At 42.2% G+C, this 112,173-nt stretch overlaps 3 protein-coding genes across 6 annotated transcripts; 1 reads left to right on the top strand and 2 right to left on the bottom strand.

Annotated features, from left to right (window-relative positions):
• The first annotated feature begins 326 nt into the window (after positions 1-326).
• Positions 327-8,628, top strand: cnga3a (cyclic nucleotide gated channel subunit alpha 3a). 3 transcript variants are annotated; one of them, XM_086282069.1, is made up of 9 exons: positions 327-611; positions 2,037-2,162; positions 2,289-2,378; positions 3,761-3,889; positions 4,712-4,771; positions 5,219-5,419; positions 5,539-5,640; positions 5,714-5,820; positions 5,922-8,628. In XM_086282069.1, the coding sequence occupies exons 2-9, from the start codon at positions 2,068-2,070 to the stop codon at positions 7,316-7,318; spliced, it is 2,181 nt and encodes a 726-aa protein (XP_086138195.1). In that variant the 5' UTR covers positions 327-611; positions 2,037-2,067; the 3' UTR covers positions 7,319-8,628. The 3 variants fall into 3 exon arrangements, with proteins under 3 accessions (XP_086138195.1, XP_086138193.1, XP_086138194.1); XM_086282067.1 differs by having other exon boundaries at positions 3,716-3,889; XM_086282068.1 differs by having other exon boundaries at positions 1,992-2,162; positions 3,716-3,889.
• A 79-nt stretch (positions 8,629-8,707) lies between these two features.
• On the bottom strand, positions 8,708-19,584 carry ube3a (ubiquitin protein ligase E3A). Of its 2 annotated transcripts, XM_086282065.1 has the most exons (11): positions 19,339-19,584; positions 17,554-17,600; positions 16,197-16,474; positions 14,910-16,120; positions 14,680-14,824; positions 13,928-14,133; positions 13,629-13,793; positions 11,599-11,754; positions 11,440-11,513; positions 11,200-11,343; positions 8,708-11,081 (listed from the first exon to the last, which is right to left on the bottom strand). In XM_086282065.1, coding segments are annotated over exons 2-11 (2,502 nt in total). In that variant the 5' UTR covers positions 17,556-17,600; positions 19,339-19,584; the 3' UTR covers positions 8,708-10,960. The 2 variants fall into 2 exon arrangements, with proteins under 2 accessions (XP_086138191.1, XP_086138192.1); XM_086282066.1 differs by lacking the exons at positions 8,708-11,081; positions 11,200-11,343; positions 11,440-11,513 and having other exon boundaries at positions 11,674-13,102.
• Positions 19,585-27,154: 7,570 nt separating this feature from the next.
• Positions 27,155-79,033, bottom strand: atp10a (ATPase phospholipid transporting 10A). The gene is made up of 21 exons (XM_086281570.1): positions 78,400-79,033; positions 73,142-73,346; positions 71,878-71,963; positions 66,807-66,913; positions 66,599-66,730; positions 65,732-65,862; positions 63,478-63,730; positions 63,161-63,378; positions 62,893-63,087; positions 52,486-53,047; positions 44,475-44,578; positions 42,381-42,507; positions 42,108-42,292; positions 40,197-40,545; positions 38,338-38,414; positions 37,162-37,287; positions 36,870-37,070; positions 35,670-35,750; positions 35,062-35,166; positions 33,091-33,278; positions 27,155-32,915 (listed from the first exon to the last, which is right to left on the bottom strand). Exons 1-21 carry the CDS (start codon positions 78,825-78,827, stop codon positions 32,273-32,275), a joined length of 4,503 nt encoding a protein of 1,500 aa, XP_086137696.1. The 5' UTR covers positions 78,828-79,033; the 3' UTR covers positions 27,155-32,272.
• Between the last annotated feature and the right edge of the window lie 33,140 nt (positions 79,034-112,173).

Genomic DNA, 112,173 nt, shown 5'->3' with positions numbered 1-112,173 from the left:
AACAAAAGCGACTTTAAAGCAGGAGACCTCCCAGTTTCAGTCTGTCAGTGTTTTGTTTTTTTCTTATCATGACCATCATGATCATTTGTTCATCAGTTTGTGCGGCCCTTTGCCATATGTTTGAGCTCAGTAAACTGCAAAGGCAAAACTTCAGCAGCACTGATGACATATATGTCACACCAGTAACAGAGAATTTTCTACTGTGAATTCGAACTTTTAATTCTGACGATTTTGCAGCAAGCTTTTAATAGAAACAATAAAACGTTGGCAGCTATTTTTACGAGCACTGCCTGGCCCATGAGCACTGTGTTTGCCGTGAGCAGTGATGGCAGCTGGAGGATGCACGGGACTCCTCCCCTCTCCTCTCATCTCAGACCTGCCCGCTCAGTGTGCGCCGACTTCGGACAGCAGAACCTCAGGGGTCAATTATGGACGGCCGGTATCGGTATTTTTAGCGACTTTTTCACGGGTCAGAGCGTTTGGAAATATTTCTGTGGATTAAAAGAAGAAAGAAAGAAATCTTCTTTCTGTGTGGGAAGATGTGATTATATCGGAGGAATCGTATGAGAATTGCTGCCTCGCAAAAATCTGCGTGAAAAGGCGTCAGACAGGTGACTTTTTCCTTCTTCTATCTCCAATAATTTGACCTTTAGATCCAGTTTATATATTTCAAAAATGCATTAAATATTTCAATTGTGCATAGCATTTCAGGGCGTTATAATAGATATAGTGAGTTCAAAGTGAATTTGTCCGTTAAATCTTGTCTTGTGTGTAACTTGTAACCCTCAAATAATCAACTTCAAAGGTTTATGTTTGGTTCTAATAAAGGTTTTGGTAAAAGATAAAGACATGTGCATCTTAAGGAATGGGATATTTTAATGAAAACAAACACGTGAGATTGTTTTGACCCTTGCAGAGCAATCCATTTTGCAGGGATAAAAAAATCAACCCATCAGTATGCGTTGTATGATTTCAATGAGTTCCTTCACCTCGGTCAGACTGTGTACATTTATGAGGGTACAGGCAGGTTAGTGTGGATTTTAGTGTGGAAGTTTCAAGCTATAAGTGATGTTTATATCCTTTATAGCCTTCCAGAACTTTGCAAGCATTTGTATTTCTGTGTATTTTTTATGTTTCTATTTTTGTTTAGTTTATTTTCATTTGGTGTATTTTTATTAGTTAATTTATATTTAATTTCCTGATATATAAAACTTCTCTGTGTGGTGACTCCCAGTAGAAACCATGGAAGCAAGACAATGCAGATTAAAACTCATCCCCTAAAACACATTACGTGATTTCTGACCCTCAGTGTTCACCACAGTGTCAGAATATGATGTAACTCACACTCACAGACGGCCTGCCGCTTTTACCTTTCGTCACCCTTGGAGCTCTCGGCTTCTTGGTGAATGTCAGTGTCATTTAATTTAAGTGGGGACTGCTTAACCCCCTGGTATTAGCACTAATCTACATGAGTGCACGTGTTACAAACATTGCTGTTCCCCAGAGATCAGTGAGTCAGTATTGACCATCATCACCACTAAAAAATAAAAATAAACACAGAGAAACATACATAACAACAAAGTAATTTAAACCAAAAAAGGATTTAATCTCACACCTGTTACCCTCTTTTTGTTTTTGGTTATAACTTTTTAAAGAGGTCATAAAAACATAAAAATAAGAGTTTTTTTTCTCTAATTCATTCCAAAACATCCTGGAGAGCTTCTACACACTCCTGCAGTTGTAGTCTACTTCTTGTTCAAATCTTTAACGTGCTGCACACCAAAGAACATTTGCAGCGTCCCTGTAAGCCATAGCTTAGTTATTTTAAAAGCAAGCTGATGGTTCACAGAGAGCACGCACTGATCCTGTTTAGTGTTTAAGGTCATTATCGGGATGTATTTTTAGGTGCCACTCTCAGACAGACAGTGAAGAGTGGCGTTCGGTAAACACATTAACACACGAGTCACTGTTTTGCTGATCTTTGATTTCAGGCCCGTATGACCCCATCACATTTCACTGATTCTTCTGTGTCCCAGTGTCCAGGCCCGCAGAGCCAGGCAGGAGAAGATGGCGAAAGTCTGCAGTGAAAACTCCTTTTCAGCGAGAAGGCGGCTGTCCGCCAATGACGATGAGCTCGGTGTTATTGAAAATGGGGAGAGCAGGTCTGATGTTAGCTTTGCTGATGATTTTTGGGAGACTTTTGGATCCTTAACTGACTGAAATGAGACATCTTGACTTGTTTTATGAGGTCTTGTCAATATAATCATTCCCCTCCTGCTGTCTTCCAGAGTTCACTCTCTTTGTGGGGACAACTGTGACAGAGCACTGCGCTCAGAGTCCCACAGAGACTCATTTACAGGTGCCGGGGCAATGGCCAGGTAAATGCCAGCTGCAGTGCTTAAATTAGCCGGTATTTACCAAAGGTGGAAAGAAACGATTCTGAAGTTTCTCCTAAGCTATTCTGAAATGCAATATGCTGCTGATGAGCAAACCAATGGTTATCAGGTGGTGATAAGTTAGAAGTACTGCCTCAAACATACACATGCACCAGCCAGTCTGGCTTTTCGTTTATAGGCACATCTGCCCACACAAATGAATAGCTTCATGTTTGGGCACCAATTATTGCCGTCTCCAATTCGGTATTTGACCAAATGTCAACATTTTCTCTTCTGTTCCTGAGTTATGACTTTGAAATTAGCCAGAAATTAAAAAACATAAATAACTAAAAAAATAAATAAAAATTTAATGTTAATGCAAAGTTGATATATTTTGGATATAATGACTTCACCAAGTTAAAGACACTACTGTAAAGGGTTATTCCAAGAAAGACTTCTCAAATGATGCTCCTCAGAAACAGCTGATTTTGGTTTGTACAATAAGTTATATTTACTGACGAGATTATATTAGAATAATTGAAAACAAAACTGGCACTGAAACATATGAAAACTAAACATTTTCATCCAAAAGAAATATGACAAGACCAAACTTAGATTTGAAAACTAAATGAAACTAAACATAAAAGTTCACTTAATTACTGAAATTCATCATCTGACACTGAAAGAGCATGAACCACAGTTTGAAAAGTCTGAAGTGCTTGAGGCGAAGGAAACCGAGTTCTTTCCAATTCACCTCTCAGTCTGAGGGGTTTCTTCAGACGTTGCTCCACTCTACCATCATGTGAGTTGTTAGAGTCGCACAGGTGAAGGTGTGAATGGTGGTTTGATCACCTGGAAGGGGACCTCAGGACTAAGTTTGAAGTAGCTGATAGTTGGTGTTATAGACCACCACCTCTGGCCAGCTATGGCAGTTGGATGTAGGTGGCCTCCTTTACTCCTCTCTCAAGCCAGCTGTCTTCTCTGTGACATGTCTGATGTGTTGGCTTCCCCTCTAAGGTGAAGACCCAGCAGGAGGTTAAATACCCAGGACTCCCAGTCAGTTTTGAGTCCTGGAGAGGATGAAAGGTCTTCAGGAACTAAAAAGAACTCTGGCTGCCTTTTACTCAAGCACTTTAGACAACCATGGCCTGGATGAGTGAGAACCACTGACAGACAAACCAAGTGTCTAATGGTAGATGCTTTATTTTACGGATAGCCTCCAAGTAAAGGATCTGAATGTTTCTTCCACTGTGGGTATTTACCTTTGACATGACTGTTGATGGTTTCTAGCCTAGACTGGTGTCACTTTGTGCTGTTTTTACCTCCCGCTGACTCTCTAGACTGTCTTACTTCTTCTTCATGCTACGGAATTGGGCGTCTCACAGAGTGAAGCCTGAACAAGAGAGACACGACTCGTTCCTCGACCGCTTCAGAGGCCCAGAGCTCAAAGACACGTCCAGTCTACACAGCAGTGCTCAGTCTGCGGGGCATCACGACGCAGTCCGTAAGAGAAAGTAAGCGTGGTGTGGTGAGAGCTGCTGTGGTCAGTTTAAGAGTTTTGTCGAGTCATAGCAGTTATGGTTTCTAATGTTTGAATGATTTAACACAAAACTGGACAAACAGGACACTTTACTCAGGGCCCTGTTTCCAAAAAAGTTTCATATTGTGGCTAATGTTTAGTCGTTTAGCACACAGACTCTTTGCTTGGAGAGCCATGTTGCTGTAATAACGTCCACATTGTGGTTCAAGATTCCTGTGGAAATGTGCACAACTTTACCTGAAAACTGAAAGCATGTTGCTCGACCCGATACCTGTCGAGGTTGAGCCCGTGGTCTTGGAACGTCCAAAAAAGAATTTAAAATTTGTATTGATTAGATCACTGAACAGTTTTATAGGCCCAAAGAAGGCCAGAGTTTCTAAATGGATGTTCTTTTTTCTTTATAGAAAAGACAGCAATTTGTTTATTGAAAGATGTGTTCCTGAGCCCAAGCACGCATCTCATTTCAAATTATTTACAGTATAATTTAGCTTTTATTTTTTTTATGAACGGTTAAAACAATGCTTTAATATCTTAAACAAGAAAGTTAATGTCACAGCTAACAGTGGGGAAGCTAATAGCCAAAAGCTAGCTCCCCATTCCCTTTTACCCCATTCAAAGATCAGGGTGAAGATAGATCATAAACAATTTTTTTGAACACCCTCCCAACCAATAGGAATGTGTGTAACCTAAAAGAAAAGAGGGGTTTTGCCATAAAAATATCACATTTATATGATGAATGAGAAGCCTCGTGCAAAAAGAAAGTAAAAAGAAAAAAAATTGTCTTTCTTTCCAAAAGCCTTGCCAGTAAGTGGCCGCTGGCTACTTACAACATGAATAACTGCAACAACACAGACGAGTAAGTGTGTGTCAGAAAATAGAAAAGAGTTTCCTTTAGAAGTGGACATTATCGATATTTGTTGTAGCTACAATGGCACGTAGCATAGCTATGTTAGCACCAAACTCCTTGAACCATGTCTTCACATCCTCCGCTTCTCTATGCTGTGCCTCCCACCCCTTTACCCACCTCAGGGGTTTTGTTGGAAGTCATGATGTGGATTATTTTGATCCAACTTTGGGGAAGTTCACATAAGGAACTGTAAGGTCATAAAGTGTGCTTAAAATAACAGGGACTACCTGTAGTATGATGCCATCTGCTGGACAAACGTATGACCTGCACCATGAATCCAAATGAATTGTCGCTGTAGACTCCTTTCAAGGTAGCTTTCTAGTCTTCTAGCAGTCCTTCATAGACCACCTCCGTCCTTTTTCACCACTATAAAAACACTAAACTTGTAATCCGTAGCAAAAAAGAGGACAAAAAAGAGGAGATTAAAAAAGATGAGAAAAAGGAGGAGAAAAAAGATGAAGAGAAGAAGGATGGGGACAAGAAGGAAGAGGAAAAGAAAGATGAGAAAAAAGACGAGAAGAAGGATGAGAAAAAAGACGAGAAGAAGGATGAGAAAAAAGACGAGAAGAAAGATGCTAAAAAGAAAGAAGAGCCACCGTAAGTACCCGTCAAATTCAGAGTCTGCGGCAGCTGGTAAATTTAACTACAGAAACCACATCTGTCACTTTTCATCTCTGTGCAACATTAAACACCTTCTGATGCTTTGCTGGTTTCAGGAAAGAAATCTGGATTATGGATCCCGCTACAGATCAGTACTACAGGTGGCTCTCCGTCATTGCAGGCCCCGTGTTTTATAACCTAATGATGGTCATAACGAGGTAGGCATCCTTCACATATTAATAATTATTCACTTAAAGGAGCATTGATTTATTTGTTCTCCTTGTATTTTAGGGCCTGCTTTAATGAACTCCAGGAGTCGTATATACATTTATGGCTAATCCTGGACTACACCACAGACCTCATCTACTACGCAGACACATTTGTCAGAGCAAGAACAGGTCAGATTCCTGACGGCATTTACAGAAAGGATGTTTTTGTACACCAATTAGGCTGTACTGTAGCACAAGATCTGGCTTCTAATTTGGTGTTTGTCCCTCAGGTTACCTGGAACAAGGCCTGCTGGTAAAAGATTCCAAAAAACTGAGAGATAAATACAGAACAACTTCTCAATTCAAATACGACATGATTGCAATGATACCCACTGATCTGCTGTTTCTGAAATATGGAATCCACAACCCGGAATTCAGATTAAACCGCCTTTGCAAACTGCCAAGGCTTTTTGAGTTTTTCGAGAGGACTGAAACCAGAACCAGCTTTCCAAACATGTTACGTATCAGCAATCTTGTGCTTTACATTCTTACTATCATCCATTGGAACGCTTGTTTATACTTTGCCATTTCAAAAACCATCGGATTTGGGTCGGACACTTGGGTTTACCCCAATATCAGCCACCCAGAGCATGGCCGCTTGGCAAGAAAGTACATCTACTCCCTATACTGGTCCACGCTGACCCTCACCACTATTGGAGAGACCCCCGCACCTGTCAGGGATGTTGAATACCTCTTTGTTATTGCCGACTTCCTCACTGGTGTGCTGATTTTTGCCAGTATTGTCGGTAACGTTGGCGCTATGATCTCCAACATGAACGCCTCTCGCGCTGAGTTCCAGGCGAAGATTGACTCCATAAAGCAGTACATGCAGTTTCGAAAGGTCACCAAAGACCTGGAGGCCAGGGTCATCAAGTGGTTTGACTACCTGTGGACTGAGAAGAAAACCTGCGATGAAAAGGAAGTTTTAAAAACTCTCCCGGACAAGCTACAGGCTGAGATTGCCATCAATGTCCATTTGGATACGCTGAAGAAAGTGCGGATTTTTCAGGACTGCGAAGCCGGTTTGTTGATTGAACTGGTGCTCAAGCTGCAGCCACAAGTGTTTAGCCCTGGAGATTACATCTGTAAGAAAGGGGATATTGGCAGGGAGATGTACATCATCAAGGAAGGGAAGCTAGCGGTGGTGGCTGACGATGGAGTGACTCAGTTTGTAGTGCTGAGCGATGGCGCGTACTTTGGTGAAATCAGCATCTTGGGTATCAAGGGCAGTAAAGCGGGCAACAGAAGAACGGCCAACATCAGAAGTGTGGGTTACTCTGACCTCTTTGCCCTTTCTAAGGACGACTTGATGGAAGCCCTCACCGAGTATCCAGATGCCAAGAAGGCTCTAGAAGAGAAGGGGAAAGCCATCCTGATGAAGGACAACCTGATCGACGAGGCGGTCGCCAATGCCGGCGCCGACCCCAAGGACATAGAGGAGAAGATTGTTAAACTGCAGAGCAATCTGGACACCATGCAGACCAAGTTCGCCCAGCTGATGGCGGAGTTCACGTTCAACTCGACAAGAATGAAGCAAAGAGTGTCAGCGATGGAGGACAAAGTGAAATCCATAAAACCAGAGGATCTGTCTGAGGTGGTGGCCGACAAAGACAAAAAGGTCCAGTAACGCAAGAGACACTCGAGAACTTTACAGCACACGAGGGAGTGTCACTTTTTAAAGGCCCACATTCATATCCATTTATACAGCATGTTTATTATCAGTATAATGTGTCAAACTGTGTACAGCAAATGTATATTTCTGTGTGTATGCTACGACTGACAGCCAATTTCTTATTTTTCATATATAAAACTACTAAGCGTGTTGGGAAAAAAAAGGATTTTCATAATAGTAGAACCATTTTTGTCACAGAAAATCTTTTTCTTCCATATTGATCTATTTGTGAAGTAAAAATGCAGCTGACACATCCATTTTACACTGCTTAAAAATGTACAAAGTGAAATGTCAGTGCTGTTGATAAGTTACTGTCGGCTATTGGCTGTAAATCTAATATGTGAATAAACATTAAAGTGTTCATATAACATTCACTTTATACTGGTACATTGTCATGTTGTGGGTGAATGAACACGGGGAACTCACAGTTTTTTGTTTGTTTTTTTTCAGCCAAGCTATGTGATTAAAGGCACATAAATGTCATGCTTTTCCTGTTCTAAAGTTTTGTCAGTAGCACAAATTTTGTGTTTTGGAAACTTTCTTTTTTACCATGTTTCTATGACATAATGAAGAAACAAGCATTTCACAAGTTTCAAGTTTAAGTTGGAAATAAATCAGCCTTGATCTCCGTAATTTCCTCAGTTCTATAAGACATCCTGAATATCTGCTTCCAAATCATGGCTGATAATGATCCTTTCCTGGATGGACCACACTAAAAATATTCTCAAAGATCAGCTTCATCGCTGATCAACCCTTAAAAAGTGGGTGGATGATGGATGCAGAAGCTGATAACCAGCATGTCATAGAGAACTGCATGAGTTATGAATCTTTCCATGAATGTGGTTGCCAATAAAATCTCTGAAATTTTGATCACTCTTTACAGAAACATGAAAAAAAGAGAAGTTTGACAAAGAATATTTGTTTAACGTTTCCCCTCAGAGCTGAATTGCCCTTTAAAAGTCTTACATCTACTTTGACTACTCAAGTGCAGCAGAAAAGCAACTCAAAGGTCAAGTGATGACACATCATCTCTTATTTAACTGCTCAGTTCTTCTATTTCTCATAGATACACATACATGTGATCTTGCATCACTCTCGACTGAACCATTATCACCATGTTTTGTGAAAAGTCTGATTTTAGCTTCATCAGCAATGAAGGAAAACCAGCTCCTCTTTAAGCGAGTACCCCGTTGTGTTCATCAGCTATGTGCTAACTTATTCTGCTGCGTGTTGTCGAGCTGCTAAAATCTGATGGCAGTTATTGAAAGGAGAGGTGATATGCTGTGGCGACCTCTAGAGAGGTTTGAAACCAAATTTTCCAAAAGTAAGAACAAAGAAATGAATCTGTGACTGTGAGACAAGCCGCAGTCATGATCAGGTATTTATTTGAAAAACAGAGTTTCAGCTTAAAGTCTTCCAGTGAGTGTTAATGTTGTTGTTTTTTAATTCACCTTTATTTAATTTGCATAACAGAAGCTTTACAAAAGAGTTTCACGTTATCTGCACGTTCTGTGTTTTTACCTGAGACATTTGGCAAAATAAAACATGGTGTGACTCTTTTTCTTGTGTAGGCCTTGCACATTTGGCACCTCATGACTGTGCAATCAGTAAGATTAGCAAACAAACCAAAAGAAAGAGGAAGTGAAAGTCTGAACCCACCAGTCAGGAAGCATACTCTGAAACCAAACTGTCAGGTCACAACACAAAACTGTTAGATCGTAACCAGATATAATCACATCTGGATATAACTTTTTTTTTTTTATTTCTGGGTAAAGAAAATGTTTAAATATAAGCTTCTCTATGAGGTTGTTTTGACTTCAATAGCAGGAATTAAAAAAGGCTTCAGTTCAGCATATAGTAAATGACAATCATACCCAAAGAGCACCGTTATGCCCAGAGTGTGTGCACCGAATGCTGCTACATTACGACAACTGCAGAAAACACACAAAACAAGTCAAACTAAATGCAAAAAATATCCTGAATGTGCTCTGTGTAAGTGCACTTTCACAATACAGTTTGATGTTGGCTCAGAAACGAAACACGCGTGAAAAAATGTAAATATTTAAGCGCCTTTCAACTCTGGGAAATCTACAGACTGTAAGTAAAAGATGGACACAACCGCAGCTAAACTAAAGTAAAAGTAGGTGTGACAAAAACATTTCAGTTACTGTGGTAAACATTGAAACTAGAATTTAAAAAATACAATATTTTGTTCTTAAAAAAAACAAAAATAAAATAAAACCTTTTTTATTTTTAGTCTTGAGGAGCGTGAGGAGATACTGCTGCATGTGCTTGGTGAGGCTGGGACGTCCATGTGTTTTAATGCCTAATGTGAACTTCTTAAATCTGCACCCGAAAAACAGTCCTACAGACTAAAACGGATAAAAAATGAAACTAAAAACATGCAATAAAAACTAAACTGAGACGAGCAAACCCAGTCTGGAAACCACACTGATTAAAAAACAAAACATCAAAGTGAAATACAAATAAAAATCCATTAAAAATACAAATTGGTAGTAATGCTGAACCACGCTAATGACATCGACTGGTTCATGAGCTCCCGCTGTGAAGCCTCAAACTGAGTGTCACACCATAACTGTTACATCTCCTGACATTTAGGTTTCAAAATCCAGTTTCTTTCTTTAGTTAGCTAGCTAGTTTTATGTCTAAAGATGTTCTAGTACTGATTTGTACAGATTTATATTTTTTAGGTTTTAAGGAGCACTGGTTTAAACTCTTAAACTGGTGAGGGAGCCCTGTTTTCTTTGGAGTAAAAAGAGCTCAAGCAACAATGACAGATGAGCACAGCTGTGCACGCACTATATTACTCTGGCTGAAGTGTTGAAATGATGTGTACCGAATTTATAATTATTCATAGTAAAGGTTGTGCAAAGGATGGGAAACAGGAAAATGGGAGGCCTCGGAGGCCAATATCTCGTCAGTCACAGTAACGCACAGCCTCCTTCTTAGCTTTAACAGGGGTTACTTGAAAATACTGACTCAGACCGTTAACTCATCGCGTGCACAGACGTCACCGGTGACGGGAGGTTTACAGATGTTTCCTGTGGACGTTCAGCCACCCTATTCCTTGTTCACTACACTGACGACCTCTGACAGCTGTTGTGCTTGTTCTTTTCATCACACTTGATAAAAAAAAGCTTACATTGTATTTCATTTAGCCTTATTAAATTATATTTAGCTCTTAATTACAACAATTGACTTTTTACTTATTTCATATTCGCTGCGTTTCGGTTATATTTTCTTTCTCTGCACTGATCTGTGAACTTTTTACATATATTTTTCCATTGTTCCACCTTTTGAGATAATGACATCTCATTCCACCAGTGGAGTCTCCCCCTGCTGGTCATCAGAAAGAATGCAAGTTTAAGGCACTTGAGCTTCACTTCACCAGGAAATGGCGTCCATCTTTTAAATACAGTCTGTTGGGAAATCTAATGCATATGAAGTGTGAAAGGCCAGCAGTGGACTGCAGTAGTTTGGTTAGGCACAGGGTTATTACAGTATTTTTCTCCACTGCATTTCCCTATCCACTTTCTTAATACTCCCTTTTTTGGCTCTGATAACTTTGCGGCTTCGTCACAGCATCCCAAACCCTTTGGCATAAGTGATGGCCTTGAGAAGTCTCTCTCTCAGCTTTTCCTTGGAGGAGTACTCAGGGAGCAGCAGTGCATTAAAGCAGGTGTGGGAGGTTGGTAGCCTGCAAGAAAAATGGCAGAAGTGGGGAAATCTGAAATCAGCATCCACAGAGAGCTTTGAGTTACGGATCGTTTTTTTAAGATATGCTGAGCGTTTCTTAAATCTGGCCAGAGCAGCACCTGTCTGTGTCAGAGCCGTTCTTCGCAATGATCATTTTTAATTTGCCGAGCCCGCCAACAGGCGCCCTGTCTGAGCCCGTCGTGAACTGAAGAAATAATTTTTTTTGGTCTTCCCCAAATGAGTGGACGACTTCCCAGAAATCTCTGCACGTGGATAATTGAATAAAAACATTAAACTGATGAGAAAATGTGCATAAAGTTCAAGTACTTCCAAACATGTTTAGACTTTATCAGACTCACTTGATAACCTGACTGTCTTTGCTGTAGCCGCCGTCATATTCCGTCGTCTTTTCGAGCGCTTCAAAGTCCAGTTTCTGTGTAATGATCGGAGACTGTCATCAATGCAGCACCGAACACAATTAAGATATAAAAAATATAAATGGGGATGCGCTCTCTCACCCTGCTTCCACAGATAAGCAGCTCTACTTCTTCTGGTCTAAACAAATATTTCAGCGGGGACTCATTTGTGACCATTAGGAAGCCTTTTTTGAAGGCTTTGAATTGTCTCTCCACACTCTTGTTCAGGATGTAATCAGCATACAGATCCACAAACTCCTAAAAAAGGAAGGAAGTTAAATATATCTGAAGCAGTTTTTCATCATTAACTTTTTATAATCTGTATTTTTAGAGAGCAGACTCTACAGATTGCTCTGTCAAAGAATGCCGGCCGTATTGCATAACATACTACTTCGTCTTCATCGTGTGTTCCTGTTTCTGTACTTGTGAAATATACATTTCAGTCAAAAGAGGAACAGCAGAAGTGTCAGTTAGGGCTTCCTTATTTGTGTAGCGACACATTTGGTCTAGAATCAGACTTCCATCTTAACATATTATATAGCCACAGAAATGTCTAATTTTTAGGTAAGCTTAAATAAAAATGATGCATGGTTTTAAAGGAACCGGAGATAAATTAAAAGAAGAGACCAAAAATCAGAACAAGATAATAAACCAGTGCCTCCCCTCTGACTGCCTCAGAATTAGGGCTGTGCGATATGACCAAAATCTCATATCCCGATATAAGAATTCTATCGTCCGATAACGATATAAATCACAAAAATGTAACATTTTCTGTAAATTCTGTGAATCTCGGGCAGCTCGACTTGAGGGAAGTGTTTCCAGCTGCGCGTCATGTAGCTGGAGTCGAGTGTTTTAACCGATGTATGAAACTATACATTTTTAGACATAAGTTGTAAAGGCCGCCGTTTTCTTTGTGAGTATTTATTACACGGCGTGCTGCGGGGAAAAGCCTGTTCTAACGTTTGAGTCTAAGGTTTATTTTTTAGCACCTGACGGCTCTTTTTTACTTCTCATCCGTAAACAATCTGCTCTTTCACGTGATTCAGTTTTTTTGAAAAGTCTGAACAGGATCTTGAGCTTTATTGTGAAAGGTTTATGTGGAACATAAACAAGCGGACACGCGATGCTGTTACCGTCTTGTTGCTAACCACAACGCATAAAAACAGGCGCTTGTCCGTCTGTAGTGTGGTTATATAAAATATAAGAGAAAGAGAGAACTTTAAAAAATTAATATAGCCACTACAAAAAATATTGCCGTAAACGGTTTATTTTGCGACACCACGAAACAAACGATAGCGTAAAATGAAACAATGTTTTTATATCGTCGTCTGATATATATCGTTATATCGAACAGCCCTACTCAGAATCAGCTGATTTTCTTCTATAATAACTTTACTTATTACATAAATGTTAATAGAATATCTAATGAAGCAATGCACAATGGCTGTGAGGCTGGTCACTGACCTCCTGCTAACCCTGGTCACCAGGGAAAAGTGTGTATTCCTTGACTGGCTGGCAAGTGGTTACTGGAGTTGCTGAAATCCTTGTGATTGCTTTGATCGCTGGCAGGTTTGTCCATAAAATACTGGTTTGTCTGAAAATTCACCTACTCGCCAAGCGGTAGTGAAAAGTTCGACACAGACGTTCATAACTTTTTGGGGTGTAAGGTGCAATATTTTCCATTTTAAATGAACTCAGAAGTCATATATTTTTAATCCAGTGGATTACGGTATACCACTCAAAACACAAAATCTATTTGTTTGCACTAAAAGTTCTCCTACACGATCCAGAGTTTAACACCCATATTTGGGACACAGATACATCTTAGGCCATATATTATGACTATCGTATATTATGATGTCATCATATTGCCTAGCAATCACCTACCAATGGACCAAATGACTCATCCGTGGCCAATAATACACCAATGAAATCATAATTATATACACAAAACTCTCTCATTATTCATGATAGAGGACATCCCCACCACGTTGACTAGCAACCCCCTAACAACAGACTAAAATCACAGACCAAACAACACAGTAGCATGGGGATTTATTAGTAAACCAAAAAAGGACATATAAGGTGAATTAAGGAGCTGTAGCTGTAACACGGTCCAGCTCACACCTCACCTGTCGGTTCTCCTTAGTAACGGGAATCTGGTCTCCTTGCTCCTTTAAGTCGTGTATTACTGGGTTTCCAAAGAGGTCAGTGTGTGATATCTGGAAGGTCATCATCATGTCTTCTTCCACATTTCCCATATATTCAAGTACTCCCTTCAGACTTTGATAGAGAACCTGGAGCACAAAAAAAAGACAAGACTTTCTTTGCACAGGTGCCACTGATTTGATTACAGGGATGTATAACATTTTAAAACTACTGTGAATTGTAGTGATTCACTGTGAATGAGCTTTAGAGGAAGTTACTATACTGGATGTGAGTCTGACAGGTCCAAGTAGGTCCCTTTCTTTCCCATGAGCTTCCTGTAGACAACCATTGGAAAGTGGACGTCCAGGATGCAGTTGTTGTAAATCGCGAGACCGAGGACGATTCCAATAAGAGTGTACTGCGCTTCAGTCTCCAGAGAAGATGAATTAAACCAGAAAAGTTTGGTGTCGTTCTCGTAGGTGAACATTCCTGTTCGGAACATCAGGCACACAGGAAAATGGACATGGAAAAATTAAATGCATGAAGCAGCTCTGCGTAAATGACAGTTCAGAGTAATCCTTATTAATCTTAAATACTTAAATGTTTTATAGGTCAGTTTTCTTTTGATTGGCTGCCCCTTGTAAACTGAAGGTCTGAACAGCAGGTGGGTGGGGTTACTGTGCCTGGGCTTGAAGAAAAATCCTCTGAAAGTTGTACAGGGATTAGACTGGAGATGTCCAAAGAAACCTTTGAAAGATCTTTAGAAAGCCCGGAGAAGTGTTGCTCTTTAAAGACCACTTTAAACGATCTAGCTCCTTGGATTCAAGACTTTTGAACTGCACGGCATTATTTTATTAAGTTTCTAGTTCTCATGCTAAGATGATCGTATCCTGACTTCAGCTTGCTGCATAATTAATAAAACATGACACTCATCTCAATCCCCCTGTTCGCCTGTCAAATAAATGTGTTCTTTTGTTCGGATACAAAACAACATTTACATAATGTCCACAGTCCACTTGGGCTTAAAATTCTCACCTATGTCAGGATTGAAGATTTCTTCAAGAACCAACTGAAAGAACTCCTTTGAAACGCCTCCCTCATCTACACCTTGCTCACCCTCAAACTCAACATAGAGCTGTTTCTTCAAGTCGGACGGGTTCTCCATGGAGATCATCTCCAGCTGCAACACAGAGGAGGTTTCACTTTTCAAACTGAACAACACTGATTTCGACATCCTCCAATTACCCTAAGGCAGCGCAACTCACTCTGACGAGAGCGTCGTCGATGATGTGGTCTCTGCGCACTTTGAGCTTGAGGTAGGGGTTGGGCTGCTGCCCCTGGACCATGCTGAAAAGAGCCGTGAGGCGTCGCTCGCTGTACATTCGGATCCTGTTGTCGTAGTACAGCCCTTGGTTCTTGGTGATGACACTGAGGATGAAAGGGCAAGTCTGGAAAGAAAACTTTGTTTCTGCATTGACCTTGAAGAAAGTGAAGTCCTTGTCCATCTCGATGACATCGTTAAGCGATTCGTTAATAAAATCCTCGAAGGGGATGAGAGGCTTTATGCTGTCCATCGGTCGGACGCCCAGTTCTTTCTCCAGGGGATTTATGCGGGGGCCTTTCTTATAGAGCCTTTCCTCGCCAAGCAGCTCGTGCAGCGTCAGCTCGTCTGAGTCAGAGTCTTCCTCGTCCTCCTCGTTGTGCTCTACGTCCACGTCACCTCTCAGAATGCTTGCAAAGAAGACGACCTGTAAACACTGCGTCGCAGCCACCACAGTCTCGTCGTCGTTTACCAGATTTTCGCCGTCGTATTCGTTGCTAACAACTGTAAACGTAATGAGCTGCTGGAAGGTCTCCATCATACGGCGGATGTGCGGGAGATCGTACTTTGACCAGAGCTTCGTCAGCCTGGCAAGCGCGGTCACTGGAAGTTTGCTCATTGCTTTGCAGAACTGTGGTAACGCCACTTCGAGGTACTCTGGGCTGTGAAGGTTACTATTCTCCATGACGATAATGAAGATGTTCAGGTAATCTGGGTTTGTTTCGTATACGTCAAGATATTCCAGGTCAAGTTCAACATTTGGAGTGAGGTAAATGAGAGCATTCACCAGGGCCACCTGCAGCTGGTCGATAGACAGAAGTCTGTCGTAGACTCTCCTCACAGCGCCAATGTCCACTGTAACCTCACAGGCATCAAACACTTCATTCAAAGCCTCACCTGGCAAAGAGGCTGCAGAAGAAGCACCTGTCTTCTCTGAGCTTCTCTCACTCTGTTTCTCATCTTTCTTCATATCTGCCGGTTTACAAGACTCAAGGTTGTCGGTAGAATTGGATTCATCTTTCCTGAAACTCTTCATCAGGGCTTCTGCATTGGAGAAGACCCTGCCGATGACTCGGACGAGAGCAGAATAATCCCCTTCTTCTTCACAGAAACCCAAGATCGTACAGACTGTGTTCTCTGTGAGGTGATGAACCTCTGCAACAGAACAAACTAATTTAGGGACTGGTTCAAAGTTAGCATCTGCAAGAGTCCAGAGCTAGCCATACAGTACCTGAGAAGTCCTCCTTGGTGAAACCAGGGTCTTTATCGCTCATCTCACTGCCCTCCTGAGTTCTTCCGTCAGCACTGGCCGTGATGGAGGGGTGATAATCACAGAGTTTGGCATTAATCTTAAACAGCTCGAGCGCTTTGGCAGCTGCTGAATTGTTATCCAAAGGTTGAAAATCACAACATGATGCGCAAAACTCATTCGTGCAGTTGCCATTTCCACAGCCTTCAGTTAACTGCCGAAAGTAGCGCTCAATTAGAAGCTTTGCAGTCGCTCTGTTCCTGCGTAGGACATTCAGACAGAAGTCAGACTGATGGTAACAAAACCTTCTAGGGTTAAAAAACAACAACAACTAAAACACAAACAATGAACTTTGGTTCTGTATAAACTGAGTTACAGGCCCTTCAAGTAAATAGGAGTGGGTGAAACTTTGGCAGGTATTAGTGATTTTTTTCCAACACTTTTGAGAGTTCATAAAGTACAGGAGATAACCACGTCAAGTATTCAGAGCAGAAAACTCATTTTAGCTCTGTTTCTTATTGTTTAGACTGATTGCTCTGAAGCATCAGTATGATTTGCTCTTTCATAGTCTGAATAAACTGCAGCACTTTTATGTCTGTGATGTCGAGGAACAGAAATGAGAACAGATTCGTTTTCTGATCAATTCCTATCTCATTTACTGGAGAAGACTTTGAAAAGTAATTGATATTATCATCACTTTCTAGGGTTAGAAAAATAAAAATTAACTTTTTTTCCTGTACAAACTATATTAACCACAAGCTGTATATAAAAGATGGACACAGACAACATGGGGTCACACATCCTGTTGCGAAGCCATAGGCTGAGTGCCTTCCACATGATGGATCTAAAAATGAGGGACACTGGTGGCTCACAGGCAAATGACTTATCCATGGCATAGTAAATCATACCCTGCTTTGCTCTGCTTTTTCAATCTAATGGGACAATAATTTAGAAAAAGAGCATCATGTTTTATTCAAGATGACTTAAACTAGTGACTGAACCCAAAAACTTTTCAGGAAAGTGTTTACTGAGCTCGGTTCAGTGAGCAGTGAGCTCATTTTCTCATAGAAGTCACTGCCTCCTACTAGACATTAAAAAGATGTCAGGTTTAAGGCACTAAGTGTTGTTTATACTTTTCAGATCTGCAAACCATGTTCATCTTTTAGATCCAGTTTATGTATTTAACAGTCAATTTATACATGTTCTTGCTGTGAGAGGCTAAAATATTATCATCTATGAACAGTAAAGAGGGAGTGCAACTGTGACCAAAAACATCAGTCTAATGAATCATATTAGCTTAGCTTGTGCCAGCTGAGGTCCAGATTATAGTCGGTCTTACATTCGGCTGGATTCAGATTCCCCTCTGCAGGCCCGGTGAACAATGCTCTGAAAGTAGAGTTTAAAAGCACTGTAAGATCTTATTTGCAGGTAAAAGCCTTTAAATAAAAGCTTAAAGTCTTAACAACTTAAAGCAACAACAAAAAATAAATAAATACCATAGTTATTTATTATTATTTCTGCTCCTTTTATGGTTTTAACTCATGGTTTTATTTGTTTTAATTTGTCATTATCAATATAATGTGCTGGAGCCTCTACTCTACTCCACTGTTGTGTTTCTAGCTGGAATAAAATCTTTTATATAAATAAAGTTTTTCTCTTTTGAAGCACCACAATCTAAGGCAAGATCTACAGATCTAAGGCAATTGATAATGCACAAGTTAGCAGGTTTATCAAGCTCAAATAAAGGCTTCATCATCATCATCATTATCATTAGCGCCCATCCATTTAGCCCAGCCATCAATGTTCAGTCTTACAGCTGCAACCCTGGTGATGTAAATGATTTTGAAAGTATTCTATTCTATTATTCTATATTAAAGGTGCAGTGTGTAAAATCTCACCACTCGATGTCAGAGTTTTGCAGTTTTTCTGAGCATGGCATGATCTGACCATGGTATGAACTCGCTGGGAAAATTGTGGCATTGTGTTAACACACGCCTAAATGCGTCAGAGCAGCAAACTGCCAAACATGGTGCTCACGTTTACTGATCATCAATTAATCAGTGCATTTGATTAGCAACTCTTGGCTTCTACTGCTCCTCTTAATTCATATGGAAACAGGCCAACAGAGCCCCGTGAAAACTTTCTTTTTCACATGACCATACTTCTAAGAGTATAAGATTCTTTCCTTTGTATATGAATATAAATATAATGTATACTCTTCTTCTTCTTCCTTCGGTTGGACCTTTAAAAAGTCACCACAGCTATACACGACAGCAGGTGTCACTAAACCTTCTTTTTCACTTCTGCTTCTATTCTTTTGCCACAAATCACCTCTGAAACCTTGGGTGGTTGACCCCAGTTATTAAAACTCATCTACCTTCTAAATCTCTACTCCTTTCCACCTGTCTCCCTCTCATTCACATACATATTCTTATTTCAGCTGGCTTTTTTCCCTCTTCTCTCGTGAGCATACCTCCACCTGCTCCCTACGCTTACCATGGATCACAATGTCATCTGCAAACATCACAGTCCACAGAGATGCCTGCTTGTATCATCTGTCAGCCTGTCCATCAAGGACAAGGTGCCTTGAACTAAAAACATTCAAATATAACAGAAACTATTTTTTTGTACAAGTGGCTGGTTGATGAAATTTCTTCTTCCTGCAGCTTTTTCATTCACCTTCATATACACACATATATACATATATGTGTGTATATACACATATACATACATACACATACACACACGTATATACATACATACATCTATATCTAAATATATCTATATCTAAATATATATACATACATACACTATTGATCTACTTATAAACTTGTCTATTTTACTCAATTAATTTAATATATTTAAGCTCTGTAATGTCTAATGTTTTGGTTGCTGTATGACAGGAAGTATACAACTTATAAATATATAAATAACATTGCACAACATAAAAATATAAATAATATTTTCTAAATTATCAGCGTTACTGGTAATTAGTCTGTGACTCTGCTTTCAAACAGCTGTCAGCGTTTCAGTTTAACAGACTCTAAATCGCTTCGTTTCAGAGTAAAAAACGTGCAGTGAGCGGTGAATCGAGTGTCGTGTCGTGTCCTGTCTCAGCACCGACCTGTGATTTGAAGTCCTGTCTGTCAGTGACAGTGCAAAAAAAAATCTCTTCAGTCACTCGGACCGCGGTCACACCCACGTCACAAAATAATACACTTTACAGGGATATTAATGCTTGTTAATAAGGCCGATAGAAGCTGACAACACGCAGAGCTCCAAATGATTTTAGTTTGTTGAGTCACAGCGAATTTATTTCCTCTAACAGCCTGTAAACAACGGCGCCATATACGCTCTTCTTCTCCGCCTGGTTTCCTCCACACAGCGCAGGCGCAATGCTGCCCCCTACTGTTCACCGTGCTGCTAAACTCTTTAATTTAACTGGCTGCAGCTACAGCCACATCATCCAGGATCAGCAAGCAGAGTGAAAACAGCAGAAACAAGTTTCCTGTGGGTAAAAGATTCACTAATTCAATAATTTAATATGTAAAGAATATTCCTCAGTCATTAAGGATAATCATAAAAACACAATAATAATAATAATAATAATAATAATATAATAGTGATGATACTACTACTACTTTTAATAATAATGATGATATTACCACTACTACTACTACTACTAATAATAATAATAATACAATGTTCTCTCCCCTTCTTTTTCTTCTTCCTTAACATTCACGTATCTGATATCAGTGTCTGTTTGATGAAGAACATTCAAGGAAGATCACCATATATAGGAAAAGATGTCAAGATTTAAAATTTACTGGGGAAAAAAAAGGAAAATTAGGTGTGGACTGGTCCTCCACAATGGGTCACTTTAGTCAGAAAGTTCTGGTAAATAATCAGAAGTTGTCTGCTTGTGAGGTAAAATATGACATTTCTCATGGATTTGAATGGGTTGAATTCAAATATGACAGTTAAAATTGGTGATTAACTACAGTTTCCATGATATTTACTTAAGGCTGCTTAATATGATGATATTTCGCCTTTCTGTGCAAGGTCCTGTGTCTCACTACAGCTGAGGTGAGGAAAACTCTACGCAGAGTCAACCCACGTAAAACTGCTGGACCAGACAACATCCCAGGCAGAGTGCTCAGAGAATGTGCTGATCAGCTGGCAGATGTTCTCACCGACATCTTCAACATCTCTCTGAGCAGTGCCGTCGTTCCCACGTGCTTCAAGGCCACCACCATCGTCCCCGTGCCCAAGAAGTCTTCTGTGTCCTGTCTCAACGACTACCGTCCTGTTGCACTTACACCCACCATCACGAAGTGCTTCGAGCGGCTCGTCATGAGACACATCAAGACCCTGCTGCCCCCCTCACTGGACCCACTGCAATTTGCATACCGCCATAACCGCTCAACGGACGACGCCATCTCCACTGCACTCCATCTTGCCCTGACACACTTGGACAAGAAGGACTCACACATCCGAATGCTGTACATAGATTTCAGCTCAGCATTCAACACAATCATCCCCCAACAACTGATCGGAAAGCTGAGCCTGTTGGGCCTGAACACCTCCCTCTGCAACTGGATCCTGGACTTTCTGACCGGAAGGCCTCAGTCAGTACGGATCGGGAACTGCACCTCCAGCACCACCACATTGAGCACTGGGGCCCCACAAGGCTGTGTGCTCAGTCCTCTGCTGTTCACACTGCTGACTCATGACTGTGTAGCAACACACAGTTCAAATCACATCATTAATTTCGCTGATGACACGACCGTGGTGGGTCTCATTAGCAAGAACGACGAGTCGGCGTACAGGGAGGAAGTGCAGAGACTAACGGACTGGTGTAAAGACAACAACCTGTCTCTGAATGTTGACAAGACAAAAGAGATGGTTGTTGACTTTAGGAGGACACGAGGCGACCACTCACCGCTGAGCATCAACGGCTCCTCTGTGGAGATCGTCGACAGCACCAAATTCCTGGGCGTCCACCTGGAGAAGGACCTCGGCTGGTCCCTCAACACCAGCTCCCTGCACAAGAAAGCCCAACAGCGTCTCTTCTTTCTGAGAAGACTGAGAAAGGCCCGGCTTCCACCACCGATCCTGACCACCTTCTATAGAGGAACTATCGAGAGCATCCTGAGCGGCTGCATCACTGTCTGGTTTGGGAACTGTGCCTTCCTAATTTTTGCTGCTACACTAAGGAATGTTTACTGTTCCTCCACTACCTCAACTCATCATCACAAAACCTTATTATTATGTTACGTTGTGTTTTTCTATCATTCTGTCACTTTGCTGCTGCTCTTGTTTGCACATTTGCACGTGCACTTTGTTGTCTGCTGTCTGATAACAAAAAAAAAAGTCTTCCTTAGATAGTTAGATAGTTAGTTTTTTTTTTTTTTTTTTGTTAATTTATGTTGTAATTTATGTTAGGTCAGTCTGTCTTGTCTCTGCTAGCCAGCTAACTAGGCCTCTTAGTTAGCTAGTTTAGTGTTTTCTGTTAATTTATGTTGTAAATTTATGTTGCATGTAGCACCTTGGTTCCTGGAGGAACGTTGTTTCGCCTCACTGTGTACTGTTAAACTGTATATGGTTGAAGTGACAATAAAGCCAACTTGACTTGACTTGACTTTCTTCATTATGTACCAGAAGAACTCTACATAGAGAACACTTGATATAACAATATATAGTATAGCAGGATTGTTTAGAGCCTGGCCATGTTGTGTCCAGTTGCCCAAAATATTACAGCACGAAGATCTGTTGATTTACACTCAACTCAGCAACAATACTTATTTAAATTATTTAACATGAAGATCATGCATTAGTGTGCTTCCAGTATGTATAATCTTTTCTCCAGCTTGTCCTCAGCATACATTGGGCTGACTTTAAGGTGTCTATTCTGTAGGTTTTTTTGGTCTGCAACCTTGCAGTCCATTCCTTGTGATTGTCTTCTTTGAGACTTCAATTCCAGACTTGGCTAAATCACTTGTTAGTGACCTGGCTGTTGATTCTTCAGACACATCTTTCATTGGTTTCTTTTCAGTCTTTGAAATCTTTTCTTTTCCCACCTCTGACAGGCTTGTTCTTTACTGTGTGACTCACAAAACCTCGCTGAAGTTTTTATACTGTGAGTAAGTTTTTATTTGATTTTGAAAGCTTTGAGCATTAAAAAGTTAAATAATATAATTACATGGCAGTGGTTTGCTTTTTGGGTAGTTTTTGGAGGAGAAATAATTCTGTTATGGTGCACAAAAAGAAATAATTTATGCTTTCTAAAGAAAACCGGTGTTTTTAGAAATTCTATGTTGAAAATCCCTCACTCGAGTATAATCATGGGAATGATTTTGCTCGACTGAAGAGACGGAACAGAATATATAGCACGAGTCTGAATACTCTCAGAGCTGATGTGGGCCAGCACACACTGCCATCTCGTTCATAACCTCTAAATCATATTCAGCCACCATAAATCAAAGCTGACACGCAGAGCAGGTACAGTCAAAACCGCCTTGTAAATTATGCATTATCTAATCCATGTGCATTGCTCTCATGGTGCAGAGGAGATGTTTGTTATTCTGTCAGTGTTCAAACCTGATATACAGTTTTCTTTGTGTGACATTTGGTTTGTGTGCCTATCAATCCCCTGTGTCACACTGCACAGCAAGAGGCCTTCATCTCCTAAAAGTGGAGGTCAGAATACAGCCAATATTAGCTCGGCAGGAGAGACGTAACAGAATTACATTCTTACATTCATCAGCCTTCAAGCTACATTTCAAATTACATCTGTGCTAAAATGAGCTCTGAGCGATTACACTCCAAATAAACATGCCGTCAAGGACACTTAAAACAGCAGATCGTTCCATGCTTGTGTCTTTCTTTGCACCAGGGTCTTTTCTAGGACTGTACATCATGGCCGCAGTAACCCGCATGAACACTGGGAGTCACTGTGAGCACACAAAGCACCTCATAGACACCAGTGCGTTTCCAGGTTATACTTCATTTCAATCACCAAAACTGGAGCTCTTTAGATGAGTGTTAGCCGATGGCACACAGCAAAGCCGTATTATTACTCAGATAACTACATTTAAAAAAAGAGGTAGAGGTCCTCTTCAATGAGTCAAAGCAGTGGAGATGAGGCACCAGTATACCTGTCAATCAAGGTGACCACACCCCTAACTCCAGTATGGATATGGGTTAGTTATAATGGGGGAAATGTGTTTGCTGTAGACATGTTTATTTCTGCTCTTCCAAAAATCAAAATCTTAATGCTGAAGCTTTAAAGTTTTGGGACTTTATGTCTTTAAGCTAAATCAGAAGAACTGCTTTAAAATACCCAACCAGACCTACTTTCAAACAGGTCGCATGTGTGCAGGAAACTTCTTGTTATGGCCCCTCATGATTTCTGTCTCTCTCTTTGAAACTATGTTTGGATTTGAATGAACTCTCTCCGTCTAAAGAAACTGTTGTATTATGCAAAAGCTGAGGAGTATGCAGTATGGAGAAGTACTTTAACCGCAGTGGCAGGTCCCATAACCAGGAAATGATGGGTGTGGTCAAATAGTGAGTTTTGTTTTGGACAGTTCAGCGACCCAGAAGTAGCCATAATCAGAGATGTTTGAACTCTCAAGATATGCAGGAAAGACGATTTACAGCCTTCTTTATTTCCTGCTTTAGCAGACACTGGAGCATCCTTTATGAAAGAGGCGATAATACTGTCCCACAACACATAGATTCAAACCCTCAGTGAGAGGCTACGCTAAACTGAAAAAGCTGAGCTCTGAATATTACTTTCCTTTTATAAAAAAGGTTCTTATCTCTTATGTGAATAAAATACGTTTATACACTGTTAAAAAAATTAAAGGAATACCTTTTAGTCAGAGTATCGAGAGCGTGGGAAAGCAGGAGACATGTAAACAGAAAAGCAGATGAGTGATTACAGATTTTCCCTTATTGAACTTACGCAGTAGCTTCACTAGTTCCCAGAACTTAAAGTTATGCAAACTCGTTGCCTCATAAAAACTAAGTAAAGTTTAGGAGCACGTATGCAAGCACGTGGGGGTCATACAAACTACCTGAATATCATTTTGAAGCACACATCATGGCACAGGGAGGCAGACCAAGGGAAGAGAAAGGATGGGGGGGGGGGGGGAACGACACAGAGTTGGCAGGATTCACCAACCCCAACTTAACGACCGCCACACCACTGTCAATCTCCACCCCAATCAGCCCATCAAAGTAAGAGGAGAGCCCCTAGGCACCTATAACATCACTGCACACCTTCTATTGTATTGCTAGCCTTCAGATCTTCAAGTGGCCTGTTACTCTGTGATCAGCTGCACCATCCTGCAGGTTCCTTGGTCTGTTCGGTCTTTATTATCATGACACAAAAATAAAAAATGAGACATCAGCTGAATATAACTCAGTAAGACAAGGGAAAAATACTTTGTTTGAAAGAATTCTGCAGTATTAATAGTAGTCATCTGTGGGAAAATGCTCTGTGGGCTGCAGGGATTTGGGTTTTTTTTGGTTGTTTGTTTTGGGGATTTTTAAATGACCACTGACAAAAACTGGCAGTAAGGCTGAAACTGTGTCCAGATCATTTAATTAATACACCCACAGGAAATGAGCAACTGATTGATTTAGAAAAAAAAAGTTACTGAGATTTAAGTAAAATTTAGAATCTAAGACTTTTACTTGTTACAGAATATTTAACAGATTATTATTCTCTCTACTCTCTACTGTGTGTCAGAAGGAGTTTTTAACTGCTCATTAACCTTCCCAGTTATCGCATAATCGCTGAAAGAACAAAAGCAGAAACACGGCAATGAAGTTCAAACTAAAAAAAAAGTGTTTGTGTTTTTAGCCTCTGCGATGCAGACTGGGAGTGAGACTGCAGGGTGGTCCAGAGTTCCAGAGAAGATGCTGCAGACTGCATGCAGGGCAGGACGTAGGATGGAGAGGATCATTTTATATCACGGGTATTAAGCAATTCCTGGAAATGTGCCAGACAGCAGGCAGAGACAGGGGTCACCGAGGCGATCACGACGGAGGTGATGTCTCGCGCGATCGGGATACATGTACCTTAGAGACATCCTCGGAGCTGGATCATAACACGGGCTCATCAGCGCAGGGGATTTTCAACACTTCAGCAAATGTCGACATTATCACAACACGCTCAGGCAAACGGGCTGCTGAACTGCTCATGAGGCAAAAACAACAAAATATGCTTACATAAAGGTTTCTGCTTCACACTCCATGGCACAAAGATCCTCTGTTTTAGAGATGCCCCCAATCAGTCGGAGTGACGAGTTTGGTCTTTATACCAACTAAGCATCTGGTCACTTTCTGAAATACTTTTTCAACTTTATGTGTAAAACAAAAAGCATTTCCAATACATGTATTCATAATACTTCTTCATAGTCCATTTTCCTCAATTTGTCCTATTTTGTAAAATTAAATTACCAAGAAACATTAGCGTCTACTGTCTGGCACATTTTTAAGTCAGTGGGGGTTTTCCTAGCTATAGGTGAACATTTTCAAACTGTAGCACTGTTGCCTCACAGCAAGAAGGTCCTGGGTTTGATTCTAGCACCTGGCCGGGGCCTTCTCTGTGTGGCGTTCAGACTTCCTCCCACACTTCAAGACGTGCAGTCAGTGGGGTTAGGTTAATCAGTGATTCTAAATTGGCCGTAGGTGTGAATGTGAGTATGATGGCTGTCCGTCTCTGTTTTAGTCTTGAGAACGATTGGCGACATGACCAGGATGTACCCTGCCTCTCACCCTATGGCAGCCGGGGTAGGCTCTAGTCCCCAAATTGGATAAGCGTAAAAAAAATAAATAGATGGATATCAATTATGATACTGCATCATTCTTAGCCTGCCTCCTCAACCAAGACGGGATTGCCTGGAGAGACTCTACTGCCTATTACTACTCTATTACACAATTCACGGGGAGTCACTGTGGCCACGAGTTCTGAGTAATGACTAGAAGAATTAAAGCATCTCAAACACAAGCACCCCTCACTAAGGGACAAGTGAGGAGTCCTGTCATCCGGGAGGGGCCCCGAGTAGATCAGCTACTCCACGCTGATGTGAGCCAGGTGGAGAGGTTCAGCATCTGACCCTGATGCCACCGTGGGGCCTCTGATGTAAGATGCTTCTGGTTGTCCGAGTGAGAGGAAACCCTGGAAACCCTCTTCTTCTATGACCCGGACCCAAATAAAGGTCTGAAAAATTTAAGCATGAATGGAAAAATCATCCAAAGGACTTTTCTAAAAACTACTATTAAAAGTGTAAGAATTAACCCATAAACAGGTTTCTTAGTCATGTTTTTCTTGTAGTGTTTCCTCACACAGTTTACTCTCAGGTGAACCAAAGACCCTGAACTACTCGTAGGTGTTTGTCTATCTCTGTGTGGTGTTTATTGGTGTCCCTGCTGTTTCGTTTGGCAGGCTTCCTGTGTCAGTGGGAAGTTAGACTGAAAAAGTGCAATAATGCTTTTTCTGAGCCACTCCTACGTGACAGAGCAGAACGGAGCCTCGCAATGCCTCCACCAACTGGAAGACAGATGGCCCTGGCTCACAATAAAAAAAATTTTTTTAAAAAATCCTTCATTTATTATTTGCGACCAGAAATGATGCATTGCATATCCTCACTGGTGCAAATGAACAAAACATCTATGGAAGAAAGGAGTGGAAAAGGAGAGGCTCTTAAAGCATCATCACTCCCACGATCCAGGTCTCTGACTGCTGAGGACCACGTTATATATACGAGGCAGCTAGGGAAATTGAAAATAGTCTGATTTAAGCTCGTTAAAACTACGGGTCACGCAGAGGGCCTGGGCCTCTTTAATGGCCACAATCAATGGAGCTCCTTTATGATAAAAAATCTAATCAAACTCTATTAACTTGCGAATGAGCATCGTTGTGCAGGTGATTTAAAAAGTAATTAGAGTAAGTCTTCAAATCCAAGTGGAGCTGTTTAATGATAATATCAATCTTTTACATTAATTATCATCATAAAACTGACAAAAGTCAGTTTTACTGTACATGGATTGGTACTTCTGTGCTTTTCTACTCTATTTGAACACTTAAAGCACTTTCTTACTACAAATCTTATTCACCCATTCACCTTAAACACGTTTAACCTAACATTCACACACTCGTGGATGAATCAGGGGAAACTCGGGGTTCAGTATTTTGCCCAAGGATACGAGCTGGGGAACGAAACACAGAGTGGAGGACCCGCTGTACCTTCTGATCCACGGACACCCATGTTACTTATCAGCAATCCAACCCAAAAAACAAAAGCTTTGCTCAAAGTCACACCTTCATGCGTAGGCAGAAAAACAAACAAACAAACAAAAAAACAGCTGATGAGGGAAGGAGTCATCACTATCTCAGTGTCCGAGGAGAAAGTGCTGCGACGGTCATTAATTTGAGGACACTGTACAGCACATGGATCCAGAGAAGGAAACGGAAGATGAGCTTTAAAACAAACAAACAAAAAACACACAAAACCCCCAACAGTCATGTTTCTGAGGATGACTGTTAGACTCTACTTTGAATCAGGATTTTCCTACCAAAACTACAAAGGTAGAATAAAAAGCTGGCGATGCTAATGTGGGAGTACCTGCATTCTTTCTAACGGCCAGCAGGGGGCGACTCAGGTTATACAAAACTTGAAATTGAATTGAAGTGTAAGGGGAAAATAGTGCACGTCTCCCTCAGTCTGGGACCCCAGTAAACACTTTCCTGATGTCCTTATGACCTCAGTCAAAAGTTTCAGCTTTTGTTGAATAAAATTTAAACTTAATTTAGTAAATTATGGCAATTATGCAAGTCAGAAAGGAGAATTATCTACGGTATGATCAATGGCTCACTGGTTTCACGTTTATAGTGGGCAAGCCTGCTATACATAATATAAGTCAATGTATATTATAGGGCTGCCACAAACGATTATTTTGATAGTCGACTAGTCACCGATTATTTTTGCGATTAGTCGACTAATCAGATCATCATCCATTGGACGTACAGCGTACTGCTTATTGCACCGGCAGCATCTGCTCTTATATAACTATCATTAGCTTACAGCTTGAAGTGTTTGTGCTAACTAAAAATAAAGACAAGATGGTAGTTTATTAATTTTTAATGAAATTTGCAGATTGTTTCGGTGAAGTTTAATAAACTCCTTGCTTTCTAAAATATAACAGGACACCGGAGTATATTCTCCAGAGTCTCACACTTCTGATAATCAGCTGTCTGCTTGACAGTTTTAGCTGTGCAAAAAACTATAACTTTAATCTCAGCCAAACCGATTTACTCAGGAACAAATAAAATACTAAAGAAAGCCAAACAATAACATTTTTAAGTTATCTAAGTGACTTATATATATGTTTAACCTGAGTAGCGAAAGACGGCGGTGGGTTTGAAAATGATTTGCCGGGAGTCCGGTGTTCTCATGGCTCTAGTTAGCCTTGCCCCCGCCTAGCTAACGAGCTAGTGGGTAACAGACGTCTCCGAAAACGTCGGAGCGCTTTTGAAAATATGTGGTGTCTTGATAAACTGAGCAGATATTTGAGGTTTACACAGCTACATTCTCGCCTGAAAATATGTTAAACGTTTATTTTGTGACCCAGAAAGAATAATAAGAGTAAAGTTAAAACTAACTAGCTGCCGCCATTGTTGACAGCTGCGCTGGGCTGCGCTATGAATTCTGGGACACAGCTTCTTCTTCTTCGGGGTTTAACGGCAGCTGGCATCCTTGTACATGCAGTGCTGCCATCTTCTGTTTCAGTCCGTTATTACACTCTTAAATCCTACTACTTATTCCTGCGTCCTTTGTGATCTTACAAAGCTTCAAACGATGCGTCGACTATTAAATTAGTCGTCGACGATTTTAATAGTCGACATAATCGTGACTAGTCGACTAATCGTGGCAGCCCTAGTATATTAATAAGACCAGGAAAGCATAAATAAATTCTTTAGCATTTTTATTTTGTTCAAAAGTAGCCATGTACAGAAACTTTCCAGTTGCACAAAGGCCAAAGAACTGATAAAAATGTGGAATATTAATAAAAACCTAAAACAGTTCTTCTACGTTGGTGACCGGCTGCAGCTTTTCAGTGTTTATCCCAAAATCTCTGATCAATACCTTTCAATATACTGATCAGCCACAACATAAAAAACAGATCTGATTGGTAGAAACACGGCTTCACCAGCTGGCAGTGGCAGAGTTTAACACCTTGAACGCTTCGATGTCTTCCTAAATTAATTTAGTGAAAGTGGAGCGACTTGCTGTTTTTCTGGTCTCGGTCAACAACAATAACCCATCTCACATCCCATTAACCTGGCAGCTATTTTAACATGAAGACTCAATGTCTCATTGACTTTTCGAAAACTACTGTGCTTCAAAATAATTGTGGTTTTTAAAAAACGTTTTAATGCTGTGGCTGATCAGCATTGAGAGCGAAACCATTCAAACAGTGAAGCTCACATTCGGCCGATGCAGCAACCAAAAGAAACATAAGGAGAAAAATATTGAATATGCTCAGATACGCTGTGTGACAGTGTGTGTGTAGGATCGCAGAAACACTTAAGCTTCAGCCTGGCACACAAAGTGCAACACCCCAAATGACAGAACCTCTGAAACAAAGCGAACAGACTGCAGACAACAGCATGCCAATGGAACAAGCACCATGTGCAAAAGGACAGGTGGAGAGAAACCACAGAGCCTGCAGCCTCCGAATATATGCTCCATCATCATTAAACAAACAGAATCAGCATCACGAGCACATTTCTCATTTCTTATCCAGTGTTAAGGCACGTAGAATATATAGATGACCTTTGGCAAAAGTTGAACTCTTTACAAAAACATCCTGGAATGAGACACGCCCTTCAGAAAATGTTAAAAAGGTGCTGCTGCTTTAAATGCTCAACCATAAACTGGAGGAACGCATCAAAGTGTCTGCAAAGGTAAGAGGGGTGCAAAGCTCCCGCTCTCCTTGCAGCACCGACGACACTCAGCGACTGAAAGCTTTCAAAGTGCAAACTTAAAGCAGTCTCTTTAAGATCTGGGACAGACTGAGCCCCGAGGATTTGGTTTACAGCTTTAGGAAAAAAAAAAAAAAAAAAACCTCAGATGGGCTTCAGATAAACTAAACACATGACATGAATGGAAAAAGGGGACTTGCACAGACTAAGCGGTGCCTCTGTTATGCTCAGCTTTATGTATTTACTATTTCACTCATTAGCGTTAGCCTAGCTTTTCATGAGTAAAAGTTCAAAATAATGCCCCTTTTTTCTTATTCTGGGCATCGATCGCCCAGTTTCTACTCTGAAACTCTTTCCAACTGGCTGTTTCTCACAAACAAAAGAAATTTAATCCTTCTCTCTCATGTTTGTGTTGGAGTCAGGACACTTGCACAGGCCAAGACCTCCTGTTCTGAGTACTGGTCGTTGCTTATGAAGATATAAATCTTTGTCAGAATAATTCCAGTTTTAAGATCGCATTTAGTTAAATGCTACTATGTTACTCGCACAGGGCCAAAGATCAAACATGATTAAAGTCAGACTAAAAAAAAAAAACAAGACAAAAAAAAAAAAAAAGCTTACGGTAGCAAAAATCCTGCTTCTTATGATAGCGTTAGCTTAGCTGTGTATAAAGTCGAAGAGCAGAGGGAAACAGCTTAAGGTAAAAATATCCAACTGTAAACGTGGTGTTTAAAAACTGAAAAGCTAAAAGCAAAATGGGGCTTTTAAAGTGCTTCCTAGTAAAACTGTAAAGGATGCAGATGAGAAGACATCTGCAAAACATCTGCGCAGACACACAGAGGAGGGTTTTCACTCGGATGGAGGCTGACAAGTGACGGGTTCAGTACATGAAGGTGAAGACAGAAGCAGCTAACCGCTAGCAATGATACATACATTATCTTTATGATATGGTGATTACAAAAATGAAAGAAAGGAGATGTTATGAAATGTTAATTAATGAGCTTTAGAGATGCTGGAAAGCAGGTTTTAAAAATTATTATTATTATTATTTATTTATTTTTTTTAGAAAATAACGCCTCCGACTTCAGCTTTATATTTGACAGAGTCATGGAAACCGGATTGACCTCAACTCTTGGCAACAGTTAGCAAATCTACATTTATGCGGAACTGGCTCTTAAAAGAGATCCAATGAGTCATTGGATAAACACACACACACACACACACACACACACACACACACACACACACACACACACACACACACATAAGAGTTTTGCTTTTGCGAGGATGTAGCGTATTCCATGGCCCAGCTAAACGTCTAACCCGAACCCTAATCTGAACATAATCCTAACGCTAACCATTTCAAACCAAGTCTTAACCCTGTAGAAACAAACACACACACGCACCCACACATACACACAGCATAATTCCTGGTGGATTCTTAGTGCATAAAGACTGAAATGGCGATTTCTTGGTCATAATGCACAAATAACTTTACAGCCAACAGCTCTAATAACTATAATTTAGAAGAATTTACTGTGCAAGAGAACAGCTAGAAACGGACTTCTATGTTTCCCGATCCAACAAGAAGAAGAAAATGTGCACAGAGCCAGTACCACAACTTGCTGCACTTGAATATAAACCTTTGGTATCATCTGCATGGAAGTCCTCACAGAAATATGCTTCTGCGTGGCCATTAAGTATAAGTAAAGTACGGGAACTTCTTTCCTCGTCAGCACCGATTCGAGGCCACGAACGGCTCCGATCCCGGTTTTGGTGCATTTACAGGCCAAGCTGAAAGAACGAACTGGGTACCATATCACGGTGGAATCTCTCTGCTCTTCTTTTCATGAAGACCTGACAGAGTACTGAGATGTTTCTGTGTGAACTTTAAGTTTCCCAGTATCAGAAAAATAAATCTCCCAAAAGGCAAAAATATCTCTGCTTTAGATTTACATCCAAAATATAAAGTACCTCTTTGCATGTTTCATAAAAGAATCTGCTTGAAAAATATAATTAGATCTTTAAAAAACAAACAAACTATTGTGCAATTGAATTCCTAGTTAAGACTGAAGGAAGCGGCCTGCAGCGGCCGTTCTGTCGGCGGCTCTGTCCTGTGTGCCGAACTGACGGCGTCCTCAGATTTGAGTCTTTCCTCTGAGTTCCTCGTGTATCTGACGCACTGCGAGGCTCCGTCGGGGGGCATGCTCAGCTGCACGCTGTCTGCCTGAGCGGGCAGAGGTGTGGAGGTGACACAGCTGGACAGATTGACATCTGACGGCTCTATAGTCTTATTGAGATGCTCAGAGTCTGCGGCAGAAGAAGTCTGCAGCTCCCCTGACAGGGCGGGGTTGTCTTTGGTGTAGGGAAGGGTGTCTACTTCTGACGGAGCTGGTGTATAGAGATCTGAAAGGTGCATATCGCTGTCTGTGGGCTGCAGCGGGCTTCTCTTTGCTTCATCTGTTTGTAATAGAGGCCCCTGTTTTGAGCCAGAGACGCTCCTCCCATCCTTTTTATAGTAACCTTTAGGCGAGGCCTTAGCGAGGGACAGGAAAGGAAGCTTGGGGCAGAGCGGCGACCCCACCTTGACCCGACTCAGGCTAAGGATGTTCCTGCGGATGTCAGCGGGGAGTTTATCCAACTGCCTTCCAAGTTGGACTGGGCTCGGGAACAGCGTGCCTTGACACGCCCTGTAGAAAAATCTGAAAAGTAAAACAGAGACTGACATCAGCATCGCTCCACCGAAGATCGCCAGGCGGCTGGGATAAACATGAAAGGCATCTGGTATCAATAACAGACGCAATTCAGCACTCGGATCATAAATATTTGAAAAACAGGCTCGTGTTTTCACTCATCCACAAACTGAACACGGTGTACCGAGGCAGCAGCGCAGCGATGGGCGTGATGAAGCACAGCAGGTAGAAGAGGGGCTCCTGCAGCAGCCTCTGCATGGTCCAGTAGGGGTTGGAAGGAGAGTAGCAGGCGGGACAGGAGGCGTTGTAGCACAGCGCCACGGTGAAGAATAAGGCGATACTGAAGGCGATCGACATCCAGTTCATCCACGTCTGCAGGGGGAAGGACACGAGGATGAGAAACAGTAACAGAAACTTAAAATCATAAGACGTTACACACCTATTCTTAACGCAGGCGTTCACACCAACCATGTAATTTTACTGTCGTTATTTTTTCAAACAAAGCTCGATTTTTCACATGCGAATAATCAGATCTCACCAAGTTCGCTTGTAGCGCAGAACACGCACCGGTACTGAATATACAATGACACGGAAATACTAATATAACACTGTTTTTATATAAGACTCTCAATTTCTCTATAAGGGATACACAGTGATTTGATTTACTGCCTGCAAAATATTGTTAACATATATATTAAAATGAAGGCAAACGTGACTGGAAGCTAAAGCTTGCTGTACATTTAGGCGACATTAAAGAAGTTTCCTCCAGGCGGAAAGACAGAAGTGTGGATGCGAAACCGTCTTCTCGTGCCCTAAAATGAGTTTAGTCAGCGAGGGGAAAAAACTCCTCATGTTGCATCCTGGAGATGATTGGCTGATGAGACGTCTGACACAGTGAATCGTGTACGATGGCTCACTGAAGTGTTGTACTGACACACGTAATTAATTACAGCCTCACAGCTTCTGTATTTTGGGGGAGGAGGGGGGGCTGCTGTCACCTACCTACCTTTAATTGACTTTCACACCAGTTTACCAATCAGGCATGCATTATGTTCCTGAGCAGTGAGGAAATGAAGGGCCTGCCATCCGAGTGTGTGGAAGTGTACCTTCCATCGTGCTCCTTTTAATGAAAGCGCCTCTAAATGAGGGGCAGTCATGTCCATGAAGGCAGTAAGTAAAAAGGACACTCTTCCCACGTGTTTAAAAAAAAGAAAGAAAAAAAAAAACCCTCATCAGGCTGAATTTACAGCCACAGAGATGATGGAGAAGACTCGGACTCAGGGCAAAGTCATAAATTTCAGCAGTTTATGAGCATCATGTCTGAGCTCTCTGGCGGTGTAAGGTGTTGGCACGCTGTGATGAGTTGTAACTGGAGTTTATAGCACTCCAAGTCTAAGCTCTGATCTCTGGCTGCCTGGTTCAGTTTCGAGCGAGGCTGGTCTCACCCTGGGAAAAACATGGGGTTTGTTTCTGACGTTTTCTAGTCTTTGTTCCATCTTCTGCACAACTTCAAATCTCTGCTTAACCTCCTCGGACCTGGCGTCCATATATGTGGACATCACATTTTGGGTTACTTAGACCAAAATACTCAATTTTGCTCTATACCGGAAACCCAGTTTGTTTTAGGCTTCTTTTGCCTTTCACAATAAAAGTCGTAAATATGTACACTACGTGATTAATGTGGTCTTGGTGATAAATAACAGAATTAAACGGGTTAAAGTAGTATGTTAAAGCTACATATGACAGAATCCAGGAATTAAACTAAATGTCAACTTTGTTTTCACAAGTTATGAAACAGAAGTTTTCAAAAATAAATCAATAAATTGTTCATGTCTGGCAAATTTCTATGATGCTGATTTTCCAATCCATGAAAAAAATGGTTACAAAATATGTAATTTTATGAATTTTTTGCATAAAACTATCATTTTTATAATTTATTACAAAGGTTCCTGTAATGTGTTACCATTGAATGATAATCACAGGCCAACAGTGAGGTTTTGGAAACACCACTCATGTTCCACCGCAGAGATTTTGAGCATTACAATGCTGTAACCATCCAAAGCAGACTGACTATGAGCTTAAAATTGTTTTTATTTTTAAATAAACATCAGGGATCGCTGCTGTCATCTGTTGGCTTTATAATCAGATTTCTTACCCATGTTTTGGTCTCGGTGCCCAAATGCAGCAGAATAGTGAATAAGGCGAGGGTGGTGATGGGAGTTCCCCATGTAAACAGGTCCACGTCAGAGTCAGCGTAGGCCTGGGTAGCATAGAAGAACATTTCATTAAAAAAATATATACAGAAAACAGATTTTTGTTCTTTTAGTCAATTTTTTCCCCAACACAACATAAAGCGACGTGAATACACGTGCTTGCTAGAACTGATAATCGACCAAAACAACATAAGACCATACCTTACATACCGATAGGAGGATCTCACTGAATTTCTGTATTTTTAAGCATTTTTTGTGCATTTATTGATATATATTGAATATATTGCAGTTTTGTATAAATAAAAATGTGAGCTTAGCAATCACTACAACACTTCCAGGTTCATGCTTTGTACTGAAAACATTCTTTTTAAATAAAATTTGAAGAAATTAATAAATAAATTGTGAATTAATAAATTTCATTGCTGACGAATCCATTTTAACAACCATGTAAAGAGGATAAAACATTAAAATCAACACTAAAAAAAACAAATCAATACAAAGGTAAAACTCTAATATCTTGGTGAAGACGAATGGCAGACGTGACACTTACAAAGTAAGGAATGAAGAAGCAGACGAGACTTTGGTAGAAGGCATCAATCATGTTCATCCAGAACATATATGGCTTATATTCCTGCAGGATAAACACAGACACTCAGCATCAGTGTGACTGTAGAGAAGAAAAATGTTAAAAATGTAAATATTCAAAACACATATAAAAATGTCTCTATTACCTACATTTGATACCAGAAGCAGTTAACTAGTCCTGATTAATTCTGGGTCAGAAATAAAATTAATGACCCATCAAAACAATGAAGAAGCGCAACAGTTTTAACCTTTACGCTAAAATTTATGCTAGAAATCAAAGGTTAATGACAGAAATCATGGCATATTATAACATAAATTCATTTTATTTAGGAAAAATGTGGATTTCTAAACTGAATGGTATCTATGCAGCATGCAAAATGAATTCCAGCTTATTCTTGACTTTTGAGTCAAGACTGACAAACTGGGTTTTCTCTGGAGCAAAGAGTGAAGTCTTTCACCTATGCCAGGGAGAGGAAAAAAACCCTCATGGTAATACCAAGTTTAATTCTTAGACTAAATCGTGGAGAACTTTGCATGATTAAGATTTTAGGGCTCACTGGAACCCCTCATTTCAAGCCAACTTGCCTTTAAGCTAACATCGTTCTGATTGGCTGCCTCTCACAAACAGAAGGTGGGGCTTCTATGACAGAGATAACTACAGTAGGGACATTTGCCCTCTCATATGAGTCAACAGTAGTAGTGTGAACTGAGCGTTTAGAGCAGTCTGAGCTTTTGGCTCACAGATAACTCAGCACCTGAAACAGCCGCAATTTGTGTAAACTTACTACACTACGGAGCTACAAACATCCTGCCTTAGAGTGATGCTGAAAAACTAGTTCATGCATTTTTCACTTCTAGGTTGGTGTACTGTAATTTCTTCTTATCAGACTTTTGTAAAAGCTCTCTAAAAAGCCTTCAGCTGATCTAAAATGCTATAGAGGGAGTATTAACTGGCTGTAGACGCAGCGCTCATATTTCTCCCATATTTGCTTATCTTCACCGTCTCCCTGTTAAATCCAGAATTAGCACTTCTCCCTACCTACTGCACCACCATGGGAAGCAGAGCTTTCAGCTGCTCTGCTCCCAGGCTGTGGAACTCTCTTTTTTCCCCATATTCTTAGTAAAAATTTGAAATGTGCTGTCAGATCATTAGGAGGGAGCGCACCTCGGAGTTCTGGCCGTTCACGTAGAGCTGAGGTAGTTGTTGGAGAGTCTCTGCTGACACGTCTTTGTCCAGAGTGCCAGTAATGAGTTGTGGGAAAGCAGAGAACATCAGGTTGAAGAAGATGAGATACCACTGGTCAATCATGGCTGAACCTGAGAAGCCACAGTAGAACTGATACCAGAAGATGAGCGCCACAAACATCTGAGGGAACAAATGGGATGGAAGCAGTGAGAAAAAGCAGAACACCTCATCCTTTCTGACTCAGATCTGTGTGCGCTGGGAGGGGCCTTACTGCATTCTTGTAGAAGAAATACAGGATCATGTTAGCCAGGCGGGAGTAGCACCAGTGCCCGTGTACCAGCAGGAGCTTCTGGAGATACCGGAAACGTGGGAGGGCAAAATCGCTTGCCATCACTGCCTGCAGAACACCACAAGAACCAAACGTTCAGTCTCCTGCCGCCTCTCTCCTACGTACACGAGACGAGCACACATTAGGCAGTTACTCGTTGACTGTTCTCGCCTCTTCTTAATGAATCTTTAGCGGGTATAATCTTTCCAAAGCAATAACTCGTAAACGAGTTGGCCTCCCCTTGGATTCACCGTTAGCGCGGCAGGAAGCTGTCAGTCTCATCCATCACCGTGTAAAACACTCCCAGTACTGAGCCCTGCTTTTACATCATAAACACCGCCGCTAACCCTTTACGGCACCTCTCGGCTGTCAGCAACAGAAACAGCAGCAGGCCTCTCGCTTCTGCTGCGCTCCAATAACCCCTCCTAACGACTACACAGGGAGCGCGTCGCTAATAGACGAATGGTCCGCTAATGATAATGCAGCAGCGCGTGCAGGCTCGGGGCGCAGTAAAGAGCGTCTCAGCACGTGGTGTGCGGCGGAGTCCCCGAGAGTGACCGCTGTCTCATTAAGTGGCAGTTTGATTAACGGTAATTAATGCAGCGGATTGGTTAAAGACAGGATACTGAGGCTTTAGCAGATGTGCTACACAGCAGCGTGCCAGCAAAGCCTCCCCTGGAAGTTAATTGGGAATCTCCATCATAAGAGCACAGCTCTGGAGCAGGGTGCTGCAGGTAAATGAGCGGAGGGGAGGAGGGTTTTCTTCGTGAAGATGCTCTCTCAGCTGTGGCCTTGGAGCTGAGCGTCCACGCCGCGCTGCTTCTCTGCAGGACACAGGGCCTTCCTGCTGACTCAGCACAGCACAGGCAATCCTATTTAGAGGATGGTCATGGATGTGGGCTAAAAACCGCACTTAAGTGTAATGAAAAGCCATTAACAACCCTAAAGAATGCTAGTGTCTCCCCCTCTTCCCAATTCCCCAATCTTTTATCTGCAGCTCTTCTCGCTCTCAGGAGCTCTCAGGCTGCGCTGCTTTTTTTTTTTTTTTTTTCCTACAGCCCACCGTAAATCACCCACCTCTCCTCTCCGCCCCATGTGCCACTCTATTCATCACCTTACCTGCATGCCTTCCTGTCCTGAGATCCCCACACCCACGTCTGCGACCTGGATCATGCTGACGTCATTGGCCCCATCTCCTGTGATTAATGTAGGGAAGTGAAAGAGAGAAAATAGACCGTTAGAAGGAGGAGGTACATCAGTTTATAAGAAGGGGGGGGGGGGGGGGGGGGGCTTTATTGAGCGTGAAGATGACAAGATGGAGAAGCCGGCGTGCCCAGTGTTTGCGAGAGGAACGTGAAGCTTTCACAGACTCCTCAGCCGTTATACGAGCCGCGCGCTTGCGGTGCCGTTCGCCACCTCTGCAGCTCGGCCTCCCGTGAGGCGGAGGCCTTCCTGCTGCGGCAGCCGACAGGCGGTGTCTCCGGATGTGTGGATAAATTTGTTTTCCCTTCTTTTTGTCACTACAGGTGGTGGAGTAGGAGGGGAGGAGGATTTTGTTGTCACAATGGCACCGCAGTGGCAGCACAGACTGATAATGAAAGGTAGGTGGTGAGAAGAACTCAAATAGAAGTTGGCTGGAATTTTTTTTCCTTTTTTCCTTTTTCACTGAGAATTCACAAGGCTGGATTTTTTTTTGTGAGTGGGATGGAACAACGTGATTAATGTGCCATCACGACTTTTTCAGAAAAGTATAACCAGAGTGCATTTCGGCTGCTGCCATATCAGTTTTTCTGGAGCCAGACGTGACCATGTTTGGATGTTATTGTATCTGCTTATTAGTGATCAGCAACATCCAAATTAAATTCCTGAATTTTTCTCACCAGAACTGGACAGTGTGTTAGTATAATTAACCCCAGCGCAGCGATATTATTGGTCAGATACTTGCATTAAAACCCTAGAGTGGCCCGAGGAGGCCATGATTTATTATTATTACAAATAATGTGAGTAAGGCTCCGTACCAGCTCGTGAAGTGTGACACGTCTGAATAATAAGACTGAAGTACTGAAAGATATTAAAGCTCAAAAGCTAACATAGCACTGACTGAAAAAAAAAACGCCCCGCTGGCAAATAAAACCTGCTCCTCCTGAGCGCAGCTGGACCAAATAAATGGAAAACAGAGAAAAGACCAACGCAGGTCACCGTGACGTCCTCGCGTCGCCTCTTTGCTGCTGCAGCTTCAGTAGGGAAAGTGTAGAAATACTAAGAATAACTCAGAGCGGAGGCTGAATGATGAATGGTGCACCTCCATCTCAGGCAAATTTCAAAATCAGCTCACACGGAGATCACGGCAGGAGGAACATACAGGAGTTTCACTGGAGCCGTGCAGCAGCCAGTTGGCTGCACGATGAGGTAAAGATGCAATGAATAAAGTAAATAAAGTGAATGTTCAGGGCTGGCAGGTTCAGGTGTGCACACTGCAATTAAAATATGGCATTCATGCCTTTGTTAGAACAGCTAAAGAGTAAGATGAAGATGGGGAAAGTCACTTGTACACTTGTCTGGAAGAGTCTGTGTGTTCCAAAAATGTCTTTCAACGCTGAGAAAAAAATCCCTCATCCAAGCTCGTTAATATTTGGGAACAATTTGCGAGCAGGTTAGCAGCTGTGCTCGAGAGCTCAGGCACGTTCTGATCTGTCCGGACGCTGCTGGGATCTTACATACTGGGGATAGCCTGAAGGTTCAAGACAACAGCTCACAGTTTACGCCGTTCAAAGCTAAGGAATGCTTTAACACAACGTTAGAGCCTAACAGGCCTCATTTTTATATCTGCAACTATAAACACGTGTAAGCGTGAGATAGGACAAATGTTTAGTTTTTACTCCGGGTGAGGTCAGTTGTCTTTAAGTCCAGCAGTGAGCTTGTGACGGGATTTTAAAATCAGGCCCATCTGTGTCTGAATATGCTCACCCGGTCCTTACCTATGGCCAGAGTCATGACCTTCAGCTTGTTCCGCACCAGTTTGACCACCATGCTCTTCTGCAGCGGCGTGGACCGGCAGCACAGCACGGAACGGCAGCTCCGTGCAACGGCCAGAAACTTATCCTCCAAACTCTTATCCAGGGCGTAGGCCAACGTCCGCCCGTCTATCACCAGGCCCAGCCGGTGCACCAAGAAGGGAGTGGACTGGGAGGACGGAGATGAAGAGGAGTAGATGTCAAAGGGTGAGAAGTTCGTGTTGAAGCTCTTGGTGGTTGGGCCTGATGGGCTGCAGAGGAATTTGGCCTGGATGTAGTGTAAACTCTCCTCCAGCAGCAGCGCGCACGCCTCCTGGGTCACAGAGAAGTTCAGCGTCAGGACGGCATGTTAATTCAGCTGCAACAATCTCCGGAGCTCTAGAGCTTGGATACTTTAAGATCAAATATGAATTTAAATCCTGTGTAAGGCTTTACTGTAAACACAGTAAACGTCTGTAGTAGAAACACATGATGTAGGGTGGGTCAGATCAGACACAAACATGAGCGATCTCCATCTTTTGGAATGAGGATTTATTCTGATTTATTCCAGAAAGGGACAAGAACGCGACACTAAAGATCAACCTGTGCTCGGTCTAGAAAACAACAACACACAGCTGTGAGTCTGACAACAAAGCTCTACAACAGCAGCATGCTAACGCTGTGCTAACGCTTTACACACAATCTATGATGCCAACGCAAAACTAGCTGTTTGTCATCCCACCAGCGGAGCCGAAGGTTGATTTGACACATGTCGTACATTTCCACCCGACTCGTCACCACAGGAGATTCGTGGCCAGCACATTTTTTCTGCGCTGTGCTCTGTGGGGCGTTTTTCACCCATTCTGCTGTCAGTTTGTCCTAAAACTTTGGCAACTAAAATAAAGATCTCCTGCCTGTCCTCGGGTCGGTCGGGTTTAGAGCAGATATTTTAATGCATTCAGCAAGTTTTAGTTTGCTTTATGAGCCAACTTTATTCCACAACAGTACACTCAGCTTGTTACCTATTGAGCTCTTTTTTTTCTCTGTAATTATACTTTATTTATGCTGTTTTGTTAAATCTTATGTTCAGTGTTTGGATGCTGCAAGACACAATTTGCAATTTTTGGGATAAATGAATTAAATCTGATAATAAATCTAATTATTTGCTGGCAATTTCACAGGCGATGTTCTTGAGCAATGCAAAATGAATGCAGTAAGTTGTGCAATCAGTTATTCTCTTCAGGCAGCCGATCACTTTTGTAGAAAAACATTTAGACTGTGAATAAGAATCCAAATGGCTTGAGACTCCGTCCTCTGAAACGTTGTTAGGCAAAGACGACCGGGGTCGGTCTTTACCGGCATTTCAGTGACTCATCACTGCAGGAGCTTGAGATGCTCACATGACAGAGGAGTTTCCTCTTCTCACCCCAACTGGTCGCGGCACATAGCCGCCTGGTTCTGCTGGAGGTTTCTTCCTGTTAAAAAGGAGTTTTTCCTTCCCACTGTCGCCAAAGTGATTGGTCATTGGGGGTCATATGATTGTTGGGTCTACCTTACAATATAAAGCGCCTTGAGGCGACTGTTGTTGTGATTTGGCGTTGCTGATTGCAGCCACTTTTTCCGTTTTCACCTTTCTAATCTTGGGTGGCACACTGATTGTTTAGACCACCACTGTTCACACAGGAATCTGCTGCCGTTTGATTAGCTCAAGACTATAGCGTACACTTTGCAGTCGGTGGCTGCAGAGTTTATTTGTGACCAAGGAAGTCACATGTGCCAAAACAAATGGTACCAAGGGGGAAATGAGCAAGAATCCAATTACAGCGTGCAGGTGTGAAAGCGCTCCACGTTTAGGAAACCAGAGTTTATTAAAACCTGGCTGGTGCTACTGCTCACCTGAGAGTCAGCGTTCAGTGTCAGGAGCTCCTCCTCGGGGTCCAGCAGCTTGCACGCGTACGCGATGTTCACAGCAGTTTCCTGTTTGTCCCCCGTCAGCACCCATATCTGTAGGCCCGCCTTCCGCAGGGAAGCTATAGTTTCAGGCACGCCGTCCTGCAGCCGATCCTCAATGCCCGTCGCTCCTGAAGGAGAAGGCAAGTCTGTGACAAACTCTCCAACATTAGAGTAATTACATTCGTAATAACAGTTTCAGCTGTAACTGAGAGCTACCCAGAAGATGGAGGTTCGTCTCCAACTGCAGGGCCGACTCAAAGAGCAGCTCCTCCCTTCCCTGAATGGCCGTCTCAGCCGCCAAGTGCCGCTGCAGCCAGCAGGCGTACTCCTCTTTGCTCAGAATCTGACACACAAACACAAAATGTTTACACACACACACACACACACACACACACACACACACACACACACACACACACACACACACACACAGTCATGTGTCAGGATCTATTAGATCTCTATGAAACAAATACTTTCAGAATCTAAAAGGTAGTGCAAATATATATATGCATTTCAATCTGTCTGATGTAGTCTGATCAAAGTTACTAATGCAAAATTATTTGTGACTTTGGAAACAAACAACTGTTGAATTAACAATTTCTATTACACTGTTACAGATGGGCAGGAATCATTGTCTTGTTTTTAGTTTTACCCTTTTGAATGTCAGTAAACCTGTTGACAACGCCCATCGGTCTTCAGAGTGGTGATATGAGAAAGGTGTTCACGCCCTTGCATCAGACATGCACCCGTAACGGCACAGTGGTTATATTAAATGTAAGAGAAAGAGAGAACTTTAAGAAATTAATATAGCCACTACAGTGACCATCAAAACGATGGAAAAATATTGCCATAAACAGCTTATTTTGCGACACCACGAAACAAACGATAGCATAAAATGAAACGATAGACGTTTTTATATCGTCATCCGATATATATCGTTATATCGAACAGCCCTAATACTTTGTAAATCACAATCCCAGATATGGAAAAACTCCAAACGCTGATCTGCTGCCACTGCAGATTACCCTCCTTACATCACTGACAGAGGAGACTTCACGTCACTTTGCAGAGACGAGTCTGTGGTGTGATGGTTAGCTGTGCACATGTCGTGCTGGTGTAAACAGAAGGCGTGCAAAAAGAGGCTGAACAACAGCCCAGTAATGTGCATGTGGTGACACATGAAACTGTCATGCGCTCTGGTGTTTATTCTAATAAGTCATAGGGAGCTGCTTAAGCAATGAACCGAATCATGGATTTGGACTATTATAATATCCTGCCATTTTGAACATATACAATCTAATGCTTCCTTTTTAATTCATGCCTATAAAACCTTTCCTGTTGCCCCTGCCAAGAACCTGACTTGTTCTACAAAAACTTATTTCGATGAAGATGGAATAATGGCAACTATCCCACCATGAGCCCTAAACATTTACCCACAATGCACTTTAGGTTTTCCCCAGTGAATTCTCAGAAAAAAATAAGCATGCAGGGTACCAATGCTCTTCAATGTCACAGACGTTAAATCGGTGCAGTTTTCTCACACTATGATCGATCCTGAGATACTGACGCTCAGAGTCGCTTAAGAGAAAAAAAAATTGTTCTTAACAGAAAATATATTTAGGCTTTAGACTTTTCTATCTCATCTACCTCCTGTACTTATGAAATCTGAACCGACCCCTTTGCACACCAAGGGCCTGTAACTCTTCTGTCTTTTTTAGGCTTCATAGTCCAAAAAAACCAAAACAGATTTTATATAAATAATTTCCCAGAGCCGACACTTGCCCCGATAAAAGCTAAGATGCTTTCTGATGACTGCAGCAAGTCAGGCACTGACACGCTGTCAACACTTTATTATGAGCTTAGTGTCTTTACCAGCTGCACACATGCACCTATTAGAGGAATTAAAGGGGAGGCTTGCTTCACCTGCAAGTCTCTCTCTCTTACACACACACACACACACACACACACACACACACACACACACAGTCATGTGTCAGGATCCTCCATAACAGAATGTGAGACCTTGACAAGGTGTTTTATCGCTTTGCTTTGGTGATGGCGCTGCACAGGCAGGAATATAATGAGCCCAGCTTGTGAGAGCATAAATTAACAGCCTGGGAAAGTGGCACAGATTGCAGCTGAGTCACGAAGAATGTCACTTGTGGAAGGGCTGGTCCATGTGATCATCTGCGCCGGGCTGCAAACACATCCTGTCAAGAAGCCACTGAGACACACCACCTCCGTCCCCCTTTTAAAGCAGTTTAATGATGGAGGGCAGTTGTTCAGGTTTACAGATCCGTGCTTGCATACCTTTTTTGCTATGCACAGCGTGCGAAGTCCATCTGCAGCGTACAGATTCAGGTAGTGCTGGGTCCTGCAGACAATCTTTTTCTGACGTTTCCCTTTGGAGTTTCCTTAAAAAACAGAAAAGGACAGAAATAAACGGAGATGGGATTTTCTCGCTTTGGGGGAATTTGCATGAGTGGTTCAGCATTTTAGTTCCAAATTACAAAAGACTTCATCCAAGAAGCCATCTGTCCTCACACCTAAATTAACCATGCATGCTACACCTCAACGTAAAGCCATCATATTGCTCACTAAGCGGCATCTGGGTTATGGCGTTCGCAAATATAATTAATCTATTTCAATTTTCTGCCCAAATGATTTAAAAACGACTGAACATTCGAAGTTATCTAAGATGTTTCAAAGCGTCTTGCTGGAGCGCCTCTCTGGCAACACCTCGGCCATCTTTCTGGCAGGGGAGCGGCGCACAAACAGATTGGCCTTATGGGTCTCCTGACACAGATGCACCAGCCAACACTCTGATTGCCAGCCATGAAATCTCACTAATAACACAACAGCTTGGCAGGCACAGCCTCACATGCACCGCCACGCAAAATTATTTTTACTGAAAGGAACAAATTAGCACAAAACTGGCAGCGATCGAACAGTTCCAGCTCGGAAAGTCAGGAAATAATCGAAACTAAGTGCTTTTATTCACCGCTAAAAGCGAGTTGTGTTATGAAGAAGTTATAATTACACCAACAGTCTATTTTCTCTTTGGCTGTGGAGGAAAAAAACTAAAGCAAAAACACAGCGTGAGTTCTGCTTTTCTGATGAACAGCTGCTGGGAGCAGACAAGCTCCCAGACACAGGTGGAAATTCACATCATGTTTCGGTTTCCAGTCAGAAAACTGAGGTGCATTTTTCCCCTGTCTTTTATATACAGTTCGTGTCACAGACTGTATATAAAAGATAGACAGAGCTGCTTTTGAAGAGTAAAGCCAAAGCTGAAGTGCCTTAAATAGCACCATATATGGTTGCAACAAGAAGCCCGGCTGTGTCAAGCCTGACAACATGATTTTAATGCTCACCTCATCTCCGACCACTGTAAACACAAACAGGCTGTTTTCTGTCAGATACCAACGCCATAGATCGATACTGTAAAATATATACTTTAACAAAACTATTAGATCTCTATGAAACAAATACTTTCAGAATCTAAAAGGTAGTGCAAATATATATATATGCATTTCAATCTGTCTGATGTAGTCTGATCAAAGTTACTAATGCAAAATTATTTGTGACTTTGGAAACAAACAACTGTTAAATTAACAATTTCTATTACACTGTTACAGATGGGCAGGAATCACAGCGTTTGCAGCCTCGCTCCCAATTTAATGTCATCATTTAATTATTAGCCACAGTTGCTAGCTGCTACCTTAATGACCCCTAAACAGACGGCTAGTGTGGCTATCGGATAAAAGTACTTTTGGCTGCGCCCTCATTTCTACAGCGGATGGATCCACATGTTTGAACTGGCAGAGATTTTATGCCTGATGGCCTTCCTGATGCTTGATTAGTTTTGATTAGTTCTATATATAATATATTATAAACAAATCGATGTTTCTGGGCTACCGCATGAGTGTAGACCAGTGAGGTGACAGGTGATCATCTAAATGTCTGCAAGTTAGTTGACTGAACATCCGTTATCGTCCGCTTTTCTGAAGTTGGGCCACGTTGGCAGAAAACTAAGCTGCTTTTCTTGATGTCTCTCTCCTCAGCAACAGTTTCCAGTTCCTCCTGGAAGACACTGAGACATTCCCAGCCCAGATGAGATATAATCTACCCAATGGGATACGGATCTACCTCTGTGTCTCCTCCAGTTGGGAGTGCCTGAAAAAAGGGAGGCTTCTGAGCAGCATCCTTACATGAACCCACAATCACCTCAACGGACTCCTTTTGACTGTACTCCAAGCTCTTTATCTCTACGACTGCCACCCTAAAAACGAAACACAACCTTGCACGACTACAGGCGAAGGCTGGAACGTACACCAACTATTAAATTGACAGTGACTCTGCCTCGTTTTCACCACGAGAGTCCAATATACCTGCTTTACTGCAGACACCACACCAATTTGTTTATTTTAACTTTACAGTTTCCTCGATTTCAGCTGTTTTCAGATCCAAATCTGGGACCTACTGACAGGGATTGACACGCCCTTTTTTATTGCTGAAATGAATTATTTATTGTGTGAATAAATAATAAATGTAGTTTCACAGTGCAACTACTAAACAGGAGTCTGCAGGCACACTTTCATCTCCAAAGGTCTACAGTCTGTCACCTCCACGTGTCCTGTTATTAGAATGACACTGAACAACTCCCTCATCCCCTGAATGGAGCTATTATGGACATTCTGGGTTATGAGAAGGCCCGGTGCCTGCTGAGCTCTAATTGGCTGCTTTTGCCCAATGGGGAACCAAAGTGTGCACGAAAACACACGCAACCCTGGTCATTAAAGCTGCTCAACTGGGACACTAGGCTGTATGATCTGTTTTTGTGAGCAACTGAATTTTAAGTAAGCGGAAAAACTTGTGCACCCAGCACTGTGTGCAGGACTCAGCACGGGATGCACGATGGAAAATCAATACAATTAATCATACTGTAATTCAGAATTCTCCAAAGGATAAGATTACATGTCAGCAAGAAAACATGCCAAAACGAGGTTTGGGGGGTGGGCTCATCTCCATTTGTCTGCTGCAGTTAACAAGTCCTCATTCGGCGTAGGAGGATCATTTCAGCTGGAGAGCCATTTTTACGCAGCCGTGTTGAGATGCCTTTAATGAACATGAGGGAGCCACTAAGCAGGCACGTGAAAGAAATGTATTACTCGCACAACGTGACAGCATGCTCTTACTGAAGGGGATCCAAGACAGTTTGCTGCACCGGCTGATTCAGTCCATGAAAACAAAAGCACTTCAGAGCACTTTTACACTTCTGAGCAAATGATGCGGTGAAGGAATTGTGCCGTAATAGGAAAGCTTGTATAAAGTGTGGTAAACACTGTTGCAGGATACACACGCAGTCCACGATATGCCAACATCTACTGACACAGTTACGACTCGATCTATTCACTTACTACTCGTGCTTCCCACACATAGTAGACTCAGTGTATTTAGGGGCTCATTATAACATTTTTCATTTTGTTTTTCATCTTTGTGAGAAGTCGATGCCATCTGTGTCCAGATGTGGAAATTCTGTGTGAACCAGTTAATGTCAAGGACTATTATGACTCTAAAATATTAGCGAATTATAATAAGTGGAATGAAATGATTGCATTTTTGTATGTGTTTTTCTCTGCCTTTCACATCATCTGTGAGAGAGTTGCACCAAAGATGAATCCTAGCAGCCAGCCAGCAGTCTGCCAATCAAAGCAGCCACACCCAGTGACTACCTCACTCCAGTATAAAGATGAATGTATCTGTCTGTTTTTATAAAAGAGGGACACATTTTTTTGTGGCCGAATAAAAACATGTTTATTTCTACTGTAAAGTTGGATGTTTTAAAATGTGGGTCCTTTCTGAAGCCTCTGGTGGATGTTGGAGGAACTGCAGGTTTTAATGCTTTAGTAAATCTCAGGGCCCAGTTGCTGAAATATAATCTGGCAGGATTAATCCAATCTGATAGGACCAAATCCTGAAATCCGGTTGTGCAAAAAGTAAATGGAATTACAGAATCGTAAAAGATCTGCTAACATTATCCAGTTTTTTATCTGGATTCAAAACATTTGAATGGGAAGAGGATTTCTTTGCTCCAAAATATCACAATTACGGAGATGCCAGCAGAGATCTGGATTCAGACTGGATTATGGTAAGGAAAGTTAATCAAACAAGAAAACCGGAACTGATAAACAGAGTTTAAAGAAAGACAAACGTCAAACAGTTTGAAAACTCTGTATGTAAATGCGATAACTGGAGATAACTAGGGCTGTGCGATAGGACCAAAATCTCATATCCCGATATAAGAATTCTATCGTCTCAATAACGATATAAATCACAAAAATGTAACATTTTCTGAAAATTCTGTGAATCTCGGGCAGCTCGACTTGCGGGAAGTGTTTCCAGCTGCGCGTCATGTACCTGGAGTCGAGTGTTTTAACCGATGCATGAAACTATACATTTTTAGACATAAGTTTTAACCGCCGCCGTTTTATTTGTGAGTATTTATTACACAGCGTGCTGCGGGGAAAAGCCTGTTCTAACGTTTGAGTCTAAGGTTTATTTTTTAGCACCTGGCGGCTCTTTTTTACTTCTCATCCGTAAATTCTCTGCATACTCTTTCATGTGATTCAGTTTATTTTGAAAAGTCTCAACAGGATCTTGAGCTTTATTGTGAAAGGTTTATGTGGAAAATAAACAAGCGGACACACGATGCTGTTACCGTCGTTGTTGCTAACCACAACACATAAAAACAGGCGCTTGTCCGTAGTGTGGTTATATTAAATATAAGAGAAAGAGAGAACTTTAAGAAATGAATATAGCCACTACAGTCACCATCAAAACAATAAAAAAATATTGCCGTAAACAGTTTATTTTGCGACACCACGAAACAAACGATAGCGTAAAATGAAACGATAGACGTTTTTATATCGTCATCCGATACATATCGTTATATCGAACAGCCCTAGAGATAACAATAAAATATTTTCCCAACAAATAACTAATATCCAAGAAACTACGGTGAATTTTAAGAAAGGTTAAATTTGGCTCAGTGGGTTGGGAAGCGTATCTGTAACCGGAAGGTCGCCGGTTCGATCCCTGGGCTCTCTGTCCTGGTCGTTGTGTCCTTGGGCAAGACACTTTACCCTACCGCCTACTGGTGTTGGCCAGAGGGGCCGATGGCACGAAATGGCAGCCTCGCTTCTGTCAGTCTGCCCCAGGGCAGCTGTGGCTACAACTGTAGCTGCCTCCACCAGTGTATGAATGCGAGAGTGAATGAATAGTGGCATTGTAAAGCGCTTTGGGTGCCTTGAAAAGCGCTATATAAATCCAATCCATTATTATTATTATTATTATTTGAGTCAGTAAACAGTTTCCAGTTCTTTATAGATTTCTCTAAGATGTGGAATAAAGATGTTAACCTGTTAACTCTTTGACACTGTCATGGGAATTTTCTAAACTATTCTAAAGCAATAATATCATTAAAAAAGGTGACGTAATCCCAGGCTGCAGACCTCCACACTGCGTGTTGTGTCACGTGTTCCTGTGGGTTGAAACAGTCTTTGCTAAGCACCCCTGGACAGATGTCTGGTACAGGTCTGTGTAGGTCTTTGTGTGACTGGAATAGTAAGACCCTGCTACACCTTTGCCTTTAGGACATAAAAGAAGCTGTAGAATATGGAACAAGGAAAAAAAGGAAAAAAAAAAAAACACAGGGAAGTTTTCTTTTTTAAGACCCTAGTCAAGGCAGGCTCTGAGTTCAGCAGCTCTAAAAATAAAAGTCCTTATATAACATGTGACCTTATCCTTTCACCTGAGTAGAAAGCATGAGGGTTTGGGGAAGTATCAGTGAAACCTCGAGTGTTTATAAAGACCAAGACCACAGACCTCCACAGACTGTATACAATGAACCACTCAAACCTGAAATAGACGATCAGATATAAAGCACCAATTCATGAAGTCTGTCATCTCAATGCGTTTCATATTGTAGCATAAAGACTCTACAACAATTACAGACAGTTTACAGTGTTCACTTGTTCTGTCACGTTACAGCCTTATTCCAAAAGGGATTCAAAGTTACTATATAAGAAAAAACAAAATAACACTGTTGTCCCGTTTCCACATGTGTCTGTCCACGTTGGACAAAATGTGAAGCAGGTAAAGTGTGGATACTTTAACCACTGTAGTCACATGACATACATGCACTTTCAACATATACATAGACACAACAAAAGCAAACAGTCCTAACTCGTGGTGTTAATTTCTTCTAGATCACAGCAGAGTCTCGCCTTATAGCGGTCTCTTGACTACACACAGCTACTTCTAGAGTCAACCTGCAGTTAGGGCTGTACGATATGACCAAAATCTCATGGTAAATGGCCTGCATTTGTATAGCGCTTTCCTAGTCCCTAAGGACCCCAAAGCGCTTCACACTATATTCAGTCATTCACCCATTCACACACACATTCACACACTGGCGATGGCAAGCTACATTGTAGCCACAGCTGCCCTGGGGCGCACTGACAGAGGCGAGGCTGCCGGACACTGGCGCCACCGGGCCCTCTGACCACCACCAGTAGGCAAATACGGGGTTAGTATCTTGCCCAAGGATATTTGGCATGCAGCCAGGAGGCAGCCTGGGATCAAACCACCGACCTTCTGATTAGTGGCTGACCTGCTCTGCCACCTGAGCTACAGCCACCCCTCATATCCCGATATAAGACATCTATCGTCTGATAACGATATAAATCACAAAAATGTAACATTTTCTGTAAATTCTGTGACTCTCGTGCAGCTCGACTTGCGTGAAGTGTTTCCAGCTGCGCGTCACGTAGCTGGAGTCGAGTGTTTTAACCGATGCATGAAACGATACATTTTAAGACATAAGTTGTAAAGGCCGCCGCTTTCTTTGTGAGTATTTATTACACGGCGTGCTGCGGGGAAAAGCCTGTTCTAACGTTTGAGTCCAAGGTATATTTTTTAGCACCTGGCGGCTCTTTTTTTACTTCTCATCCGTAAACAATCTGCTCTTTCACGTGATTTCGTTTATTTTGAAAAGTCTGAACAGGATCTTGAGCTTTATTGTGAAAGGTTTAGGTGGAACATAAACAAGTGGACACGCGATGCTGTTACCGTTGTTGTTGCTAAGGACAATGGATAAAAACAGGCGCTTGTCTGTCTGTAGTGTGGTTATATTAAATATAAGAGAAAGAGAGAACTTTAAGAAATTAATATAGCCACTACAGTGACCATCAAAACGATGAAAAAAATATTGCCGTAAACAGTTTATTTTGCGACACCACGAAACAAACGATAGCGTAAAATGAAACGATAGACGTTTTTCTATCGTCATCCATATATATCATTATATTGAACAGCCCTACCTGCAGTCAATCGAGCTAAAGCCTCACTTCACCTTTAATGACAGAAACTGATTTGCATAACGAAGCAGAAAAGTATAAAGAAATGTCAAAAGCCAGCTTTAGAGCGGAAGTGTCACAAACTAGGCCTGGGGCCAGAATCAGCCCAGCAAAGACTCCAAACCGGCCCGCAGGACAGGTGTGAAAAATGTGAAGGAGGGCAAATGTTTAAGACTTTGACAACTTTTCTACTGATGAAGACCTCCCCCATGCTCATTTATACTACACTGAAGTAAAAGGGAAACAATGAAATGACAGAAAATGTCCTGTTTTTCCACCAACTATGATAGAAATTTATATGTTTTTGTTTTAATATATTTATTTAACAGTTAAAAACTCAGTCTGGGCTACTGGAGCTTTTTACTGTAATTTTAAACATTTATGTCTTACAATTTAAAGCCCAAAGAGTCATCCTGACAGATTTCTTTCAGTTGCTACTGCAGAACGTCTTTCTTATGTAGAAAAACTGTTAAATGTTTAGCAAAATGTCAAACTGCGACTGGCACTTTCACCAGTTTGGTCAATCAATGACATAAAATGAGTTTCACATCCCTGATTTAGAGGAAATGCCTGCTTTTTGAAAGTCATCTGTTAATCAGTTCCCTCAGTCAATAATTCTTTTGGGAGAAATTTGTTATGTTTGCAGTTTCAGTGGACCACAGAATCAGCTGCAAAGATTAAATGCTGTGTTTTGAGGCTGATCTCCATGTCTGATATCTCATGCTATAATGAAACTGTAATTTCACTAAACAATGCTTCATCTTTCACATAGCACTCCAAACCACATCATGATCACAAGCCAAAGCAGTGCCGTTGCTTATTATCCCCATTAACATTTAAAAAAAAAAAATCTCACTGGTCACAACGGTCTGCAGAGATTTCCCAAACAAGTGTTTTCCTACCTGTGTCGGGGGGTTTGATGAGATCCATGATGACAGAGTCTGCTCCTTTAGTGTAGACGGTGATCTGATCAGTCAGAGGGTGTCGAACCACCACAGACATGCGTTTCCTGGTGGAGTCAAAGCCAAGTGTGTGCAGCAGCTCGAAGCTCAGCTTCCCCAGGTGAGGCAGCTCCACGATCACCTGGTCGGGGAGGCGTCCGACCAGGGAGCACTTGTAGGCCCGGGCAGCGTAGACCAGAGCGGCCTCGTCGGGCGACTCTGCCTCGTAGCGCAGCTCTCCTTCGTCGAGGTTCCAGGAGGTTTTTCCATCGTAGGATGGCGGGATGGGGCTAAAAGCCTGCTCCAAACCTCCCGAGGGCTGCTCCTCGTGCAGCTTGGTGAGCGTGCTCTCTGCCGAGGGCGAGGACAGCAGGCTGGAGCAGCCCTTATTGGAGGATCGGTTGGTGATGAGACTGGAGGAGCTGCTGCTGTTGGAGCCGGAGGTCAGTCGGCTGGGGGTGAAGCGTTTGATGAAGTCCTCGATGGTCTTCACTGGAGACTTTAGCTCGAACCTCATCCTGACCTGCAGGAGCAGAAAGTGTAGGCATAAAATAATGTTTTTATAATCCAAGAGAGAACAGACCCTGATTCCATCTTCATTTTTTTCTCCAGGTGCTCTTAAATCTAACACAGACCACTGAAAGTGATAAAAGACACGAGACAACCCATCAGGCTCATTTTAGGGCAATAAGAGTCTGACGCAGAGAATGTGACACAACAGTGTTTCTCTCACTTAAACAGACATTGGGACAGATTCTTCCATAAAAAGAACCAACACAGTAAAAAACAGCGATAAAAGCCAAGTGCTCTTTCTATAGATTGTTAAATAGTTGTGTCAAAAAAAAAAAAATCATTTATGCTCATCAGCCAGTACAAAATACCTAAAAAGGTCAAATATAAAAATCGATTTTGTGCATAAGTGGATTTAAGAAAAAGGCCAGCAAGTTAAAACGACTTACGCAGCACTGCGTAAATAATCCAAATCGGGCTCTGAGGCGAGATTCTGTCACTGGGTGGGAATCGGTGTAGATCACAGACTGTAAATAAAAGATGGATGTAGCCACCGTCACATCAACCACTGTTGTTGGAGTGAACAGCTAAAGGCTTCAACCCATTTGTGTTGCAAAGTCAGAGATGTTAATGTGGCAATCCAGAGGGACTGACTCATTTCTGGAGCCTCCGATGGACGTTGGAGGAACTGCAGCTTTCTGCAGGGGAGACTGGTACTTGGTTAAAAGAGATCCTGAGGTTAAAATACTTGATATTAACGTAAATAACGATGAATTTAGCCACTGGCCTCTGGCTCTATGACTACTGCAGCATATGGCATTACTAAGAAAGATGCTCAAATGGATGAAATGAATAAGAAGTTGACTTCCGAGTGAATTCAGGTGCTGCTTTTGGGGGAATATTTCTTAAGGTTAAGAAGCTCATAAGATGGATGTTCTACATCGTTTTAGTCCTTAGAAATGTTTGAAAAGCTCTGGTACTACAGAGGACTTTATCTCTGATGAAAAAGCTTCTCCTGGCCATAATCCTTCGGCCAATCATTCATCCCAAGGTGCCGCAGTACAACAGAAGAAAAAGCGACTCACTTTAAGGTCTCCTGGCAGCGGGAACCACAGTTCTCACATATATATACAAGAATAAATCATTCAGTGGCCCAGCTACGCACAAGGGCATCATAATAAAAATGTGAACAATTGCTCTGGAACACGGGACAGCAAAACAACCGATAAAAACCGAAAGAAAAGTCAGCGCTTCTGTGCAGACGTGCATCTTATCAGATGACCTCCAAAGAGAAACACAGACATACATAAACGGTGTGCCACCGTGTACAGTTTCATCGAGCAGATTTGTGCTCTGACAGTCGGGATCCATTGTGAGCCAGTGCACGCCGCGTGAGGCGAGGAGAGGATATCGCCTCCTGACAGGAGGACCACACCCAGGCCCAGAAACAAAACGCGGATACGCTAACAGAAAAAGTAGTGAAAGCTACGTGCAAGCGCACACTTTCAGCGTCAGATCTGGAACGTTTTTTTTAAACTCGTAACATGCAGCTTTCGCTCAAAAGGTGGAAACTACTCCCACATGGATCAAAAAAACATAAACACAAAACACAAAGCTCGTTTGTTAGCGTGCTGGAAGGACTTCAGTTGCATTTTTCTCCACTGATACAGACACAGCTTTAAGATATGAATCTTCTTTGGATCACAAAGGATTTGTGAAAAACCTGAAGTTCACCTCATGAGTGTGAGCTGTATGAGAACGAGGTCACCTGCAACCACAGGTGGGAGGTAACAAAGTACAAATACTTTACTAAACCTAGGCAGAATTCTGACAACGTTTTATTTTACTTTACTCCTCGCTTAAATACATATCTGTGCTTTCTACTTCTTACATTTTCAAAACAGGCTCGTTAGTATTTTTTAAGCACAGGATCTGTACTTATTTCACTGTAAAGAAGTCAAAAATAAATCTACTTCTACAGACAGCAACACACAGCAGACCCATGCTTTAAACCACTAATGATTGTGCAACCCCATAATTTTCTGAGCAGGTCGATGGGCTCTGAGATCCAGAATGCTCTTATACTCTGTCTATTATTGTTTTTCAATTAAATGTTTTCCACCAATACTACTTATAATACCTCCAGTCTGTACATTTAATAGTTATATAGATTACAAGGAACCATCAAAGAAAGTAAAGTGTCTCCATGGGAACTAATGATTTGGAGCATTATATGATTGTGACCTCAAACTACATGTCCACTAACCATCAGTGCAACTGTGAACCAAACCAGTTATGTATGAATTCTTAATGATACTTTGTAGGGCTGTGCGACATGACCAAACTCTCATATCCCGATATAAGAATAAGAATCGTCCAATAACGATATAAATCACAAAAATGTAACATTTTCTGTAAATTCTGTGAATCTCGTGCAGCTCGACTTGTGTGAAGTGTTTCCAGCTGCGCGTCGTGTAGCTGGAGTCGAGTGTTTCAACCGATGCATGAAACGATACATTTTTAGACATAAGTTGTAACGGCCGCCGTTTTCTTTATGAGTATTTATTACACGGCGTGCTGCGGGGAAAGGCCTGTTCTAACGTTTGAGTCTAATGTTTATTTTTTAGCACCTGCCGGCTCTTTTTTAATTCTCATCCGTAAATAATCTGCTCTTTCACGTGAAAGAGCAGATTATTTTGAAAAGTTTATTTTGAAAAGTCTCAACAGGATCTTGAGCTTTATTGTGAAAGGTTTATGTGGAACATAAACGATTAGTTATGTCTATAACTTCTGTTCCCTGAAGGAGAGGAACGAGGTACAACACATAAGTATGGGATATCACGCCCTCGCGTGTCCTGGCTGAAGAAACCTTTATTCACGCCTTTACGGCAGATGACGTGTGATGACACGCGCAAGGCCCCGCCCGCACATATAGCCGCTGCCATCACCGTCATCCCTCAGTTCGATAGCCGCTCTTCACCGAGCCAACTGCTCAGTGGGGCCACCCTGTGTTGTACCTCGTTCCTCTCCTTCAGGGAACAGAAGTTATAGACATAACTAATCGTTCCCTTTCAGTCGATTCACTCGGTACAACACATAAGTATGGGACCTATATACACGCCCCGCAGAGCAGCCACCGAACCGGAACGGGACCACCACATCCTTAGTGAGTGGTAGACCCAGCAGAAAGGACAGCATGAGCCACCGAAGGGGCTGTAACGTCCAACCGATAAAACCGCACAAAAGTGTGCGGCGACGCCCAATTAGCCGCTGCACAAATATCAGCCACAGGCACCCCTCTAAAAAGAGCCCATGAGGTCGCCATCCCCCTGGTGGAATGAGCTCCCACCCCGTGGGGCAACGCAAAACCTCCGGTGCTGTATGCCAGCGAGATAGCTTCTACAATCCAGTGGGACAGCCTCTGTCTGGACAGAGCTCTACCCCTATTCGGATTAGCGAAGCAGACAAACAACTGGTCACACAAACGCACATCCCGAGTGCGCTCAATGTAGGTGCGTAGCGCACGCACCGGACAAAGAGAATGCACCCTCCTCTGCTCCTCAGATTCAAAAGGAGGGGAGCAAAAGCTCAGCAACTCAAACTCCATTGAACTATAAGATGCAGGCATGACCTTGGGAAGATAGGCGGCATTCGGACGCAATACGACCTTGCGGCCATCAGGAGAAAACTGTGTGCAGGCAGGATGCACAGACAGCGCATGAAGGTCCCCCACTCGCTTCGCCGAGGCCAAAGCGAGAAGTAATGCGGTCTTATACGAAAGAAGTTTCATATCTACCGACTCAACGGGTTCAAACGGAGGGCCACAAAGGGCCTCCAGCACCAAAGACAAGTCCCAAGCCGGGACACTGGACTTAAGCACGGGCCTCAGCCGGCGAACCCCTTTCAGAAAACGCACGGCGAGGGGATGCGCACCTGGTGTCACCCCGTCAAAACCGATATGACAAGCAGATATAGCCGCTAAATAAACCTTGATCGTCGAAAACGAAAGGCCTTTATCCAACAGCTCCTGCAGGAATGTTAAAACATCCACAATAGAGCACTGAAATGGGAGAGTGTGGCGGTCCTGGCACCATCGCTCGAAGGCTCGCCATTTGTAAGCGTACAAGCCTCTAGTAGACGAGGCCCTGGCGCTCTGAATCGTCGCTACCACACTAGGTGGCAGACCCTTAGCAACCAAGTTTAACCTCTCAGCAGGTAAGCATGAAGGTGCCACAGATCCGGGCGCGGATGAAACACTTCCCCCCCCGCCTGAGAGAGGAGATCCCTGCGGAGAGGAAGCTGCCAAGGACTTGCTGCAAGCAGGCTGATTATTTCTGCATACCACGACTTCGCGGGCCACCAAGGGGCCACCAGGATCAGAGAGAGGGAATGCCGACGCACCCTCTCCAGAATTGGAGATATCATTTCCACTGGGGGAAATGCATACAGGAGCACGTCTGGCCATTGGTGCGCTAGCGCGTCCAAGCCCAAGGGTGCATCGTGGTCGATTATGGAGAAGTACAGGGGGCAGTGAGCATTCACCCTGGAAGCAAAAAGATCTATTTGCGCCTCGCCAAATAGATCCCAAATCTGAGCCACTATTGAAGGGTGTAACCTCCATTCTCTCACCAGAGGACCCCCCCTGGAGAGAAGGTCCGGCCCCAGGTTCAGGTGGCCCGGGACATGGGTGGCTCTTAGAGTCAGAAAATGAACACTGCACCATAACAGCAGAGAGCGAGACAGCTGCAACAGGGGAAGAGAGCGTGTTCCTCCCTGCCTGTTTATATAAGACACCACTGTTGAATTGTCCGTCCTGACTAAGACATGCTGGCCCTGCAGGACTGGACGGAAACGCTTTAGAGCTAAGAACACTGCTAACAGCTCTAAGTGGTTGATGTGCAGCTGGCGCTGAGCCGCGGACCAGATCCCTCTCACTGACGCACCCTCGCACAGCGCTCCCCACCCACTTAGGGAAGCATCTGTGGACACCACCTTGCGAAACAACACCCTCCCAATCCGAGAGCCCTGGTGCAGTAGCCCGGGCTCCCTCCAAGGACGGAGAGCTAGCATGCAAGACGCAGTCACCGGCAGCCTCCTCCGGAGGTGACGCGAAGCACACAAACGGTGAGAGAGAGTCCAGCGTTGAAACGCTCTCATTTTCAACAGCCCAAGCGGCACTACGGCGATCATAGATGCCATCATGCCCAACAAGCGCAATATCGTCTGGAAACGCAGTCTGCGTCCCAGCTGAAATTGAGCGAGGCAGCGATGAAACGCGGCCACTCTGTGCTCTGACAACCGTGCGCGGCTGGAAAGAGAGCATATTTCCAGACCGAGAAAAGCGATCTGTTGACCTGGGATTAGCGAGCTCTTCTGAAAGTTCACAGAGAACCCCAGTGTCTGAATGTGTGACAGAACCCGCGACAGCTGCGTCTCCGCCTGTTCTCTGGAGCAAGCCACGAGAGCCCAGTCGTCCAGGTAGGCCAAGATGCGGATGCCCCTCTTCCTGAGGGGCGCTAGCGCTGCCTCGGCACATTTCGTAAAGGTGCGGGGAGCGAGCGACAGCCCGAACGGCAGCACTAGGTATTCGTAGGCTACGCCCTCGAATGCAAACCTCAGAAACTGCCTGTGTTTCGGGTGTATAGCGACATGAAAATAAGCATCTGTTAGATCGATTGTCGCAAACCAATCTCCCGGGCCGACTGCACTCAGGAGCTGTCTGAGTGTTAGCATCTTGAACCTGTACGTTCGCAGGTACGTGTTCAAGACTCGCAGGTCGAGGATGGGACGAAACCCTCCCCCTTTCTTCGGAATGACAAAATAACGGCTGTACCAACCTTTGTCCGTCTCCGAAGCGGGGACCACCCGTATTGCTCTCTTCTGTAATAGCGCCTGTATTTCCTCTCTGAGTACCAAGGCTGCCTCGGGGTTGACAATCGTGTTCACGACTCTTTGGAAACGAGGCAGCTTGACCCGGAACTGCAACCGGTAACCCATGGCAACGGTTTGCAGCACCCACGGAGAGGGGGCGCAAGCGCGCCACTGAGGGAAGTGAGCAGCCAGCCGGCTGGCCTGCAGCACTGACGGCGGGGCGCCGTCGCCCCCCAGTGTGTCTGCAGGGGACTGCATCCCCTGCCTGACCTGGCTCATTTCGCCTGCAGGTTGAGCATTTGAGATTGTTTGAGAGTAAACAACACTCTTTATTGATTGCAACATGGGAACATGTACATTTATACATTTTGTTGGGTGCACCTTTTCCGGGGCATAACAATGAAAAACAGCGGGAACACTCGATGTGGTCGCTTGAACATTCAACACATCTGAACCGTGTGCAGGGGTTATGTGCTTGGGAGACCGCGATAGGGAAGTGCAGCGCCTTCTGGGGCTGACAACCTGAACAGAACTTAAGCGGCACCTCTTGTGCGGCAACAGAGGGGTAAGAGCAGCGTCTCCCTGCTGCCGGATCCCTTCCCCACTCGCAATCACAGCTAGGAGGGCTGAGGCTTCTTCCTCCTGGGCGTCGGGTCCCGTCGGGGGCCCGGGGGAGGGCCTTTGCCCCAGGCCGACTGGCGTGGAGCTCGGGCCGGAGTACGTGCTCTCGCCGGCGGCCCTCCCACTCCAGCAGTGGGCGCCGGTCTCTTGCCAGCTGTCAGAGGAGCGGCGGGCCTGTGAGAGCTAGCAGTGGGCTTGGGCTGGGGCTGGCGTCTGGGGATGATGTCGCGCAGAGCTTCCGTCTGCTTCTTCCTCAGATCGAATCTAGCCTGAATGGCTTCAAGTGAATGTCCGAATAACCCAGCCGCAGACACTGGTGCGTCCAGATACACAGCTCTGTCTCTATCAGGGACGTCGGAGAGGGTCAGCCACAGGTGCCTCTGCGCCACCACTGTCGAAGCCATCCCTCTGCCCAGGGAGAGCGCTGCACAGCGAGACGCACGGAGGATGTAATCCGTGGTGACTCTAACCTCGTTAAGAAGAGGTGACAGCGGGCTGTCCTCCGGAACCAGCGATCCAAGCTCCGCCAGGCACATTGCTTGGTACGTCTGGAGCATGGTGACGGAGCTCATGGCTCGAGCGGTGCCGGCCTGAGCCCGATAAATCTTCTCCAGCTGCGAGGCCGAGAATCTGCAGTGCTTGGACGGCAGAGTTGCGGGGCCACCGACACCATGGTTATGGGACGGGGCCAGATAAGCAGCCAGAGACGGCTCCATAGGGGGTGGGTTAGCTAAACCAGCTCCCTCGGCGCCGTCCAATTCCATGTACTGTCCATAGCCGGGCACAGTGACGCGGGTAGACAGAGGTTTGTCCCATGACGCTGTTAGCTCGCAGAGAAAGTCTGGGAACATGGGGAGGCAGTTTTTGGCCGTTGCGGGCTCCGGTGGAAGGAAAAAACCCGCAAACCGCGACGGCTTCCGAGCTGGTGGAGGAGAGGGCCAGTCCACCTGCAGCTTCTCAGCGGCACGGCGAAACAGGGAGAAAAGAGAGGTGTCATCGTGGCCGACCGGCGCAGCAGCGGCGGCATATTGGGTCGACAATGAGCTCTCCTGCTCATCCTCCGACAAACCATGGATGTCCAGGCCGATGTCCAGCACGTCATCGTCTTCCTGGGGAGCGCTGGCGGGCTTCAACCCAGGCTGAAGCCCGTCAGCGCTCCTGCATGGTTCCGGTCCGTCATCGGCTAACCCGTCAACGTATTCCATGTGGTCAGCCCAGCTAATCGCGGGGACATCGACCTGAAAATTTTCGTCTTCGGACTCGGACGAAGCCGGGGCTCCAGACTCGGAAAGAAGAGGGTCATGCCGTGCGACAGCCGAGCGTCCCAGCACTCTTTCCACAAACGTCACCCGTCTTTCCAGGGTCGAGCGTCGGAGCTGGCGACAAAACGCACAAGCTTCGGGCTCCGTCAACGCTCTCCTAGCGTGGACGATCCCCAGGCAGACAGGGCAGGCATCGTGCTGGTCGCTGTCGTGCAAAGAGAAACCACATCCCTGAGGACAGGGGCGAACAGAAGATTTCTGCTTTGCTCGCTTCGGTTTGGAGTCCATTCCCAAAACGCAAAGCGAAACGCTGCACAAGAAAAACTTGAAAATAGCGCTCCGCGGGCAGCCTACGCACCAGCTGGGCGGTGGAGGCTAACACCAACAGGGGCAGTTAAGCTAGGTTCAAGTTGGCAGACAACGGAGCTAACTAGCAGTAGCTAGCTAGCCCAACTTAGCAGAGGTGTTCTCAGCGAGGTGAAGAGCGTAAGAACTGAGGGATGACGGTGATGGCAGCGGCTATATGTGCGGGCGGGGCCTTGCGCGTGTCATCACACGTCATCTGCCGTAAAGGCGTGAATAAAGGTTTCTTCAGCCAGGACACGCGAGGGCGTGATATCCCATACTTATGTGTTGTACCGAGTGAATCGACTGAAAGGGAACAAGCAGACACGCGATGCTGTTACCGTCGTTGTTGCTAACAACAACGCATAAAAAACAGGCGCTTGTCCCTCCGTAGTGTGGTTATATTAAATGTAAGAGAAAGAGAGAACTTTAAGAAATTAATATAGCCACTACAGTGACCATCAAAACGATGGAAAAATATTGCCATAAACAGCTTATTTTGCGACACCATGAAACAAACGATAGCATAAAATGAAACGATAGACGTTTTTATATCGTCATCCGATATATATCGTTATATCGAACAGCCCTAATACTTTGTAAATCACAATCCCAGATATGGAAAAACTCCAAACACTGATCTGCTGCCACTGCAGATTACCCTCCTTACATCACTGACAGAGGAGACTTCACGTCACTTTGCAGAGACGAGTCTGTGGTGTGATGGTTAGCTGTGCACATGTCGTGCTGGTGTAAACAGAAGGCGTGCAAAAAGAGGCTGAACAACAGCCCAGTAATGTGCATGTGGTGACACATGAAACTGTCATGCGCTCTGGTGTTTATTCTAATAAGTCATAGGGAGCTGCTTAAGCAATGAACCGAATCATGGATTTGGACTATTATAATATCCTGCCATTTTGAACATATACAATCTAATGCTTCCTTTTTAATTCATGCCTATAAAACCTTTCCTGTTGCCCCTGCCAAGAACCTGACTTGTTCTACAAAAACTTATTTCGATGAAGATGGAATAATGGCAACTATCCCACCATGAGCCCTAAACATTTACCCACAATGCACTTTAGGTTTTCCCCAGTGAATTCTCAGAAAAAAATAAGCATGCAGGGTACCAATGCTCTTCAATGTCACAGACGTTAAATCGGTGCAGTTTTCTCACACTATGATAGATCCTGAGATACTGACGCTCAGAGTCGCTTAAGAGAAAAAAAAAATTGTTCTTAACAGAAAATATATTTAGGCTTTAGACTTTTCTATCTCATCTACCTCCTGTACTTATGAAATCTGAACCGACCCCTTTGCACACCAAGGGCCTGTAACTCTTCTGTCTTTTTTAGGCTTCATAGTCCAAAAAAACCAAAACAGATTTTATATAAATAATTTCCCAGAGCCGACACTTGCCCCGATAAAAAGCTAAGATGCTTTCTGATGACTGCAGCAAGTCAGGCACTGACACGCTGTCAACACTTTATTATGAGCTTAGTGTCTTTACCAGCTGCACACATGCACCTATTAGAGGAATTAAAGGGGAGGCTTGCTTCACCTGCAAGTCTCTCTCTCTTACACACACACACACACACACACACACACACACACACGAAAGTCAAAAGAGAAGAAATCAGGAGGTGTGGAATGAAGTTGAGGTAACATCATTGTGCGGCCCAGTCCACAAACAATCCCTCTCTGACCTGACAGAGGTTTGACCAAACTGATGTTTCTGACCTGAACAGGTGAGTGTTACCTTGTGTCTTGGCTGGTTGGGGGAGGACACGACCACCGTGTTGCAGATTGTGAGAGCGATGAAAAAATCGATGATGTCTGAGAGGTCAGAGGGCAGCTGGGACATAGGCTGGCTGTGGAAGCGCATGAAGTCCATCTGACTGCTGCAGTCATTGACTTTGTCCAGGAGCTTGGGGTCGGGGGTGATGTCTTTCTCCTGCAGAACAGACGGAGGTTTGTTAGGGTAAAGGATGCAGGATGAGGATTGTAGAGCAGTAATGAGGACCCACCATGGGGCTGCTGAAGGCCGTGTGCTTGGACAGGATGCTGGCTCTCTTGGCCTCGGCCCTGCTGCCTGTCCTGCGGTGGGACTTGGTACTCTGGGACCGCAGCACCACGCGGGCGCTCTGGTGACTGGTCACGCTGTCCCGCCTGGGGAGGGTGCCACCGTGAGACATGCACTCTTCCTCCTCTGAGTCCATTTCCTGGTACATGGCAAGTCTTCGAGCTGAAAAACAAACACACACCGTTAGTGGTGACTTAGAAGATGATGACCGCTTACTGTTTCTTTAAGGGAGCGTGTGAGAGGGTTGGCTGGTCGTCTCACCGTTGGCATCATGGGAATACTCCACCCCTGCCACAGTGCAGCGCCGGAACACCATCTTATTTTCCGTCAGCGTGCCTGTCTTGTCAGAGAAGATATACTGCATCTGGCCCAGATCCTCTGTGATATTAAGTGCTCTGCACTGCAGGTGGGAGTCTGTCTCCTCGTCGTACAGATCCATATCTTGATGGATGAAGTACACTTGGCAGATCTTGACAATTTCAATTGACACAAAAAGGGAGATGGGTATCAGGACCTAGGAGAGGAGAGAGGCAGAGCAGGCTGTCATCCTGGAAACTGATGGAAAGATGGTGTGAACGTCTGAACGTGAAATCAAATCAAATAAAGAGTGAAGATGCAGAAGAACAAATAGCTAAAGATGTAAAAAAGTTTAAATGCGTTAATGAGGGACCCCCCCCCCCCCCCCAAAAGAAAAAAACAACCCAAAAAAACCCAATGTAAGTTAAAAGCGAAGCTTAAAAATAAAACAGGTAAAAGAGATCAAATAGATCGACTCAAATAAACCTCAAATGGTTAAAGGGTTGAAAATATGAAAAGAAAGGATACACTGAAATTGCAGGGATGTGCTGGTGCAATACGTAGCTAAATGCAACAAGAAAAGTCAGTTATGAAGTTAAATGGATGAACAGTAGAGACAGAAAAAAGTAAACTGCAGCTAAAAAAAATCAATTCATATAAATAATTAAATAAATCTTGTAAAAAAGAGATTCAATTATTGGAAAACCCAAAAAGAAAATCTTGAACAGTCAAATATTAAGTACATTAATTAGTACCGGTAATACTAATTTAAAGCAAATTTTAAATGATCACACATGGAAAGCCTGAGGCCAGAGGCTGGGGAGGAAGCATGAGGGTGGCAGCAGATGTCGCATTAACCGAATATTTTACAGATATTTATTTTTTAGTGTCTGTGACCTCACACAGCTCAAACTGCTCAGTTCACAAGTTCGGGATAAAACCAGTACGTCAAACACGTCATAGCTCATCCGTCTCACAATCCATCCCAGTTCACAGGTTACTGGAATGAGTGAAGTACAGACAGAAGGCGAGCTTTCTTCTCATTGGCTCGCTGTGTCCACTGAGAAGTCACAGAGGTTCTCAAGCAGTCGTAACCGGGACGATTTAGCAGCGAATGAAAGGGTTTGGGTTCAGCAGTGCTATGACTACATGGTCAGTAGTAACTACGGTAATAAAAAGCACGGAAACGAGAGGACAGGAAGGCCCAGTCACACCTTCTTAATGTGGAAGTCAACCAATAGGACAACTCCCTCCATGACCATAACCAGTAAGATCATCATCACCAACATCTAATAAAATATAAGTGCTATATTTCGTCATTTGGTGGCTCATTTTTGTATCATTCTATAACTTTCCTCTTGCAACTCATTACATATTGCACATATTACAATGCTTACACTGGCTACACATGGTGGCTAGATATATCTAAAACAGTTAACAAGTTAAAAATGGATGAATAGGAACAGATAGATGCCTGAAATAAGAGGAAAGAGTTCATCTGGGATTTCTGTGGGGCTATATCTGACAAAAAAACAACAACCCCCAAACCAAAACATCATAATTAAAAGAATTATTGCTTCTTAGTTCCAAAATGCTAAACAAGTGATTTTTTAAGTACACTGGGCATATGCTGGATTGTTTAAAAAATGTTGGTGTAATCCAGAGTGGAACATTTCCAGGCAACGCTTATGGAAAGTAGTTCCGGAGAAATGAGTCATAGCTTTGGGGAAGGCAGCGACGTCTGCACACAGTCCTCGTGCTGCTCAACAGTCATGTGTTTATTTCAGAGTGTATCATTTTTCTGGCATTACTGTTACTATTTGCACAGCGAGACCAAAGAACTGCCCTCTGCGATTTCTCGTTTATTTTGAAAGGCCGACACCGGGGCGGCTCGTCTGCTGCTGCTGTGACACGGGACACGCCGACATTTTCCCTGAAACTTTTTGCCTAAAAAAAACACAACCAGATCAATAACTGTTGGGTCTCACTTTCTCTCCTTTTGAGCTCAGATTAAAGAGACTGTCTTGCTGCTCGAAGCAACACATTTTTCATCTTTGCTTTTCCAAACAAACAGAGAAAAAGATCTAGAGGTCACACGCAGAGGGAGGCTGAAATACTGCCACGATGTACAGCAGAATAAAACATTCCACAGTCCGTGATATTGCCTTTATATCTTTATCTGTGCCTTTGCTTCTTTAAGCTGCTTTCTTTTTAGTACCTGAAAGACGATGATCATGGTGAGGAAGAGATAAATGGCTGACATGATGGGCGATAAGTTGGTCCCCTCTGGGCTAAGAACGTCAAACACGGGTCTGTTATCTCCATACTGAAACATCCACAGCCCGTGACCTGCAACAGCAACAGCACAAGGTCAGCTCATGCAAACAGTGGAAGGACAGGAGAGAGAAGCAGAGGAAGCTCTGTGTAAGAGTTTTGTTATTCCTTGTTTAACACAGGTGAAGGTACGGTGGCCATGAAAGATCAAAAACAACCACAAATAGAATAACGCAGCAAAAGCACACAAAGAAAAACAAAAAACTCACAAAACAAAACGGAAACGTTTTTGGGGAGGTGAAACGTGACGGAGCAGCTGCACAAGTGACAAGCTAACAGTAAATGGCTAATGCAAACACTTTAATGTCTCCACAGAAACTTTTCCGCTGTGTTTTGTGACATTTTACAGCATTTTTTAAAAATTTGCTGGTGTTTTCTTAAGTTGCAGTTTGTTTGACCTCTCAGGGCTACCGTACGAAGGGTTTTCATTAAAGATCGACTACGACAAAGTCACGACAAAATATGTTTTCCCAGGTGTGACGCTAAGTAGCAAATCCAGATTAAACAAATTCATTTATCTTTTAAGGAAAGAGCAGATTTCTGTTATTAGAACCAAAAGATTCTGACAGTTCTTCTCATTTTCCCTGTATGCATTTTTAAAATATCTTATTTTAATATTTATTTATATACACAAATAAGGAGAATTTTGAGGTGTGGATGATACAAAGCTGCACCACTCCTGAGGAGATACCAAGCAGCTGGAAATGAACACAATAGGTCGCCTTAAACTTCCAAACAGCTGTTTACATACCAACAGCAGCAAACAGGCACATGACCAGCAGGATGATGACGCACCAGAACACGTCTACATTCATCTGCCTCTCCAGTTTACTGCGCTTGTAACGTGGACCGTTGTTGTTCAGCATGGCTTTGGTCTCGTGACCTGCAGAGTTACACGGCGGGTTAGTCAGAGGTGGGATCAGCTGCGTGGCAGCCGAGGTGTCATTTCGGGGGCCGACCTGCATAGATGACAATTCCCACGGCCTCCTCCGTGTTGCGGATGGTGCAGCCTCGCAGCAGCAGGTTCTCTTTGTAAAGCGCGTCTCTCCTGCCGCTTCGATGGATTCTGTCAGGTGAGAGGAGGCGTGAGAATGACAGCCAAAGGATCACAGTTACACTCAAGTGAGAAATACTGAGAGAAACAAAATTACCGGTCCAAACACAACATCGATTTTTACCGCCGAGCACCTCGGTCAATCAATCACTCCTATCCCCGCACCTCTCCAGAGGAGTCAGCACAAATTCCCTCTGATACTGGAGCAGTTACCAAGCAGCACCCCCCCCCCCCCTCACTTTGAAACTCAAAGTGATATTATGAGGGAGGTGCTGAGCTTTTAATGTCAGCATTAATCCTATTACTAAATCAAGGATTACAAGCATGTTAGTTTAACAGCCCAGCAAGCTTTAGCTGGAGAGCCGCATTTAATCATCTCTGTTGTTGCCGGTTTTAGAGTCACAACTATCGGCATGTTTACCAACAGGAAAGTCCAGCGCTTGACTTATGACTGACACGTCATAGATTGATAACAGAGCCGTCACTAGCAGCTCAGACAGTGGGAGAAGCCGATAACAGCACGTGATACGCAGAGAGTGCTCTAAGTCTGAAATTAGACTCGTGTCAGTGGCTGTAATATAATAAAACTCTGGTGAGATGAGGCTCTGTGCCCAACGCTGCACTGTAGCCTGGCAACTGAATACCCGCAGCATCTGGTCTCCTTCTGAGAGACGAACACAAGTCATAATCACATGTGCGCAGGTCAGCCCGACTGCTGCCGAGGACGCGTCTCATCTTCTGTCTCTCACACACAACACGTCTCACTGAGGGGACACGCTGGAAGAACAGCTGGCGTGAATCCAGCTGTCAAACCACACTGACAACACCTGGAGAGGCATGATGGTGGTAAAAGCAGGGGGTGTAAAGACAAAACATCTGAACTCTGTTAGCTTGCGTTTCTTGTACTGGAGGACATTTTTCAGGGGAAGCTCAGGACAGGTTTTATATGATCAATCAGCTCACAGCACCAAAGCCTCCTCAGGCTGGCACTGCTGACAAGTCTGCCCTAAAAAAAAGAAAGATGAAAACTAAAAGACGTTTCTTGCACGTTTTCATTTACTTTAATTTTAAATGTGCAAAATATCATTTCAGCTTTCTTTCTCAAAGGTGTACACTACAACAACTATAACAGTTTTAACTCAGATAAACATGTTCCTGAGAACTAGCGAGGTTAACCAAGGTTACTCAGCCTATTTCCCATGATCCCCGCAGTCATATTTTAGGAAAACTGATCCAGCGGAAGACTGAAATGGTTTAAACAATCCAAACCAAAAGAAGGGCTGGGACTCCCAGATTTGGCGTCTTACACAACCAGCATCCTCAGCATGATTTATGCTTCAGTTAAGTAACACATAAAGTGTTAAACATGTGTATAAAGCAGTGGGGCACAACTGGCACAGCAAAGGATCCAGTCCAGCACAAAGTAGGGAAACTGACTGAGATCTTTGAGATGACTGAAGATCTTTAACAACTTCAGTGTTCCTCACATGCCTGAAAATATCAAGTATTTCCAGATCTTGACAAACTGTTTAAGTCATAAAGAATCAAATAACACAACTGCTTATACCTTCTGTAACCGCATGTGATAAGACATGCTGTTGAGACTGCACTGATATTAAAGACAGGTCAGATATAATGCATTTGTTTTATTGGGACGGCTCATTTAGGAACAGATTGGGCTTTATGCTGCCGATCAACTAAAGCGGGACTCGACTCCTGCTCTAAAAGGAGCAACCTTTGTAAAAGATGGAGTTACTCCAAAATACTCACTGAATCTAATTAGAATAAAGAGCCACGAACTCCAACAACACTTTATGACTCATAGAGCCAAAATCCAGAGAAGCAGCAGTCGGCGTCTGGGGAGAAAGACTGCATGATTTGTTGTTCTCTAAATCCTCAAAGAACCTGCGCTGTAGTGGCCATATCTTTGCTATTTATGTACCTTTGCTATTATAACTTGTAGCTGAGAAGATCTCAGAGCCGATCCATCAAAATTTGAAAAATTGCACACGCTGACAGCATTAGAAGAAGCTACAAAAACAAGACATGTTTTCACTGAAGCAAAAGGAGAAGCTAGAAACAATTAAAACTACATTTCCAAAGTTTTAAATGAGGCAGTTTAAATTAAAACTTAAGCTTTTGTGTCAAAATGACATCAAAATATTTAAACTTTCAAGCTTTAGAGAAGCTGACCAGTCTAACTTTCGCCAAAACAGAATCTCAGATTCTCAAAAACCAATACTTTTGAAAGAAAATCACCCGAGCATCCGTTTCTCAAGGCTGGACTTCTGCAGCTCCCTCCTCTCTGCTATAAATCAAACATCACTCTCTCACAGTTCTAGCAAACAGCATCACGTCAGCCCGATCCCTGCGTTTCACCTCTGGCTCCCTGCACTTTTCACAGCTTCGTACTTAAAGCTTTAAAAAACACATCTGGGTCTGGGCCTGAGCTACACGAGCTACACGAGCTCTTAGGAATCAGTTCGTAGCCTCAGATCCTCAGCGTCCACCTGGCTAATCACCCATGTATCCTATCATCTTTCAGGCAAGTTTTTGCCTGGTGTGTATTTTTAACCATCACATTATAACCATTTTGCTTGGCTCTCTGTTTAACTTCATTAGCCTGTCTGTTAAAGCTCTTTATAAACTCAGAGCCGCTATAAAAATGATAAAATAAAAATAATGTTGTTATTACTACATGGTGTTTCACTGAGGAAGTACCCCTGTATTCACACCACATATTGCTATCAGCAGTAGCTGAGGTCTGCATTGCTGTGAAGAGTAGTTCCATTTCTGCTAAAGCTACAGTGCCAATTTACTGCAGTACTATAAATAAAGAAAAAGTCAGAGTCTGCAGGTAAAGGCAACACTACCTGAGGTTAAGTGCAGGACCATAAATTGGCACCCATTCTTCTACTCATCCCCAGGAAAGTCGGAAAATTATTGGAAAGACGTATTTGATGCCTTTAACGAGTGTTTCCACTATGATATTACAAAAGATCCAAAAATAGCCTGAGCAGACACATCCAGAAGGCTTCTCGGGCGAGGGGTGCCATATATTTGAAACAAATCCAGTTAGGAGGTCCCATAAAGTGTACTTCAATTAGACGGCGGAAACCTGACCCCCGCGGCATTTACCACCGCGGGTAAAAAGAGTGGGAATAGATATGCGTTATGACCTCAAATGGCTGTGTGAGATGTTCAATATAAACCATTTTGTCCAACATAATGCAATTAACAGAAAAGTGACCAAGTCTAACCCACACAGGAAGTATTATGTAACCAATAGCTACAGGCAGCATGAACACAACTGCACGCATCAAATATCCAAGCGCTACTGCAGGACTGCAGACGCGAACGGTCCTGACTCATTCTGAGGAACGTCGAAAGGTGTCTCGAGCTTCGCCTTGGAAAACGTGCGTCAAAATCAAAGCAGCAGAAACTCACATATTCTGACTTCTCGTCTCTTATATGAGCAAAGCTCAAAAAGTCCCAGAGAGATGCTGCAAATGCAACTCTGCAGCATCTTTCATCCGACTCCGTCACGATCTGAGAGTTTGGTGCATGAATATGAATGATCTGTGCTTTTCGTTTTTAGGTTGTTCCAGGATTTGAAGCTTTGTGTTTGCCCAATTTGTCTTACTTGTTATCGTTCGGAGTTTTTGCACTTGTGAAATCAAATCCTGGCGATGAAGTTTATTTTTGTGAGTTCGTGCCTTTTCCTCGCTCATGTTTGCCGTGCGTCATCTCGTCTCCGTGTTTAGGATGTGTCTGTTTTACTCTAACACTCGGGCTGTCACTTGTGTCTATGTTTTGGGCTTTACTTCCCGTTCGTCCGTCTTCACCTGCGTTGATTACTTCCCGTTTCCTGTTCTGTCTACTCTTTGTCCACTCGTCTGGTTCACCCATCCTAGCTTGTGTTTTGCATTTTTTCTCAGTGTGTTACTTCAGCTTTAGTTTAGTTTCTTGACTCTACTTAACTTTTAGGTTTTCTTTGCTCACTTCTTGCTCATTTTGTAAACATTTAGTTTGTAAAAAGTTAATCGGCATCGTGACTTTCAGGTTCTCTATGTCCTGAAACATTAGCCTGTTAGCTAAGTATTTAGACCACCTGTCACAACAATTATATTATTTATGAGGGAAATTAACAAATCTTTTTCCTAATGACTGCAATTTAGCATCTTAATCATTGTTATTTTGTAAAATAATACATTTTAAAATTCATTGATAGAATTATTCATTTTGTATTTGCCAATACTGTTAATTTAGAACATCTGTGGCACAAACCTTACACTGGGTGACCTGGAGACAAATATACTGTGGAGATGACACACAGAGGGTTTTAAAATGTGAAAATCTGTCATCTCACACAGTGATGTGCTTTCCTTTCCTGGTAGCAGTTAAGGAAAAGTGGAGATGGACCAGAGTTATTATAGTTCTGCAATTTTTATTTATTTTTTATTTCATGTTGAATGTTTTTAATTCACTTTCCCTTCAGTGAGATTCCAGAGTGGGTTTTGTTGTTTCAGCTTTTATTCTCTGGAAATGTTTCTTAGTCCTTCCTTTCTTATTTCTTTGTTGTACATCGTGCACACACCATTTCCGCAACAGACAAAAGAGAGTGAAAACACACACAGGGCTCATTATCTGCAGGTTCTCCTGGTCACGAGACAGCACATACACCTTCAACTGTTCAAACCCTGCGCCCTTTTTCCTGGGAAAGCAAATTTTAATCTCGACTTGGAAAAACCGTTTGAGTCATAATTACGAGTTGGAAACCGCTGGCTTCTCAACAAACCACAGTTTCGCATTATTTCCAGTCAGAAGCCAGCAGCAGGCGATACTCCAAACAACACTGCATTCATTTACAGGGAAACGAAAACAAGACTTTGATATCACTAATACACTCGAGCATTAGAAGCTGCTGTGTGGCAGCTGCAGCCTCACGGCAGTTGCGTAGAAAAGGCGGGACTCACATGTAGCCTCTGAATCTGTTCAGGTCGTTGTTGGGCTTTTCACATTCGATGATGCTGTTGTACTTTAGAGGGTCAAACTCGCAGTCCTGCAAACAGAAAGCAAACAATACTCAGGTAAAGAATGCAGCTTCAGGTGACAGGTGGAATATTTATCCTTTCCCCAGGAAGTACAGTTACACAGCATTACAAAACACTAATGCCCAAACAGCCCATCCGAGATAGGATAAAGTGAAGGAAGTGAGACTCCCACCTGCACTCATTCTATTATTTCCTCTGTTAGTTGACTAAAGTTGCAGCTAATGGAACGTATTAGTCTTTAATAGGGCAGTTTGCATATTAACTAGATTGATTAGGCTGCACTGTTTGAGCTGACTTACCCTTCCTCTAACCACCATAAAAAAACTCAATGACTTTCAACTCAGAAACCACCCACACAAGTTATTTAATAAATGATCAGCTTGTCTTGTTGTTAAACAGTTGCTTTTGGACCTGAGGAACTTTCCCAAAATCAAGTCTTCCTAGTTGTAAATCAGGCTCCGGGCGATTAGCGCCTGGTTTTTGCTTCCCACGCGCACCAAAAACAGCAGCGTCACAACTGCTGGCCTGTTGCGCTCCGGCTGGTCGTGCACCTCTTGCCGGGTTTGAAGAAGCCTCGTTTAACCTCTCCCACCTCAGCAAAAAGATCAGCATTAACCTCCCTGCTCGCTGCATTCTCTCCTAGCACGTTTCTCAGCTCGCAGCTGTTGCGCACCTGTGGGCCAAAATAGGCTTGATGGCTTTGACTGTTACACATGTGAAATACTACGTTAAAAATGGCTGATATTGCTGAATATGTCTATACTGCTTCATTTCACAACTATTGCTGGTGGGCAGGGCGCTCGTGTGTGACAGCTTTCAAATACACGAGTGCAGATTTGTACATGAGTGCAAGAAATGTAGCTCTAGATAAAATCTAGTATGACCAGTGACAAAGTCCAGGCCTCATTAAGATTTTATAGAGAACAAGACATGAAGTTCAATTTGCAAAGAGAAAGACTTTCTCAAATATTAATTAGAATTAAAATAAAAAACAAACAGCCATGGATTTTAATTATATCTTATTTCGAGGGGACTTTTTACAACGTTAACTCCCCCGCCTGCCATAAAGAGACTCCTGACAACTAAAAGTTGGAGAGAACTCAAAGTTTCAACCTGTTAAAAGTTTTTTCTTCTGACAAAAAAAGAGAAAACACAGCAGAGAGGAAGTGAGAAGCATCCATCTCACCAGGTCGTAGAAGCTGCGGACCACCTGCCTCTGCTTCAGGTTGGTCTCTCCATCCAGGGTGGCGGTCTCGATGTGGCACAGGCGGTCGGGGTCGCTGGAGCTCAGCAGCAGCACGTCAGCGGGGAGGATCTCGTTGCATCGCAGCCTGATGAAGTCTCCCACCCGCACCTCCTTCCAGTACTTCTCCACATAGCGTCTCTCTGCTCTGGCGGAACAATAAGAGGGCGAACCGTGAAAGATGCAGAGCTATTGTTTTCCACAGTTCAACAATCTAAAAATGGAAACTTCAGCCCGTCCTCCATAAATCTGGACAGCAAACACGTTCCACGCAGAAACAGGACGGCCTGTTTGTTGATGCTAAAACTGGTGAAAGCGACTGCGACATTCCTCGCGGTCAAGCACATTCAGCTTCACTTCTTCCTCAATATGTCAGTCAAAGGAAGTACATGATGCCACTATTATAAATAATGAATTACTCTGAAACTTTTAACGTCAGTAAAGCTTATTACCGACATATAAACAGTCCCGGAGCCTGAACAACAGAGCAGCATGACGGGATGCAGCTTTACGTTTACCCCTTGAAGAGGCCTCATAGTAAGATCTGCCTATATCTATATCTGTCACATAGTTTCAAGTCACGAGGAGCCACTGAAGATGGAAGAGGCAGGTTTGAGACCCCCGGCTCAGATGAACATCTTCAGAGAGTACTTCTTTCCATTTAAAGAAATGAAAAAGTCTTTTTTTTTAAATATATAAGAATTTTTATGCAGTGGTTTTACTTGTTTGGCATCAAACCGGGTTGTATATAACCCATGAAATATAATGAGTTTGATTAATCTGTCTTTGATAAACATTACTGATAAAACACAGGTTGCGAGGATCGGCTTCCTTCCTTGCTTTTTTCCTTCTGGCTCCAAGCGATCCGAACAAAATTTTGTGGTTAGAAGCCTTAAAATAGAAACATATTTCAAAAACAGGAAACTTAGGCCTTGTGTTTGTTGACCTTATATAAAATTTGCAAGTCAGCTGACTAACCCTGCCGGGCAGAAAGGGTAAGACTGAAAATGTCTGAAAAACACTTACATAAAGTGCACTAATTTAGCTGAACATAACATTTGTTGTCATAGGGACAGCTTCCTGTGTCGTAATGAAAGTGGTCCTGTCCGTGTCTCTGATTGGTCACAAGATGCACCTCTTTCGTGCGAAACATGCTTGTAGCTATAGTGATAAATCGTGGTTTGATTTATCGAGCTGATAACCACCTTCTTATGACCTCTGAGCCTGATTGATGATTTTAGGATAAGCGAAACCAGGTAAAGAAAATATATTGTGGATACGTTGAACTCCATAGTGCAGAGCCTAGGAGTTACTAATTCATTACGACCCTCCCTACATTAATATGAAAACATTCCTTTCCGTGAACTTTGACAGTCAAATACATTCAGTGCCAGCAGAAAAAAATTACTTTTAGCTCTAGTCTGCATTCCTCGTCTGACAAATAAATCTTGGAGTGAACAAAAACACAACGAGGACGATAAATATTTGCAAAACCACATGAAAATAAATTTATTATTGAGTGAAAAGAAGCAGGAAGATGAAGGAGGAGGAAATAAGAGATGTCTCACACTCTAGAAACGAATACTCGAGTGCATACTTTGGATATTAGAAGCAGTGACATTGGCATCAGTCCGTTAATAAAGGGAAAAAATAGACTATGACAAGCTGCAACTAATCAACCTGAAGCTGATTCTAATCCAGAATTCCTCTGACTCGTGTGTGCTCCTATAGAGGAATCCATCTTTGACCTGGAGAGTGGAACAAATGATAAGAACTAAAAGGATTTGCTGGTTGTGAAGCCGTTCCCCCACCCGTGCCAAAAACAAAGAATGACTGTATTTGTTACTGTGGGGAACCAGTTCCTGTAATCCACACTGTTAACAGATTCACACATACCCAAAGCTTTCCGCGAAGCGCACCGCCTGATAAAAAGTACGCCGACAGTCACAGGTGTGTCCTGCGGCGCTGCTTAAAATGTTCAATTAATCTCCACACTTCAGCGATCGCTTATTCATTACTCAGTTATGGCAGAATATGCCAGCCTTAAAGAGCTGAGGTCGAACTGGTTGAGAGACTCGGAGTGCAGATGGTTTCCAGCTGTTGGCACCCTGTGCAGCAGATTAGGTGCAAACGATTTACATTCCACAGAACTACATTTATTTGCACCGATCTTCAGGGATTGTATAACACAGCCAGTCCCAAACTTTACGCCACCACAGCCCATAAAAAAACAAAACAAAACAAGCTTCATGACTGATCATCATGTGAGCCAAACACTTCCGTTTCTTTTTGTTTTTGTTATTTTATAAATTATGCTCATAGCTGATTTTTTAGTGAATGCTCATTGGCTAAGGCCTTGTCAGTCACAATTTGTTAGTGTATGACCACGCAAACACTCAGGTCAAGTCTGTTTGTTTGGTCCATCTGTCACATACAGTCTATAGTGCCAAAGGTAAAAAGTTTTTAGAGATATGCAGGTCAGCACTCTTTACATTTTTACTCTGAATGTGACGATTCCACACCGTGTACTACACGTACGTTGTAAACATAGACTGGAAAGAAAAGATGGACACGACCGCTGTGACGTTAAATCTCGTTAACAAGCCTCGAGCTGAGTGTTTTCCCAGTCGCCGTATATTTGGGAACTGGAGGTGATGAGCGAGGGGAAGATCTTACTGAGATACCGTGTGGATAATCCTCCTTTCTGACTCTAATAATGAAAAATAAAAATATTCATGACCCCATAAACTCATCAGGTAAGTTTCAGAGGTGAAAGAGAGCCATAGATATATTTATCGCAGGAAGTCTTTTTGTAACTGGAGACTCGCCACCTGGTGGCCATTACACAGAATACACCTCCACGCTGACTGATCTGTAGTTGTGAACAATGGAGCTGTTGACAACACTTTAAATGAACAAAGAAGAAGAAAAAAATCCGGTCTATGCAAAACATCTCGTATAACCTCGTATATGCGGATACTAATCTCAGAGATAACCCAGTATCAGCCGAGTGACATACCAGTCAGGCTCTAGCTGAGAAAGGCAACATTTTTCACAATGTTGCCACCGCAGAAAAAAAGTTCACTCATGTCCAGCCCTGACACAACAACTTAGGTTCAGCACTCAGCTAAAACTGTGGAGTCACTAAACACTGAGCCTTTTGATGACGGTGAATTATGCTCTGTGCATGGACCACAGTGCTGCTTTTCATTAGCAAAATACAGTCTGCGTACACACACACACACACACACACACACACACACACACACACACACACACGGAGTCAGGAAAATGGTCAGAAACAGGTCATCAGGTTGGCTCATAATAAGCAGAAACAACACAGAGGCAAGAGGCTGAGCTATCACAGTTTCATACTCCTCTGAAACCGAGGTGACCACAATATTCTGGACTTGCATGAAGGGACGTCTGTGTGCACTTAATTTGCTTTTTTTAGTGAGGGGGGGCGCAAAGCTTTTTGTGTACCTACTGTAACCTGTTGACGGTTTGGTCACATCATCAGCAGTTATGGTCAAGATGACTAACAGGTTAAGAAACTCCTCTTTATGCTTAACTACTTAAACTGAATCTCCACACGATTAAACCTGCAGATATTTTATTTGTAATTGAAATTGTTCACAGTCTGGCTGCTCGTCCTCTCTCCGTGACTTCATTAAACAAAATTAAAGCGCGTACATGTGGAGCAGAGAGCTTTTGGGCAGTCGAGCGTCACATACCTGGAATGCTTTGGACAGTTTGATAAACTGTGCCGTCAGAAAGTAGAATACATACTGAAAAAGCTTACCATTTCTAAAAGAGGAAAAAAGGTCTGCATAGCCACGTCTTTGTTTCTGTGTGCTTTGAAGTGTTTCTGGAACACCTGTGTGTGACCCGCTCAGGTGTAAATTAGCAGCAGTGCTAAATTCTGCCTTGTTTACATCCTAAATTATCATATTGAAATCCATTATTATGCGCTGTGCCTGCTATATGAAACAACAGCAAAGGAAACACTGCATCTCTTAATGCTTTGTTTAAACCTGTAAATCAGTGCCTACCTACTGGCTGGATACTAGAGGGGCGTGTGTGTGTGTGTGTGTGTGTGTGTGGGGGGGGGGGGATTTCATGTGATACTTTGTATCAAAGGTTTGCCTGATGGGTAAAGTGTCTAACTTATCAATACAGACAGCACGCTGCCATCAGTCTGACTGAGTCTTTGTCAACGAGCACAACACGAGGGGACTCGACTCCACTGGCTGCCAGCTGACTGTATCCGAATACTCTAGTATTGTAATATTCTGTATTAATACAATTTGCTCTAATCTTTTTCTCTTTTTTAACCAAATTTATTTGTACTTTTCTTTGTTTTGATTTTTAAATCACTGTTGCACATTTACACTTCTGCACCTTCTCGCAGTATAAGAGCTTACTGGGAGCCTGCGGCACTTTTATTTTTACTTTGTTGTTTATTGTAGACTGCACTAGTTTTATCCTTTATCCTGCTGCTGTAACACAACAGTGCGAATCAATAGCTGTAATAGTTAAATGTGAGTTTCTGTCTGTGAACAGCAACAAATATGTGATTTTCAACAGTTATCACAGTTAATTGTTGTATTATCAGAAACGGACTGTGTGGAATTGCCAACTGGTTGTGCTGACAGTGTTGGTACTCTTGACCAGTTTGTAAAACAAACAAACAAACAAACAAACAAACAAACAACTGAAGTGAGAAAACTTTATCTTATAGGATAAAACAGTTACTGACACAGTTGAAAAGGGTGATAAATCACAGTATATGTTACTGCAAAATGTTAAAAATCCCTATAATATTGGACCATGTGTGAACATTAAGATAATAAACTACTGTATACTGTGTCACTGTGTTCCTGTGCTGTGGTGTCTGTGAGCTGGTGCTTCACACTCTGTTCTGTGTATATTTACATATTTGGGTTTCCTTTGAATGGCAGCAGCCTGGCACGAGCCTGTGTGGTTAAATGTAGCACATTTACAGCAGGCTCTTGTTCAATGATGTGCATTTTCTCCTCTTAAACAGCAGAAAGTACAAAGTTAGGGAGCTGTGGACGCCATGAATGAATGTGTGTGTGAGTGGGGCTTAGCAGAGAGACGCTATAAAAACACATTCCCCCAAAGTTCTGCGCAGCAGCTGGACACCGCTGGCTGCAGGATCGAGCCGAGGCCCAGCTTACCTGCTGTAGACCAGACAGTCCATGTGGTTGATCTCTTTATCGGACCTGTGTCTCCTGTAGTCTTCCCACAGGTCTTTGATGGCGGTCACGGACAGGATGAAGACCACGGGAGCCAGAGCGAGCTCGGGCTGGAACGCGTTGACAACCGGAACAAAGTTGAGCAGAGCGATGAAGACGAAGTAAACATTGGCGAACCTGTGGAACTGTTCGAAGAGGTTCTTTGGCAGGAATGACAGCACGGTGTATTTGGTCGTCTTAATCTTGTTGTTTGCATAGTGTCGGTTGGGGTTTTCGTCCCCTTTGGCGCAGTCGTGCAGGATGTTTGCGTGGACAGTCCTGGTTTTGTTCTCTTTGGGTTTCTTCTTTCTTTGCCGTGCGGCTGGCGGAGCTTTGGCCATCCCGGCGTCCTCCTCGCTGTGCCGCGCCATAGCCAGCTCCCCCCAGCTTCAAACTTTCCCACAGTTTACTTGACACACGCGCACAGGGAAAAAAAGCCGCGTCCCAAAGTGGTGGCTAAGTTATCATTCTTCCACGGGGGTCGGGAGTCTCTCCGTGGGGTCACACTAGCAGTTCCATTTCCTCCATGTCGACTCCTCTTTTCCAGAGTCAGAGGAAAACTTTTGCTTGTTGAGCGTCTCCGCTTTTTTTCTCCTGCTGCTGGAAAAGGATGCTGAGGTGGGGGGGAAGGGGAAAGGGGGGACGGCTCGGATCTGTGAGCCATGCGGATGGGCTTAAGCCGCTGGATGTGCGCAGCTGCGGGGTGTGCAGATCAGCCCGTGTGCGCAGGCTGAGCGCAAACAGGACGTGCGTGAAGGGTTCAGGGGGTCGCACTCCTCTGGAAATCTGACCCGGAGGGAGGTCCCTCCTCGAGCCAACCTGGGTGTTTTTTGTCTGTAAGTGCCACGCGGTAATATTGGGTTTGCACCGGCCCACAGGAAGCAGCAACACATCCAAACTCGGTGTTTTTGACTTTGTTTAAAAAAAACTGTGGCGCTTAAAAGAAGAACTCCACGTGGAGAGAATCTATCGTGAGAGTGGGATGTTTTTTTTTTTTTTAATGCGTGTTTAAATAATCCTTATTATAGAATTTCTCTTTAACACGGTGTTTGTATAATACAGCAAATACAACATCACCACGCCGTTAATCATCCAAAGAGAATAAATGTATAAAATATAGTTGACACAAAAATATAAACGAACATCAGTTTGCGCGCAATCGTTGTATACTCTAGCAGTGGTTCCCAAACTATGGGCGACCCCGCTGCTGGGACAAGACACACTGCAGATGCAGGTGGAGTAAAACATAAAGCCAAAGTTGGTCTTTTATGGACAATAAACAGCCTCGTGACTTATCCACGGGCTTTCTACGACCCTGAACTGGATATTAGTTTGAATGGATGGATGAAGGCTAAAAACTGTGGGGTGTGGGCAAGCCAGCAAAAGAGAACAGGCAAAACAACATAATTATAGTGCAATGGTGGAGAGTGAATGATTTTGTGTCACAATGTGAAAGGTGTGCACAACAGCACCTTTTTTTGATGTCAAACTATGTTGATGTTTGTGGGCTTCTGATTGGCCAACATTTCTTCATGGTTACAGATACAGTGCCACCTGTTTCATTAGCATGCTCTTTCCAGTGCTTGAGATGATTTTCTGCCTTTTCATATTGATGGAGTTATTTTTCAAAATGAAATCCCTGTTTGAAAAATACCTGTAGAGAATAAAATTGAATATATCTTTATTGTCATTGCCAAAGGTATATTATGGATGTTTGGACAGTTTTTGTTTATCCTTGCTCGGGTCCTCTACCAGAGCCCTGGGAGCTCGAGAGTCCTGGGCAGTATCTGTCATGAGTGTGGCAAGCAGGATGAAGGAACCAAACGCACGACTCATACACAGAATGTAAACTTAAAGTGCCAGCTTTATTGCTGGACAAGTTCTTCATAAAATAAACTCACCAAAAAACAAAACCGGAACATGAAACTAGAACACAAGGAGCACAGAACAAGGAAACTAGAGACACTTACAATGCACAGGGTGGTACGACACAACAAAGGGCAAAGGAACACACAGGACTTAAATACAAAAGGAGTAACGAGGGAATTGGAAACAGGAGGGAAACACAGCTGGGACTAATTGGGCATAATGTGACAACGGGAACCAATGCTAGATACACGGCACACAGGACAAGGACTATCAAACTAAAACAGAAACATTCACAAAGACGCTGACTTGACACAGAGACATAGAGACGCTACTCACTGGGGAAACAGGGGGAACATGGAGAGAAGAGTGACTAGATGAGGAACACAGGGAAGGCAAAAATGACAGAAACCTAAATCCTAGGAACTAAGAATAAACACAAGCAAAAAACATGAATTACAATAATCCAAGAACATAAATAAACCCATAAACATAAAACACTGTGTCAGACACAGTACTGTGACAGTATCTTTGCTGTTTCTGGGACTGCGCTCTTCTGGACAGAGATCTCTGACGGTTCTGCTCACCCAGTTTGGGGGTCGCTGTCCCGAGTGCTGTGATTACCACGGGGACCACTGTTACCTTCACCCTCCACTTCTTCTCGAGTTCTTCTCTCAGCCCTTGGTACTTCTCCAGCTTCTCATGTTCCTTCTTCCCAATGTTGTTATCATTCAGTATAACTACATCTATTACTACAGTCATCTGCCTCTGCTTGTCCACAACTACTGTTAGCCATCACCAGTTTGTCCATCTATATCCGGAAGTCATCCAGAAGTCTCACAGGATCTCAGCTCAGTGTGGTCATTAACCACCCAAGAGGGCTAACCTAAAAACCCTATCCCATTTTGACCTCGGGACTTCCATGCCATACTTGGCACTAGTGTTCCTGTATATGATGCCAGTCACTTGGTTATGGCGTTCAATGTAAGCCCTGCCTGCTAACATCTTGCATCCTGCTATTATATGCAGCCTGCACCAGGGGTCTTGCCTGGAGTGGTAGACCCCAGCCTATATGTATCTTGGGCTGAGAGCTTGTTCCTGTGCTGCCATGATTAGTGTCTCTCTGCCGTTTTACAATCCATCTTTGTGCAGCCATTGGTAGGATTTTTTAAATATTAATACATGTAATAATATATAAAAAAGCAAAATAACACCAGTAATCACACAGACTGCAATGATGATACAATAATATTATGCAACAGTTCAGCAGGATGAGTAAAGTGCCATGTGCAACAGCATCTGCTGTGAAAATGAATAGTGGATAATGTGTACAGAACAGTGCGTTGTACTGCAAGGATATTTCAAGTATTACAAAGCTATTGTATGTGTGTATTCTGGCCTGGTCCATAGCAGTCACAGCGCTGAGGAAAAAGCAATTGTTCAGTCTGATTGTGGGTATGAATGGCTCTGTACCTGCGTCATCATGTCTTTTACAAGCTCTTCAGACAATGTCCTTAAAATTACATTAATTTGCACAAATGCAGGACTTGAGTAGATCTGTCTATATTTAAAGGAAAATCCAAAATCTAAATTTAGGACTTTGTAAATATGACAACATGTACAGCTTCTCCTGCACTGTAAATCCACAAGCTGCAGCCATTTTGACCAAAACAGGAAGTAACTGACATTTGATTTGATAAAGAAATATTAGCAAGTTTATGGACCGAGCAGTGAAGGAAACTTAGGCACAGGTTAAAGTCCAAAAAATGATTTTTTTATTTAACCCAAAAAACATAATTGGTTAACTCATGCAAAAAGAATCAAAATCTTGGGCCCATAAAAGAGGTCAAACTAACAAAACTCTACTCAAAGTTAACAACACAACTGATAACTCAAACAAACTGACCTAACTTAATGAGACAAAGGGGAAACTTAAATAGTGGCTGATCAGCCCACAAAAACAGGAAAAGGGGTAAAACACACAAAACCTAATTAAACCAAACATAATGAACTCCAATTCCCCCCCATGGTCCTGAGTTATGGCGTGAACCAATTTGTAGCCTTCCTTCAAAGCTCGCTCCGCCCCTTTTCCACCTCTTGGCTCCTTAATCAAGGGACTGGAACAGCTGCAACTAAGGTAACTCAGAAAACAAAAGATTAATCATACATAACAGTGTAAACTAAAATGTGCGCACTTATTTTAGAATGCAGCGTTATGTGGATATGTGAATGAATTCTAAACCAAAACCAGTTATTTATTGTTCTGTAAATAAATTCCTATATTTAAAGAAAGAAATGTGAATGCAATATTACTTATAAGCCTCTACACTAACATGGTGATATTACCACTGTGTGGCTGTAAGTGCAGCCATCACAGTTAACAACAGACTTTATTTCACAAGTCTGACCAAAAATCCATGAATGAGATCCACTGACCTTTGAGATGAGAGAACCAGAAATACAAAACTTCAAACTCTTTTGCAAATTTTGGGGCTCATTTCTGTTTTGGCCTATCACAGAGTGCACACAGTGGCCGACTAATATTTCAGTCAGACTCTGATGAACTCATGAAGATTTCTGATGTAGGACAATAACAGAAAAGAGGTTGGTTAAAAAAATGGTTATAAATAATCCCACTCGCTTTTCTGACGGTTAGGTATTTATTATTAGTGAGGGTTTCAGGATGATAACAGTGATTTCTTTACTGGTACTTTATTATTACATATTTTTAAAAACCAAATAGTCATAAATTCATGTAAATACTATCCCAGAAAAAAGTGATTTCATGCAAGCTCTGGCTTTTAATATTCATCCACTTGTAGTCAATAAAGTCCCAACAAAAAATCCTGCAAACTGGAGCTTTCACTTGGATGGCAGGACTGAAAAGTCTAAGTAAAACTATTCTAAAAGAAAAGATTAACATCAATACGCTGCAGCTCTGAAAGATTAGTACCCCCAGAGGCTGACTGGCCCCTTAGCCAGCAGGTTCCCCTGAGGTGATAAATCACAGGCCTGTTCCAGGGCAGTCTGCAGCAATTTGCTACAGGAGCATCCAGCTGTTGGGCTAAAAACTAATGGCTGATTGTACGCTGTGGCATCTTGGCACAGAGAACAATTCAATTTCCACATGATGAATGAGCAGAGTGAGGTGGATGTGAGACGGTGGCCTCAAAAAACCAATCATGGCTCAGAGGAAACAATAAGAAAAAAAAGACTAAATCAGGTTTAGCTGAAAATAAAATCATCCTTAACTTTCTCTTAAAAATAAGATTACGTGTGTGCAGTGTTTTTAAAAGGACCATCATGACATGAGTGTTATTCTGTATTTTCCTCTTCCACACAGCGCAGTGAAACCTTTTCTTTATTATTAAAACTGCTCCTGGAGTTTTCCTTTTGTCCGTGGGATTAGGATATATTGAACAAAGGAAGTTGAAGATGGAGCTGCCAGGCAGGAGGAAAAGACCACAGAGCGGATTCGTGGATGTAGTGAAGGAGGACATGCAGAGGGTAGGTGTAACAGAGGAGGATGCTGGGATAGGGTGAGATGGAGGCAGATGATCCACTGTGGCGACTACTAAAACGAGCAAAAGAAGCAGGAACAACTTGGAAAAATGACTTCATAAAGGGTGCACATTTACATTCAGCAAAAAGAAACAGCATAATAACTACAGCACTCTGAAGGACATATCCAAACAGTCAGGGGATGAATGTGACAGGATTTGAGATCATTAAAGAAGCACAGAAAGAGTAAAAAAAGATTTGTATGAATATCTAATAAATACAAATTCAGCATCTCCTTGTCTTCCATTATTTAAATGGCCTTTGAGTCTAAATAATAGTTGTGTAAATCATTTTGAGTGCTCAGAGTATAAAAGCGCTATATAAGAACCTGTCCATTTACCATTAAAATCTTTAACTCTAATCATGTTCGCATATTTTAGAAACAGTGTATTATGAATGCACTTAAAGTTACAGTGTGCAAAATCTTGCCACTTGTTTAATAAGGAGAGATCATTTGGAAGAACTGACATGATTTACTGAGATGGAGAACTTAATGTATTTAGTGATTAGATCCCGATGAACCATCACGGCAAAATGGATTGAGGACAGGACCCCCCTGGAGTTTAGACGCCGCTGGTGGTGAAGATGAATACTGAGGCTTGGATGGAGCTCTGACTGATTTGTGTGATGCTGGAGGTGGGGAGGAGGAGGGCTGCACAAAAAAAGAGTCTGAAAGGGAGAATGACAGAAAACCCAGATATCTATCTGGTACTACCACTTATTGGAAAACCCTAAAAACCAAGTTAAGTCGAGTCGAGCCGACCTGAGTAGGTACTAGTGGAAAAAAGGGCTAGGTTTGAAGTGGAGCTAACTTTGTTGGACTTTGACATGGATAAACTCTCATACGATGTGAGAATGTAATCAAACTGTTTATCAGAGGGTTTAGCTTGTCAGATATCCACAGATGGGAGTGTCACATGTCTAATCTGTTGACAATAAGGGGATCTGCAACTGTATCAGGAATAAATAAGCATGTTTATGCAAGTTTTATGTGTTAGCCCTTCAGAAGATGAGGCTTGAGGTGAGGATGATGGGTGGCATTTATTTAAGATGCTGATCATGCTGTTTTGTCACATTTTTTGTGTTTTTCTCAGATGATAAAACATAGGTATGAGCCTTCATATCTTGAGTCTGAAGGTGCAGACATTAATTAAAATTTGCCTTCACGCCTACGAGTTCTCTTCTCTCTGTTGTACTTTGTATGTGGCCAGTCTGGAGCCATGTACATAGACACAGGGAGAACGGCAAAGTCCAACTTGGCCACTGTATTCAACATAGCGAGCAGCACGGCAGCTTCTGCAAACTGGCACCCAGTCCTTTGTATTATTAATGGATTAATTCTAAAATTATGAGAAGGCATCAGTTTGTAGGAAGATAAAATTACTCATTAATCAGTTTGTTGTGTTTATGTTATGTTTATGAGTACAAAACTTTTTTTTTCTGTTAAATAATCTCAAAAATGACAGACTTTACCTTTAAAATCTTACTCAGAAACCTAGAACGAAAACAGAAGAAAAGAAGTAAAATTGAAAAGTACAATATTTGGTTTTCAGACATAGTAAAGTAAAACTACAGAGCACAATAATGTGGCGAATGATGAAGAGAAATCCTTCAAATTGTATTTATTACAGAAAAGTACAAAATTAAACAGATGAAAGCCTCAGTGAAGACTGTGCGAGCAGCGTGAAGGTTAATAGATCATCTCCATCAGGGACAGAGAGCGGCCTGCCAGAAGAGGGCATGATGCTCCAGTCAGTCATGCTGCTCTGAACTGAAACACAGTGTTTGCACTGCGGGCATAAATAACATAAGGTCAGCTGGAATAACTGTGTACTGCTGTTGTTCGGCTATTATAGTTTAATGTAAAGATAAGGAAAAGAGCTTTAAATCTTATTTGAATAATGAAATCGTTCACCAAACTGGAGCATAGGCATTTTGGATGGTCTGTCCCACACTGCATGGCCTAATATCAGCCAGAAAACGCATTTTAAATGCTCCAAAGGGCACAAACTGCAAACTCACAGTGAAGAGGTCCAGTTCAGTGACACCGACCTGCTCCAGTTTCGTGTCTGCACACCTGTCAGTCAAAGTGGCCACAAAGCTAATTCTGTATCCAGATGCTTCAGCAATCCTCAGATGTCTGCAGGGGGAACTTTTTATAGAGCCTGAAACTTTTGTGGCATACTGGACATTAGCATGGGAGTCTATGGGGAAATTTTGGACGTTATAAGTATTGCATGTGTTTGCACTGAAGTGTGGGTTTCATTTTTCAGCTGTCAACATACACTGAGAAAAAAAATACAAAACTAAAAAGTGTAATTTTGACCCACAATATCCCACAATATTTTCTTATGTTTTTTGACTCCTACACTATGTCCAAGTGTGAAGATTCCTATTAATAGAAAACTACTAGAGGAATATTTTACTGAAGTTTGTTGTTGGTGGAACAAAAAAAACGATGTTTTCAGGAAATGTGCCCAGCTCTCTGATGAAAGCTCATATACTGAAACATGTCGGAGCTTTTTAGGTTGAACATGACCAAGGCATCAAGTTAGAGGCATTTGAATTCATTTGAATTAAATTACAGTGCCTACCAGTGTTGGTCAAGTTACTTGAAAATAGTAATTAGTTACTAATTACTTCTCCAAGAAAGTTACTTTACTGATTACTTCTTTTCAAAAGTAATTAGTTACTTTATTATTTAGTTATATAATATGTAATAAATATGTAATAAAACAATAGACCTTTCAGCCCAATTCTATTTTTTCTGCATAATCCATCATATAAAATTGAATTTAATGAAAAAGTCTCTTTTTAGAAATAGTTTTAATCTTTTAACTTTATGCACATTGCATCAACCAAAGATGAAATTATATGCAACATTCTCTGACTTGAAGAAATTCTGTAACATTTAAACCGATTTTCTGCATTTTCCAGCATACAAAATAAAATAATTTATCGCGTTTACACTCACGCTTTCAAACAGATGCAAGTAAAACACAGCAAAAAATAGATAAAATCAAAGATTGAGCGACACGAAGTCCTGTCCCCTTGTTTTCGCTGTAGAAAGACGTTTTCTTCCCTGGCAGAGTGTACAGCGGACACTAATGTTTTTGCCACTTTTTATGGAATCAAACTCAAAGTAATGTAAGTACTTTCAAGCTTTAAACGCTGCACGGTCGTACTCTCTACCGCACTCCACATTATTATTGATCCACACATGTATGTCGCTGCCACAGACGCCGCACACTCATACATCATTGTCATGAGATACTCTCAAAAACAAAATCACGGTTCAGTAACGCAACGTGCTTACGGGAAAGTAACAGTAATCTAATTACTTTTTTGCAATATTAATCCCTTACTTTATTTGTTACTTGAAAAAAGTAATTGAGTTACAGTAACGTGTTACTTTTACCGCGTTACTGCTCATCTCTGGTGCCTACACACATCACTCACTGCATTCAAGAAACATTTGATGGCGAGTCTTGCTCTAAACTGGAAATAACACTGAGTGCATGTCTGTACTGAACAACTCGTGCTGGTTATACAGGGAGATGTTCAACACATCTATAGGCGTCTACACAGCGATGCAAATGCAAAGAAACATAGGGGATCAGCTACAAATTCTTTCATGCCTCTCATGTCTGTATCTAATAAATCACTGGATCTTAAATCCCCTTCTCATCATGAAAGCATGGGATTGATATGATGTTTGTCACACAGATGAGCAATAGCCGCCGAGCTCGATGATTTCCAGGTGAGCCAGGAGGTAACCTGCTGATTGTGTTGAAGCTGCTGATCAATCTGCTAGAAAGATGTACTGTTGCTCAGGGCCATTGGAGCTCTGGTAATCAGTTAATGCACATCATTGAGAGCCCAGGAAAAAAAGCCCCAAAACTCCACCTCTGCCACATAAACAACAAAAAAATGATTCAAATCTGTCACAAGTTTAATGTTTTTATTCTGAGATAATGCTTCAGTCATGCTCCTCGTCACCAAACGTGACAATGATATGGTAGCAACACAATGATATATTTGTGTGCACACAAATACAAGTTGGCTAATTTCAGTCTAATTGGTGCTGTGGCTGCAGTGATGCTGATGCTGTGCCAGTCCGTTGTGATAAAAAGAGATCTGAGCCTAAAATTTAAGCTCTCAATTTACCAGTCGAGCTACATCCCAACCCTCACCTATGGTCACAAGGTTTGGGTACTGACTGAAAGAATGAGATCATGGATACAAGTGGCAGAAATTAGCTTTCTCTGAACGGTGGCTGGCTTTTCCTTTAGAAATAGGGTCAGGAGTTTGGCCACCCAGGAGGGGCTCAGAGTAGAGCCACTACTCCTCCACATCGAATGAAGCCAATTGAGGTAGTTAACGCATCAGACAAGGATGCCTCCTGGGCATCTCCTGGGTGACCCAGGACACGCTGGAGAGATTATATCTCTCGGCTAGCCAGGGAACACCTATGTATTCCCCAGGACAAGTTGGAGAAGGTGGCCGGGGAGAGGGAGCGTCACGGCTGCGGCAGCAGTCGTTTGGTGTTGTGAAGGATGACCCAAATACTGGCAAAAGCTGTGCTGCAAGTGAGCTTTATTTACAGAGTGGCAAAGTGGCAAACAGGAAATGAGGAATGAGCTAGACATAAACTAAACTGGGAAAACTAGAAACCAAACCTGAAATCATAATATACAGAGACACACGTGATGAAGAGCAGAGAGACGCCGGGAACACCAGGTAATGCAGACGGAGCGACAATGAACACAGGCGAAACCATATTATATAAACACACAAGGTAACAAGGGAATGACACACCAGAGGAGGACACAGCTGAACCTAATTAGACATGAGAGACACAGACTTTCAAAGTAAAACAGGAAATTAAAACTGTCTTATAAACACAAACTCAGGGACACTAACAGAGCACCAGGGGAGGACACAGGTAGATACAACAAAACACTAAACACAAGAACCCAAACCCTAAGAACTAACAAAAACACATCATGAAATTAGAGATTAATAATGTAAAACAGAAAACATTGAGTCACCAACCCAGGACCGTTACAGGGAGGCTTCTCTGCTTAGGCTGCTGCCCCCATGACCCGGCCCTGGATAAGCGGATGGCTGATTTTACCTTATAATATAAAGCATCTTGTTGCAAAAATAGGAAATGTCTTCTCTGCAGCTTCAGTATCCATGCACACCATTTTTGGATTCCCCCATAACAAAGATTCTCCAACTACTGTATGGCCTCATATTACTCTGGGAACACCAGGAAGGTTGCTTGAAAATTGAGTTGAAATCATCACCACAGCAGGCATTACCTTCATGTGCTGGCAGGAACATCAGATTAACAGCTTGAAATGAGAATGAATAAAGTCACGTATGTCTTTTGGCTGTTTATATTTAAAAAATAAACCCTGACAGGTGCAAGACTAGCTCACTGGTTGAACATGTGATACCACATATCTGAAATGCAGTGGCCTGGGTTTGATCCCTTTGTTGCGTGCCTTCCTTCGCACTCGCTCCCCTCCTTCCTGTCTACTCTTCACTGCTGCACTGTTAAACAAAGGTGGAAAATGCCACAAAATAAAATAAAAACATGACACCGAAGCTAAAGCAACTCAAGAATCAAGTGAACGCCTGTGTACTGAGCATTAAGTGTGATGTGTGTTTAATGAATAGAGCTCATTGAGTTAACATTTCTCTTGAGAGTTTGTGAAGTTGATACTGGCCTGCTTAATTAAAAAACGTGTTGCCATTTTGATGAAGATGACTTTAAAATTAGTATCTCCCTCAGCTGCGCCCGAGCATCCTAATTATGAATTCTGCACGTCGGAGAATGTGGACTGATGTGACACAAACAACAGAGTGGAGTGGGAAAAATTCATTAGGGCAAAAATTAGCAAGATGAAAATGACTTTGAGACATAACGGAGGAAAGAAGGATTTGAATGACGGTGTAGGGCTGTCTTGGAAAGCTTCATTTAAGGACCATTCAAAGATAAAGGTCATGGTGTAAATATATATGTATATTAGTATGTTTCCTATCTCTTTCTAGAGGAGTGTCTGAATGCCGTTGAACCTTTGCATAAACGTTGCCAATGTGGTGTGTATAAATCTCACCATCGTATATATTTTTACATTTGAAGGTTAAACCTGAACGCTTAATACTGACCTTACGACTGTGTTCGTCTTCCACACGTTTGTTGACATGTGTGATGCACGTCCTATGTTCCCTATGCTACATTTTTTAACAGTCAATGCAAATTGTTTAATCTTCCCTATGCAGCTGAGTGAAGGCTGATTATCGATCAACTTGTGGAAATAAGCCACTATAGCACAGCAGAGCATACAACAGCAATGTGGGGGATAAAAAAACGAAGTCATCATTGTGTCACGAGAGACTTTATTAAGCAACTCACTGGGTATTAAACTTTCTATATTTATATTTTGATTTTGTAGACAGTTAATGTTTGACCTGTGTAGTGTCAAATTTGCTAGTTATTTTGAATTATGCAGTGGATTGTCTTCATTTCTTGAATCAGTTAGTCTTTTGGCTTTTTGATCACAGTTTAAACTTTACTTGAACATAATTTAACACCTGATGGATGCTTCAAAGTGACAATCATGATGCCTAGAGGATACACAGACATTCAAAGCTCTCAGGGGATTCAACTGTTGGGGAAATGCATTAATAAAAGCCTGAATAACTCTTCAGTTCTTTAGAAAGATCATGGACATTGTTACCCAAAAGTCCAGAGAACTTTGAGTAAAATCATCTCTTATTTGATGTTTTTCTTACTGGATGCTCCGTGTGGATAGCTGTTAACCTGAAGGTCATTGTACAAAAGTCAGGAAGTAACACCGCTGGCAGCCCAGTGCAGCATGGTGACAGGCCCACTTATCACTGTTAAGTTTGGAGTGAAGGTCTCCTATTAACTGCACACCCTCCTTAATCACAGTTGTATTCAAATATGTAAGAGAAAAAATTACTCATACCTCAGTCACACTGTAAAATTTAAAAAAACACATCACAAAATTAAGCTAGCTAGCCAAATAGCATTCTTGGAGAGCCTCACCCCCCTGCAGTCTATTAAAGAGCTTAACAGATGCATGGAGGCTGAAGCAAAAAGGCAGTATTATGCGCATGTTATATATCGCATGTTATATATATATAACTCTTTAAAAAAAAAAAAAAAAAAAAAAAAAAAAAAAAAAAATATATATATATATATATATATATATATATATATATATATATATATATATATGAAGAGGCCGCTAGAAAAGCTGCAACCTCCAAGTACCTGCAGAGGGTCAGGCAAGTCCTGAGGAGTCAGCTGAATGGTAAGAACAAGATCCGGGCCATCAACACGTACGCCCTGCCCGTGATCAGGTACCCTGCTGGGGTAATAGGCTGGCCAAAGGAGGAGATAGAAGCCACTGACATAAAGACAAGAAAGCTCCTTACCATGCATGGAGGGTTTCACCCCAAGTCCAGCACCCTGAGGCTGTACGCTAAGCGGAAGGAAGGGGGCCGGGGACTGGTGAGTGTCAGCACCACAGTCCAGGATGAGACAACGAACATCCAAGAATACATTGGGAAGATGGCCCCAACTGACCGAGTGCTCAGTGAATACCTCAGGCAGCAGAAACCCAAGAAAGAGGAGGGAGATGAGGAACCATCATGGAAAGACAGGCCCCTTCACGGTATGTACCACCGGCAGATAGAGGAGGTGGCTGATATCCAGAAATCCTACCAGTGGCTGGACAAAGCTGGACTGAAAGACAGCACAGAGGCACTAATCATGGCAGCACAAGAACAAGCTCTGAGCACAAGATCCATAGAGGTTGGGGTCTATCACACCAGGCAAGACCCCAGGTGCAGGCTGTGTAAAGATGCCCCAGAGACAATCCAGCACATAACAGCAGGGTGCAAGATGCTAGCAGGCAAGGCATACATGGAACGCCATAACCAAGTGGCCGGCATAGTGTACAGGAACATCTGTGCCGAGTATAACCTGGAAGTCCCGAGGTCAAAATGGGAGATGCCCCCAAGGGTGGTGGAGAATGACCGAGCTAAGATCCTGTGGGACTTCCAGATACAGACGGACAAAATGGTGGTGGCTAACCAACCGGACATAGTGGTGGTAGACAAACAGAAGAAGACGGCCGTAGTGATCGATGTAGCGGTTCCGAATGACAGCAATATCAGGAAGAAGAAACACGAGAAGCTGGAGAAATACCAAGGGCTCAGAGAAGAGCTCGAGAGGATGTGGAGGGTGAAGGTAACGGTGGTCCCCGTGGTAATCGGAGCACTAGGTGCGGTGACTCCCAAGCTAGGCGAGTGGCTCCAGCAGATCCCGGGAACAACATCGGAGATCTCTGTCCAGAAGAGCGCAGTCCTGGGAACAGCTAAGATACTGCGCAGGACCCTCAAGCTCCCAGGCCTCTGGTAGAGGACCCGAGCTTGAAGGATAAACCGCCCGCAGGGGCGTGCTGGGTGTTATATATATATTTAAATATTATATATATATATATATATATATTTTTTTTTTTTTTAAAAAGAGAGCCTCAAGTTGCTGTCATTTCTGCCCTTTTGCACGGTCTGCTCTGTAGAAGACTTTCACTTTCAGCTAGCCATGGTGAACCATGTGGAGTGAAAATAAAGTGTTACTGGAGACTAACAGGATTTTTTCCCCAACAGCAGCCATAATTTCAGCCTCAAACAACATAAAACCCCCAAATACACAAAAGACTGCTCTTTGGTCAGACCTGAATTATATTCTATATCCCTGCAACAAACCAAACAGTTTTTTTAATGGACTCGGGCTCTGTTATTATCATTGATGCTTAATTTTGTTTATCATGACATTAAATATATTTAATGCACTCCTGGATTTAAAATAAAATGCAACATGAAACTTTAAATTTGTGCAGTAAGACTGCAGGTCATTAACAACACAGCATGAAGCTGCTGTGTGAGTTCTGAGAGGGGAGAAACGGTGATGCATCACAGAGTAACTGTGATGCATATGACTTACTAGCACTGAGGTTCAGGGTCATTCCTGTGCCAGGAGACATTTTAAATCTTCCCATATCTCCGTGTTAATCAAAAGCAGCTGACATGAGGTGTTTTTTCCTTTGCTGTGCTTTGATTGCTTGTGATGTTGTTGTTATGAAGCACTTTGTTAAAACTTGAATTGTGGCATCTTTCTTGTTGTGAATGTAGCTATCAGACGCTTAACACAGGAACAAAGAAAATATTTGAAAGGATAATCGTCATATTTTGCAGGTCAGAATTCGAATACAAAAAAGAGAGGCGGAGTTCAGAACAAGAGATGAGCCTTTATTCGTGTTTATAATCCAAAACAGAGTGGCAGAAAACCCACAAAAACCCACAAACATAACGACACGATCAGGGAAACACAGGTGAAGACAATCACTACAATGATGCAGGGGAGGAAATAAAAATGGTTCTGTCATGTAAAGAGTGTCTTATTGGTTTCGAGAACAAAATGCAGTTAAATTGGTTTAATTTAAAACAAACAAACAAACAAAAACTAGATTTTGTACAGCTGGAATCCAGCCGGCTCATAAGCCCATAAATCCAAACAGGAAGATCACAACGATGAAACCCATGGGCAGACAAAACAGGACAAAGAGTCAATATAACACAGCAAAGAACTGAGAGGACAGATGTTCTGTGACATTCGTGAAACCACCACTTTCTCATTTCAGAGGGAATTTGATTGAGAAATAATGGTAAATGGACTGATTCTTATACTGGCTTTTCAAAGGAGCTTGCAAAGAAAAGCGTCTGGACTTCTTTAAGTTGCTTGAAGACGTTTCACCTCTCATCCGAGAAGCTTCTTCAGTTCTAAGGTCAAATGGTGGAGAGTCCCAGATATAAACCTAGTGGGAGTGACCCCCCACAGAGGGACAAAAGGACCCCCTGATGATCCTCTAATCGCCTGAGCCAAGGTGGGAAACTGGGCGTGGGAAACTGGGCGTGGGTCTGGCTGATTGGGAACTAGAACTGAAGAAGCTTCTCGGATGAGAGGTGAAACGTCTTCAAGCAACTTAAAGAAGTCCAGACGCTTTTCTTTGCAAGCTCCTTTGACTACGATGACCTGGATGACTGAGAACCTTCACAGACATATACTGGCTTTTCTACTCTCCTGGAGTACTCAAAGCGCTGTATACAACCACAAGATGCTGTAATCCTAGAAAATAATAATAAGAGAAGTTTACATTTGCAATTCTGGAGAAATAGCAGTGAAAGAAAATTACCTACATAATTTTCACTCGTGGGAATATGTAATTACATTAAGTTAGAAGTTTTTAGATGTTTAGAAGAGGTGATTAAGAGGCTTTTCTATTTAAGGGGAGAGGAAATTATAGGGGAAATCTCAGGCAGGCTGTGCAGTTTAAATGATGCTCAGATGGTACAAAGGAGCCCAAAGTGTGCCTAAAAAATGAGTTTTGGTAAACAAAGTGAAGTTGTTTCATGTTAAAGTAGTTAATGAGTTGTTAAGAGAGATTTTATTTTTGGGGGCTTTTTTTTTTTTTTTTTTTACTGTTGATTTATTTTATATAATAAATATTAGTGCTTATTTATGAACTGGCCCCTCGCTTCCTGTCTGGTCACACTCCAAAAGCAGACCCAGAGGAAGGAAGTTGACAGGAATAAGTACTAAAATCATTCACTGATAGATAAACTGTGTCAGTCACTGTCACATTGTCTCTTTCAAACTCTGACTTTCTTTCAGTAAACAACAAATCCTCATTAACACTGGGCTGCTCATACCTTACAGTCATAATTTCTCATTTGAGAAAAATCACTATCTGCTTCACAGGAGGTGTCATTCATTCTTTAATTTTTGCATCTGACTGACGTGTTTCAGTCTCTCATTAAATACTGTGGTCCTGTAAAAGTGCCCTATCCGCTGACATGATATGCTTGTTTTTTATGCAAGACCTCCCTTTGTGTGATTTCCTCAGGCCGAGGCCGCTGCACATTTCTGCAGATACAGCAGAACTGTCTCCTTTTTGCAGGAAAATTTATCAGATCAATTACTGTGTTAATTATTTTGATTTATTTGGGCCTCTGCACAGTGAACTTCGAAATGCATTACATTCAAGAGGCAGTCAGCTAAATCCTGTGATATCTGCACACAGTAACGATGTGTTTTTGAGCACTATGGATCAACAAAATGGAAGAATTGTTAGAAATTAACCTTTTTTTTTTTGATGAAAAAGCTACAGTGCTAAGCATCATGATGGGTTTAGAACTAAAAGCCTTGAAAGTCGATGCTTCAAAAAGAAAAGCAGTTCCACACACACAACTACACCTTTTAACCAGAGTTCCAAAACATCAAAACCAGCATAAATCATACAAACACATAAACATTCTCGTTCTGTTTAAATAGTCGAAAAATTGGGCTGTAGCAGCAGCATCACACAGACAAAGACCAAGAATCACTGGCAGCTTTTAACCTGGGTAACATCTGGCTTTCCTTCCTCCTGTAAAGAAAGAAATGTGTGGGGTCAGATCACACACTGAAAAGGGAAGCCAATGTGGAAGTGTCCTGAACCTGTATTTTTTTCTAATGTCCAGCAGGGGGCGAATCCTCTGGTTAGACTTCCGGTTTTGTAGAAGTCTAAGAATAAGCAGTCGTCAGCTCCCTGTTCTATAGAGATTTATCCAGGATTCTCACTGACTAATGGCTTGACAATCCTAATCTGGTGTCACACCTGTTTATGAGTGAGTGATGGATAAAGATGAAGACAGTGAGCTTAAAGTTTACATAACTGTTATACTGTCTGCAGGTTAGCACTAATCCACTTTCCACTCTTGTTTGGCTAAGAATTTCCAAGATGATAAAATCACATGGTTCCAAATGGCAATTGAAATAAGCATTGAATCAAAGATTTACATGGCTGCTGCACAAGAAGCTGACTGTGGTTGTTGAAATGAAACTGGTGATGCTGTCTAGTGAGTAGATGGCTTTTATTTACCCCATATATATATCCTTTTATCACAACCCAACACCTAAACTTTTAGACTTTAGTATTACTTTATCACATTTTTTTAAACATGTAAATGATCTCTGGTTATTGAAGTAAATGCAGTGAATAAACAGTCCAGTGTGATGGACAGAAACGTAACACTGATGTTAGTTTCTGCTTTTAAATGAAAAATAGCGGCTGCCGAGCCCTTTGGCATTGTTGAGTGACTCAAATCAATACTTCATTCCAAATTAACAGGAGTTTGTTCTCAGGCAGGCATTGATCCCATAGACCTGCGGAGGAGTTATTGCACACAAATCATAATTTATTATGGCCTTTAAGCTCTGCTGACCCGCAGGGGCAGTGTAACAGGCACATGTGACAGTTCGGGCACTTTCTGTTTCCAGGCTGATGTTTGGTTCAAATACAATCACAACAACAGTGACTGACCCTGAGGGTGGAACCACCAGCTCTGATCAGTCAACGACTGATTGATTGATGCCATAATTACGTGTTTCAGCTGTAGAATTACAAAATGGTAAAATATTCAGTAATGAGGTGGTTTGATTTGACAGTTATATGAAGTGAGGTGCCCCTGCAGACTAAACTAAGGCTGTATGATTGCTTCATCTTTCTGGTCATCAGTCTTATTGGCTTTAATGTCAAGCTCACGTAATGACAATTTATATATCATTATACCTGGAAGTCATAGAGATGATGGAAGTTTTCCAATTTGAATGTCAGTGTAATGAGTGGAAAATCCATGCTTGTGGTCAGAGCTATCAGCTATGAGAGGCCATAAATCATTGCCCCAGCACACAGGATTTTAATTTATACACAGTGGTTCCAAAATGGTGTGCCATGGGGCAAGTCCAGGTATGCCAGTTGGGCTTTGTTATGACTGTACAGTATTATTGCAGTGTACATCCACACAATATGCTGTGACGTGAATAATAATTTACCAGCTGGGTAACTAAATTAAAAAGGGATAGAAATGGTGGGAAATATAGAGCTCAGACTGACAACAAGAACATTAAGAGTAGAGAAAATGGATCAGACTGAACACCAGTGCAGATACAAATACCAGCAGGAAATACTTACAGCTTCATCTGGACCAGGAATCTGCACAGCCACAGGGCATCACTGCTGGTAGCAGCAAACTAAAGAGGCACTTGGAAACCAGAAATATCTTGTGTGAACAATTAGTCTACCTCAGTATCCAAGTTTGCTTTTGCCACCTGAGTCACCACTTTCCCAAATTTTAAAGGGGAAACTAAAGTAAAATTAAGATATGAAACCTCTGAAACCTGCTTTATGGCTCGCCCATTAATCTTTACGTTTCATTTATTGGTTTCTGTTGAGGACTAAGCCCTAAAGGAAAAGCAAACCAGCATTTTTATGTATGGTTACTGTGAGAAATGGATCGTAAATAATGTGACAAAAGAAATAAAGTACTTCTGCCCTGTTCTGTCATGACAATGAATGTATGTTTAATGTAGAGCTGTTGGTTTTAATTGTGTTGTTTTGTTGTTTTATGAGCCTTGCAAACATTGTAGATTTCAGTATTTTAGTAGAAAATACTGAAAATACTGATCGCTGTCAATTTTCTTTGTCAATTTTTAGAGCCTCAGCTATGACCATGTATGGTTTTGGGGTGAGGGAAGGGAGACAGAACGAAACACACGCTTTTGAAAAGAAGCCAGAGATGAATAATAATTAATCATTAAGCATAGAGTGGTGTGTACACACAGAGAATGGCAAGAGGTGGTAAACGTAGCTGCTGTATTTCACAGGGAGAGAAAAGTAAGAGGGAGCTAAATTCACTCAAAGATGGAGAAAGATAAAAACAGGACAGGAGAGGAAGAAGAGAGCTTAGATTTAAAGGTAAGAACTGCGTTAGGTAAGGTAAGAAGTGAGTTACATCAAGTGTAGCAGAGATGAATTTAAAGTTAAGTGCATCACTGACTTCCACCTTCATAACAACTTTATAGGGTCTAGTATGAAGACAGCATCAGCAGTGTCAGTGTAGAGTTTGAAAATGAGCCTGAACAACTGTGCTCATGTTCTACTCAACACTTCAAGCTGAGTACATTTATTAGGATTAAAATTTAGACTAAAACAAAATTTGTTTTCTCATCTACTAATATTATTTTATTATTACGTTAATATAGTACAAGGTTCAGTTAGCTTAGCACAAAAACAGGTAGAATTGTAGAGCTGCTTTTTTACTGTCTTAATATGAGTACATTTCAGAGCCGGTACAGAAGAAGAAACTTCTTTTCTTGAGTAAAGTATGTCACAGTTTGAGGAAGCAGACTGTAGGGGGAGTGAGAAGGAGGACCCAAAAACGGACACGGAAGGAGACGAAACTGAGTTCAAACAAAAGGCAAGCCATTTATTCAGGCTAATTAAACAAGAATACAAAATAAAGCAATAACGAATAGGGGCAAAAAAAATGTAACTAAAACCTAAACTGGAAAAACTAAACTGTCGTAACTATGACAAAGGACATGAACATGATTCTGAACAGGAACATGCGAGAAACTATGGTAAGGATGAACATGAACTGAACCGAGTCATGAAATACATGGAACCCGGCATGACGTGGAGGGAAGGAACACAGACGACTGACAAAGACTGAACGAAAACACAGACTAAATACACACAGGAGGTGATCAGGGCAAGTGGAAAAACATGGGGAAACAGCTCACTCAAATAATCATGACGCCACAGAGAAAGGTAAAACTAAGCACAATGAACATAGAAACAAAAGTTTCAAAATAAAACAAAACATGGAGAGACATGAACTGGGACACGCAAGCTTGACACAAGAGACAGAGGGAGTGAGAGAGGCAGAGGGACACAGAGGAGAGAGAGACAAGGGTAACCTACGTAGACGAGGAAGCACAGAAAAAAAACATAACCAGACAAACTAATAATAATACTAGAACTTAACATTGTCTCATAAGTAATACAAAATAACTCAACTCTAAAGTAAAGGTATAAGTACAGAATGTCTGTACTTTTGCCACCTCTGTCTCTTTTTAGTCCCTGTCAGTACTCTTGCTGCAGGATTTTTCAGGGAGTTTTTAGGACAGTCTGATAATAGTCAATCACAGTAGTCCAGCCTAGAACAAAAAACTATTTTTTCAGCAATTCTGAGACAGGATGTTTCTAATTTTAGAGATATCGCACAGTTGCAAGTCCTACATATTTGTGTAATATGTGCATTAAAGGACATTTTTGTAAAAAACTAGTCATTTTAAAATGAATTTATCTGCAAATTAACATCATTATTTATTGAATTTTGGTGCTGCTATTGTTAGTTACTGTTTGCCCAAGACATATTTCATATGTAGGACAATAAAGTCTACTGTGAGCTTATCTTTTAGGACCGAGTACAATGAGCTCAGTTTTATCTGAATTTATAAAGGAATTAGAGGTCATCCAGGGTTTCATGTCTTTGACATTCCTGCAGTGTAAATAATTGGTGTATGATGCAATGGCACTGTAACCAGTAGTTAGTTATTGCACCATGAAACCTTTCTGTACATCGGTTAGCCGGCTAGCATCCACCAAACTCCACTGTCTACTCTTGAGAATTGGATAAACCCAGAATCTCAGTTTCTTTCTTCTCATGTTTAGAAACATCAGGACCAGCTGGAGTTTGCTTGATGTCAATTGTTTTCATAGTGCCTTTTTAAGGACAAATCTTTTGCAAAATCCCCATGCTTTCAGTGGATATATGCTACATAGCAAATTTGCATTTGAAACATTTGTTATTTTTATGCTTTTTGCAATGCGATCACTGTTTAAAGGCCTTCCCTGTTGATACTCTACGTACAGTTTACTAGTATATACAGAATAATGTGTTGTGAGGCGTTTTGTTTTGCTAAAGGAACACTTCTAAAGCATCCTCCACCCTCCTCATTGTCAGCTAGTAGTAAATCATTTTTAGCAGTGTAGCAGATAACTGTAGTGAGTCAAGTAATAATATTTTACAGTTCTTTAAACAGAAAGGAGTGCAGGAAGGTGAAGATCTCCAAGTAGCAAGCTGCAGGAGGCTGTCAGCATATTTAAAAGAATAAAAGGCAGGCAGCACAAATCGGTATGTTTTAATGTGGTCCAATTTGTCTTGTTAAACAGAGGATTGTGTGTGTGTGTGTGGGTGAGAGAGGTTTTATCTTCTCTGCTTGCCTTTCTGATAAAGTTGCCACATGCCATTGACACATACCTACTTTTTTTTTTTTTTTTTTTTTTTAAAGTAGAGACAGTGTTTCAAAGAAACAAGTCCACTTCTTTTAATGGTACTCTTGTTTTGTATTTCTCCCATATTTGGCCTTGGAGTAAAGAAGAAACCAGTTTTAACACCGCTATCACTGGTCAGCCTCAAGTGCAGTCTGTTCATGAATCAGTTCTCACACATCAACATACATAACTGTAGCACTATCAATAATCTTTGGTCTGTATTTACCTGCACTGTGTAAAAGTCCCGAGTCACCATTTATTTCTTTATATTTAACTTGACTTTTGTTTGAATTTTTAAAGTGCTCTTGAGCAAGTGTTCTCCAGACTTTCTGAAGGTCTTTCAGAAGAAAGTTTTTGCTTTTAATCCAGTTAACATGGACCTGTGAGTCATTCAGTCTGAAAAATGCACGTAACAGAAGGGCTGAAGAAGTGTTTTGGCGACACATAAGACAAGTTAGCAAAGAACCAATTGGAAATTGAAACTTTAGATGGCTTGCCAGGTAGCTGTTCTAAAAACACTAAATTTGTTCCCAATTCTTTGGTTGGATCAGTGTAAAATGCCAGTTTAACAGATGTAAAAATGTATTTTTGCAAACAATCTTTGCAAGCTTTACCTGAAAACTTGGCATTGTTCTTAGCAGTTGTTAAGTAGCATGTCATTAGTAAATATAATGCCAATAATGTATAGTTGATATATTCATACTTTAACTGTTACTACTCATCACAAATAGTCTCAGTGAAAGGTTTGTAGTCAAGTAGCAAATCCTAAGGACGGGAAACAGGGAGAATAGTTAGATATAGCTGAAACAAAAGTACTACCTCTACCCCTACACATTTGTTAACTTAATAAAAAAAAAGTTAATAAGGCAGAAATAAGATTTTGAGCTTTGAGTAACTTCCACACAGTCAGCACCAGTTTTATCCAGTTTTCAAATGGCTAATAAACTTCATTAAAAAAAGAGTATATGTATCAATTTTGCAGCAGAACTACCAAGAACTAAAGACTCGACATACAGTATAAAGAAATATCATCAAGATCAACTTAAAGAAGCCAAACATAAATCACACTCAAGACTAAAGACAGACTGAGGGTAGCAGTCTCAAAATGATCCAGAAAGCTAGCAATGCTATGAATGTGTAGCTTGGCTATCAGAAAGGAGGATATTGCAGCATCCTGTGTTGGACAAGACTTCATTTCCTCTCCATGACCTACTGGACAGTGACAGGAGTGTTAGACAGGATTAGCTGTATTGACAAGGTTCAGAGTGGCTTTTAGTTGTCACAAATATGTTTCAAAAGATTTAAAAGCTAGGATGCCTTAATTTAAAAAAAAAAAGTACTTATATATTGCAGACTGTAGACTTCAGGGCCCAGGTGTACTCTATTGATGAGCTGCCACTGTTAAGGACCCAAACTCAACACTCAACCATGCTGATAATGAACAAAAAACTATCCTTCTATCATGTGAAATTTCAAGTCCAAGAAAACAAGACTCCATGAAGGGTAAACAAGTGGAATAACCCCAAACTCTAAGAAGCTCACAGGGAAGGAGAGGAACTGAAGGAACAAAGGAAGACAGGACTATAAATGTGAATGGGACATAAGGGACATCGAAACAGGAGAGTGATGAGACACAGCTAAATGAATGAGGACAATGATTGAAGAAACAAGAAACAAGAGACAAGAACTAAGAAAATAAAAGAGAAAATTGATAACAACCTCAACTAAACTTGGCAGAAGGGAAAAACACAGAGGGCAGAGGGGAGTACATAAAGCTCCATAACCGCAAACTAGAACTAACATATAACCAGAACTCGAGACTCAAAAACTAAACAAGAAACAAAACTAAAAAAAACAAGAACTCAACCTCCAAAAGTCAAAATCCCGCGACCACGACATGCTTACAGGCACCATCTCTGGAAAGGTGTTAGCAAAGGTATGAATCACTATGAAGTCTACATAATGTCATAAGATGATAATAAAAGTTATTTTACAGGACATTTATTGGCAAAAAAAAGTTCATGTCTGATTTATGAACTAAAAGTCACATCTTGCATTCATCATCCTGCATTCATCAACTCCTCAGCTCACTTCTCAAGATAATTTCCGTAGGTGTGATGAGGGCGAACAGGAAAAGATGATATTTTATTGTTTGACATGCTTACAGAAAGTCTAACCCCAGGTTACTGATCGTTGTGATGTGTCAGCATGTAAACGTTGCTCGGCAAACCCTTCGTGTAAAGAGCCACAGAGCAAGTGATTCGGCAGAGTGAAGAGGTGCAAAATACTAAGAGTATCTCTACTCACAAAGACACTCTCGCCCTGCTGTTTGTGCTGCGTCAGAGGAAGCGCTGTGCTACTGATGCAGTAACCTCTATATAAGGCTGGGATACACACTCAGCTTTACAGTAAGTAAGCACAGCAAGTTGGGATTTCATTGAGTTTCATGTTGCTGGAAGAAAGGTCCTTTTAGAGCTCCGTGATGTTCATATCCTGACGAAAATACTAGAGACCTGTGCAGTTATGGTAGCATCTACTTGATGTGACTTTACAGCAGTCATTTCATAAACCACAACGTAATTCTTCAGAATGGCATGTGCTCACATGGCACCTCTTAACAATACTTGATACTTTAACAGTATGGTGCTCTACATTATAACAGTATTGTGCAAGATGCGGCCTGTCAGCCTGGAATTCAGTGTCCTACTGACACTTTAACATGTGGAGGGGCTGCAGGATTGCACACCATAAAATCCATAAGCAATGGTGCAGCTGTGAACTGCTTAGGAGCATATATACAGCTTCTCTAGGCCCTCACATTAACCTGATGATCAGTAATTATCTAGAAAGAGTGCTTTCATATGATTTGTACAGAAATAGTTTTTTTTTTAACACTACCCAAATTATCACAAGATATCCGAGATCTGGCAGCTTATCTCTTTTAGCGCTTTATAGAAATGTTTTAGTAGAATTAAATAAAAAAATTAAAATGCTCACATTTATTTTGCAGATAGCCCACCAAATTCATCCCATCTCTCTCTCTCTGGCTGCATGATTGGTTCTTTTGGAACACTTGGCTGATCCCATTTATTTTACCATCTGCCAACAGCTCACACGTGTCCGAGGAAAAGGTTTTGTTTAGGGACTTCTGATCAATTGTAAAGGAAACAATTGATCTGGTGCTGGATTGTTTTTGTAAGATTCTATTATTTTAATTTACAATCAAGCAGGAAAATGGTATTATATGTCAAAAATAATGTTATAGCTATATACGAAAACAGACATTTTCCTCTGATCTAAACTAAATGAATTTCTATAATGAATGAGCGTATTTCATGTTTCCTCTTCACTGAACTGTGTGTGAAATTCATTAAACATCTAGTATAGCTCCTGCGTTGGTTACTGACCTCGAACTAATAATGGTGAGATTTCTGGAGCGCACCAACTGCTTACCAAGCCCTTTCCTGCATGCCTGTAACTAATGGGAACTTGAAAGCCACTGATATTTTGTCTAAGTGCTCTGAGTGGTCTTAAACACCAACCCTGCAAAAACAAAAAAGAACAACAGAAACTTTGCTGCATTGCACATTTCCAGTTTAATTCCACACCATTTCATTTGAATTCTTCTGCTAACCTAAGGGTAAAAACACAAGTGCTCTAATGCTTCAAGTTAAACTTTGCTACAGTGTTTGACTCAGTCTAATGCTGCAGTAGGCAAATACTGTAAGAGACTATAGAGAATGACCATGCAGAAGAATATCCCAGGTAAATGTAAAAGATATTATCGTTGATGAAAACCTAGTACAAGTACTGTGTAATATTTGAACCAGAGCTAATAACTGATGTGAGATGGTGCATTGGAATAAGGATAGCTACAGAGTTATTACAAAAACTCAGATTGTGCAAAGAAACGTAAAAGCGTCCACAGGCTGAGGTCTATAAGAGGTGGAGAGTGGGAAGGCAGCCAATCCAGAAGTGAATACTTGAAGTGGATGTGATGCTGGCTGACACATAAGGTGAAAGTCTAGGTCACAGAATATGCAATAAACAAAATGGAGAACTAAGAATACATTATAGAGCCGGAGTGATGCCACCAACAATAGTAAGGGAACAATGTGGCAAAGCATATATGGAAGAGCTAAGAGAAATAAGCAGACTGGACACAGGTGTGCCAGGAGCAGCAGGTAAATAGCCATGCCTCTGCAGAGACACAGAATCAGTCACACAGATATAAAAAAAGAAAAAGATGCTAAGATACTATGAAAAACCCAGTGACTCTCAGCATCGCAATGAAGTCACAGCTCTGACTCGCAGTAATTATTCCTTCAAAGGTTTTTAAACTTCTGGGTAATACATTTGAATGCAAATCAACTACAATCCAAATTCCAAATGTTAGGATGTTGTGTAAAATGTAAATGCAGATGTCATAACCTCATATTTTATTCACCACACAACATAGAAAACTAGGCAAATGTTCAAACTGAGTAATTTTTATTGGATTTACTAAAGAGTGACTGAAGAGCAGAGGCCCCATCCTGACAGCAGAGCTCAGTTCAGACTGCATCTCTGATGGTATGAAGGTGTGTTAGTGTCTTTGGAAAGGTGTATACAGAGCAACACATGCTCCCATCCTGCAATGTCTTTTTTAGGAAGGGACATTTCAGCAAAACAACAGCATCTATAACCACATTATGGCTCCATAGTTGAAAAGGCTGCACGCTGAACTGGCCTGCCTGCAGTCCAGACAACATTACTGTCCCACAAGTCCACCAGCCGATGTTTCCAGACAGTAGTTAAAAGTAGAGGGGAACTTAGAGCTTACTTTAAACATTTAATATGTTTTCTATTTTTTTTATTGTGAATGAAATATAGGTTTATGAGATGTATAAGTCATTGTGTTGCTTTATTTTCATATACTTAAGCCACAGTGGATGTATAAGCACATACGACTCAAGTATGTAAATGTGATTTGGAACATTTTCCATTATATGCATTAGAATAAAACATGTAATAGTTCAAAACTGAATTTAAAACATTTCAGCACTTATGTGAAACAACACTAAGACTACTTTATATGTATATGGGTGCAGCAGAACCATCTGGACACACTGCAGCCCAGCTGGTGAGCAGTACTTCACTAACAGCCAGCTGAGGTGTGCAAAGAAAAGTGATGATTCAGATGGACCAGCATGATGAAGCTGCTGTGCAGCTGCTGTAAATTCATCTGTGCAATTCTCTGTCTTGTCAGCTCCAGGATGTTCCTAGCGATAAAAGGGTAGAGTTACACATCTGTAAGGATGATTTGCATAGGGATGCAAGATTTCCGTTGCGATAATTTAAGTTTAGCCTCAAAGTAAAAGAAAAATTCAGTGAAGATCTTTGAAGAGTCTAGGACAATATGTGTCTGGGAAACGTGTGTCTGTCAACTGTAATAATTCAGGTAAAGTAGCTGAAGGCTAACGATGGATCCATTGCTAATAATAAAACATGTGAGGAAATTTACTGAAAAAAATATCCAAAGTAATCCTGCTGAAACCAAAATGATCTTGGCAATGACATTTTCTGCAGATGTGCAGTTTTTAGCCGTGTGTTTTTGCCTCTTGTTTGAGCACTTTTATCAAACATTTGCACACTTGCCCTCTGACGGATGCATTTTTTAAACAATCCACACTGGAGGAGCTAGAGATCAAACCACTTATCTTTGATTGGTCGATGTCTCAAAATACCTCCTGAGCCCTGGTGCAGCTTTAAACATGGATGAAAACAATGGGGTGGGGTGGGGCAGGCAGTCACAAGACAGGGAAGACACAAGCGGAGACAATCAGAGGAATGATGAAGACAGGAAGGGAAAGTACAGACGGACTTGTGAGCAACAGAGATTACCAGCATAAACCAGGAAGATGAAGGCAGAAATATTCACAAACACTGGACACACTACAAACACAAGAAGCAACAACAATTAAATCAAAACAAGAGCCAAAACTAAGAAAAACAGATCCCATATGAGGCTGCATACTTGTGTCACAGTTCCCTAGCAGCTCTAGCTGGTGTGATGAGCATTCTTTGGAGAGTTGGATGTCTGCAAAAAGTTCCCAAACACACACAGCCGTGCACAAAAAGAGCTGTCAAAGCTGCTCAGTTTGGCTGAACAGACTGTGCTTTTCAACCATTCTGAGATAACACAGACAATCCCACACGCATTCAAATAAAAGTGTAAAGTACTTTTGCACTATTTAAAACTCATTACGGCTGTCTCCACAAACTCTTTTTTGCATAAATATTCTTTTTATATCAGTATCATCCACCTTCTTTGCCCAGAGTTTACTGGGCTCATCGCAAAGAAGCGACTGGAGGTGAAAAACCTTGGCTCCCAGCTCTCAGTCCGCCCGCTCTTACTGTGGAGGAGGTGGTGGTGGTGGGGGTTTACTCACACTGCAGCTGCTGTTGTTGCTCCCGCCTTCAGTTTTAATATCACTCCTTTAGATTCATTATCCCAGATGAATGTGCTGATATTCCAACTGTCTGTCTCATTACACACAGAAATACATTATTGCCTCAGTCTAATTATCTTCCTCACGGCCTTCCAAAGAAACCCAATCAAGTGATTGGTTTGTTTCCTTTATTGCTTCTACTGGAGACAGTTCCTGTGAGGTTCATTATCTGCAAATTTGAAGGCACTTTCTTTCGAACAATAATTTCCTTATTTCATAATCACTAGTATTAGATTCTGATCTCATGGTTAAAAATACCTTGTATACATTCATTTCAGTCATTACACCGCTCCGTATTCCTTTTAAGATTCCCAGCGGTGCACTTTTTCTCCTGCTAGCCTCCTACCAACTGATCCCTTATTTTCATGCCAAGTACTGAACAAATCTGTATATATATTTTTTTATAAGTGACACACTCTCACCCACCCATCTGACAGCTTCACTGTAAAAACCCTAATTATACAGTCAAATTCTCAAAGCAGCATTTTTCAGGGAGCGTTTACCGTCCAGGATCCTCAGGGAAGCCTTTTGTTTCTTGCTGTACGCCTGCTTTGAAGTGGCAACTTTATTGTAGTTTCATTGTCACTGTTCAGTAACGGGCTGATGTTTTTCAGTTTTGTGCTTTAAACAAAAAGCTTTAAAGGCTTTTTTTTTTAAAAGGGAGACACTAGTTGCGCCGCTCTCACGGCCAACAAACAGCACAGACATTATAGGGAACAGTGAATTTGTGCAGTCAGGATGCGTTTGTTAGTTTCTAAGAATAAACACATTTTCATACCTTTGCCTGTTTTGGCTTTGATGGCGAACAATTTGCATAAAATGTCCTGAAAAAAAACAAAACAAGTACATATACTTTAAAGAGGACATGGAATTAAAATAGATTACATGGCATTAGAGGTATGTGGACACCAGAATTTTAATACTCTAGATGAAATGTAATTCTCATGTGGATTAAACTGGGATTTGTTACATGCTTTGAGGTGGAGGTTGTGAAATGATGGATGCTGCTACTGCGCACTCTCACACTGGTTTGAGAAGTCCTGTTTTTTGTGCTGGGAAGTGAAAAATACTTAAACAGGAGCATGGAGGGATGCAGCTAAGGTTAGCAAGTTTGTTTAGTGAGGTGTGTGCATAAAAAATATTTCTACAATTTCTAAAACAAAAAAAACTATTTATAGATGTTAAATATTTGGACATGAACTAGAACCACACGTGCTCTCTACACTGACAACCCTGACAAAGCTGAAGAGAGTAAATCTTTTTTGTTTCCTTTGTTTTCATCCTGTGCTTCATTACATGTTGTGTTAGGAGAGTTCAGTGATTGGATGGCCTGTTCACGGGAACAGGAAAGGCACCTCAAGGACCAAACAAGTGACTTAGATGACTGATGAATTGTTTCTCTCACAGAAAACACTACATCCAAATGAACAGAAATGAATCAGCTTTCTGGGAAGGACCTCCACTAATAAAGAGGATTGGGCATAACATAATGGCCACTAACAGGTAAAATGAATAACACTGATTATGTCCTCATCATGGCACCTGTTAATGTGTGGGATATGTTAGGGAGCAAGTGAACATTTTGTCCTCAAAGTTGATGTGTTACAAGCAGGACACTTGGGTAAGTGCTAAGTATTTGTATATGTGTGCATGAGGGTGGGAATGCATGTTTGTGTCTGTGTGTACCTGTTTGTCTGTGTCTATATGTCAGGTTGGGTCTTACACTCCACCTCTCTGGGAACTCCTAGGCCCTCCAAAGGCCTATCTCCCCTCACCACATTCCCTGCCGGTAACTGATGCCCTCAGGGATTGGTGCACTGGTGTTTCTTGGTGTCCGGGGCTGGGCGCTCAGGTATGTACCAGCTCACTCCCGGTGACTACTTGGCGGGGCCTGGCACCTGTTGCTCGGTCAGGCCTCTTCCAGAGCAAAGGGGGCCCTTGGGCTTCCGGCCTATGGGCCTGCGGCTCGGTTCACTCTGGCACAGCTGGCTGTCGGCCCCTCTGGCTTCTGCTCCGTGGCTACTGGGTGACCCCTCATCTGGGGCTGTCCTCAGCTCTTCCCAGGAGGGTGGCACGGATGCCCCTCCGGTGGTCCTCCTTGGGCTCTCACACTCTGGGGCCTCTGGAGCCTGGATCTCCTCCATGCCTGCTTCATGCCCTGGGGGACGGGGCTATGGCTCTCTACACCCTCTAGCAGACCGTTACATGGGGAAACCTTTTGAATACAAGCGCGCTGATCCACACAGGTGTGCACACGGGTGTTCACTGATCATAGACATAAACTACACCTTTATTGGCTGCTATTTCCAAGCACATTGTGTGCTGTCGGTCCTGCGTGCTGCACGACAGCATTCAATATTTAGTATTTACTGCTGTTTACACTTAGCTAGATTAACGTGATGGTGTTGTGTTTAGTATGTTGCTCTGTTTTTTTTGCTTGTTTTCTCTTCTTTTTCTCTCAACAGGTGATCCAGGAGATTTTTTTCTCTTCTTTCTCTTTTTAAGTGCCCTTTCTCACTGTCCCTCTTCCCTTCTGTTTTTCTTTTCCTCCATCTTTCTTTCTCCCTTTCCTATCCCTCAGTCATGTCTGTCCCATCTGTAACAACTGAAAATAAAATAAATAATAACAACAAAGGTCGATCAAATGGACCAATACGGCAAGGCCGTGATGATCCATTTGGAAAAGTAAAAAAAAAAAAAAGAAAGAAAGAAAAAGGGAAAGACCATCTCTGAATCGAGGAGGGGGCCTAAGGGTACATCTTTCACCATCTTAAAATGCTGTGATTGCAGCCATTCCCCACCTCTCTGTGAATGGTACTCATGGCCACTGATCAATGGGCTGTGATCAGTGGTTGCTGATCAGTGGTCATGAGAATTTGCATAATTATGATGAAGTGGTGCTAGTTTCAGTCATTACGCAAGTGTACTGTTTATAAGATTGGGGAAACCTACAGTCAGCTGAGACTGAAGAAGTCACTTGGATGAGTGATGAACTGAAAACGCTACGTCCAGATGAACAGAATCAACTTTTATAACACATAAAAACAATAAAAAAAAATATACATATAAATTAAATTTTATTTTAAAGTCACATTAAAATCAAGGCCAGCTCTGTTCTGGGATGCACCCTGGACCCAGTGCAGGTGGTGGGGGACAGAAGGACTCGGGCCAAAATAACATCTCTGATGGACAGTCTCCCACCCCATGCATGTAAATGTTGCTGAACTGCAGAGCTCCTTCAGTGACAGACTGCTGCATCCTAGATGCATGAAGGAGCGTTTCCACAGGTCCCTCCTCCCTGCAGCTGTCAGACTGTACAATAAAAACTGCTCCCAACAAACAGATGTTTACATCAGTGCTGTAACAACTTCTACTGTTATAACTGCACATTACTTTTCTCAGCTTATATATACACACACACTAACTTATTGGAAGTTACATGTCTTCTTTTTAATGCACAGGTACAATACACAATCTGCACTTTTCTAATTATTCAAAATTTTAACTATTTAAACATCTTTCAGTATCCTGCTCTGTTTGCACACTATCTGTACGCTAATTTTAACAACTGTACTGTACTCTGCTCTGGTAATGTCCATGATGTAAACATGTAAAAATTGTGTTTTTTGTTTTCTGTTCCATGTCCTGTTCTTTTTGTATATGTGTGTGTTTTGTTTTTTTGTTTTTTTTTGCTGCTGATACAACCAAATTTCCCCTTGTGGGACAATTAAAGGATTATTCCATTCTATTTTATTCATTATATATGCTTGTGAAAACAACATGTTGTTGCTGACAAACAGGGCTTGACAAGCCAAATGGTGATTTAATGGTGACTATGTTCATCTTCTGAATAAATCTGTGGTCAGTGTTTGGCACAACCTAGTTTTAGACAGGCATCAATTATTCCCTTAAAAAGATTCTGAATAAAAATTACTTTGGAAAGGCTTAAACTGCTCCTCCACATTGAAATGGTTTGGGCACCTCTCACCCAGGGCGCCTCCTGGGTGAGAGGTGTTCTGGGCATGTCCCATCGGGAGGAGACCCCGGGACAGACCCGAGATTATCTCCTTTGGCTGGCCTGGGAACACCTTGGTGTTACCCCAGACAAGCTGGAGGAGGTGACCGGGGAGAGGTCTGGGATTCACTGCTTAGGCTGCTGCCCCGCGAACCGGCCCTAATGTGTCCATTTAATCAGAGAGCAGGGGACCTGAGATGGCATATTTCTGATTTCATGGCGATGTAAGAGGCAAATTTCAGCCCTCAAAACTCCTCATAATGTGCAGCTCACAGCCAAACGCACACCTGCTGTTCATTTATCTGAAATGCACCACTATCAATCAGCTGTAATTTGCAGATTGAATTATTGCATGTCTGGAATATCCCGCAGCTTAATTCTCCTATCCATTCATCCCACACAACACCAATCACAACACTGACACGAGCGGGGGAATGAGGAACAAACAGGCGCGGCGACAGAAACGAGATTAGAATGACGAACATTAGTGCAAACATAAAGGAGCAGAGAAAGGACTAGGAGAGTAGATGATGAACGCCAATGACTAATGAATGATCGCGGGCATGCTTACTTTTGTTTTGCAGGTTATGATGATTATACGGCGCTGGCACTGATAATGCACACAGCAAACCAGGGATCTTATTTGTGTTATGGTCATTGCTATGGCTGTTTGTCTTATTTCTGCTGATGAGGTCCCGCAGGAAAATGGCCTTTTCTAGCTTGGCTTATGAAATCCACAGCTGCTGAAGATCATTTATTGCACTGCAGCAGGAAATAAACAAACCACATGCTGCATATTGTTTGTGAATATGTTGTTATACATGAAAATATGTGCCCTTTATCTGATGGCAAATGCAGGATAGGAGCAATTCACAGGCAGACTCATAGGTGCATGTTTAAGTGCAAAACAGCTGCACCAATGTGTGATTCTGGTCAGTTTGGACAAGTTTACACTGACATATAAGGAAAGAAAGTAAACTTTATCATCATACTTGTTTTTTTGGACTGTGTGTGTGTGTGTGTTGGTTAGTACTGTCACAGAAAGAAGTCCGCCTGCTGGGGCTTTTCCGTGTGGTGTTTGTATTCCCCCCCCCGGGGTTCTCTTCAGGTACTCCAACTTCCTCCCACAGTCCAGAGACATGCTTGCAAGTTTACATGACAAAATAAAAACTCTACGTACTTAATATTTAAAATATTGAGTAATTCTGAACGGTCTTTAATATTTTAAACAACTAATGGTAAATCGGTTGGTTCATATGCAGCGCTTTTCTACTCTGGGCACTCAAAGCACTCTACACAACTTGCCATTTTTTTTGCTAACATCATTTTTAGATGATGTCCAAATGGAAGAAAAGGTTTGCCAGGTCATGTGATGGTTTAAAAACCATTTCAAGAGACTGTGCAGACTTAAATATAGTTACAGTCACATTTTAAGTCCAAGCATAAATTATTAATAGCCTAAACATGATGTAAAAAAAAAAAACCAAAAAAAAAAACCCATGACGTAGGTACTTGAGAC

This window comes from Aulonocara sp. 'chitande type north' Nkhata Bay, linkage group LG23 (genome assembly GCF_057382095.1).
Source record: "Aulonocara sp. 'chitande type north' Nkhata Bay isolate Kocher_YH1m ecotype deep benthic linkage group LG23, A_spYH_male_GT1.1, whole genome shotgun sequence".
Classification (NCBI taxonomy): domain Eukaryota; kingdom Metazoa; phylum Chordata; class Actinopteri; order Cichliformes; family Cichlidae; genus Aulonocara; species Aulonocara sp. 'chitande type north' Nkhata Bay.
The sequence above is the reverse complement of the archived record's forward strand: the minus strand, read 5'-3'. Positions and strand labels throughout refer to the sequence as shown.

Excerpts from the sequence above, each read along its gene's own strand:
- atp10a (XM_086281570.1), bottom strand. The coding sequence starts at position 78,827 with ATGGCGCGGCACAGCGAGGAGGACGCCGGGATGGCCAAAGCTCCGCCA. Across the intron at positions 63,379-63,477 it reads GTATTCCCATGATGCCAACG|CTCGAAGACTTGCCATGTAC; the intron begins GTGAGACGACCA and ends TTTGTTTTTCAG. Across the intron at positions 37,071-37,161 it reads ATTTCTTCTACAAGAATGCA|ATGTTTGTGGCGCTCATCTT; the intron begins GTAAGGCCCCTC and ends TTGTTCCCTCAG.
- ube3a (XM_086282065.1), bottom strand. Across the intron at positions 14,134-14,679 it reads AATCTTCAATCCTGACATAG|GAATGTTCACCTACGAGAAC; the intron begins GTGAGAATTTTA and ends TGTTCCGAACAG. Across the intron at positions 11,755-13,628 it reads TTACTAAGGAGAACCGACAG|GAGTTTGTGGATCTGTATGC; the intron begins GTGAGGTGTGAG and ends TTCCTTTTTTAG.
- cnga3a (XM_086282067.1), top strand. The coding sequence starts at position 2,068 with ATGGCGAAAGTCTGCAGTGAAAACTCCTTTTCAGCGAGAAGGCGGCTG. Across the intron at positions 2,379-3,715 it reads GGTGCCGGGGCAATGGCCAG|ACTGTCTTACTTCTTCTTCA; the intron begins GTAAATGCCAGC and ends CTGACTCTCTAG. Across the intron at positions 3,890-4,711 it reads GACGCAGTCCGTAAGAGAAA|CCTTGCCAGTAAGTGGCCGC; the intron begins GTAAGCGTGGTG and ends TCTTTCCAAAAG.